General features: G+C 41.3%; 3 protein-coding genes and 1 long non-coding RNA gene across 9 annotated transcripts in view; 2 read left to right on the top strand and 2 right to left on the bottom strand.

Annotated features, from left to right (window-relative positions):
• Window positions 1-55,870: 55,870 nt before the first annotated feature.
• LOC134523216 (uncharacterized) lies at window positions 55,871-58,488 on the bottom strand. The gene is made up of 2 exons (XR_010073266.1): window positions 58,361-58,488; window positions 55,871-56,731 (listed from the first exon to the last, which is right to left on the bottom strand). It is a non-coding gene; the product is annotated as an uncharacterized LOC134523216 (long non-coding RNA).
• An 11,706-nt stretch (window positions 58,489-70,194) lies between these two features.
• AP1S2 (adaptor related protein complex 1 subunit sigma 2) lies at window positions 70,195-107,527 on the top strand. Of its 5 annotated transcripts, none has more exons than XM_063342277.1 (7): window positions 70,195-70,389; window positions 72,061-72,239; window positions 81,628-81,736; window positions 82,701-82,838; window positions 99,298-99,941; window positions 101,831-104,686; window positions 105,547-107,527. In XM_063342277.1, exons 2-5 carry the CDS (start codon window positions 72,061-72,063, stop codon window positions 99,613-99,615), a joined length of 744 nt encoding a protein of 247 aa, XP_063198347.1. In that variant the 5' UTR covers window positions 70,195-70,389; the 3' UTR covers window positions 99,616-99,941; window positions 101,831-104,686; window positions 105,547-107,527. The 5 variants fall into 5 exon arrangements, with proteins under 5 accessions (XP_063198347.1, XP_063198371.1, XP_063198380.1 ...); XM_063342301.1 differs by lacking the exon at window positions 99,298-99,941 and adding an exon at window positions 93,027-93,121; XM_063342310.1 differs by lacking the exon at window positions 99,298-99,941.
• Window positions 107,528-110,686: 3,159 nt separating this feature from the next.
• ZRSR2 (zinc finger CCCH-type, RNA binding motif and serine/arginine rich 2) lies at window positions 110,687-126,843 on the bottom strand. The gene is made up of 11 exons (XM_063342267.1): window positions 126,716-126,843; window positions 124,205-124,284; window positions 123,953-124,055; window positions 123,555-123,663; window positions 123,138-123,224; window positions 120,875-120,913; window positions 119,348-119,463; window positions 116,176-116,389; window positions 113,652-113,707; window positions 113,366-113,475; window positions 110,687-112,723 (listed from the first exon to the last, which is right to left on the bottom strand). The coding sequence occupies exons 1-11, from the start codon at window positions 126,760-126,762 to the stop codon at window positions 112,242-112,244; spliced, it is 1,443 nt and encodes a 480-aa protein (XP_063198337.1). The 5' UTR covers window positions 126,763-126,843; the 3' UTR covers window positions 110,687-112,241.
• Window positions 126,844-133,644: 6,801 nt separating this feature from the next.
• Window positions 133,645-144,179, top strand: part of CLTRN (collectrin, amino acid transport regulator) — a 22,208-nt gene continuing 11,673 nt past the window's right edge. Inside the window, exons 1-4 of one of the 2 annotated variants that reach the window (XM_063342243.1) lie at window positions 133,645-133,803; window positions 134,190-134,248; window positions 138,473-138,542; window positions 139,925-140,010. In XM_063342243.1, coding sequence (XP_063198313.1) covers window positions 133,783-133,803; window positions 134,190-134,248; window positions 138,473-138,542; window positions 139,925-140,010 — 236 coding nt within the window. In that variant the 5' untranslated portion in view covers window positions 133,645-133,782. The remainder of the gene's footprint in view (window positions 133,804-134,189; window positions 134,249-138,472; window positions 138,543-139,924; window positions 140,011-144,179) is intronic. The other variant, XM_063342254.1, reaches the window with a different exon arrangement.

The following is a 144,179-nucleotide window of genomic DNA, read 5'->3' as shown; positions in this document are numbered from 1 at the left end:
GCTCTGCCTCTGGCCTGAAGAAATAGCAGTTCGGATGCTGTCAGCAGTCATAGACAAAGGAATCCTAACAGACTGACAGAACACAAGAAAAAAAGGCATCTGGGTCGATGTCTACATCAGAAATGTATGCCCAGATACTGGCAGGTTGCATTAGCAATTGCAAGATATGTCAGACTGTGTGCCCACAAAATCTAGGTTATACTGCAAAAGTATTGCAGTGCTCTCCACAGCTGAAATGGTTCAGAGTAATCCTCCCCCCGCTGTGGGTCAAGGCCAAAGTTAGAAAAGCCTTGGTCCATCAGCATATTGTCCAGATAGTCACCAACCTACAGACTTGTGCCCCTTCCCTGAGCAAAGAAACTACTCATGTCATTTTACAGGTAGGAAATGTGGGGCCGAGGATAGGATCCAGGGCATGTAACCAAAAGTTTGAATATCGCATTAGGTGTGCAGTCACGGTGCGTCTCCGCAGCAGTGTGGGAGACTCACAGGCACCACGCGGGTAATTCCCCCAGGGCAGACACCTCTGGGGGTCCCCTCCTCCCTCCATGTGCTCTGGAGGGAAGCCCAGGTGTGACAGCTAAATTTCAAATGTTTAGGTTTAAAAGAGCTGATTCCTCTTCTGAGTGATAACATCCAAGAGCATACAGAAAGCCCAGGACTGAATAGGAGCAAACCTGAAAATTGGGTGCTGGTCCAGTGCTATTGTACACAGAAGACTTGATTTGCATACATAAAAACCACCTCAGCCTATTGAGAGACCTTCTTGTCCAAAAAAAACCCCACGTGAGACAGTTATCCGGTATGTAATCAAAAATGAAATGCTACAGATGAACCAAAGGCTTTGAAGGGAAGAACAAAGCGATGTATATCTCGTCTGTGGCTGTCACTTCCCTTGACAGCCATGGCCTGTCTCCTCTGTCTTGTTAGAAATTATGTCAAACGATTTATTTTCATCCTTATCTCTAAGCATCTGAGGCAATGTGAAAAGAGGAAAATAATAAATACAGATGTGATTAGTGGAAATATCATTTGACGGGTCCCTTCCTACGTGAAGGAAGACAGAATTCAGTCCATAAAAAGATTTAATCAGAAAGATGGTGTAAAACAGGAAAAAAAAAAGACAGAAATTGCTAAAAGTAGAAACCAACCCACAAAACCCCATTAAAATATTTCAATTATGCCTCTAAGCTTCCCCTTGTAAACAGTTGAAACTAAATTTCATTTTGTTTACTACTACAGCTGACGAATCTTTTCTGTCTTCAGAGCTATGAATTCTCACTTTCTAGATATGAGTCACTCCATTTCATCAACAAGAAGCAGTCAATTGCTGCTATCTTAATTGTAGCCAAAATACTATTTTCAGTAACTACAAATAACAGGGTATGTTGACTTGCAGAGAAATGTGACATGCACAGGATTTCTAAATTATAAGTAGAAGAAAGAGAGAAAATATACTGGAGTGACATGACTAAACTCAATGTTACTCTTCTAAACAAAACTCGAAATTGCATTATTGTAAATAGATAATGAGAGTTTCCGTTGAAAATTGAACACACTAGCTTTTCAAATAAACATAATTCAGTGTATAAATCACTGATTAACTTCATCTGAACAAGCTGCACAGCAGCCCAGAGGCAGCAGAAAGCTTTAGGGAGACTTCTCCAGGTTCCTCACCAGTCAGGCAGGCTCTCCTCAACACAGCTGCCAGTAGTTTACCCATGTTATAAAGGACTCCTGCAACAACAACTTTTGCTGTCCCACAGTAAAAAGCCTATTCTTTTCTGATCTCCTTGTCAAACTACCTTTTCTCTTGGACGTTCACATGGAAAGTTGCAGTTTTGGGGAAACTAACGCATTTCTCAAGGAGCTGAGACCTGGAGGGCCACAGCAGCTGGGTGCAGGCATCAGAGCAAACCCAGCAGGAGGAAGATCATCAGCACAGAGCACAGGCTAAAATCCTTTCTAGCCACAAAATAAAAGCTGTCAGGAGAAAACAAAGGCAGAGGAATCTGCACACTGGCTGGAAGGCAAGTCTTGGTGGGTCATTTCATGCCAGTCTTTGTAGCAGGTTGTAGCAGGTTATTGCTTCGTTTGACTGCATTATGTATTGCCAGCAAAGTGCTTGGGATTATAGCTTGTCTTGGCGTTCATTTTGGCAAAGCCCATTTTTTCCTCTCTGTGGAAGTCTGGGTTTGGAGCAGTGTCCCACAAAACATAAGAAAAAATAAGAGCTTTTTATAAAGAGAGCTTTCCTTAACCTTTGCTGTACCAGGGACTGAAAGACCATTGTTTGGGAGCTGTGCACCAGGCCACCCTCACCTTCTTCACGACAAGGTGTGGATGCTGAGTGCCATTTACCAGGCATGTGCCAGCATCATCGTGCACCACCATCCCCTCCTCAAGGAGGAGACACTCGAAATGTCAGCATTTTAGCAGGGGGTGCCCAGGGGTCAGACTCTTTGGGGCCAAGAAATCTTCTTACTCACCTCTCTGGTGTGGTTCCGGCTTGCTTTTTCACATTGCCTGTACTCTTAAAACAGCTTAAACTGTTTACTTGACTGCCTTTAAGCCTGCTACTTTTTAACTTCCAAAAGGTGTGACTCCCATGCTGCGTTACAAAAATCTGATGTAAGTGCAGATTATCCTGTATTCCCTTTTGTACGTCAGCCCTTTAAAAAAAGAGCAAACGATGCCTGCTGACATTTCTTCCTTGGCAGCTGTTTATTGCTTTGGGGATTGATTATCTCTGTGTACTGCTGTATGAGGCTCCTTCATGCATATTTCCTGAGTGCAGCTCACAGGGAGGTAATATTTACCATCCTTCCATGTGCAGATATCCCGGGATCCATCACCAAGCAGACGTTACACCACCCGCAGCCTGAGCACAGCCAGGCTGGTCTTTCATGGGCAGAAGGAAGAAATCCACCGATGAGGGGCTGAGGTGCTCTGCAAGGCTTTGGCAGCCACTGGGAGCAGGGTCCGGTGTCTCCTCGGCCCACCTGGCCTTGCCTTGGTGAGCTTGGGGTTGTGCATGGCCCCGTGGGGACTCCTCCCTGGGGCAGGCATATGGCCGCTGCCGGCAGTGCCCTGGACACACATCCTACCTCTTCCCAACCATACTCAAGAGGAGGGAAAGTCCCAGCCCAGGCCTCCATGGCCAGCCAGGACTCACCCCAACAAAGCGTAGAAAAGCATCTACTTCAAAAAGTACACCTGCATTTCATGACCCAGCAAGTGCTTTCTAGCTGTACATTCATTTACCAGTGATGGTCACCTTCCCGCTTTTCTGATTATACTTTGTTCACATTGGACATGCAAAATTCATACAGCTCTGGAAGAAAATGCATGGGAAGAAACATTCATTGATTTCCAGGGTCAGCACCACCCACAAAGCTTCCAGTATTTTCAGTTTCTGGATCGTTTTAGGTAGATGCAAAATCACTTAAGGTACTGTAACTGCACGATGCAAACAGCAGCTGCACGCAGTCCGTGGAGACTTTATTAAACATTAATGAAAATGGACAAACCGGTGAAAATGTAACATAAATTTTGGAAACAAGAAAAGTACTTAGAGGGCTGACTGCTAGAAAAACACAAGAGTTCTGCTTGTAATTTGAGTTAATTTCTTAGAGAAGCTCTTGAGACAGAGTAAACAGAACCTCTGGGTATTATTTTTACAAAATAATCACTCTTAAAGCTTTTTGGACAACAATTTTACACTGAACATAAAATCGAATTGTGAGGAGGAAAGGCAAAAGCAAGGTAGAGCAAGGCAAAAGGCAAGGCAGAAGACAAGGCAAGGAAAGATAAGGATTTGATACACTGCGATACAAGTGCAATTATTCCTCTCAGTCTGTGAGGAATTAAAAGGGAAGAAGAATCATAAGATCCATATGCAGACAGCTGGTACTCTGGAGTACACATGCCTTTTGTGCCTGCTTAATGCTATCACCCAACATGCATAACTAAAATTGTCTCTGTGTCCTTTCTCTTAGCTAAAATATATTTTCATACTGAGTCACAGCTCCCTGACTTGGGCTGACTTGGTCTTGCTGAAATCAACCAGGTTATTCAACCAGGGAGAAAAAGTTTTAGACTTTGCTCAATTTTTAGCAGATTTTCTCTACTTGAAAATGCATTAGGTTTGGTTCAAGGGATGGGAAATAGTCTGGTCCAACTTTTATCTTCGGGACATGAGGTTTTTCATCCTAGTGAAAAAAGGTGAGTCACTTCTTTCCTTCCTCAGATGATAAGCCATAGACTGTGATGAAAGTCAATTAGAATTTAGCATCATAGCCACTAACAGGAGCATAATTACATCTGGTTTTAGTAGGAGGTAGCAGATGAATACATAGTAGATTAAGTAGAGGCAGGCAAAAAAAAATGTAATTAGAATATAAATTGCTTTTTATTCTTTGATATATGTGTTACCATAAAAGAAAGTTATTTTTCATTAAGCATTTTGTCTCTCAAAACATAAAATAGCAATAGAGTGCAGACGATGTATATTTCATAGAATCATAGAATACCAGGTTGGGAGGAACCTCAAGGATCATCTGGTCCAACCTTTCTTGGCAAATGCAGTCTAGAGAAGACGGCCCAGCGCCCTGTCCAGCTGAATCTTAAAAGTGCCCAATGTTGGGGAATCCACCACTTCCCTGGGGAGATTCTTCCAATGGCTGATTGTTCTCATTGTGAAAAATTTTCCTCTTGTGTCCAATCAGAATCTCCCCAGGAGTATCTTCTACCCATTACACCTCATCTTTTCCACAGGACTCCTTGTAAAAAGGGAGTCTCCATCTTCTTTGTAACCACACTTCAAATACTGAAACAAGCCCAGTTCTCTCAGCCTTTCGTCATATGGCAGGCTTCCCAGTCCTTTGATCACCTTGGTGGCACTCCTCTGGACCCTCTCCAGCCTGTCCACATCTTTTAGTATAGTGAGGACCAAAACTGAACACAGCATTCCAGGTGTGGCCTGACAAGCACTGAGTAGAGTGGGGTAATGACTGCTTGATCTCTGCTGGTGATGCCCTTGTTGATGCAACCCAGCATCCTGTTGTCTTTCTTTGCTGCAGCAGCACACTGTTCACTCACATTGAGCTTGTTGTCCACCAGGACCCCCAGGTCCCTTTCCACAGAGCTGCTCCCCAGCCAGGTAGATCCCAGCCTGTCCCACACTCCTGGATTATGTTTTCTGAGCTGCAACACCTTACACTTGTCCTTGGTAAACTTCATGAGGTTCTTGTTAGCACACTCTTTCAACCTATCCAGGTCTTTCTGCACATGACTCTCCTTTACAAAGTGTCCACTTCTCCACTCAGTTTGGTGTTCTCAGTGAAATTCATCAGGGTGGACTTGATCCCCATCATCCAGATCACTTATGAAGATATTAAACAGCATTGGACCCAATATCAGTCCCTGAGGGACCCCTCTTGTGACAGGTTGCCAGTTTGAAAAGGAGCTATTTGCCACCACCCTCTGGGTGCCGCCTATTTCTGTACATCAGTTTGTGTGCTCTGGCACCTGCTCGGGTACGTGCTATGTGAACAGTGCCTCAAATCTGCCCATGGAGTCCTACATCATACAGGATCTGAAACAGAACTGTGCTTCCACTGAAGTCCTGCTATGGGAATTTTATCACTGTAGTTAAAATGTAAATATATTCTGTAACAAGCAGGCCTGTTAGCTTCTCAGCTGAGAGTTTCTGGTATGAGCAGCTGAATGATGACATTATTTACAGCAGACAATGAATTCTGTTTTCCTACCCTATTCCACTGGACCTGTCACTGACAAGGTGCAATGAGTACCTAAATTCTGCAGAGAATCTGGATTTGTGATCTGCATAAAATACCCAATGACTGTTTTTTCAGCATTAAGTTCTTGTTCACTTGGGGAAATGTCTCCTCTTTCTCAAAAACTTTTAGCTGGAAATAGCTACACAAGGACATCTTGTTATCACAATACAACAATCCTCTGGGCATTTTAATCACCGAGCCCCGTATTAGGAAGCTCTATTCCTTCTTGGTAACTTGTCCTGTTTTGCTTTCTCCATCCTTCAGAAGTCCTCAAGCACCTAGGAATGAAAGACCTTGAGTATTAGATCACCTGCTTTAGTGGGAGCCCTACCTTCTCTCTGGGAGCTGGAGAGGCCTCTTGGATGGGAGAAAGGTGTTTTTGCAGGCACTGCTTGGAGAGAGTAGTACGGACACAGCAGAGCTCTCCAGGCCCTGGTGACTCATCCCCACCAGAAACAGCCCACAGCTTCTCCTTCACTACTTTGTTTTTTAATACTGCTGTGTATGCAAACTAGGAAAGCTTTGATTCATTCCTGTTCCCCAATAGCCACCAACAGCTGAAGTCAGACACACACATCTCAGCCCGCAATCTCATCAACATTTTAGCCACAGATCTGTTCCTCATTCTGGAGCCGAACATTTCTTGATCATCAGGCACTTCATTTTCATGTACTTATTACCCAAATTCCACTTGAATTGAAAAAAAAAGTCCAAAATTTTCTGCAAGCCAGAATCTGTGTGGACCTTGAAGCCAATCAAAGAAGCCGAGAGAGAAGAAATGGTCCCTGGTTCCAGATACACATGACAAGATACTGCCATAAGGCTGAGGAACTTTGTTTCCAGACCCTCAGGTCCAGACTAGACCTGCTTGGACACGTGTGGTTTCCAGAGAAGAGGTGTTGGGCCTGGCAAATGGGGCAGGGATCTGCTGGAATACTGCCAGACCTTCAGCAGAAGCTGGCCAAACCTGAGGCATTTCAAGTAACACCTTATTGTCATTTACAACCATCTCTAAACTGAGTAGCTCAAATTACCATTGCTTTTCCACTTTATGGCTCTATCACATATTGTCCCCTACTTTTACTCTTCTCTAAAATTAAACTCCAGGCTACTTTATTATTCCTGCCATCTACTGAAAAATAGTGTGTCATATATGAAGAGGCCCAATTTAATAGGCAGTTTCAGGACCTTGTGGTACCCAGAGCAGTAAATGTGGCCTGGGAAGAGCCTTGAGTCATTCGTGGGAAATAAAGGGTTAGGAAATGAGTTGTCTGGGATGGATGGATGGATGGATGGATGGATGGACGGACGGACGGACGTGGAAGGCAGGGAATGGTATAGAAAGCTATGCGTCACTAGCAGTCCTGAGAGAGGCATTGCAGGAAAGCCCTGATTTTCACCCATTTACACAGACAGGAGAGCGTGCTGGTTTCCTGGGGCAGAATTCTAGTGTTGCCTCCACCCTCTGCAACAAAAAAGTTCACTGCACTCCTGGAAACAGGAGGAAATGGTTGAATTTAGCCTAACTGTAGTCTATAAATGCAGTGCACAGCCTTATTCAACCTCATGTCTTAAAAGGCTAATGTACTGAACAGCTCTAGGAGTAAAAGACACTAAGCTATAGTTAAAACCATATTGAACAATACTGAAATTTATAGGGAAAGAGAGAATGAAAAGCACTGTAAAAAAATTCAGTGAAGCAGCTGCGAGGCAAATGGTAGAGTGGAGAGGACTTTGCTGCAGAAAGCATTCACACGGTATAAACCATGCAGTTCCTGCGACCGCAGCTGAAAAACGCCGATGGCGCAGAGTGTTTTGCCCAACTGACTACATGGTTCATATTTGCGTGAGCAAATCCATGCACACACAGCTGTGGCCATGACTGCCCTGCCTAAGGGAGGAACTCATGAAAGAGAGTGAAATCCAGACAATACTACATCTCCTAAGAGTGGAACTCAGGGGGAATTTAGGTACCCAAGCCTAAGAAAGTGCTGCATATATCTGCTTGTCCAGCAGTCACCTAGAGATATCTGTGTTTACAATAGCAAAGTCCTTGAGGTGCTTGGGAACACACAGAAACACCCCAGTCTAGCCCTAGATCCTGCTGAAGGTCTCCTGTGATCTGGAGAATTAGAGTCACTGAACTCCACTGCAGTCCCAGGAGAGCCTTGTCCAGTAAATGTGCTTTTAAAATGTCTAATAGGCCCTGATAGCAGAAGCCATGGTGGCCATGGCGACCTTCTCTCAGACACATGCTTGAAGGAAGGTCCCACATTTCACAGTAGCCTTGTGGATATATGTTGGGTGGGAAGCTCTTGTCACGCCTCTTGATGAAACCAGAGCACAGCAAAGGTAAGAGATTCAGCAAGCCAGAAGGAGTCTAAGGTTATGAAATTTCCTGCTTTCTGGTCCAGTCCTCAGAACTGCTCACATTATTGGTGTATATCTAACACTTTCCTTGCAATTGAAATGCATGGGTCTCAATTGCCAAGCTGATTTACCCAGGTTTTTCACTGCAATTGGTAGTCAAATATGGGGAGGAGGGGGGAACCCAGAAAAACAAGTTATAACATATGATTACAAGCCAAAGTTAGCAAATTTACTTCAAACAAACTCCTCACTTGATGCAGACACTACTTACCTCTCCATTTCAGCTGTCACTTTCATTCTCCCTCTCCCCTATTTCCACCAGACTCTGTTCTTCTCCTGTCCCTGCAAGGCACAAGGTATTTTTCCCATTGGCCTCTTCTCAATAACTAGTTTAGCTGATTTAAACCTAAATGGCCTTTATTAGTAAACTGAATACCAGTTGTTACTTACCGATCTTGATTTGAATCCCCTCCGGCTGAAAAGGAAATTGAGCATGGGTTTCATGCCTCTTGTTTGCATACTCTGACCTAGAGAAAACTGTGCACAAAAGTGAGGTAGGTACCTCTCTTTAGGAAGGTGTCCATGAGCAAGACCTAAGCATTTGCAACTGCTTGGGTTAAGGTGACTCTAGGACGAGATGGATCGAGACTCACACTGTACTTAGTACACTCCATGGCAGCTCTTTGGTAAGAAGGTGAGATCCTTACAGGGACTGCTGAAAAGTCCTAGACATCTACGGTCAGTTGCAGGATCTTGCTGGATCCAAGTAAGTAGCTGTTGGGCACTGAAAGCCTGGGCTCAGAGGTATGCAAAATATGCAGGTGTCATCTGTACAGATAAGAAGGAAGAAATATCACAGAGGAAAAAAACGAAAAGGCAAAAACCAGTGGTGACAAGGAAAGGAGAGGTAGAAACCTTCTGTAGATCCAGTGTAGGTGGGATATTGAGCGGTATTGGTTGCAAGAGCAAAGTAAAAGGAAAGCACAAAGGTGAGAGAAGACATTTTCTCTAATGCCAGTGGTAGGTTTTGGGACCTTGAAGGGCATTTTTTCCCTGGAAAGCATGGTCTTCGACTGAAGCTGGCTGAATGGCCAGGTTCTCTTGCAGGAGACTGGATGAACCACAGAGCTATAAGGGAATATGCAAACGGAAAGCTTCTCATAGGAAACCTTGTCCAATATAATTAAATCATGTGTAGTGAAAGGCATATGCTCTCTGTAGATGAGCAATCATCTGTTCTATTATCTGAGGCCAAGAAGTTCTGCTATCTATAGGCCATTGGCAAGCATCTATGTGATTAACTGCAACCATCACCCAATTTGGAATCCGCTCTTTTAATTAACTCTGTGTGGCATTTCGTCCTCATCTGATTATATCCAAAAGAGAATCTCTTGGACTGTGCCAGCTCTGCCAAGCATCTTTTGACTTGTTACAAAAATGTTGCTCTGTTGTAGGAAAATTATTGCACTTGAGTGATTGTTCTCAGTTCTCCTCTCTCCAAATGAGAAATGCAAACTAGAGGAAAAAAAAAGATACAATATGAGGGATGCATAATAGTAAACATGATATTTTTTCTGATTTAAACAAACTAAGATGTGCCCCTCATCATCTGAACTCCAAACTCACAGGACCACTCATGCTTACAAAGTATTCCTGGGAGTAATAATTTTCAGAAACTCTTGCCAAATTTCTCTCAGTTGACGGTATCTTGAGGAGAGCTTTTTTAAGGAGATCTGTATGTAGAGCCCAAGACACTCACACTGAAATGTATTTAAGCAGGTGTATAACTCTGGTATCTCTACCTGGTTTTGTTCAGCATATTATTCTCCTCAATAGTACACATAAAGAAACGTGCAGAAGGGACCATACCCATTCTAATTTGGCATTTCTGTTATTGCAGAAAAACAGATGAAAAAGCTTGAACGTGACGAGCTGTGGATGGCTCAGGGTTGTGCTGGGCCTTAAAGAGGAGAAAAAACCCAGTGCTGGAAAGTTACAGAAGCTGCTCTTGGGGAAGTTAAGACCTAGGCTCAAACCTTGCTCCTCCTGCGGTCCGGCAGACTGGGTAGTACCCATGACCTGTGGTAGTATCATCGCTGACCAATCACACTGACATCCTTAGAAAAACCTACAGCATTAGCAAAGCAGGAGTCAAAATGGAAAGTGGGTATTTTATTGCTGAAATCAAACAGTGCTCTTTTCCACCAAAGCTTCAGCCTGCTCACTTTTTCGCCTTGTTTATCTTTAGCACCGTCTGGCAGAGCAGAATGACACTGCCATCTCCAGAAACGTCACCTCAGGGACAGCACCAAGGAACAACCTTTTAAGCCTGCCTGTTAAGCCTCATTTTATCTATATTACATACTGGTTTCCAAGCATTTCTTAATCTTATTGATTAAAACATTAGGGTATCTAATTATTATTGGCAACACAAATCACTCCATTATATCAAACTTATATCAATTCTTATTATCATGTAACCAACGGTTATACTATTATTATTACAATTTAACCTTGTACTCTAATTAATCAAAAACAATTGCAGCAAACAACACTAACATTGTAACTCAACATTTATTTGTTTTCCTTTCTAATCAACAAATAAGGTCATTATTCACCTTCTGGGCAACAGATCTGAGTTTATATATCCATAACATCTGAAGTTCATTCTCCTTATTTAAAGTAAACATCTCAGAACTGTAATTCTGCACAGAATTGTTCAAATTAAGTTGTTAAAAATAATTTTCCAAATTTGGGAAACAACAACTTTGGGATTCTAATGATAAGCTCTGTCAATGCACAATTTGTTTAGCCCATAACAATATCAAGTTCTATTGATAAAATTTTTTTCACTCAGCTAGTTCCCCTTCTTATATGTAAAAAATAAAATATACTCCAAAACCTGTATGACTGGTTAAAAAAGAAAGGAAGGGGAAAGAGAGAGAGGACAGAAAGAGAAAGGGAGTGGAAGAGAGAGACGAAAGGGAGGGAGGGAGGGAGGGAGGGAGGGAGGGAGGAAGGAAGGAAGGAAGGAAGGAAGGAAGGAAGGAAGGAAGGAAGGAAGGAAGGAAGGAAGGAAGGAAGGAAGGAAGGAAGGAAGGAAGGAAGGAAGGAAGGAAGGAAGGAAGGAAGGAAGGAAGGAAGGATAAAAGGGAAATTAGACAGTTTATTCTGATTCTAGGTCACCTTCTCCACGAGACGATTTGTCTTGAAGAGTTTATGGGACACTCCACGAGAAATGGACCAGGGATCACGTATTTTCCCTGATCATTAGCTGCTTTTTGACCGCAGTTAATAAAAGCCAGGTTAGACTCAGACTACTAAATACCAGTTAAGGTCTGTGTTAGAATAATATAATTTGCAGAGAATCTAATTTTCTTTGTGTACATATTAGAGGTCAAGTACTGCACTTGGACATAGTCCACGTGTATGTAGTTTGAAGGTAACCTATAGAATATACACTTAGCCATTATGTAAAAATATTGTATGTAAGCTATGTATGGTATAACTGTTATGAGTGAAGAGACATAGGGGCAACAAATATCATAGGTGAGATGAAGTGTAGCCCTCCCTACAGAAGTTTTTTATAAGCATCTTTTGGCAAAATTGCAAATATTTAATTCTTTGTCTTTTTAAAAAACATAAAACATTAATCCTCAGGTAAGCTTCTCTTTTTTTTTTTTTTTTCAAATATGACATCTAATTTGCCCTTATCATTATTATAACCAATTAAATGATTAATCTTCCTTTATATGTCATTAAACAGCAAGATATTTCAAACATTCAAAGCATCAGTTCCTTTTCGCTAACGAACTGGCTTGATAATCCCCCCCATTTGCACATCCTAAAGCATGCACTTGCCATGCTTATATTATCACAAATACAAGTGCTGCTGAAATGTTTTTTATCTAGACAGGTTCCATAAGGAACCTGACAGCTTGGTCTTTTTTAATGCCCAAAGCATCTGTCTTGCTCCCTCTTCCTCACTACTCTCCCGAATCATTTAGCAAGGGTGACACCTTTTTCAGTTCACCTTGGCGGACTCACGGTTGTGGGTAAGTCATGGCTGTGAGCAGATGGCTATGGGCCCCTCTGCAGCCCCGCCAGGGACCCACGCCTCTTGGCCAGAGAACAATGTCGTCAAAGAAGGAAGGTCTGCAGAGCAGCGGGGCGAGGGAGCCCAGCAGAGGGGCAGATGGTCTAGGCGTGGTGCCCACTCCCACCACTGCTCCTGTATTTTACCCCAAGCCTTTTCATGCATAGATTTGTGCACTGTCCATGAAGAGGAGATCTGCACGCAGGATGTTTCCACCCATGTTGAACACCCACATCCCTGACTACAAAGCCATACTCCCGCACATCCGTTCCCTATGAAACTTACCTTATCTGCCCTCTCCCTCATCCTTCTTCCACTTTGTCTCTCATCTAAGAAGTGTGAGGAATGCCTTTAGCCCTGCTCTGCCTTGGGTGCTGCTCTCCCATTTCCCAGCAAATGTTGACCAAAGGGTATTATGCAAGCAATAGCTTCCTTTCCCAACCTCTCCCTACATTACCTGGCTTTCCAAAGGAACTAGCTGGACCACCAATTCAATCTAAATGCACTTCCTTGAATCCAAGGAACATACACTTTTTGAGTATGTATGAGCACACACCTAACATACAACATAACACAACAATAAGAGTCAACAACAGGCAAAGCAAGAGCAGGAAGGGGACAGGAAAGGTTGGGGTGATTTCGACATCACAGGATTGTGTAGGGGGACGTGTATAGATCTGGGAAAGTTCATTGTAACTTGTTTTGATTTTTTCTAGGTCTTGCCTAGTGCTTGCTGCTCTCCCTTCTCTTTTACCACTTCCCTACTTCATGGCAAAAACAAGCTTCATTGGACAGGGAAAAAAACCCAAACATTTAGAAGTTTCCTCTTGTATTGTCAGACACTTAAGCTTTTTGCAAAGTTGCTGCATAGATGAAATTTGTATCTCATTTCGTGACTATCTGAGACTCAAAGACTTTTCTAACGCATCATTACTATCAACAATAATGTGTTTAAGATCAGAAGATCTCATATTGTGTGTGTATTTTGCTGACTAAATTTTAGTAGAATAGTATTCTCAATATCCTGTGCTGTGTAGATAACAGAGACAGTCAAAGGATGGATGTCATTAACTTCCAGGAGACCATGTTTTCCTTTCTTGTTTAATTATCACATAATTTTTTTTTATGTATTTCAAATAGTAAATAATATCATTGAGTCAGTAATAAGATAACTATAGCTTAGCAACTTATTAATGTATATCCAACACTACATGGCTCACTAGAGAGAAAATTTTAGAGTATATTAATCCTTCCTATGTCTGTGTAATCAGATACTAGATCCTGCATAGCTGTAGTATACTCTAAATCACACTTCAGCTGTAATACGTGAACTGATTACCATTTACCTCACTTGGTATATGGTTAGATGTTAGGCCTTGTCTCTGCTTCCTCTTCTATATTGTCTTCTTGTTGCTTCCCAGCTATACCTTCTAAATTTATATTTCTGAACTTTTCTAAAATGCCCTGAAATGGTCCTTTCATAACTTCACATCTTAAAAGAAAAAGCGAAAAAACCCCAACGTCACTGTGCCTATAATTGAAATACATATTATGACTTAGGAGTTTAGTATTTCGTATCGGTATTTTAACAGAAACTGAAAGGGGTAAGATGGTGAAGTGTAAAACAGAAACGCTTCTAAATAATTTATTACTTTTTTATCATAATGGAAGAGCAGTCACACATAAAACGCAGGCGTGTGGAGCAGGAATGGAGCACAAGGGAAAGCCAGTCATGCAGCATCGATTTCCTCATCGCCATGAGGGAAGCTGGGCCAAGCTGGCAGTCCTGGACCACTTTGCTGCTGCGTTGGTTTACTGAGACGATGCTGTGGCTGGGGAGAGGCAGGGGCAGGGATGCAACGGTGCGCGGGTACCAGAAACACAGCAGAGCAAGCCGGTAGCTTGGAAGAGCTTGTGCCCAACCTGATGTGCTAATGTTGCTTATCCAGATTTGGAGTTTACCTCGTCGGCCGGCTCCCGGCAGGTAGGAAGAGCCTTGAAGGTGCTCCTGCGTCTTCAGGGCAGGGCAGGGAGAAGAGCAAATGGGCAGCAAGTCTTTGCAGGGCCCCCCATGTGGAAAACATCTAATTACCTTGCGAGCAGGTCGTAGCACAGACTGTTTTATTGATGATGAGTTACGTTTTCTCTTAAAATGTTTTTCTCTTAAATGATGCTTCGCTCTAAGGAAGGTCTTCAGTCACCAATTACAACTTTTCTTGTAACTGCAGAGAACAAAATTACCAAATAGGAACCTAAATCGGATTCACCAAGATAACCACATTTTACCCCAGGGAACGGCACCCTCAAGCCGGCTCACAGAGCAGTAGAATCAGGTAATGCTGTTCTCAGAAAAAATGCAGTAGCTGAGGGGTGAAGACCAGCGGGGTACACCAGAGATGAGGAAGCATCGGAAGCGATCACCTGGTGATTATAACAATTAGGTTTGGGGATATGAAGCAACCCTACATTAGGTTTGTTTCCTTTATAATTACAGTTGGATATCGGTAACAGAAGATGGGCAAACTACATCATTCGGCATCATCCTGCTGCGCAGAGTCCCAGGGGCCATGGCTGCAGCTGACTGTCCGCTGATGAGATGTAAAGCAGGCAGAAGACAAACTTCTCCTCATTGCCCGCAGCTGCCTCCGGATGGGAGGTGGCACATCAATTTTACTCCTCCTGGCCAAATGACCATGGCAGCATATGGTTACCGGCTCAAAATGGAAACCTGGGCAGCTGTCACAGCAATTCTGCTGAGAATTATCTTGCCTGGGCTTCTGTCATCATAAGGTATTGCTGGAGCCTCCAAGACTGATCAGCCAGAGTGACTGGGAGAAACGTACCACATCTTTCATGCAGCGCAGGAGGCAGGGGTGTGTGTGTTGTGTCACGCATCCAAGGGCAACTCTACAGCACATTGCTCTCTGCCACTTCTTACCGGGTACTCCTGTTTCCAGCCCCAGTTTAGGTCTATACATTGAGCCATACATTAAAAATGCCCTTCCCCTTCCCGCCTCCCTTTTCAACCATCCTGTGAAAGAGCTGCAGTTGATGTTAAAGTGCCTGCAACGTCACATTGCCAAGCCTCCAACAGCTGCCAAATTTCTCGGAGGAAAGCTAGGAGAAGTTGTAGAGTGGGGTTGATGGTTGGACTCGATGATCCCAAGGGTCTTTTCCAACCTAAATGATTCTATGATTCTATGTGACATGTGTTATTTGGAATTATTAAGTTGCATTTGTGCACCACAAAGGGCACAAACGCCATTATGAACATAACTGATGTAATGCGTTCGCAAATAATTTTTTAAAACAATATTCACAACTACTTCAAAATGTGTTAAAATGAGTCCAAGTGAAAGTGTTGTGGGCAGATACAGTCTCTGGAATCACTCGGAAGCTCAGCCCCTCTTAGGCCCATCAACAGCAGATGGGTTTAAGCAAAACAGTCATTTATCTTCATTTTTACAGCCTTGGCACTCTGTCTTAACTGTTGATGTCCAGTGTGTCTGCAGCCCTTACTGAGAAAGATTAATAGGCCTCATCAGATGCAAAGCATAATTTTTTTCTTTCAGGACCTAATTATTTTGTTTAATTGTAAGTTATGTTTGGAATTTACTCTTAAAATTATAAAGAAATATCACGTAAAGTTCAGATCATAACAATTACAGCCAGGGAAAGGAAAGCACAAAGCGATCATCCATGGGACTGTCATTCTGCAGATATGAAGAGCTCTCTCACAGTGACATTAAACTGCAGGAAATGGTTTTTTTTGAAGTTTTACAGGGATGCAGATTTGCTCAGCAGTGCACCAAGGGTGCTCACCGACCTGCAGATGCGTTGATCTTGAGCATCCCATTAATAAATCCCTTTATGTGTAAATCACAGAGAAGAAATCTCAAGCTAGCAGGAGAATGAGCAAACTGAGCTTGCTCCTTCCAACCCAAAATTTATAGAAGACCTAAACAATGTAATATTCCTACCTACTATTAATAAACTTAAGTTTCCCTTGCAGTTTCCTCCCATTTGTATGCAAGATAAGGGCTCCCACTAAAATGAATAGGGCTATTTTCAGAGTTTTTATTTTTAAATGAAAAAAACAAACAGTAAGAGTTTGTTAAAAAACACCATCCAAGAATTCGCTAAAAAAACACGGGCTAGTAATGTGGCTGGGTCCCGTGAGATTCCGATTAAGTGGTTTCTACTCTATGAACTTCCCTTACTGCAGTGAAAGTAGAGAGGGTTAAAGCAATCTAGGAAGACAATCAATATTTCATTTCTTTGGAGCTAAGTAACAGCCAAGATAAACACTTCTGATGAAGACGTTTGTAAGACCAGTGCTTTTCAGTTTTACAGGCACATCCTGATGAATCCTCCCAAAATCCTATGGGAATGGTTAAATTTATTCTCACCATTCTATAGGTAGCAGCATTGAAAGAAACACAGGCCAAAAGGCTGACATTTCAAGTGCGGGTGTCTTAAATTAGGACATAATCCAACTTTTGACATCTAAACAAAGGTCTGGACAGAAATTCACTGAAGCCAGCTAAGTCTTCACTGGGTATTTAACTCGGTCCAAAGTCATTTCATACTGGTCACATAGCAAATGGGATATGCAAAATTCATGAACCTTTTAAGAAAATGGACAGGGTCCTTGTGAAAATGCTGGGGTTAGAATTCAGATTTTTACAGCTTTTGTTCCCTATTTTACGTTTCTGGCATAGGCAACGGAATCAAATAACACAGAACTCAGTTGCTTTTGTTCTAAATAGCTACAGGAATGTGCAACAAGCCCCACAATGGTTTTAGAAGTGAATGATGGGCGTAATGTTAATTGCTAATTATAATATGTTTGGTCAGAAATAATTTTTTATTTATTCATTATTCAACCAGTTCTAAATGGTCTGCATTAAGGGAAGGTCTACAGAGTACTGAAAACTAGCAAATTATTCTTCAGGACACATCTGCCGAAAAGAGTGCTGTGTTATTTAAACCCTTGAATCCTGACTACAATGTTCTGCTGCATCATCTGGTAAATCTGATCCCATTTCTACCACACAGTGGAATTTAATTACAAAGGCTTCTAAGTTTATCATACGTAATGATATACTCCCAGATGTTAGGTCCATCGACAGCTTTCTCTGAGAATTAACAACACATAGCAATGTACCCAGGGGAAAACAGCAGGCTCTCCAGTTTACTGATGTGTATATGAGTTTTTCTAGGACAACAAAGGCTTTTCTAAGATGTTAAACAATAAAACAAATTGACTCAGGCCTGTGTAAATAATAATAGATTATAGTCTCAGATGTTGCACATCTCGTTGATAGTATTTTCAAGGGGTTGTTGAGCACTTAACTATATAACCCTCAGTAAAAATGCTGAAAAACATGTAATTAAAATGCCATCTAATAATGAACTTTATGGTTTGTTTTAATATTTAATATTTAAATGCATTTAAACTGTCAATTAATCTAGCAAATCCTTTCTGAGACAGATAGGCTTGAAAAAACACTGCTCCAGTATAAAGGCAAATATATTAAAACAGCTGAAGTGCTCATTTTTCTGCATTGTGATATGCATATTGGAGTTCAGTGGTAGACTCTTGTAGTAGTCTAACTCTGCTGCTAAAGGATACTTTACAACCTGTATTTTAGAATAGTTCCATCATCTCATAGTAAAAGATCTTTTCTGGTATGAACACAGGATGTAAAACAAGCCATTTTTTATCAAAACTCTTCACTTCAATTTTAGCATCTCAAGAAAGCCTTTGCAAATAAAACCCCATAAAACGTGTTGCAAATAAAAATGTACTCTTCAATCCCAGAAAAGAAAGAGCTCAGCAAGGATATTATAAACTCCATAAAATCACACTGGCTCGGATGAGGTGAACAGAAAAATTACATAATTCAGTAACTAGCAACTAGGGTTCTAAAACTAGGTTTAGAACTAGGATTCTAAAACAATCAAACAAACAGAAGTATTTTCCCTAAATCGTGAATCATTAACCTGGAGAATTTAAAGTTAGAGGTAATTTTGAAGGCCAAAAACTTGAGTGAAGTCAAAAGCGATTCAGATGAAGAAGTAAAAAATCTGTCTTCAGTAGCTCAGCATGAAGGTACAGCTGAAACCTGTGCTTCAGGAGGATCATGAACTGCTGGGAACCTGCGAGATTATACTGGGGAAATGTCACCCTGTTCTTAAAATTCAGACCCTCTTTCTGTTGCAGACCATTATACAAATGAGGCTAGAAGGACCATTGGTTTGACTCAACAGGGTGGCACATTCTTACTGTTCAGTAAAAGGCGCACCAGTGTTAAGTGGAATAACTTCAGGTCATAGGCTAGCTATTTTGAGCAGTTCATTCCTGCTCTATTTTCTTGCTAACGGTTTTGGAAGACATACCTTCTCTGTTATAAATTGCATTTGCAGAGGTATTTTTGTTAGACGACAGAGGTAAACAAATGCATATATAACAAATCATTCCAAGGAACAAGTCAGTCAGGGGTAGAAGGTCAAATTATTATGTTGACATATCCAGACTACCCAAACTGGCCACAGAAAGGTGAATTTCTGGTGCGGACATCAGATCATCAGAAAGATCTCTACAGCCTTCAGGATGGGCAAAGACAAGCCCTCATACATTTGCCAGAGTTTTGGTGGGTTTCATGGGTGCACAGGCTGCGTGATGGGGTGAATGATGCGGTAGGAGAACCGGATGGGCCGGATATGAACTCTCAGTTGGGTTTCCCATTTGAGGTCAATGGTTACGGCATCATTTAGATGAGGTAGAAACTGATAAGCCCGTGGATGTCACCAGGAGGTGCAACCACCTATGCTGTTTCAGATCAAGGGCTAGAAGTGGCTGCTGTACAATAACAATAGCAACAACAGCAAGAGATTAAAGCATTGATCGTGATTTGGTTCAACTGTTTGACTCTCTCCCTGCTTGGCAGCTATGGCATGATACCTCCCAAAGGAAGTGCTGTGGTACCAGGAGCCAACATCTAGAGAGTGGAGTTCAATTGCATATGACAACGTAAAAGCCTAATTGACAGTGGTTAAAACAGCTGAGAACTTTCTTCATAAACATTTTCTTCTGTGTAATCTTCTCCACGTTGGACTGGGCATACTAACAGGGCGTACAAAGGGAAGGTTCCAAAGTAACACTGGGATGTTCCAGATCACTGTTGTGGGTCCAAAATGGACATTGTGCAGAAGGACAATAAGAAAACATGTGATAGCCTCCTAATTTATGAAATTATCTCAAGTCTGACTATAAGAGTGACTCACTGCTCTAGAAACTGTCTGGGAAGAAAGTATTTCAAGTGGATTCACTGCTGACCTATTGCCAGGTATGCCAATATTTAGGACAGAAAGAAATTATTGTACGTATGTAAAGGGTACCTCAGAGATTGTTTGGGTGATCTTCCCTGTTTTTTCCTGTCCCCACAAATGTATCACAGAGCAAGGGGCAATGGGAGGGCTGTGGTGACTGACTAAAAAGACCTTTAGGTCCAACAACAGAAATGGCCCTTAGAAGTATATGATGGTAATTATTTTAACACAGCGAAATGCTCAATAAAAAGAAGCACTTGACAAGGCAAATTACAGTATTTGAAGTGTAAATTAGGCACTAGACCAGCAGACGTGTAATTAGCCAATCAAAAAATATCACAAGCGGATTTTCATGCTCATTGTTTCTATCCACCCGTGGTGGCTTAAATATCCCCTGTATTTCAAAGTTGGGGGAGGTGGGGAGATGACACCTCTTAATCCATTCTCCTATTGGAGATCTCTGTGGGTACCTGTATCTATCAAGGATTTGTCACCCTCTCCTAATGGGGCCAGTCTTGGGGTCACCATCCCCTTTTCCTTTCCTGCGAAGTGACTACGCTGGCAGTGATGGAGTTTGGAGCAACCCCTAGAGCTGAGGTAAATCTTTCCAAGAGGCTGTGGACCGGGTCCTGAGCAGTCAAACCAACCCACCAGCAACTGCAGCAGTTCAGTTCAGTTTAGTTTCTCTGACAGCCTTTTCTAGGAGAAGGACTTTATTCCAGGGGACAACATATCTTTCTAGAGCTCTGAAAGAACCCACATATCTAACCCAGAAGCCAGGAGGAGCAGCCGCTGCACAAAAATTAGGTTTGCAAAGTAGGGCAAGTTCTCAGGAGACTTGAAATGTATACCTTTGTAAAGGCTTGTATAAGTAATATTCTGTAAATCTACTTAAACTCAAAACATTTTTTTTTAATGTTAGCTCTGTTCTCAGGTGTATGATCATCCAAGAAGCGCATCTGTTCATTTAAATCTTTCTTGTAGTCCAAAGCTCCGTTAGCTGGCATTCCCTAGGTGCCCTAAATCCCAAATAAGAGCAGGTACCAAGTACCTTGAGTGTCTAGCCCAGAAGCTTTGTAATTTTTAATTAATTATGGGAAGGAAATATTAGACTGTGGTTGTGGAGGTCTATTTTCAGGGGAATTTTTTTTTATAGGTAGTACAAAGTAAACAAAAAATCATGTATTCATGCGTATATCTCACAGGTTAAGATTGGGAATTACTGAAACATCATCTCAATTAGTAGCACTCAGTACCAGGCAAATCCTTATCTAGTTTGTGATTTTAATATGGTAGGTGAATTTAAAATTCCACACTGATAGAATTCAATGTTCACAAACACTGCAACAGCACCCACACAATAGAATGGCAAGAAAATTATAAATGAAAATTTGCAAGAAATAAATGCAAATGGAATAACTGTTCGCATCTTCTGGGCTCTAATTACATGCTTACTTAGGAAAAGATGGTAAAACAATACTGCAACTCATAAACAAGGTTAAGTCAGCCATTAGCAGAAGCTCTGGCCTGTAAAACCTGTTTTGAAGCTGCCTAGTCCATGACTATGAATAAGGGTGAAAGAGTATCTTAACCGTTAAACCGAATATATTCTTTAAAACTATATTTAAAATTATTATCAGCATGGAAATGCTGAGACATGTAAGCTAATGAGCTTGAAAAACGTTACTCTGGAGGCAGATTTGTTGATGCTACAAAAAAATTTTTCACTACATGTTTTTAATAGGTCTGTGGGTATTAAAAAATCTAATTTAAAGGCATCTTAATGTACTTTTTAGTTCTTTCTTGTAAAATTTTAATAAGAAACCACAGAACTACTCAGTTCCCTGAAAGTGCATAAAACCAAATTCAGACACCAAAATGCAGAAGGCAAGCTGCCAGTTTCCGAGCCTTCACCCAAAGCAAGTCCAAAACGTGTTTTTTTCCTGAGGCCTAAACATTTTGCTTGTTCTTTTCTCATTACTTTCCCTTTCCTGGGCAAATATCATGATGCAGGCTCTCTTGGAAGGAGATGTTCCAGGAGCATGGTGACAACAGCTCCTCAAGCAGGCCTGAGATCAGCATCTGCTGGAACATTTCTGCCACTACTGATTGTACCGTGGTCAGGAAATGACAATCCACCTGCCTTCATATCAAGTATTAGGATCATGAGAGCCAACATGACTGGTTTTCACCCTTCTCTGTCCTCACTATCCTTTATTTCTATGTCAGTTTCTCCTTTACCAATTCCAAATTATTATTGAATGTAACAGGCTTGTCATTCCTGCTGAAGTGATATGTTGGCAGGATACTTCAGGAGACATTTGGCAAATGCAGTTAGTAATCTGACTGCTGTCCATAGAAATATAAGGTTGTAAGACTTGTTTTGATTTATTGTTGACAACATAAAAATATCCTATGCCTGTTATGCGTTGCAGAAGAATTTTTGTTACAAGTTGTTTTAAAATGAACAGCAAAAATGCATCAATCTATATAGACTCATGGCAAAATCTTCATCATTCGCTTTCAGTTGTTGAGACAAATTAATAACAGGTACAGACCTTGTCCACTAAGCCCTTAATGTGCAAACCCTGATGTGACACACAAACATTTCAGTGCAAGATGAGGTGACTATTCCATGTTCACAAGGACTCTCAGGAGAGGGGCCCAAAGGTGGAGAGAGGAAACCAACATTATGCCTTCACCTCTTCTTGCTCAATACATGTCCTCAAGGCTAGTCCTCATTGCCTAGCCAAAACTCCATGTGTTTGCAAAACTGACAGGGCTCAGTAAAAACAGATTTTGTCTCACCAGACATGTATTCAAACCACCTACTTTAGGTAAATGCTGCAGTGCCGAGGCTGCACTGGATAGCAACGTTTTGCTGTCTTAACTTATCCTTCCCTACATGCTACTGCATAACCCGGTCTTGAACTCTGTCCTTTACTTAAGAATATAAGCCGCATTGCTTGTAACCCATCTGTGGTTTCTGTTAAACCCTATTGTTGAAAGCATTGTCAAGAGCTATTTCTGTTGTTGAAACCTAAAGAGGCATCAGCCCCGTATTTTTCTCAACACAAGTACAAGTACACAAAAAAGTCCCTGTCCTGAAAGAGCTCACATTCAATATACGGTATTACAGGCAAAAACTGATTACATTCCACTCTGAGGGAAGTGATGGGTAGTGGTGGTCATGCCGTACTAACATCCTGATCCTGTGATAGGCTTTAATTACATACATATCTTCTAACAGACACTTTATGAAAAGTTTACATGGTTGTTTTGATGTAACTAAGGTACCCAAGAGATCCTGGTGCACGCAATTCTTTTTCTCAGAGCATCCTCATACTCAAATAAAACAATCTGCTTGAAAGGAGCCTCGTTTTATTGCTTTAAAATTCTTCCAGTTGGTAATACTTTCCTTGACTTATACCATGGAAAAGTACAAACACTTCTGAGCCACACTTCCAGCCCCTACCATTCTTATGTTTCCCAGTCTCGGTAATAAGTACCTCTGAGATAGTCCATCTTCATTTTCCTAGCCTAGTATTTTAGAGATTTACTTAAATTTTCCTTTCAAAGTTGCAGTGCTTTTGCTCATCAATAATGAATGCTACACAGAGAAGAGCAAGAAAGTGTATTTAAAGTATTATGTATAAGATGGGGCCAAAACTTTACAATGTTTACTTTTTTGAGATTCTTTGAATTCTCTAAGTCATAGTGCTTTCATTCATTGCTAGTAAGTGACACACTGTAAAGGCAGAAATGCTTTTAAAGGCATTGGGTGTAAGACTGAGTCAAAATGTTGTAATGCTAAGGGTCAATAAACTCATACAATGGAAATAGTACTCAAATTCAAGAGAGAGTATCTTGGAAAGTGAGTTTTATCAAGGATTTCTTGTCAGTCAAGAAAGAATTGGACATGCTGAGTGGATAAAAACTCAGGAAATCATTTCCAGTCAATTCTCTTTGTAATAGGTGCAAAACTTCTTCTCACTTTGAATAAAGCTGGGTAAAGCATTAAAAGTGACGGCAAGGGAAATGCACATTTAGCACGGCTACCAGGCTTCTAGTGAAGCAGCTTTTTTATAAAATCCCTAAACCAGCAGAGAGGTGACTGTTGTTTCAAAGATATTCACTAAGGAAGCACTGAGGCACAAGTTTGATAAGAAGCACAGAAAAAAATCAGAGAATTTAAAATAAAATGAATGGTAAATTTATGCATAAATACACTGAAGAACACGATTTTCCTCTGTGGATGTATTTACTGAATATGATCTTTAGTTCTTTATATTACCATTTTGAGATTCTTTTTTCAATGACTGTCTAAATTAATAGAAGCTTTCAGTCTCTGAAACTATGAAAAAATATTAAGCTTCAGCTGTCAGGCATCAAAACTTAGTGCACCGAACACAAATCATTCTCACTAAAGGAGTGAGGCAAAAAAACCCACCTTAATTATTCACAGATTTAATATCTTGAAGTATCATTAACATTCAAGGCTCCATCTTAAAGTAATTAAAATGCAGGAAGACTTAGAGTGGAGGTCATTTAGAAAAACACCTATACAGGGGCATGAAGAAGGAGGCTGGCTGGCAGAGAGAAGCAAGACAGTTTAAGGAGGAAAAAAAATGCTTGTTGACTCAGAGGTCGAAAAATACCCTCAAAGAGCCTTGATTAAGGAGACATAAGGTATTTTTATAAAGTGTATTTTATCTGAGCGCTTTGTACATGAGCTCCCTGACACATCACCAGCACTTTGGGGCTAGTTTTCAATAATGTGGTTTTTTGTACAAACCACTTCGGTCAAGCTCTCTGTGTTGTGTTTAACCTTGAACCGTGCGTAAGGAGGCACAGTGTATCCAGTGCAGTGCCTCGAGCAGCTCCATCTCAAGGCCTTCTGAAAGGGAAATCTGGCTGGTGGACCTGGCTGAAAACCGGGATAAGCTTTGCTTCTTCAGCAGGTAACACACACACCTTCTCCTTGTTTCCTCCAAATGCTAAGCTTCTCTTTAAACCATTTTTTTTTAAACCTGGGTTTCAAATTCAGTTTGCTCAGGACTAAAAGTTTCATTTTCTGGTCCTCTGACTCTCAGCAGTTGAAATGGATACTTAGATAAATGAGAAATCATTTTCCTGCAGGACTATTTTCCTGAGATTAGAATGATTAAAATTTCTTCAGCTGAAAAAATCCCATTAAGTACCTTATGAGCCAGCGGCAGATTTAGTGGGCACATTCGCCCCATTGCCATATGACATAGTTGTGACATCTGAAAGAACAATGTTAACCAAAATGGTTGGTATGCAAAAAGGCTAGAGATGACAGTCCCACAGAATCCGCCGCAGTTTTTCTCTACACTCAGCTTGTTTTTTAAGAAAGCGTTTAAAGAGGTACGTCCTCAGTATGAAAAGAAAGGACAGCCTTGTGATTAAGACATTTGATTTGCATTTCAATTTGAGTCCCCTTCCTGTCTTTTTCTTGCATCCTCCTGCCCCACTTAATTTGCCTGTTTCTCATTTTTCTCTTCTGTAAGAGAAGAGGGGAGAGAGTCAAACCTTGGTTTTGCCTATTGGGACTGGGTGTTGCCAAAGGAGGAACTGGAGGCTGATAGGGACCTTTTCTTCTGAAAAACACTACAGAATCTCAGCTGCTGAAAAGTGAAGTTTTTCTGTTCAGCCAACCCTAGTTCCACAGCTTTTGGGGCTAATTCTTGCTTCTTTTGTTAATCACATTTCTAAATTTTGTTATGCAAGGAGTTGAAGTAAACTAAATAGAGCTTTAGGTCTAAGTGTCATGCACAAGGCTGGGGGAGAAAACATTTGAAAAAAACCTCACTGGATTTACTCAGGCTCAGGAGAAGCAGCAGATTTTGGCGGCAGGCTGAAGATAGCCAGGTAAGATAAAGTGCAGCAACAGAAAATGCTTCGAGCTGCTGAAGAAAGTTGTGAGGATCAGGGCTGGAAAAGGCAGGAAGCTAGCGACATTCTGAAGCACCACCCAGCAGGGGAATGACTCACTGCTTCACAAATTAGCTCCAAGGCATTTCTGAGAGGCAGGAATTTGCCCCTGACACCACCACAGAGTTGATGCGGGAGGATACTTTGTCCACCCTCCCACAGGAGAGATGGACTCACAGACTCCTCAGAGTGCAGGCAGTTTACAAGTTACAGCACACCAGCAGAGCAGGTCTAATCTGTGATGCTGAAAAGGCCTCTTGCGTGCCGAAGAAGAACGTAAGCTCTTTTTAGCTTATGTTAATTTCTGTTGCAGACAATGCCCACATAAAAGCAAGTAAAGGCATGTTTACACCACTTAGAAGTGTGTGTGATCCCAGGGCAGATCTGGGGATGATGGTCACTAAGCTGGGGTCCCAGAGGAAATATGCCTGCACTGGTGCAAGGCTGTGCCCAGCCAGTTAAACTTGCCTTTCAGAAAGTTGGCATCCGTCTATCCATGCTCTTCTGGACTTTTTTTGCAGCAGTCAGCACTTCACACTAAGGTATTCACTTCCATCTGAGTTTTTCCTGGACAAAGTACCAAAAAAAGGTTACAAAGGAAAACTGCACCACCACCCCTGATCTGCTTGCTCTCTTGGAGTATCACGTGGGCATATCGGCTTTCCACTGTTTTGTCAGTATCCACATCTGAACTGTTAAGTTGAAATGGTCAGAAGACATTGACTCAAGTACCAGTCTAAACATGCGGTACAGATTTCATATCAGCACTGTTATACAAACAACACGCAGCTCTCCTTTTCCTTCCCCTGCAGCAACACTGCCTCTGGAGGGATTCAGTTTGCAGAAGACAATCAGCAGGATTACACGAATGGACACAATTGAAGTGATGCTGCTCACACAAGGTCTTGTAGTCATCTGGGCATGAAGCTTGCCTAGTTTAACAAATGGCAATTTGTACCCAATGCGGCAACATGTCTTTGAGGGTATGTGCCCAAACACAGTGTTTATTTTTCTATCTACACTGGCTTCGGGTACCACAAAAGCTCATCCCACCTGATGCTCACACCACATAACAAGCGCTGTGTAGAGATCACAGAATCACAGAAACACAGAACTGCAGGGGTTGGGAGGGACCTCTGGAGATCATCTAGTCCAACTCCCCTGCCAGAGCAGGGTCACCCAGAGCAGGTTGCACAGGAACGCGTCCAGGCGGGTTTGGAATGTCTCCAGAGACGGAGACTCCACCACCTCTCTGGGCAGCCTGTGCCAGTGCTCTGCCACCTTCAAAGTAAAGAAGTTTTTCCTCATGTTGAGATGGAATTTCCTGTGTCCCATTTTGTGCCTGTTGTCCTGTCACCGGGCACCACTGAAAAAATTCTGGCCCCATCCTCCTGACACCCGCCCTTTAGATATTCACAAGCATTGATGAGATCCCCTCTCAGTCTTCTCTTCTCCAGGCTAAACAGGCCCAGGTCTCTCAGCCTTTCCTCAACTTCACCACAGCCAGGCAGTCCCCATGGTGTTGCATCACTCTGTGCAAGCATATCAGCTTGGACATGGGAGCAACACATCTGGACACTGCTAGGCAGGTTCCTGTAGCTCAGCCCAGCAGTGCAGCACAGCTGTACTGCTCCTGATACCAGCCGGCTCCACGCCGAAGCAGTTCAAGTGTGTTTGCCAGTGCTCCACTTTTCAAGGTTACCTCATTTGGTACTTGAAGAAGTATGAGCAGTTACTTTGTCTTCTCTTACTGTGATGTTAAGTGTGGTACAAAAAAGCATTGAAAAGAGGATTCAAAACCATTGCTTTTTGGCCAAGAACAATTTTAAGCATGCAAGCCCTGTGAAATGTCTGCAGTGGTTGTTTTAAGGTTATGTTCCTTTCTAAAGGCCTTTACACTTCTGTACAAAAAAGCCTTTTTGCTAGCAACCCCTTTTGCCAATTCTACTGCAAGCAGGAACACGACCTTTACAAAAGATAAACACAAGTGGAGCAAGAACTGCCAAGCAGTCCGGCAGCGCTAATACCCCTCTATGAAAAACAAACTGTAATGCTAATTTACGGAGGTGAAGATCCAAAGGAGATGTACCCACACATAGACCATCCCAGTGTGGCAATTACTTTTCAGATCTTAAAATGGAGCTTTCCCTTAAGCCAAGCTGCCACCTCCTTTCCCTCGCTGTGAGGAAGCTTTGTTGAGGACAGCTAGGCTTGTCTTGCAGAAAACTAGTGCTTTTAGCAAGCGAAGGCTGAGTTTAGATCTCACACCCCTGCACACAGGGACTAATATGTCACTTCAGAGGTGGCCTCACAACTGAGTGAGGGCGCTAGAAGTGTGCTAGCCATCAGTGTTAATAGCGGTATTGTATTTTATGGGACTCCGGTTTCTCCATGCCTCAGTATGCTTTAAAGGTACTCAAGTCAATGGAAGTCCTCTTCAGTGCAAACACCAGGAAACACCACTAGGAGTGTAACAGCGTGGTTTCCAGCTGTCTGGTTCAAACAGCGTGGTTTCCTCTGGGTCCGTGGCAGCTAAAACATCTGCTCTTTAATACCAACTGCTTAAGAGCCTAATACTTCTTTCTGACACAGAAGTGGACATTGATTTCAGTGGGGAGCATGATGAATTTTGCTCTCTCTCTGGTTAATACATTTGTCTTACGCTTGTAACGTTCACACCACAGGATAAACACAGGCTTTAAATCAATTAGTGAATGTTTGTAAAGTTCCTTACAATTTAAAAAGCTAAGTGCAAGCTATTATTACCTTCTTGTTATAATTTTGCTATCATTAATCACTCTGCTTTTTAGGGGGAGGACAGCTGACAACCTCCTAAAAATTTGATTCATTTGTATTAATCAGAACTATTATCCAAACCTCTCCCGGAGTGAACACATTAAATACTGCCAAAGTCTAACTGTTATATTACGCATATTATTACTCCTTTTGACCCAGTCGGTTAACGAAGCTATGGGGTCCTCTAGGTTATTTGTCTTGAGCAAAGACATGGATGGTAGAGTCAAGTGCCCTAGAAGCAGTGTGCCAATCCGACAGACAGTGCCTATTTCTTTCCTCACGGCTACAAACTGCTTTCAGCCAAGGCTCAGCACAGAAAACTCTTGGTGGACTTTTTCTGTACAGAGCTGCCCACACTGTTTCACAGTGGGCCCGGTGTTTTCTTGATCTCTTTCCCCGCTTCCCTGGTGTTCCCCTTTTCCTCCTCCCTATCGAGGTGCCAGGCTATAACCAACCGCTTCCCTCTATCGCCCTGTTTCCTACTGCACGCTGCTCCTGTGCGTGCTTTTGTTCAGGCCTGTGCCCGGTTTTCAGCTGAGCTCCATACCTGGGTTATGCTACATCTAAGGTAAGCAGGACAAGAGCAGAGACCAGCTGTTGAGAATAACAGAAAGCAGGGAGCCAGGTCTCGGATGGGACAGTAGGAAAGACTTTTCTTAAGGGACTGTGTAGCTTTTATTCCTGAAAGATGCTGGACTAACAACAAGAATGTGAGATCGGTCCCCCTCTTCAAGAACGGAGCAGGAAGGCAAAGATTGGTCTGCAGGCCCTTTTAATTTCTGTTTTTCCGAGTTCTGCATTTTTGTTGGTTTCAGGCTTTTGTTTTCATACTTCCTTTTTTTTCCCCCTGGATTTTCTTACTTTAGGGAAAAGATTCACGCAGATCCGCATCAAAGCTCTGGGAAGCTTCACCACAGGTGAGCATTTATAGTGCGGTCTGGGGATTAATTTTGCAAGAAATTTGTATTCAGAAAAATTGAGCAGGCATGGCACAAGACTTGGCCAGGATATAATAACTCTTCACAGTAATTATCTTAATGCCTGTGCTCAATTGTCCTAGATGACTGGCTCTGAAAGGACTTCCATGGAAGAAATGAAACTGCCTTTTCTGGCAAAGCAGGATATAAACAGGAGCTGAGGGCAAGGTAGGAGTCAGTATTTGGTGTGGGAGAAAAATGGATGTTCTTGCCCTCTTAGCAGACTGCATCCGAAAGCCTCCTGTCACCCTGCCAGCTTGTCTGACATCTGTCACATTTCCAATTTGCCTGTCAGCAAGACAGAAGGAAATTGCTTTGGATGAAAGGTATTGACTGTGTCTTGAGAAATCTGAATTCAATCTGCAGCTCTGTCCCAGGGTCTCAGGATGATACTGTGATAATCTGAAGATAGCTTCTGTAAAGGCATCCCAGGCTGCCTTCTGCCTGCCCGCTCACTGAAGGGAAAGAAAACTTCATCAACCCTTTTGCCGGTGCTTTTCTCTGCTGTCACTTCAGAGGACATTGGTACATGCTGTGCTTACATGTCCTAACAAATGCAGCTGAGTCCAGTCTCCATAGGGGACTTCAGGTGTTTCTGCATTGCAAACAATTATTTCACAAACCTATGGGAAGTATATATTTTCCCTCCATTTTACACGTGGACTGGAGATGGGGAATCTTTAATCTGGTGGTTTTGGAAGCGTGGTGTGATAGTGCCAAAAACTTCTGATGTGTGCTCTGTCTCTGTAGCAGGATGTCTTTTGTCCTGCACTGTGGTTAGTCCCAAAGGCGCAAACAGAGATTTAAACCAAAAAGAAATGAAAGCATTAGCTGAGTCTTAAAAAACCTACAGCAGGGTTCAGCAAATGCTGACTATGTTCATACTCCTGAAGCTAAAGCCATGTGGGACAAATATCCCGAAGCTCTGTGAGCCAGGGTGTTTCCCTGTGCAGGGATGAGCTAAGACAGTGGCAAGCGTGAGTGTAAATCACGTCAGCCTTCACAGCACTCAGGACAAAACCAGACATCAACACTAAGTTGACTGTGACTGGAAAAAGGTAGATTTCTTTCTCTCTCCACTTTTTCAAAATTAGAAAAAAAGTCCTGTCATTGAACTAGTAGGACAGAGGTATGCCAGCATCATTTGGCCTTGCACTATTTTTAACTTGATGTTATCAAATGGCACACAGGATACACTTGTGGCAAGGCACGTCATTCCTGAGCATCTTCCCTTCACATCTCCCACCTCCACTTCTTCATGCTCAAAATAATAAATTTCTGATTCACTGTTATTATATTCCAATCTCCTGAAATCATATTGGCAGACTAGATTGATCTGTCTTTATGTCTTCCTTAGTCTCAGAAGACTTTGTTTCTTAACACATAACACAAAAAATTGAGGAGCTCTGAAAATACCTTTCATTGTCATTTCTGTAGTTTCAGTTATGACATTCTCATTCCAGTGGCTTTCCTGACTGCAGATGGTACTTATTGGATGTGCAGAAGTATGACATGTAATTTTAAGTAAAGTAGCATTTTTAGATCCCTACTTTCTTTTTATTTATCCAAAAGAAGGATCTTTGAGAGTTCTTAGCTCCTTTCTGGAAATTCTTAATGGTATCCAAGCGACAATGTACTGTCTTGTACAACACGTGCAAATCCCTGGATCCCAGGTCTGGTGAAAGTGGAGGCTATGGAGATGGAGAAGACTCTTCCAGGAGTGGAAGGGAGCATTTTAACATCTTCTTCTTCATCGTTTTTGAACTGCCCTGGTAAAGTAATGAATGAGTCAGGAATGATGATGAGACCAGTTATATAGCTTTACCCAGAGTGGTGACCAATAGCCTTGGAACTGGATCTAAGATTTTAAAATGACTGAGAAAATGGATGGAAAAATTTAAGCCCAAGAATAATGTGGTAATAGCGGACTACGCCTCAGAGAAGGTAAACTTCTGCATTCTCCGTGTAGTGGGATAGTCACCTGAGGTTGAAGTTTTTGCCTGTGTATGTAGTAATCTTACTGTGTACCATCTTGTATGAAAGGAATTTTGGCATTGAAAGGCCTAATGAATTAAAGCCTTGTTGGGGTACACAGAGGAAAGAGAGATTTACACTTGATGTGGACAGTGTTTGGGTTTTTTCTAATTAGGGGACAGGGCAGTAAGCTTTGTAACATGTTAATTTGTTAAAGCTGGAATGTGTTTTGACTAAGTGGAAAGAAAAGTTGCTTTAATTCTTAAAATGGGTAAGACATTTAATGAGACAAGTTGTTTTCATTTGAAAATATTTGATATATGTGTAAGATATGCTACCATGAAGTAAATGCAAATGAAATTAAACCAAAACAACACAGGACACTAAGTTTATTGCTGGGTGATATATATCATCTCTAGCTAATTAATAAACATGTAAATTAGGCAGGCTGTGGAGAAAGAATGCATCAAAGAATGGCTTTCTGGAATGATTCCTCAAGATGATGTCATCATGGCTACTATTTATCTTGTTTCTACTACACTGAGGGTCTAAGTACAGAGAAGCTTGTCTGGTTTGGTAAAGTTGTCTTGGATTTTAGCAATAAAGATGGTTATTACAGATTTAGTTTGACTGTTTAAAGAAGCAAATCTCCCACAAGCTAGAAACTTCATAAATTAGACACTTCACTAAACAACAGGATTAATACATGAGAATCTCTAAGAAGATAAAGCGAATATGGGGAAAAAAAGTCAGAAGTATTGTTTACATCTGACTCATAAGTTAAATGCAGAGTTCATCATCTCAAGAAGGAGGCAGCAATGGAGCTTTCTTCCTGTGTGAGAAAAAAAGCAGTCCCTCAAAGTATTGCTCCCTGCTTGTCAGATTTATCCCAGTCCTGCTTGGACTGAGGGAGATGTCCACATGTCAGTGGCAGTCTCTTCAGCATGAGAACAACTTTGTGCAGTAACGTACTAAAAAGGAAACGGTGGTACCTAACAGTACCAGCAACCCATCACTAGCAGCAGAACCGGCAACATCTCCTCTGCCATTCAAGTAGTCTCATATGGACACTCATGTGCAAGGTTTCAAGGTGCAGAGTTTGGGCTCTGGATGGGCAGGCTCCCTGAGTAGCTTTTCCTGGACACGAGACCCCCAACCTGACATGCACGAGTCCATCATGACTAACTCGATACTAACAGAGCCACATGCAAGGGCTCATCAGCAGTTTGTTGGTTGTTTTTTTTTTTTTTTTTTTCCCAGGGAGGAAAAAAGAGGTCTAGAGACCTCTTTATGATGGGCTTGCCCACGGAAAATCCTGGTTGATCCACATGTTTATGGACTCTCCATAGTTCAGGACCTTCTGGTCTGCACCTTGCCCTGCCTCACCACTGACCTGCCATTGCTGGTGTGGGAAATGGTCTGCACATGGAAACACCATAGCAGGGATGTCTCACTTGGGCTGCAGGGAGCTCCAGACCAGGCTGTCCTTGCCGCTGAGCAACCCCTGCTCAAGAGCTGAAAAAGTAGCACCACAGTGGGAGAACCTCGATGCACGAGAAAACAGAGCAAGGCACGCATTTCACTGGCTCTCCCGGCTCTGGATAGATCTTACTTGAGCCCCTGTTTAATCAGACTGCACAGAAGTGATTCCTAAACCTGGAAACTGTGCACTGAACTTTCCTTTTCACCTTGCTTCCTGCGAACTGACAGTTCTGGTCCCACCTACTTTCTGCAGATGCCAAATATGTTTATTAATGTGATTGCTGGATAAAAAATAGTAGCAACTCCCAAATTCAGTAGTGTGAGAAAGGACTGAGACAGGACTATGTGTACCTGTAAGTATAAATAGAAGCAAGAAAGGCCGAGACACTCCATTCGTTAGAGCACTGAAAGCATGCTACCTTTCTTCCCATATTCTATCAAACACCACCCAGCCCAGAAGGAATGACTAGATCCATATTCATCCTGCAGGTGATTGAAATGATCCCAAGGGTCTTTTCCAACCTAAATGATTCTATGATTCTATGATTCTGTGAAATTAGGTTTGAGGAGCGTGCGTGCAGGTGGGCTGCCCGTGGTCCATGCCAAGGGGCTGCAGCATTGCAGGCTGTCTGTGCTCGCCCCAGGCACAGGTAGGGACAGGGCTGGGCACATCAGCCTTCCACCATGTATGGTGGCAACTCTTGGCAACACTTGTGTGAGGCATGAAACTCCCCTAGTGCCCCATTTAATCAGCCTCCAAACAAGTGACGATTTAGCTCCCATTCAGTCATTTAAAGTGATTTTTCTCTCAGCTGAGGCACGTTCAGAGCATCTGGAATAGGCTGGAATAGCGGACCCCTTTGCTAACCTGTTTTAGGTTAACAGAGTATGACAGGTTAGCAAAGGGACTACCTATGGCAGGGCTACCAGCTCCTAACGGAGCAAGAGGTACGGAGCGATCCCACTTGATCTGTAGGATATCTGGAGTTGTGCACAGATTAGTGACCTTGTGGCTTGTGCGACGTTTATCAGACAGAGGCTGCCAGGATGAAAGGCAAGGAGTCCCTGCACTTTTAATAGCACTTTTCATCTCCTTTTATTATTCCTTCTCCTAAAATTAACGTTTGCCGCGGATCTGAAGGAACGTCTATCCCATTCCTCTTCTACAACAAAGCACGCAATAGTTTCCCTGGGGTTAGACGTCTACAAGCTTCAATGACTTTGCAATTAAGCTTATACAAAGCTTGTTTGGTAAAAGAGCAAATCACCGTGAAACTGCCAGGGCTTGGTGGCCCTCTCCTGGCCACACTTGTGCCATGCACTTGTCCTCAGACCCAAACCCCACCGCAGGAAGCGCAGCCCCAGACCGCGCATCCTGCCCTGTGCCTGGCTTGGCAGCTTGCTGGCAGCAGGCAGCAGCTAAGAGCACATATGGAAAACGAAGCAAGTTTAATATATCTACTTTGGATTAAACAGGACGCCTTCATGTTTTATGTACTGTCATTTTGTCAAGTGGCACGCTAAATAAAACCAAAGCTCCTTTATCACCTCAAACGTGAGGCACCATTCATCACAAATACATGTTTAGGATTATGTTGATCATTGCAGGTAGGATCCATCTCACTTAATTTTTGTCCCTCAGGTCTTTTGACACCTATTCTGTGTTAGCGTCCTCCATAGTCATTCACTTGGCCTCCTTCGGGTCACCATGAGATGCTTTCTAAGGCAGATTATTTCTCTCCACCTCGGAGGCAAGTGACCAGCGCCATACAGCGAAATGCAGACACTCAGCTTTCTTCTTTCCATGTGAGAGCCTGATTGTCCTATTATTTTCATTGGGGTGTAAAACAGCTGTTCCAGTGAAGGCAATTGCGTTGTCTTGGTGTGGAAAATGGTGTAGATAAAAGCAGAACTGGGCCCCAAATCTTTTTAAGGATAAAGGGGATTCTTGCCACTACTTGTATCCTTCCCATTCCTTACTCTCTCCCCTTTCTCCTCCTCTCATCCTTCCCCCATCTCTCTGAGTGGGAAACCATTCAGGGCTTGTGAACCTCCTCTTTTGTCTGGCAACATGGCAAATTCTTCCTGCCTTGATTTTAAATATTTTAGACTAAAATATTTGAAATACAGTATACTGACAACTTGTCTTTCATAAAGACTGGTGAGTCACATAGCAGGAAAAAGAAATCAAAATGCCCAGTAACGATACATTGCTGATGGAGTTTGCAGGTGACCGAAAAGCCTGGCCAGTGCTAAATAATGATGTAAGGCGTTAGGTCACCGTTACAGCATAATCTGACTTGTTTGGTGAAGGGGAGAAATTCAAAGGCTCATGCTGTTATAACACCAGGTGCCATATGCGTGTAGGAAGACAGGAATTCCCATAGTATCTCTGCCCTGAGAAGCTGTGATGGTTTCTTCTGTATCTTTTTTAACAAGCTGAACTTAAGTACCCAGTGCAACCAGAGTCAGAAGCCTCAATGTGGCCCCAGGAGAGACAAACCACCAGCTATGAGAAGAGACCATTGCGCCCTCCTTGGCCTTAGTAGGGGCCTGTGTACAACTCCCCACCCAGCCCTGCTGCCCCTGTCTCCGTAGCGTGCTGGAAAAACAAAGCAGGTGTCGAACAAAAAGGAAAATCAGAGAAGCGGAAAATGTGCTTTCCTTGTGAAAAACTGAGGTATCAGTTCATATCGCTTATACAACAGGGGGCTTGAGGGGTTTGAACAAAATTTCTAAGAACCCACATGAGAACAAAACTTAGTTAAAGAGCTCTCAGACCTGTAAGATATAACGAGCTACCAGGACTGGAAGCAGAAGTTAAAAACATTCATACTGAAATAAAAAGATAAATGACATGCCTGGAAAAAAAGAGAAGGAGGTATAAAGGCACAGAGTAACACCCTACAATGAGATTGTTAAAGGCTTGTCAATACCTAAGAGCAAGAAGCATTCTTTCTTGAGCATTTCAGAAGTGTGTGTGAGGCCAGGCTCTCATTAATTTGTCTCTGAAAATGTCGCACTTGAAGTTAACGATGAATACGTAATATAAATTGATAGCTGATCTACACCATTGTTAGCATAGCAACCTCTTGGAAATCCTAGTGCAGAAAGAGCTTTGTGACCATTAATAAGCTGAATGTATCACTCTTATTCACAGCGAGGCGATTACTTCCTAAAGAGTAAGCTCACGGTATGAAAAGGCCGACGGTGTAAACAGACCAGACTTGTCCCTGATCGAGTGCCAAGCCCCTAATCCAGGTTTAAAAAGAGATGTATGTGTTCCCTGTGAAAGGCAATTTGGGACTGGTAGCCGGCAGCAGCAGCCGGCTGCAGGGCTGCCCCAGGCTCTGCCATCGCTGCTCCTTGCCCTCATCCCCACTACAGCTCTTGACTGTAAACAGGGCACCACTGCGAAGAACCACATCAGCTAACAGCATGCTAAAATGACTCTGCAGCACTCTGCAGGCTTGGAAAAAGAGTATTAGGTTGGCTGATGATGGCTAGAGCCTGGTACGGGGTGGTGCTCGCATTTCCAATTTAGAACAATAATCTGCTGCAAACATTTAATACTGCTAAATCCCAACAGCCGCTGTTGTAATGAGCAACACATTAGAAAACCTGAACATTTATTACAATGTTTTTCTGGAAAGATCTGTCATCATCTGTAGCATTCTTCTGAGATCAGCACTGTTATTCCAGTTTTCTTTAGGCTACTTAATATTTACCTGTGAAGGCAGGAGAAGGTCACATACCTCTGAGATGATGAGACCTTCATAATATTGCCTGCGTTCTTTGTGTTGGCTTCCTCCAGACTGAATCAATCTCACACAGGCAGAGCTATCCTACTGTTGACTTCCGTAGACTTTTGCTGCCAGAGGAAAAGACAATTCCTACACTACCCGAACTTCATGTTCAAAGTCCTCAACCCTGAATTCAAAGAGAAACACGGAACTGTTTCCCAGACTCTCTTGCTTTTCTACTTCTCCCATCATTTGTTCAGTAAAAAAAAAATCTCTCTTCCTCTCTCTGGGACAAAGCATGAAGAGAGCTGTCAAATGCCAAAAAATAAGAAGTTTTTGGACTGTGAGAACAAAGAAAGAAGCTGCCCAGATATGCATTGCCCTGCCTGTATTCAAAGGACTTCTGATGTGCACATCCAAGACGAAAGAAAAAAAAGTATCATTTTACCTTCTAAGGTGCTTTAGCCATTTTAAAATTACATTTAAGTGAAGTTGAAAACAAAATTCCACTTTGAAATGAAAAATCAGTATTCTGTTTAAGCGTCAAAAAATGCTCTTAATATTTCTACTCTTCGCTTTTCCAATACTCTAAACGATTCTGTCAATTTGGCTAGAACTTGCAAATAATTTCAGCCAATTATCAAATGGCTTTTTTTTTCCTTTTTTTTCTTTCTTCTTTTCTTTTTTTTGCGAACAACGTGGCTTCTTTTTATCTTTAAAGCAGGAGGTAGAATGGTTCTTCCTTGCGCGAACTCATTCCCTGCATGTGTGCGGGCACACAGTACTGAGCGTGATCCTTTGGAGAGGGAGTCGGGGCTAATACTTCTTTCAGGCTCAGAAAGAGAGAGTTGAATACTAATAAGCTGCTGGGGCATCCTTTCCCTGTCTCTCTCCCTTCTCGTAGTCCATTGGGATGTACACAAACTTAGGCGTCAGGGAGCAAATGTCTTTTCTTTTTCACCCTAAGTAACTGCATTTGTTATAGGTAAGTCTATCATACCCTGTCCCTGTATTTTTAGAGCATAGAGAGAATTAGTTGGCTATGTCTAGCTCCAAAACACTGGATCAGACAGACTGAGGGTTCAACTGAATACAACCCCACCACTACAGCCTTTAGTAATGATCTTGGCAAGTCATGCATGCCCCTGCTCGTGCTCCAGAAGAGAACTGCAGATTTTTTTTTTTCCCAGGTAACATGCATACACCTTTAATTTCCCAAACAGTCCGATTCGCACATGGAACTGTACATCACTGCTGAATCACAGCTGACGAGGAACTCTGTCCACCCTGGCTGTGGTAAGCAGAGCTGCTGATGGCCAGGGTTTGAGAGCAACCTGTCTGGACCACTGGCAGACTGTCTCTCTCCTCATGCAAAATTGCAGACGTGAGGGTGACAAGGCACCTCAATCAAAGCCCTGGACTTTGCCTATACACTTTTCCTGTTTTGGAGGGGATTAGGGGAATACATGAGGCTCATTTTCTTTTCTGGAACTGGAGATTTCCTTTTTACTCCTGCTTGAACCCTGGAGGGCTGTTCCCAACAGTCTAGTAGGTCAACAGTTTGGTCCAAGCCATGTATCTTCCATCAGATCGCATGGCCTTGGGGAGGGTGGGAATGTTTTCTGTTTCACTCTGGCAAGATGTCTCTTTCTTCACACCACCAGAGTCAGTTTTTAGGCCTGGGCAGGATGTATGTGTTATGTTAGAGAAGCTGGAGCAGAAGTGCCCTGGTACATACCTATGACATGGGGTCAGGCCCATGGCGTATTTCCCTTGAGCTGTGTAGTTAGCTGTACACCTTAGTTTTTCTTCCGAGCTTGATGATAGGCTCCAAAATGCAGTTATTTGCAAGGACTGCTGTAGAAAATGAGCGCTGAGGGAAACATACCTGTCTGGTAGAGTTGCAGGGGGGAGATGTATATTCAGTAACAGAGGTAGCTGTTGCAGAGGGAGGATAAAGTGCTGCTTAATTTCATGTACATGTTTGTAATACAGTCATTAAACAAGAACATTGTAAGAACGGCTTTAGATTTTCAGCTAATGGCTACAACTGTAGCAATTAAAATAAAAAAAAGAGAAAAAGCAAATACTGATGAGCAGTAACAATATTATGGGAAGCATAACAATTCAAAAGTTATTTAACTTGCATAACTCCCAAATGAAGACCCAATAAAGCTGTTCAGACACAGCTGCCGGAACTATTGCTACTGTCAGAATACAGGCTATTGAAATAAAACACATTCTTAAAACACCAGTTTTAGGATGACAACATTTTCATGGGATACGCTTAGAACAGAATTATTTTTCTATCATCTCACATCCTTGAATATCAGCCTTGGGTCTGATCTGCATTATGCAAGTTGGAATCAGCCATGGGGGTTGGATGGCCCAGGTTTTTTTTCCTGTTTGCAAGATCTCCTAGATTAATGAATCTGCCTTAAAATGGCCTTGAGACACACAAAACAGAGCGTCCCCGTTGATGGTGGGTGAAACAGTTGGTCTTAAATACCTGTAAATAATTTAAGTCTTAAAAAGTTTGGTGATGGTGGTAGGCCTAAGGCACTTCATTATCTAACAAGACTCCTAGGGAACTCCAATAGTGTTTTCTGCCTCATTAGAATAAAAATATAATTTTTCTCCTATTTCAGCAAATGCCTCCTCAACAAACAATAAAATGTGCAAGCTGGAAGTTGAAGACTGGTTAATGGTCCCTTGACATGATCGTACTGAAGTATAAAAGAGTAAAACCAGCATATGCTGTGTGCACAAAAAAGACATTTCAGCCTAGATGTTAATATTTTAAAGAAAACACGCTGAAGTCCACAAAGAGCTCTGTATCTCCATGGATAGTAATTCCAAATCTGTTCAGCATCCATTTCTGTTTGTTGCATAGCTTCTAATACCGTATTTCCTACCGTATTTCCTGTCATTAAAAGGTGCTGTAAATCAAGTTAACAAGTAGCTTTTCTCAAGCTGTAGATGGAGAACCTACTTTACTGCCTGTGCACATACCGGCTGTGTGAGAGTGTCTTCAACCAGACACACCACGGTTTATGACTTTCATTCCACTTCTTATTAATTACTATTTATTATGGCTGGTTATGAGTACTTAGAAAATGCTTTTTATCAAAGGACTGTGTGACAGCTGAAAAGATTTTCTAAAGGAAATCCACTTTTGACTTTTCTTTTTGCAATTTATTGAGGGAACCTAAGACTGTTTTTCAAAAACGATGGACGGAGGGCCTTGAGCTTCCAGCTGCCAGGCTGCTGGAGAGCTGGCTGTCAGGGATGGTGTCTATTTATTGCCCTCTGCTGGTATCATCCTTAAATTTGATGTTTCAAACCTGACTTGTCTACCATTTGTCTCATCATTTATTTGCAACTGCCTGGCAGTGCAAATGATATTTTGGAGGAAAGACAGATTTGAAGATCGTTACTGGTAGGATGAAATGTCATGTGCTTAATTGTCAAGAAATGAGGATGTTCACAAATGAAGTGCTGAGAAGCTGAATCTCTTAGGCTATTTCTTTAAAAGGGTCTTCAAACATGTGAAAGAATATGAAAACATCTCCACAGAAATAAACCCTTGAGAAGGGGAATCACACTTTGAAGAAACTTAAGAAACTCCCACTGATTTTCTTTTAATAGGGAGCTTGAAGCGGTAAAACTGAAGTCAAGGTTCACTATTGTTTAAGTATTCATTGCTTCACTACATGATAAAAAGAATGTTTTAGATAAGAAAATAGAATAACTTAGCAAATAGACTGAAAATGTAACATTTCATTTATCATTTGTGCAGATAATGTCTCTGTTCTTTTTTACATCTTAGAACAAGTGAGAAACGATATATCTTGCTTTTAACAACAAATGTACTCGGCCATAGTAACATCTGCCAACAGATGTGGTGCTACTCACTGGCAATGTTAAAACCAAGTTCATTTGTGAGGTTTTTCTATTCCTAAAACAAGAAGCACTAGCTTAAATAGTGATGGTTTCTGGGAAGTCTCAGGGCACGCAGTCTAGCTGCCTCCCCTCTGGTTTATGATCTAATAATCCAACTGCACAGCTGAGCTCCTGGTCCCCCCTTCCCATATTCTCCCTCCCCTTCATCATCCATCTTCTTCATCCATTCCTTTTCCTCTTCCTCCTTTCCTTTTGCTCAGCTCCTACCTTCATCCTGTCCTTGCCACTACTCCATTTTGCCTGTTCAAAGAGTTCAACACTAAAAGGCAGCAATTCTTCACCTAATCTTATTTCATACATAAAACTAGCTATAGGCTGTCACCTGAAAAAAATTATATTAAGTACAAGATGCTGTAGTGGTCAAAGCACATTCTTCAGAGACAGCAAGCCTGGATACGATACCAAAAGTAGTAAAACTGATTCCTTCCTTTAGGAATTTGTTCCGATGTTTTCACTTTCTTTCTCAACACCATTGCCGAATTTTTTATTTGAATCCAGCTTCCTCAGATGTTGTTACGGTACACCATTGAATCTTTCTCTCAAGGATCAAAGATTGCTTTAGTACCTAGCATTTTCCTCTTGTGAAAATACTCAGAGAAATCACATCACCCATGAACTTGCTTTTAGATAAGACAAGATAAATAGGCTGAACGATTTAAGCCTCTCATTATATCACATTTTCTCCAGACCCTCAAAACTTCTCTCTTTTCCTTTCTCTTCTGTCCTCCAGCCTCCCTTGCTATACCTTCTTGCTCCCAAAAGTCTCTTTGCTGTGAGAAAAAATAAAAGGGAAATTCTGTTTCTGCTACTGGATGAACTGAGAACGACTGCGCCTGTGATCCCAGGCCAATTCCAGCTCTGAGCAGCAGGAACACATTTGGGCTGGACAGCTTTCAGAGGACAGAGTTGAAAAGCCTTCAGCATTTGCATATTTTTACTAGTTTAAATTTTGCAAATCATCAGCCTACAAACATTCAGCAGGCACACTGAAGTTATACGTAAAGAGCAGCAGGGTAACAACACAACAGCCGTGCCAGTCATAAAGCTGCAACAGGCCCTGGATTTTGCTCTGTCCATTACGCTTTTCCTTGAATTACTCTTCTGTTAGATTTCTCTATGTCTCCTCCTATTTCAGTAGTGAACATCTCAATATTAATCAGTGGAGTTAAGGTGGTGTATTTAATGTCTATTTTCCAATGATATTTTGAACTTAGTTAAAAAACCAGCTTGTATTTCTTTAAATACAAGCCACAGTTTACTTGATGTACCTGTGCACATGTTCTGCATTCTAGTATTCTGGCTATAAAGTCCAATTTGAACTACCATTATATTACACGACTGTCACTCATGATTACGCAGTCCCCTTTGCCCTTGTTTTTCACAAGCATTAATATCTCTAAAACTGTGCAGAGAAAGGAAGCCCTGAAACACCTTTGCTGGTTTTCCGAATGTTTCTAAAAAATCTTGCAAAAGGAGTTATGAATATTTATTACAAACATATATTTAAATGGCTCTTATAACATCTTTATCCATAAATGAATATTGCATAGCACAGAATGAATAAGAAATTGCTGAGTACGGTGGAAATTCCGTATGACTTCCTTTGCTTTTCTAAAGCTCCCCTTTCGCTTTGCTGTGGAAGAGAGTTATTGAGATCTGCAAAGCAGCTGGTTCACTTCACACCACAGAGGAATGCATCAGTCCTGACTACCAAAGCAAAAGATGCACTGTACTGTAGAAGGAAGGCTAAGGAGTCGAGCTAAGCCATGTTAAATTAATGGGTAAAGCTTTCAGAAATACCATTTTATACATGAAGCTCGGCTACTTGCACAAGTTGCCCAAAGCAAAACTCCTTAGTTGAATTATTCACTGAGGGCAGAGCGAATTCTTCTGTCCCCTGAGAACTGATTTTCTGAATCCTGATGAGGATGTATATTCTTCGGTCAGGGCACTCTCTGCCATGCTGGATGAGGTTGGATTGATGCTCTGCAGCCGCTGTGTTCCCTGGTAATTCTTGCCAGGACAATCTTGACAGCGTGAGGCCAACTGATTTTCCAGCTGCTATTCTCTTGGCTGATCTGCATTTGCTGGGAGACACCAGATTTGCACAACTTGTCATCAGCTTTTCTCAGACCGCTGCCAGATATAGCGTCATTCATCCTTATTAATCCTTGTGAACCAAACAAATTCAAAAAGGAGGGAGGTGCCTACCTCTCCCCAGAGCACCAGCTAGCGCTGAAAGCAAGGTGGACACCCAGGGACAAAGGCTGAGAAAGACTGAAGACAGTTAGCACATACTGGATGTAAGCTGTAACCTGAATAAACAATATCCATAGCCACACTTTTCCTTTTTAATGTTTACCGTGTTCTCACCTCCAGTTTTCAGAAAGCCTCCAGAAACTCTACTGGTCAACTCGACTTCCTGCAAGTGCCGTAGAGGAAAACTGGACAAGAAGCCTTTGCTTCTTGTGGCTGCAGGATATCCCCACCCAGAGAGCCCCTGGTACCTTCCCCTTGCCGGGGCTCGGTTCCTCGAGTGCACTTCGCACAGAGCTCTGCAGGGCACAAAACCTCATCACGTGGGGCCAAGACTGGTGGCAGGATTTGGCAGGGGAAGATGCCCGCATCCTTCCCCGAGGGGCGGCAGGGTTTCTCGGCTGCAGGATTTGGTGTTCCTGACTCCCTGCTCTTGTGAAGCTCCGCTCGGGGTCACCACAACCCCCTTTCTCACAACGCAGGACTTCGCACCTCCAGGAAGCTGCTGCTCAGCAGCATTTTTGCCAGCAGGCAGTAGTTTCAGTGCTTCAACAGATCTCCAGTGCCCCAGAGCCCCAGTCCTACTCTGCCCAGCCACTGAAGCTGAGCCTGCGTTGTCCAATTATAGAACATAAGTAGAACCCTTAAAACCAATAAAAGGTGAAGGGGGAAAAGGGACATGCCGGAAAAGCTGGCTATTTCCATTTGAGTTCCAAATCTGTCACCCCAGTCATTAATTTGTCACCTGTAATCTTGGCAATGCCTTACCTCTGAGCCAGAGATTGTGGATATAATCAGGTATCAGCACTGTCAATCTTTTTTCATACCACAGGCTTTATAAAGCTCTGTAGCAATCCTGAAAATTACATGAAAAGCAAGACGGGTCTTTAAGGTAGAAAAGATTGGCTTGGTAATGCCTGCAACATCAGTGCATGTGCAGAGGAGCTGCCGGGACTGGGACACGTCCCATTTAAAGCCTTTGTAGCTTGAACATCAGAACCCAGCTCCAGGGGAGGGGAGAGGAAGACGGTTCCCTCTGCTCCGGGGGCAAGATCCATAAATGATGACAGGTAGGTGGGATAGAAGAGCTCAGTGATGCTACAGCTGTGCTGAAGAATTGAAGAAAAGGTGAGAAGGGCATCCTGCAGACTGACAAGACAGGTAGGGAGAAGACTGTATGTTGGACAAAAAGAGACAACACAGTCACAAAGAATACTCCTCGGTGTAGAGCACTAGACTGCCAGGCCCTCCTGCTATCTGAGATGTGGGAGCAGCTCTGATTGCTAAACATCATGGAGAATTGCACTTCATAGATTTATTTTTCTCTTTCTTTTATGTGTTTCTAATTCCAATATCTGTAATCAAATGACATAATAATTTTCTTTTCTAGAATAAACTTGCTGTTTTGTTCTTTAGTTTATCTGTTACAAAGACTAAGCCCCTCCTGATAGACATTAGGCAGTGACCACTCAGTAAGCCACAGCTTCAGGAACCCCACATGATATGAAGGGAACAGAGAAAAACAAAAAAGAAACCTTCGTTCTGTTTCCTAGGGGAAGAGGCAGGCATTGCAAGATTGCAAGTGGATCTACAAATGAGTGGAGCTCTTGGAAACCTTGGTGTCCTCTAATTATCATTACTGCCATTTCTAGTGGGACCTCTAGACAAATATCACTCGGTGAAGAGCCCTTTATTTCTACACCACCTTTCTAGAAAACCCTTTACTTATGTCATTTTTCATATCATCCCTATTTTGTCTCCAGCTATGCTGGCAAGATGCAAGTTTGCCTGATTTTCAGAAAGTTGAGGGAGAAATATTTCAATCCTGTTTCCGACATCAAACAGATTTAATAATCAAACAATAATTTAAAAGAAATAAGTAGCTCCAGTCAACTAGGCAAGTTCATCACTGTAACAGACAGCTTTTTTTACCTCAGTTCATAATTTTAGCATATAGAATCTTCTATTAAGAGATATTTTGAAACGACTGGACCTTATGCCTTCAACAGTTTCACTGAGTAACTCAGGAAGATGCCACACAGAAGTTGTCCACTGAGAAATAATAATTATTTCCTGAGGTTCCTCTGTTAACCTCTCAGGCTTCATCCAGGGGTTTGGAAGCATATGGAAAAGACCTGAGCAAAAATCATTTAGACTTGGCAAGCTTTTCTCAACAGCAGCCTCTGAAAGAACCTACTAGGGAATTTAATGATGGACTACAAGAGTTCATCAGCCACAAATTATATCCGTCCAAAAGCCGGCAGAGGTTCCAGTTAATGTATTAAAACACTTTTGCCCTCATGAATGGATCATGGGGCCAGGACATAGAGGAATAACGAGCAATATAATATCTACTCTTACTGAGCAACCTTTGCACAGCTATTGAGTTTCAAGTGTCGGCTGTCAATGGTGTTTGTATTTTCCTACATTGACTGACTTGGCCTCAAAAACTCCTCCTCATGGGGCTAAAGAAGGGAAGGGAGGCCGATGTGGGAAAGATGTTTTAAAAGTAGGTTGCATCTTCTTGTCGACTGAAAGGAAAATGCTGTTTCCACAAACTCTCAGCAACGCTGTGATGATCACCTTTGCCCAACGTTGGGCTGTTCAACACCCTGCCCCGTGGCAGCACGCTGAGCTCTCGGTTGTGCCAAACGAGAAGTTCAGCTCTAGGCAAAACATAACCCTCCTCCTCATTCTTGTCTCAGGTCATTTCAGTGATCCAGCCCCTGCAAAGACCTGGGTTGGCAGAGCTGAAATGAACAAAAACAGGGACAGCAAGGGCTGGGGTGAGCAGGCAGAAAGCTGAGGGGGTGGCACTCTTCAGCGAGGTTTTGTATTTGCAGGTAAGGTGGGTCGATAAGAGCAGGTCTCCAGAATGAACCAGTTGTGCTGAGGACCTGATGTCTATGCTATACCCATCCTACATGGGACGTATATCCAGCTGTAGTGCAGCCTTGTAAATTGAATGCCCGTCTATGGCTGTGATGCATTTGTTGCACTCCTGAAGCACCTCCACCCCTTCAGTTTTCCCAACGAAATCCAGTCCCTGCAACCCAAGAGTGTTCTGTGATCACTGAAGTGATGTGCAGAGGGGGTGTCTAGGTCTGGACATTTGCTTCAAAAGCTCACTCCTGGGCTGAACTAATGCATGAATGCAGGTGCGCCCTGCAGTGCTGCCGTAGCCCCATTCGGTCTCAGCCACCACCAGCAGGGTGGACGCACGGAGGGTCTCAGCACGGTCACAACACTGCTGCATCCATGCTAGTGGACTCCTGGGCTTGGATCCAGGGCCACCAGTGGCGCCTGAAACCTCTCAGCTGCACTAGCAGCAGAACCAGGTAGACGTTGATCAATTTAACCTTTTCACTTTTCACTACTTGATTTTATCATGCAGCTTCCGGAGGGCTGCTCATAGCTTGCTTATCTTTCTTGGTCAAAAGTAGTCCTTCTTGATCTCCACAGCTCACAAACCAGATCTCCAAGGGACACGGTGCAGACAATGGCAGCACCTGGCAGCACAGGGGGATCAGGAAGGCTTCGCAAATGAAGCAATCCAATGCATTTTGTTCTCTTGCCCAACCGTCCTGCAACGGGAACCCCACCTCTCCCACCCAGGCATTGAGTGGGTCCATAAACACTGTGGGTGGAAGAAAGGAGGGCACATCACTATATCTTCCTTCTTAAGGTCTAGAGTGATAATTCACCGTCCCTGCTAACAGCAGGTGAGGGAAATGTATTCTTGCACTCTAGTCTTTGTTTGTCCTGTTACTTTTAGTCAATTTAGGTATCCACATAACCTATTCAGCGCACTCACTTCCATGACTGGAGAGAGAGAAATGCTCTGGTACAGATTCAGGGACTGGATTCCACAGCTGCTGGTTCCATAAAACACCTGAGGATAGGTGTATGGCATAATTAATTAGCCTTATTTTTTTGCATAGGACATAGAAATGACAAAAAGATAAATGAAAATCCCCCCCTTTTTTTTTTTGTAAAAATGCATTGAAGAGCAGAGCGATTCTGCCTTCGTTGTCACATTTTGGGCACTGTGCAATTCCTATGCCACAGCTACGTGGGAGCTTCTACAGCATTACCAAGCAAATTTACTGAGATTACCATTTTTACAATGGGTGACCAGAGAATTAATACAGATGACGCATTTAATTTATGTGCTTGACATGAATATACTATTTAAGTCTATTTAAAATTAGAAAAGGAGCCTGAGACTTTCTTTACTTCAGTTTTAGTTCATGGCTTATTGCAAGAAATAAATTCTACTGTTCAATTATTTACAATCCTAATGCTGTTGCTTTCCTTTAATTGCTGAATATAGATAATATTTTATTTATAGATAAATATATATTAAGTTTATTCAGGAGTTAGGGGAGAGCAATAATTAAATACAGAGAAAATATCTGAATAACTGCAAATTAAAGAAATTAATAATAACTGAATTATGTTTATATTAGTAGAAAAATTATATCCTATTTGTGACTAAATTCTGCCAATAATATAGTACTGCTGTCCTCATATTTTGCACTACAAAATTAACTTGTCACTTCTGCAGTAATTCTTTATGAAAGATGTATTAAGGTCATGTCAGAATTTCTAAGTAATCAAAAGTATTTCACAAAGGCAATGATTAAATGTTAGAAACTAAAAAAGAATCTGGACACAGGATTATTTCACCAGCGATGTTTTTGGGCACTGAATCTGAGCGTGCTGGAATGTGTTAAATATTAACAGACAAGCGCTACGAAGGGATTAGCTCGGACTGTGAGCAGGTGTGGCGAGAGGCAATCCCTTCTTGCTGGGTCTGAGTAGAACTGACAGTCCAATACTTTTCCATACCTCTGAGGTGAGAGCAGGAAGGTGGATGCCTACATTATATTCTAAACAGACAGGTATTTTTTTTGGTCAGAACTTAAAGTAAGTTGAAATAAGAGGAATTTTTCCTGTTCTTAGCACTGTTCCCCCATTTGGCAAGTCATAAAACGTTGTAGATAAACATTATTGAATATATTTTTTTATAAATAAACATTTTTTTATTTTACTTGGCCAAAAAAATCTCAAAACTGGTTTATGATGGCCATTTACCCAGGAAAACTAATTAGTGGGAACAAGAAGTAGGTTCTAGCATGTGGGGGGATGTGACGGTCTCATGAGTTTTCAATTAATCTTTGTCTGCTGTTTTGATCTTCCCAGGAGTGTCATTTCAGATGGAGTTACCGAGATGCTGCAGCAGTGTCTTGTTAGTATCATCCATGCTGTTAGAGTTGTGAAATGACCCTGACCAGCTTCTACAAACTAAACTGTAACCGGGGCTGGATCTGGTAGAGGCCAGTGACTATACTCAGATGGGTTATTTTGCCACAGGGATCCCCCTTGGGAGCCATGGCTGGTGCCTGGGTGCAAGAGGCTGCTGGTTCTCCAGGCTGCTATGTGCTGGTGGCACTCAGATTTAAGTACTTCTCTCCATTTTTGAATGGCTAAAAGCTTCCTAGGTGACTAAACATGGGTCACACGAGTTTTCGTAAATCACAGAATCACAGAATGGTTTGGGTTGCAAGAGACCTTCAAATATAATCTAATCCAACCCCCCTGCCACGGGCAGGGACACCTCCCACTAGACCAGGTTGCTCAAAGCCCCATCCAAACTGGCCTGGAACGCTTCCAGGGATGGGGCATCCACAACTTCACTGAGCAACTTGTTAGTGTCTCACCACCCTCACAGTAAAAAATTTCTTCCTAATGTCAATACCGAAGTTTGCGCTCATAGTCAGTGAAGGATTATCGTGATCCAGAGATAAGTAGAAACTTAAACTTCAGCAGAAACATCTGAGGAGCTTAACCTGTTAGGCCGCCTGGGACCAAGACCTGTGCTAACTGCCCTGGGTGACCAGCCAAAAGAGGACTGAGAATGTCAAAGCAGGAGACGAGCTCCAGGCCCGGCCTGGGGACAATCACCCTGCTGAAGGCACATCTGTCTTTGGAAAGACTTTTCAGCCGCCCTTTTGCAGATGTACCTATGTATTTGTGTCAGCTGGGGGAGCAGACTGCTTCTCACAGAAAGCAATGAGTCAGGAAAGGGCCAGGCGATCACCAGAACACAGCAAAATCAACACACGAAAATGAATATCAGGCTAGGAAAGGAGGCTGGAAAGTGGTCTTGCTTCCATATGCAGCTATTTTAAGACTGCTGCTGGAATAGTGTGCTGCCAGGGAGGATGTCGGGGGGGGGGGGAATTCAAAGGAAGGACACAGAAAATGATCCAGAAGGGGGAGGGGATTCTTAGGATGCAGAAGGACTGCGTTACTCACTGTTCAAGGAAGGGTGAGAGGTCTTACAATCATTTTGGATGAGTATTTACACATGAAAAAAAAAACAACCCGCTGGTTTGGGGATTACTTTTACAGGCACGACTTCGTGGGAAAGAGGGAGGAGAAGGACCTTAATAGGGCTGCAAGCTATTGTCGGCACCGGCCAGGGCTGTGCGTTTGCTTTGTTAGCGATAGAGGAGCAACACCCGCGCGTTCCCCCTTCCTCCCCCGCAAGGCTGCACAGCTCCTCCAGCCCCCGCTCCCCCGTCCTGCAGACAGCAGCTTACCAAGACTCAGTAGCGAGGAGCTGAACTCTGCCAGATAAACTCAGCCTTGAAATAGGACACAATTTCCTTGAAGTAAGGAAATTAACAGCTGGAATGATTTACCAGGGGAATTGCGCAGGCTCTTAAAATGAAATTAAGTGTCTTCCTAAACTGGCTGTCATACAGCTGCAGAGAACAGCTCTACGTCCTCCTGTTTATACAGAAGACCGGAGTGCATGAATGCAGGGGTTCCTTTCACCTCTACAATCTATGAAAGATACACCTGACATTTATAGATACTTTGATTCCTGATCGTGCTGACTTTGCAGCAGTGTGTCTTCCTGACCTGACCCAAGGCAGGATGCGGTGCTGCTCTATTTGCTACTTGTCAAATTTGGCAGATTACAGGGAGGAGGGAAATTAATCACTTGCAAAAAAAAAAAAAGAAAAAAACGTATTTTCCTCACTTTTTTTTTCTTAATGTCAATCAGTGTGGCAGCTGATTAAAAAATAAATGGGGGCAGAAAGAAAAGAACCAACACCCAGTACAAAATTTCGCAAGCGTTTGGTCAAATTTTCAAAACAAATGTGTGGATGTAGAGAAATTCTACCTTTGCAGGCAGAAGTACCCTTAAAGAAACAGGTCACTCAGATCATAATAACCAGTTTGCATTTTGTTCAGCTCCATCCCTTTTGGTGTCAGCTGTGCCACAGCTGACAGATGAGGACGCACCTGGAAGGAACGGCAACGCCGTCATCCCCTCGGCTTTCTTCTTTGATCCTCATGCCTGCTGTCTATGAAATGGTGGTATATCACCTCTGCTTTACATACCTGCTGGCTAAGCCTTCATGTGCATTCAGAGCAAGCTGTCTTTCTGGGGCATGCCAGCTGCAATGCAGAGTAAAAGGAAAGGCAAACAGGCACTTAAATGGGCTTTGAAGCCCTCATTGCGATGCAGCGAGAATAAAAGCCTCTTTGCTGCCAAAAACAAGAAATCAATTGGCAGTGGTACAGAGTCTCTCTTTTCGCTGTATCCCCCTGCTTACACTCACACCTTTACTCCGCTATGTTCCTCCACAAATTGACACCAGTTAAGCACACGTCGTCTGGAGCTATTACATGTCTGGCCTGGGAGAGCTCCCTGCTCCTCTCTTCTAACTCACCTTCCAGCACGGAGGTGGATGCGGCACGGAGATGGCAACACTTCCCCATACCCCTCTGCTCGGTTGTGGTGCAAGGATGGGTGCCGACTGGGCCAGAGGCACCACCGGGATCCGGCTGCTGGTTCCCCTTCCCGCTGGTGGGTTTTGGCCACAGCGCTGCCATGGGCTGGCTCGACAGCTTTGGCAAGGCAATTCCTGTCACGGAGCCTTTGCTCCCCTCCCCTCCCTCATCTTGCAAGCTCCTCAGGTCTTGGGTTCTTTTCTTTTGCTGGACGAGGTACAGTATTACATCAAATAACCAATAAATAGCCTGTAACAGTCCACGTTGCTCTGTTTCTCCCCTGGCTGCATACCTAGCACCTCTGCTACCTGATGGTCATCCATCCTAGTCAATCCAAGCAGGCTCCTGAGCACAGGACCACAAGTGTCTAGCCTAAACCACCCTGACCCACATTTTGGCTGAGCTAGTGCTCCCCCAGAGCCGCTTCCAGGCACAATCTGGCAGGGAAGGCAGCAGGGTGGCTATCGCTGGCAGTCAGCGTGCCTACAGCTGCCTCCATCTGCAAGCCAGATGGCGAACTGGCACGGACACGGGCTGTCCCCCAGCAGTCGGTCCTGATGGCCAGGGAAGCTTCTGGGCACGCTTCATTTACGAGTATAGAGACGCGGACGCGGTCAGCATGCCCCTGAGTCCGTATAGCACCGACACAGCCAGCACCTGTATGCGGCTGTACCCAGAGAGCGGATCCAACAGAGGCACTCACTGTTTTTTAAAACCAAGCTGGTCTGAACTCACAGCCCACGAGGAGCAGGAGGTAAAGCTGCTTCATATCCATTTTATCGCTTTCATTCCTCAGCTGTTCCAGAGGCTGGAGTTCTCTCTGACATAATTAGGGCTCTATTATTCTGCCTATAACGTGCCCTGTACCAGAGCTCATGGCACAGTCCTTGTGAAGAAACCTTGATGGCAGTTGTCCTCTATTGCTAAAATATTTCTGCAATCATACCCTTGGCTTTTCCTCCATTCACTGAAGAGGCTGGAGTAAGAAAGCGCATCTTTATGTTGTACAAAACATACCAGAGCATTGGGAATAGCATATAATGAGCAATAGATGTGTCTTAACTTCATGGGTAACTCTTGAATAACCAGCTGGACAAAAATCTACATTTAAGTGCTCCCAAAGTCTATAAGCTTTGTACTCCAGACAGATTTTGCATTTTGGTATTCTTATTACTCAGCTTTGTACCTGAGGTTGAGAAGCAAGGAAATGTGGAAAATACAAGGTAATCCTAACAGCTATTTATAAATCACCCTAAACTATGGAAAACAAGCTTTCCCTTGAATAATGCTTGCACCACCTTTTTCCAAGCAGCTGCGCAAAATCATTACACTTTGCGAAATTAATATGTTTGCTTGACTTTGGAAACAATAAATTGCACATATCAGCATTTTGTTTTGATAACTTAAAAAATTATTATTATCTCCAAATGCCAATTTCTAGGTTATGACTAATGGCAGACAATTTCACTTCGAAAATGGCCAGTTTTTACTGTAAAAGCCCGTAGGTCTTAGTGGAGGGCTTGGGTTTATAATGAAATCTAAAAATGCTGGTTTTGTTACTTTGCATCCCCAAGCCGGAGGGATAGTTGAACTAGTTTCTCAGAAAACCACGCTGAGGCTTGTGAGATAAAAAATCCGACCACAAGATGGCATCTCATTCTCACAGTAACGTTCAGTGATGGGCAGGAATATTTCTGAAGAGAAAATGAAGCGGCGATGAGCATTTCAGTAAACCAAAAACCATTTTAGACAGGGCACTGGCTCATAGTGCTGCGCATCGTGGCAGAGGACTGGAGCAGCAAAAGATGGAGCAAACCAGCATCTCTTCCTCTCACCCCACCCAAACTGCAGTTTCCTCCATTCACGGGTCCTAATGACAATTTTCGACCTAATGTTTTTCATTGCTGTAATTAAAAAAAAATAAATAGAAAACCCCGAATCCACCCTGAATATAATGCAGGCACTTTGAGGCTTTTAAAGGGAAGATTGCTCATTAAAACAGATTTCAGAACCTTTTGATTGTGAATTACTCCAAAAGACAATCTGTGGCTGATTTCCTTGATGGCAAAATACTTCGTCATTCTCAAGGATTAGACAACCGTTTTCTGTAATTCTTCATTTCCAGTACATGCCTAATATCTACGGTATGCTTCCAGTTATCAGAGTGATGAGACACAAAATAAGGCTATGGGCTCAGCTGAGAATTACTTTAGTAATATTACCGTGGGGAAAATGTGACTGGCTCTGGAATTGATATAGTATGAAAGCTAAATTCAAAAATACACGCATTTTAGCTGACGCTGCTGTTTAAAACAGAAATCTTTAGAAAGTAAATGTCTTTTATTTCTTATGTGCCCTATTAAATAATACCTTTCCAGTCTCCAAGCACTGTATAAATTAAGGACCCAATACGTGAGTGTGGATCCTCTCCAACCTCAGCTGTTTCCTTTCCCCGAGTAATGCCATGTCCCTCTGCACCAGCAGCAGTGCCCCAGGGACCCCAGTGCCCTGGGGGATGTACCCCCAAAGCGGAGGGAGAGGCAGCAGCATCATTGGCACATTCACCACCATCTGGTTTTGGCTGGGGGATGAGGGACGTGGCAAGGGAAAAACCGGTTGCCGGCTAGCAAGAAGCTGCCTGAAATCTCCCTCTTGGCCTGAGTCATGGCTCTCCGCGCTGGAGGCGGCCAGGATTACAGGCAGCCCTGAGAGCAGAGGAGTGAGGGCAAGCAGGCAGAAAGCAGATGTGCTGCAAGGTGGGTAGAGTGGCCTGTGAAATCCCCTGAAACATCAGTCTATTTGGACAAGAGAGTGTCTTGTGAATCACGGTCCCTCCGAAGGCTGTTCCTCTAAGGGTGCGTGTGTACATCAGTCCTTGCTCAGGTACACTGCCCTACTTGCGGCCGCTGTTCTGCCTGCTCTGAAGTGAAATATCTTGTCAATGTTCTGTAAATCACAACCGAAGACAGCAAAAATGCTGTATCCAGCTGAAACTGCAGGGAGAGTTTCAGGAGTCAGGCTGCTATCATCTGTATCGGATTGACAGCACCTCTTCACAAAATCTGACGTGGGATCTGTAATGACCATGAGAGGTCATGAACCCACCACAATGGCTCCTCGGGAAGACAGCACCGTGTTCCGCAATAAAATGCTGAGGCTTCAGCTCATCTGCTGAACCATGAATATTGACTGCTGCAGCACCTTTGTCTTATTGAAGGCTTTCACTAATGCATTGGACAAGTACCCTGCTGCAATTAGCATCTGAAATCTAAGAAACAAAAGCCCAGCTCTCTTCAGCTGTGGCTTGGAGAAACGCCATATCAAAGTTTTCCCAAGCTCTGCCCCTTTTGTAGCTGCATAAGAGGCTCCTTGTTCCAAAACATTAAGTGAATGATTGTGTGCTACTCCCATGTTTATTAGGGGGAGGCAACACTTTCCAAAGTCCTGTCCGTTCCGGAACAGAAAGAACTGTGCAACAAAAAAAGAAAACATTATTAGAAGTGTTCAGAAAATATCAGAGAAAATATAATTGAAATTGTCCTTTTCTTTCACACGTTGAATTGTGTGTCATTTTTATCCAACCTGTTTAAAAATGGCTCTGCTCTGTTTGCAGTGGGAAAACATTAACGTAGACAATTTATTCAGAACAATCACTTATTTGAGATCTGTTATAGTCAGAGAGCTTCAACAAAGCCTGTGTCATCAGGGAAGCTCATAAATGCTATTACATATCTGCACACACCTAAAGTGACTTCCTGACACACCACTGTCATCTGAATGGCTGCAAAAAATATACTTCAGGACATACTTCAGAGCTGAGAGCATCTTGCAAGAGCTTCCCCAATTTAAAACACAGAATTGAGGGCATTTTTAATATAAAATTTATAGGAAATTTGTACTCAGAATTTTTAATATTTTGTTTCTCCTAGTGTGGCTTAATTTCAGCTTTTCTCCTCTGCACTGTTTTCACCCAGGAGAGCCATTGCTCCATCCCATGCTGCACCAAACCCCTGACACTTGCAGAAAAGCCTACCTTGAATGCCACTGTGCTGGCAGAGCTCCCCAGAACTGACTACTACTCAGGTAGACATGGCTGCTTGGCCTACACACCATGAGCCTGAGCTTCCAAAGTCAGAGAAGGAGCAAGACTGACCCAGATTTGAGATCTTTCCACATAGTTGTGGGACCAGCTCCTTCGTTTACTGACACCTGAGAGCTGTGACTTCACAACAAAACTGTTTAGCTCTGGAGATTTGCTCAGCTTCTACCTCTGTCACCAAATCTGGGAACACACTTGAGTTCCGGTACCTGAACTAGAGCAAGAACCGTGTATGAACTGGCCTCTCTCCTTCATTCTGGTTCCCACAGGCAGAACGATCAGACAAGAGCTGCAATGTATCTGCAGGTAAGTACAGGTGCAGCTTCAGTTTAAACAGCTTAAACTGCAGGTTTCCCCAGTTTCAATTATATGAGTCCATATCCTAAAAGACAGGGGACATATGTGGCATATAATACATGCAGGCCTCTCAGATTCCAAAATAAGTGGATCTTCGCTAAGGTTATGCAAACAGTGCAAAGAGATAGATTAAATAATAAATGCAACATGTACTTCCCTCATTTAGTGTTCCTGCAAGTTGGAACTGGATCAAGATATTCACACAAGTCCCATAGCTTCTCTTTTGACCATTACATGTCTTTTACCATGGTAAGGTCAGTGTACCTGACGTGGCAAGTCTTGTGGTTAAAAGATGTTCCCATTCGTCATACTTCCCACTGAAAGAGCCCTCCTGACTTTCTTCTCCCATTAACTCCAAAACTCCTCATGGGGCTCCATGTGGTACAATCTGCTCCAGAGCTGTGACCAGCACACACTGAATACTATATTCAGTGAGACCTCCCAGGGTCCAGTGTAGCCATGATAGCCAAGCCTTACCAGGAATCAGAGTTAATTCAGATTTGCCGGTCATCATAGGGAAAGGAAGGGAAAGGAAGCCATACAATGCACAGACAGTATAACCTTGGCAATGCTGCCTTTGTAGCTCCAGGTTTTATACTGGTATCACAAAATTCTGTCACAGATTACAGTGAAAATCTTGGAAGCCACAGGTCAGAATACCATCTTTCCTACCTACCTATGGCTGCAAGCTCCAGCAGCCTGCCAGCAAATACTTACTTATTTAATCGAGTTTCTTATTTTAATCTAAAAAGCCATCCTCCAGACACATTTCCCTTGCAGATGTTTTATCTAGACACTGATTTCTACAGACAGCTTGTATTTTTCCTTTTTTATGCATCTATTCATTTGTGGTATAAGGCTTGCAAAGGTTTTAATATTTGTTCTGTTTTCACATGGTCCATAAGCACATTATTGTGACACAAAATAAATGTTTCGGTTCAGAATGTATATAGCCCAGGGACAGATCACAGACACAGATGCGCCTCAGAAATACGCCAGAGACTGGTAACATTCACTGTTTGCTTAGCAAGAAAATTTTCTGCTTACAGTAGATCCCTCCCACCTTGGCTGCAAAATTTATTTGAAAAATGGGATATAGGAGACGGTAAAAATGCTATGGTTTGGGACTAAAGAACAAATTTAAGACTTGAACGTTCCTCTGGTTCCATGACGAGTGGGTCCAATTAGTTAGTAAAATCAGTAACATCTCTTCAAAACGATGTGACGGAATTCTTATCAAATAAGTATTGGTGGCATCATGGTACACAGAATAAACACACAGAGGCAAGATCAATTGGCCTCTGATCTTCTCTTTACCTTATCAAACAGGGAAAGGTAGCATCACAGTGCCAATAAAAGAAGTAATACTCCAATGGTGCCATTTCTACGTCATGTCCACCACATGCCATTAAGGAGATACAATGATGTCAAAAGACCACTTTAGATGGAAATTAAGAGAACTTCCCTCTGTTTCACTTCCAGCTGCCCCTACTACGACATGATTTCTGTATTCAGACTGTAGTTTTCAATCCAAGGTGCAGGTGCTGTTCCAAAGCGGCAGTGAGGATGTCCTGTACGATGCTCAAGGGATGGGAGTGGTGACAACAAATTCTGTGTAGGCTTCTGCACTCATCATATAAAACCAGCCTGGGTCCAGCTGGACACCACTGGATACAGATGGAGGGATCAGACCATGAAGCCCAGCGCTCTCATATCTGAAAGTGAGGTATGAAGACATTTAAATGAATGCACGATTTAGCCTCTAAGCATCCACTGTATTTGCACAGTGCCCAGCACACAGGACTTCGGAGGCTCTAGGGATCAGAAAATAATAATATTTGGTTTTTAGATAGGATTTAAATAAGCACTATAGAACTATTTTAGCAAATAAATAAATATGCATTAATGTGCCGGGTAGCTTCCTCGACTCTAAATGAAAATGACCTAATAAAAATATCCAAATGTTTAATTCAACTCACGTTTTAATCTATGTGACTTAGAAAAAGATTATCATGTGGCCATATTATTTACGTATTTTTCAGGCACGATTAAGAAAACATAGTGATTGGAAAAGTATCCCAATCGGGACAGATAACATTTATGTGATACGTGGGCTGATTGGAGATTGAAAAGTGCTGTTTGTTATGCTACAGCCAGTTACGAAACAAATGATCTGGCTCCAACATAAACTGTTAAACTGAAAACATGCCAGAGGGAGACAGCTGTCAGTACATTAAAAAGTCATTTTCTCAGACAACAAAGACTTAAACCAATCATTTTATAAACATATTTCTTTGCCCAACCAGATTTCCGTAACTCTAATGGTTCGTCTGCTGCATGGAGAAATAAAGTAAGTTTTCGCTTGTATGATTTGTCAGGAATTTCTACTTGGGAAGAACAGATGGTGCTAAAAAATTGAACAAGGATAACAGCATTGTCAGGCTTTCAGCTACAAAATCCATTCTTTCTACACACATTTAAAATGGAAGCAATGCATACCACAAACCTTTGACCGTGGCCAATCCAGTTTGCATTTAAATGACACTGTTTCCAGTGTCAAGTATCACATTTTGGAGTCCTTTTCTCCAGGTTTGTGGCAAAGGCTTTGGATTACAAATAAGAGACATGGCCAAACTTGCCAGTGCTGTAAACTGCTATATCTCTATTAAATTTGTGGATGTAGGGATTTATACAGCAAAAGGATCTAAAGCCACACTTTCCAATCTATGCCATGCTTCATGCTGACCCAGGTGACTGCCTGGACAGGTCTTCAGGAGGCTGGCCCTCCAGACAAAGCTCTGAGCACTGTGTTTTCCCCAAAATCATTTTGCACTTTTGTAGCATCGTCCAAGCAATTATTCCTGGATCCCCCCACTGTCTTAACTCCTTTTCTGAAATATCACCTCTATGACCCTCAGCCAGCTAAAGAAACCAGAGATCCTGAATTACTTTGTCCTTCTGCACCTGCATAGTCAATAGCCTAGAAAGTAAAGGTAGCACTCAAGTGTAAAAGCCTGAAATCACAGCCCTCTCACTTCAGAAAATAAAGCAAAATTCATCACCACGGTAATCCACTACATGGACTGCTGTGGGTTACAGTCCCAAGAATCACGAGTACTGAGGGGACAAGAAATCTCAAGTTCACTAATTCAAGCCAGGGAATATATGAGAAAGGAATAGGGTGGCTTTACAACCCTGTTAATGTCTGTGCTGGCATGGAAAATCTTGAGCTGACAAGCTATTGCTGGATAAAATACATTCATTTACTTTGCCTTTTACTCTTGTTCAGTGAGCCAAGTCTTGACAGAGCTATTGTCTCTGCTTTTATGTGAAAGTTATTTTACCTGTTACTTTTCTTAAAGACACAGTTCCTGCTGTTGTTTTGTAGAAATTCTTTTTCTTTTCTTTTTGCTTGCTGTTCTTCCCTTTTTCCCTTCCTTTCTCACTCTTCTTTTTACCCTCCTTTCCTTTCTTTCTTCTGTCTTCCCTCCCCTCTTCCACCCTTCCTTCTCTCCTTCCTGCATCTAAAATCTTAGCTTGCTGCAGAGAGAAAAATGAAAAATGACCTGTATGGATGTTAAAGACCTAGAAGCCAAACATTAAGAAAAAGGAACACTCCAATATATTTATTTCTGAATTGTATAATTTGCAGCCAGGTTTCTGTGGGCTTTGAAAACATGGAACTGATAATAAGGTCACCCACTAGGATTTAAAACCAGGGCTGTCTCTACAGCACAGTACTGAGAGTGGCAGGTGGCAGCCTTGCACAGATACAATCTGTTAAAGCAATAATAATGATTACTACTCAGCGCTCCTCTCCAGAAGCAGCACCACTAATGAAAATGTGATCTGCTGTAACCTAAATGTGTCATTACCAGCAACTTCTAAAGCAAGTCTATCGGCACTGGTTGCATACAACACTGGCAAGGCCCACAGCTTCTGCTTCCCAAGATACAGTGAGGCACCAGCTCCACTCTGCAGCACAGGGAGAAAAGAGCAACCACATGAACCTGCCTTTTTCTCAGAGATGAACCCCACACGTCTCGCTCTGTCTGGCTCCGGAGCAGTCTGCCCTGCGCGGATGGGAGGGCGGCTGTGCCTGTGCCCAGGAACCAGGAGCACCATAAGCCCCAAAGCTCGCCCTAAGCCCCAGCCAGGCACGGCCCCTTGGCGCAGCAGCATCCTTCCCTGGCGTCCCTTCCCTGGCCAGGTGCTGCTCACCCCAGCTGAGGAGGATGATTCAGCACCCGGTGGAAGGTAAGTGTAGATGCTGCCAAAGTCTCCAGCGTGGTGATGTCTAAACTGGAGAGTTATTCAGGGCTCTCAGCCAGTTTTTAGCATGCACCCATCCATCATCCACTCAGTCTGGTGATTTCAGGCTGGTGCTGCTGTAAGGCCCAAAATGGATTTAGTGCGCGCCTGTTTCTAGATCTGGGCGGATCTGCAGCAAGGGTGCAGGCAAACCAGAGTGCCAGTGGCCCTGCATCGCTGTCCCTCAGCCCTGCCAACCCTCTCCATGCCAGGGCTCCCGTGGGTGGCACAATGGCAGGTCCTGGCACACAGAGCACCACTGGCTCTGTGCTCCACTACACACGAGCGGGTACAGAAACAATGAGGCGATGGGCGGGGGCGCATCAGTCACACTGGCATGGAAACGCTCACATGTTGGGCTGATGTGTAAGCTCAGAGCCGCTCACCTCTGAGGAAGGACCTTAGCGAAACGTACAGCAGACACGTACCCTGCAAGCACCGGACATAAACATGCACATCCTGCTCTTACATAAAACTTGCTGTGCAACGCGTCAGTTTACACAGAAAGAATCTTTTAAAAGCACACCACTCCTAATTAAGGAGATACTCTCATAAAAGTTGTTTTGAGCATTTACTACATATAAATGAAATCTAGGAATTTTTTTTTTCTCAGCTTCTTAATATTGTTAGTGTAACCAACTAAATCAGCATAAACTACACCCACTTCCAGTTCAGACTCCACCTGGTTTTTATGATGTTGCATCACCATTGTACACAGAATTTTCCCAGGAAGGAACAAATGAGTGCAGTTAGTGCCTCTTCCCATTTGCAAGCGTACTGTCAGTAATCCCTTCTCAGGCACAAATGCACACACACCCACTGACACACACACTTTGGGCTCTTGCTGAATGGAGGTTTCTGACGCCAGGCAGGCTGGGAGGCCAAGTCAGACAGTGCAATGATGGTGGCGGTACTCTCTTCTCTGGGTCATCTACAGCGACACTCTCCTTAAGAAGTCACTGGCCTGTTCCTTGCCACTTGCTCGAACAGGAGCAGGAAAGTCAGCCTCATGGTAAATATTTACAAAGCAAGCATTCCTGTTTCCATTTTTAAATCGCTGTTTGCTTATTATATTGCCCATCCCTTTTATGGTGATATAATAGATGTTTTCTTCTGTCTCCACTTTGGTATCCCAAGTAGTTCTGTCCAGCTGCCCATGAAGACATAATCTTTCTTCTTGAATTTTGTCAGTGAATTAGGTATCCAAGAGAGAAGAGCCCAGCTGAATTAAACTGTTTCAGTGGGAGGTATACAAAAACTACATATCCTGTACAACTCTAGATGTGACATTCTTAGGTGTGAGGATTTCTTTTTGGAAAATTCAGCTGAGACCCCCCATTTGTGTTTATTTTCTTTAGAAAACATTTTTTAACCACTATGTACCACAGACATCCGTTTGACTAGTCACTTTCATATCACCACATCTTAGCCAGCTTGTGTGCTGTATGAAAATAAAAGGCTAATGCAGAAAAAAAGCAGACTAGTTTAGTTCTTCTGCTAAATATGCTCTCTTAAAAAGAGAGCGGTGAGATAAATTATGCCTATCTTAGTAGATAAGGTAGTGTCTGCATCTCTAAAGCCTCTACAGGCTTTAATAACCAAGGTACACTCTGTACTCAGGAAAGGAAGGAGTCTTCTGAAAATGATCTTTTGTGCACAGAACTATCACTCAAAGCAATGCATCCATGATGGAGAAACCACTGATCTCTAGTTTTGGACAGCCATGCTGCTTCCCTGGTTTTGCACGTGCATCTATTTCCTCTTTTAGCTACTTAGCTGCGTGATGAATTGTAACGGGATTTGTTCTGAGTGACACAAGTTAAGAGTGGGCTAAAGAAGGCGAGCTGCTACATAAATTGTGCTGTTACAGCTTTTAAGTTGCTTAAACAGCTATACTGATGAAATGTTGGTAACCATCTGCTACCAACATTTGTAAATAAATATAAACCAACCTAAATATTCCTCAACTGGTTGCTCTGTTTCAGGCACAGGTCTCTTGGTTCTGGGGGTTTTTGTTTGTTTTTAAAATTTACATATAGTTTACACACAGACAATTTCTTCAGACTGTTTAGCTGCCTGGGGGTGATTTCACTGTGCTGCTCTTCAGTACCTCTCAATGCAAATTACTCATGACTGAGCAGAGAAGAAGGATGCCTAACTCTGATTGATTATTTATTTATTTATTTATATTATTTATCAGTGGCAAAGCTATAAAACCGTAATTTCCTTATGGCAGACTGGGAAGACATTAATTATGTGCTTTCTTTCCATGAGTTCCTTTTGCAAATCTGAGCAAGTGGATTCTCTTGCTGTTCTACTTACAGAAGGAAGAGATTTCATAGCATTTAGAAGCCCTACCCACAGCTCAGTTGTGTTTGGCTCTAGGGAAATAAGAGATGGAATTTGAAAGTTCGAAACTTTAATTTTGGCCTTACATCAGGGTCAACTGTATTTTACACAGCAGCTATGGAATACTACTCATTTCAATGTATCCTTTCCCATGCATGCTTCCTCTCTGACTTGTGATCATACAGTATCTCTTTTGTTTCCACAACAGTTGCTTACTGGGAAAAATAGTATTATGAAAATTGTACTAGAAATCAGCTATTGGGTACTTCTTCAAGCACCTACCACAATAAATGTTACTCATTGACTGTTGCTATCATTTTGCACCATAGTGCCCCAGGGAAATAAAAGCTGCTTGCTCTCAGATCCGATTTCCTTTCTGACAGGTTTGTTTCTGCAGCAAACAGTACCTCTAAGTTAAGAGTGCTCAAAGGGAAACTCACATTTTGGGGAAAGTGTTTTAAATATTATGAAAAAATGAAAGGATTTCTTGATAGCCAGATTTTCCTATTAAGAGTGTTACTTTCTGATGACTGGTAGTTAAGTTTTACAACCTGATTTTACAACTTCTCCAACACATCAAGAACTGTGCACATTTCAGACATCTTTTTTTTCTTTTGTTGATGCTCTGCATTGAGTTATTATGTCTTATTGAACATGACTTCTAAATAGATTGGTGAGATGTAATATAGTAGAAATGTCTCTTGATTAATTTTTTAAAAAAAGTTAAGTATTCCTCTCCCACCAGAGAGCTAGATCAAATATGAGCATAGCTATATTACTCTGCACAAACCAATGATCTTTTTTGCTTCCAGATGACTGCAATGCTTATGAAAGCTGCCAGGATGGATTAAGATCATTCATGAATTTGTAATAAGGGCCTTAGGTTCCACACGGCAAGTATTTTGCAGTAGAAAGGATACATTGCCAAAGGATTCATCCTTGTTAACAGCATACTCTGCAGTTTTGAAACACTGGCCTTTCAGACTTGAGCAAATAATTGAATCTCCTTTTGGCTTTGTTCCACTAATGACCCATTGGAACAGGGCAGAATCCTAAAGCCAGAGAGTAAATGGGGTCTTCTTACTGGGATAGACTTCTAACTGTATTTCATACGCTACTGTATAGATGGAAATGAAAAGTGAGCCTTGCATTTGAGCAACAAATTGTTCAGGGAAAGAGGAGGAGCTACTTGATTCTCTTGCAGTGATTTGTAACAAATACTAAGATTGGTATTCATGGAGTGTGATTGGAAGTGTGTGTATGTATGTGTGTGTGGAAGTACCAGGAGAAGCAGTAAAATATGTATTAAAAAGAAAGGTGTGCGAATGAACAAACTGACCTACAGATAAGGAAGCAAACAAGATGAAGAACAAGTCCAGAGCCATAAAATAACCAAAGGCAACAAGACATTCATGACTCATGAATTTGTGAAGGGTGAAACAAAACAGTGAGGCAAAGTATCCCAAACACAATCCCATCCTAGAAAGCATAAAAAGCAAGTCCACAATCAGTTAATTTGCCAATCAAGAAACCCAGAGCCACAACGAGGACTTAACAGACAGCATCCTTATCCTCTGTGTGATCACACACATGGTCTTGGCCAGATCATTTGAACACACACATTTTAGTGCTTCTGAGTATGTGGGTGCAAAAGCATCAAGGGAGACAGTCAACTGTTTACAGAGATTTTGTTTCTAAAATCACATTGCCCTTCCATAGGATCTCATGGTAAGCTTTATCACACTCATTTCCTATGTTCTTTATTGCTTCAAGATCCTTCAAAACTTAGAGATCCAAAACCTAGAGATCCCAGGTACACACTCTTTCAACTGAAGCACACATCCCCCTGGCAAAGATGTTTGCTCCAACTGCTGTTCAGCAGCTTTAAGGTAAGACAAGGGTGGCACTGCAGAGATAGGCTTTACAAAGTAATGGCAACAGAGGGGGACTAGGCAGCCTGAATAAGAATCCACATGGATAAAATTTTCTCACATGCCGACACAGCCAGCACAAAATCTACACATCATTTAAATTCTTCTTGAGCATCTAAAATTAGGGTGTAAACGGTTTACAGACCTTTGGCTGCCCCAGTTTCATCCTCTTTAAACATTTCAGCCAAAAAGAAAATGGCAATAAATGAAGGTCTTACAGACTGCATCATCCCTTTACGGTAGTGGCAAGAACTAGTCAGATCATGTAATACATTTTCTTTACAATGACAGAGGAAGTTGTACTGAGTTTTCCAGAAGGATTTGAAATGAAAGCTTAGTGTAATACTGTAGGATCAGTGTGGAAGCTTGGAAGATTTAGGAGTCTGATTATAAGATAGAACATTTTTGGTTTGGGTTACCGTTTCATATTCAGTTTCCAAGTTTCCATTAAAAGTTTCTATCTGCTGAAAAGGCAGAAGTTGGAAACTAGATTATCTCCTTGGTGCAAAAGGCAGTACCTTCTAAGCTATGTTAGACCAGGCTCCGCACACAGTTGGATCGAGAGCCCTTACAGAATCATCAGCTGGGCATGCTTCAGAGCAAGGACAGAAGAGGACATATTTGCCTAAATGAGGACTTCAGTGGATTTAGGGTGATCAAACTGTGTTCCAGAAAACCTACGCGCTGCCTTACTCTGAATGTGCCTGACTTCATAGGCGTCCTATCCAGAGCTGTGCTCTGGTATATTAAAAAACAAAATCCTCATCCTGGGCAAAATTCATCAGCTCCGCCTAAGCCTGTCCGAGCACTTCTTCATCTGAAGTGATGGATCCAGTAAGTACACACTGCTTAACCTGCAGCATCAGCCACTTCAGAAACTGCAGTGGCAGTTACTGCTTTCTTAGGAGTGCCAGAGAATGAGCAAGATATATGTGAGATGCTGTGTTCAACAACTCCTTAAAGTACTGACGCAGTCTCAGAAATCCCAGCCTCCTCTCTTTCCTTTCCTCTGTCCCTCTCTCTCCCTTCCTCCCAGCAGCTACCTTGTGAGGCTGAAAAGCCAGGTTTCCTCACGCACTTCCTTCAGAAACCATTCAACCCTTTGCTGCACTGTGGCATAGTTTGTAGCAGTGGGAACAGGAAGGAACATTCAGAGTCGTGACAATTCCTTCACAAATATTTTCAGAGCAGTTCATTTCTTCGATTCTGGGGCCTCTGAGCACTAATCCAACATAAACATTGAAAAACAAAAGGTAAGAACATCACCTAAGTAAAAAAATAGAGAAATCTGCTGCTTACTAGCCCAACATACCAGCAATGCTACCAGCTGGCTTGCATGTGTCTTATTCAAACAGCTGCTGTGCCTCACACAGGGTCAGGCTAATGAACATGGTAAACAAGAGCAAGCTTTCGCTGACTGGCAACTACCACATTCCCTCACCTCATTTCTGCATATTCAGATACTTTCAAAAGCAGGTTTTTATTTTCCAAAGCAAATGTCATGCGTAAACCATGGTTTAGGTTCTGTAATTCTCAAAACCAGGCTGGAAGACCACACTTCAGCTTCAGACTGTTTTTTCAGCTCTGAAAATTAACTTCAAGGACAAATATCTGCGATGCTCATTTTTGTAGCTGTGCCTATCACACACGTGGCCCGACAGCCATGTTCCCGAGAGCGTGCCATACATGACTCTTAGAAACCAATTGTATTTAAAAGAATTTCGATGTCCAGAAATCTTTCACAGGCAAACCTGTAACACCTACACAGAAAAGAGAGGCGGGTAAGGATGCAAGACATGACCTGATGATTTACTAGCATCTAGCAATCAGGCTACTAGATTGCACTAAATAGTATTTCATCAAGAGAGAGAGCTCCACATAGAAAAAGGAGCAGAGCAATGAAAAGTGTCATTTATGGTCTCATGTATACTTACTTTGGCTCCACTGAGATTAAGTGCTCTGCATGAATCACAGTGGTACACTGATAGTTTGGCCAATGCTCAGGCAGTACATCAGGGAAGAGAATTGCATATAATAATGCAACATCCTGTTTGGAGGCTTAAGAGGCAAAAATCTAGCAGTAATCACTTCCAAGGCTAGTAACTCAGTTCTTACTGCCTTCATAATGACTCCACAGTTATTCAGTCAATGAAAATGGAGTCTGATATTGAGCATGAAGAAGATAAATTAACAATAAAATGAGTCTCACTCATACATCCACTGCTCACTTTAGTGGAGACCTGCAAAGATACGGTATGTACTTTTGAAGTATGTTGCCCTCTTTAAGGTGCTGAGATGGTTGAAAGGAGGCAGAAGCAATTACTTTCTTTACTAAATACTGGGTTGCTTTCCTGAAGAAAAAAAAAAGCTGTTAAATTTTAATAAACAAATTTTCCATTGGAATGAATAAATAGTTCATGTTATAAAAGCCTTTTGCCTCACCTACCGTTTTGGCTAACAATGAAAACACAACAAAATTCTTTTAGGGGCTTCAGATTTGACACTAACACGATGCACGAAGTGCTAAATGCCAGGATATTGGCCTTATTAATTTTGGTATAAGGCTAAATATTCCAGACAAATCTACAATATTCTAATTAATTTCACAAGCAAACAAAAAAACCCAAAAAACCCTAAGCAACCAATCAAACAAAACCCCTCAAGAACTGACATAAACCATACCAGGCAAACGCAAGCAAATTTAATCTTATTTGATGTAAGCTTCCTTCCTCCCAGCCTGGCTCTCCATCTCCAGGCGGTTCTATTCTGCATCTCAAGTTATGCTGGAAATAACACAGAGAGCAAACTCTTGGCTGGAGAACCCAAATGTCTCATGGTCATTGCATATATCCCCTGAAGACTTGCTTTACATCTGAAATGGAATACCGAGGATTTTACAACTATAGCAGTTAAAAAAATTTCCGTAATAAACCAGGGGGTTATAATTCATGGCTTAGAAACCAAAATACTGAGCTCCTTCTTTAAAATCCATCTTGTTAAAGCTGGTTATAAGACAATAAACAAAGGCTAATGAACAGAAGACTCACTATGTCATGTTTAAAATTAGACTGCGTGACACTGGCATTGTCACGGGTTTGTGGAATACTCAAAGGCTATTCTAGTATTGTTTTAAGCATTATACGTATCGTTATCAATTTGATAATTACAGCTAGTTCAGTATATTGCTAGTTCAATGGGTAAGTGACAGGATAATTTCTTACAGGAACAAACGGTGGAGTTGGTATAAAGAGGGGTAATTAGTACAAATTGCAAGACTGAAAAAAATGCAAACAGCAAGTCTTCTGAAGCTCCTGAAAGAAACAGCATGAACAGAAAGGACAGCATTAGCTCTGTTCGTCACTGCCCTCCCTACGGAGGTACTCAATCTTTCTTAGTTGTTTATTGTCTCCTCCCCTGTACAGCCAAAAGCAGCCTCTTTGGCAATGCCCTGTGCGAGAGGCAGCAAAGCGCCAGCACAGGAAAAGAGATGGGAACACAGTGCTGGGAACAGGAGGAAGGGGTGAGAGATGCTGGGATTGAGATCATCTGAAACTGCCATGGGATCGCACCTTAAACTGCTTAAAATAAGCAGGCTCATTTTGAGAGAAATGAGTTACAGAATGATCACATTAGTGGCAATCTGGGCAGGCTTGAGAAAATTGCATCCTCTGGCTGAAACAGTGATGAGGAGGCAGGACAGGCCAAGGAAGACAGAAAGCTTCATCTGAGCTAGACCTGGCTAGACACAGTTCCCACCATGCCCGACATACCCACTGCTTTCACATGCCTTATCACACCACTTGAAACCGCATATAGTGGAATAATACTGACCAGGAGGAGATTTAATTAAGAAACTCCAGGTTAAAGTCTGAAGAAATCCAGACAAGTAACAGAAAGGAGGGAGGAAAACAGTGGAACAATTGCCCTTGTATCACTGGATGAAACCATAAACTGAAACCGAGCACTGACAAAAAATTAAAACAAAGATACAGGATCAAAAAAAAAAAAAAAAAATCAGTAGAGCTTTGAGACTTTGCCTTTATGCCACCAAAATACATACAGTTCTTGATCCATCTGGGTAGTTTGTCTGATTTCAATCAATTAAGTGGTTGTAGAATGTGTGGTCTGATCCACGTGCAGAAATATTTCACTGAGCCGGGAAGTGACAAATCATGATACAGCTCTGGTGCGACTCCTTCAGATACTGATTTCTGAGCTCCCATTACCATAATGATGCTAATATACTGGAAGTAGGTCCGATGAAGAGGAATAAAAGTTGGTTGCTATATTAAATAATGATTTAGAAGACCTACAAGCACTTGAAGTGCGCATGCACTCATAACGCCGAACTCGCAGGATGTAGGATGCTAAACTCAAGAATAGCGAAGTGCAGATTAGGAAAAAGATCATTTATGAAAGCTTTCTGAACAACAGGATATTTCAGACCATGGAATAGCCTTGCAAGAAACAAGCAGAGCTGCAACGCATGGCAACTATTGAGGACAAAATAATACACTGGTGTAAGGGAAGACTCTATGCGATAACAGATCCATACACATCTGTTCCTGTGCTTGATGAAAGCTAAATTCAAATGAGAACAGGATGGCTGCTAAACAAACATTAACTATGACAGGAACAAGCCCCTACAACAGTAGTTCTCACTTTCTACATGACCTCTAATGTACTGTAACTGCCTTATCCATTCATTTGGTTTCATGCCTCCTTGTCCTCATATCACTTTTCTCTTACAATTATAACCTCTACTATAAAATGGGAAATATACTTGCAGTTTTCCTCAAGTACAATTGATTACAGCATTCCTTGAAATGCCAGAAAATTGGCTTCCCTTTCAGACCATCCGCATTTTTACACAAAAGCATTTCCAGCACCGATTTTCTGCTGCCACAGCTGTTCTGTAGCCAGAAGAATAGGCTTTTTTTTAAGTGTCAATAAAAAAAAGTAATAAAAGCGTGACACATCCCAGAGCACCTGGAGCTACCCCTAACGGAGAGCTACAGAGAGGACCACAATCTTTTCCCCTAGTTCTGTCAATCACCGTATTACACCATTAAAAGATCAGCTGGTTAAAGCTGTCTTTTCTGATTATTGCCACCTTTAATGCGAGTGGGAGGATGAGCACCAATGATGTAGAGAGCTTTAGCTCTTTCAAAGATTTTTTTTTTTTTATAAGGTGCTCCAACTTTGGCTCAGAGGCACATCTCTAAATTTCTTTCAACTAAAATTTCACCGTGTATTTTCAGCCTAGCTCCATTAGAACTAAAAAAAAAAAAAAAAACCACCAAAAAAATCCCAAACCAACCAACCCACAAAAAAACTCCCCAAAACCAGCTAAGGAAACAAAAACCCCGTATCAAGTTGTTTTCATACGGAAACCTCTCCAGCTACACGCGAATAATGAAAAAATTTTGAAAAATCCATTTGCGAAACACGACACCGCCAAATATATTTAAATACCGCTAAATATAACGACCGCGGCTCATCCTGCGATTCTAATTACCGCTCAGCAATCAAGGTGACTTTGGGGGTGGGGGGGGAGGAAACTTCCCGAGGAAGCGCGGTGCCGCCTCAACGGCTCCCCCCGCCCCGGGCAGGGCCGCCTCTCCTCACAGGGAGGACTCCCCCCATCCCAACGGCTCCCCCCACCCCGGGCAGGGCCGCCTCTCCTCACAGGGACAGCTCCCCCCGTCCCGGGCGGAGCCACCTCTCCTCATCGGGAGAGCTCCCCCGGACCCTAACGGCTGTCCCCCGTCCCAACGGCTCCCCCCGTCCCGGGCAGGGCCACCGTTCCTCACAGGGAGAGCTGCCCCCATCCCAACAGCTCCCCCACCCCGAGCGGGGCCGCCTCTCCTCACAGAAACAGCTGCGCTGCCCCCCCCCCCCCGCAACGGCTTTCCCTCCGCCCCACCGACCCGCGGGACCCGCCCCGTGCGCGCCTCCGCCTCCCCCCGCCCACGCGGGGCGCGCACGTGCTAGAGGGAAACACGGAGGTGCGCAGGCGCAGTGCGGCCGCCCCGCCCCGCCCCGCCCCGCCCGGCCGGGCCTCGGGGCTGGGGAAATAGAAGGAGGAGTCTGAGTCTCCAGGCGCCTGATTGACTGATGTCATTTCCCCCACTCCGTGCCTCGCCGTCCCATTGGCTGCTGGCAGACCGCTATCTGCACTGTGATTTCCGATTGGCTGCTGCCGCGCCGGCTGTTGTCCTATCCTAATTCGGGCCACGCGGATTAGCGCCTTTAAACCCCGCCTCCTGCCCCAGCTCCTCCCCCCGCCTCTTTTCCCTCCCTCTCATTGGTCAATACCGCGCTTCGCTCCTCCCGCCCGCCGTCGCGCTAAGCTCCCCGATTGGGTGGCAGCGGCCTGCCTCAGACCCCCTCCCTCTTCGCCGCACTGCGCATGCGCACTTCCCCCTCCCCGAGCGGTCGAGCTGATAAAGTTTTGTTGGGCGGGGAAGCGGGGGGGGGAACAGTGGCGTCCCCGGGTCCCGCCCCCTTCCTTCCCCCGCCCGCCAGCGGCGTCCGCCAGCCCGGCCCCGCCCCGACCTGCCCGAGCGGGAGGCGAGGCGGGGGGGGGGGGGGAGCGACCGTTGAGGCGCGCGCGCGCGCGCGCTCGCGCTGGGCTCGAGCCGGCGGCATCTCCCCTCCCTCCCCTCAGTCCCGCTCGGCAGTCGCGGCGGCAACACTAGGAGCAGAAGCAGCCGCCTGGGTAGCGGTGCCGCCGCCTCCTCCTCATCATTCTCTCCCCTCCCTCACCACCCCGGGGCACGGTGAGCACAGCCGCGTGGAGAGGGCTCGCCTCCTTCCCTCCCTCCCTCCCTCCCTCCCTCCCTCCCTCCCCGGCGCCGAGATGCGCGAGCTCTGTCGTGGGGCGCGACGGGACGCGGGGGGTGGGGGGGATGTTCTCCTTGCCCCGCATTGCCGGACTCCTCCTCTCCATCCCGCCACGGGGAGCGTCCGTTCGCGGCCCCCCAGACTCCCCTCCCGGGCCGGCGGCTCTGCCTCCCCCCCGCGCCCAATACTGTGGCAGCCCTGGCGGCGGCGCTCCCCCCCGCGCCGCACCCCGGGCCGGGCGGTGGCTGCCCCTGGGCCGGCGGAGCTCTCCTCGTGGGCCGGGGCGGGCCCCCCACCTCTGCGGCTGCCCCTTGTCCGCCCGGCCGGCGGCGCCTCCTCGGGTCGTCCGCGACCGCTCCCGCCTGGGGAGGAGCCGCGGTGGCCGCTCGGGGACGGCGGGGAGGGAGGCGGGAGGGGGGTTGTCGTGGCGGCGGTGCCGGCCGGAGGGGAGGGCGGCTGCGGGCTCGGAGGGCTGCCCGCGGGGTGGGAGCGCCCCTGCACCGCCGGGCTTCGGAGCCGCCGCCTCTTGTCAGCGCTGGCGCTGGTGGGACTTGTCACCCGGGACTAGGCTGGGCTTTTCTTATCGTATTTCACGTCTGTCATATTGCATGGGAAACTTCCTCAGCCCAACGCAACTTTGAGCAAAAAGATAAAAAAAAAAACCTCCAGAAAAGCCATTTCCTTTAATGTTACAGCTGCTGGAAAACAGCCGACAAGTTCCTCTTAAAATATAATTGCAACATCACTCTTTTAGAGGAAGCGAGACCTGGAACATAGGACCGCAGGGAAAGCACGGTTAATTATTAATTATTATATATAATTAATATATAATATTATAATATAATATAATATAATATATATAATATAATATAATAATATAATAAATTATATATATAATATATATATAATATATATATATATATATATAAATATATATAATATATATATATATATATATATATATATATATAATATATATATATATATATAATATATAATATATATATAATAAAATATATAATAACTATAATAATAATTAATTATTAATTATTAAAGATTAATCTCTACTCCTTTTGTGTAATGTGAGAAAAGACTAGGCTTTTCTATGGCGTAGGACTCTCCATTGGGAGATTTAATGCCTTTTAAAGTATTCTGAGGTTTTTCGGAAAGATCTTAAGTGCAAATTGCTCCTGCTGTAAGGCGCTAATCCGGTGAATTGAAAATGAGTTTGGGTATTTGACGAGGCGGCTGTGGTGGTTTTTTTTGGTCGTTTTCTGTAGCAAACGCAAATGCAACCACACCAGTGCTGGACAAGGTTTGCCTGAAATTTGGGTGTATTTGCTCGCTACCTGGTGGTTCTGACACCTGTTACTGAAACTTGTGCACCCTTTCTATTATCTTTGCTTTGACTGACCTTGTTCAGTGGAATGCTTTGTATTATTGGTACTTCCAAATCTTGTGTAACATCCACCACTGCTATAGAAATACATAATCTAGTTAGGGTTTTGGATGGCTGTCGTGCTTCCTGTTTGGTTTTCCTCACAGAAATCTTTTTAGAACTGAGAGACTGAGATTAATTATTTCTTTTCCTCCTTCTAATTCAACAGATGCAGTTTATGTTGCTTTTTAGTCGCCAGGGGAAACTGAGACTCCAGAAGTGGTATGTCCCATTATCTGACAAAGAAAAGAAGAAAATCACAAGGGAACTTGTTCAAACAGTATTAGCCCGCAAACCGAAAATGTGCAGCTTCCTGGAATGGAGAGACCTGAAGATTGTCTACAAAAGGTTGTTCTGTCTCACTAACCTTGTAATTGCCATACATCACAAACAGCGTAATAAGTAACAAGAAAATAATGAAGGTTGATTTTTTCTTTTTTTTTCTTTTCTTCCCTCCCTCTGCTGGTTATGGAGAAGACTGACTTTTCCCTTGAATCTAATTTGATAACCAAGTGTAGGAATCATTCATGTGTGGAAAATCACTCATGCATTTAGAAATGCGCTGAAGAAAAAAAAATGAGGTTTCCTTCTACTTTCATAAGGAGTGGTGGTTCTTGGTTCTCTGTTTAGATTCACACAGTACATAAATGTGTACAAATAAGTGTGTAAGATTTAATAGGTGATAAAGAAAACCTAAATTTTTTAAACAGTTACCTCAGGAAGTGACTTCATAAATCACCTGCAAATGCAACTTGCTTTTAAAGTCTGATAGAAATAAGGAAATAATCCTTTCAGAGTGCCTAGTTTGTTTTTTTGTTGTTTATTTCATTAATTATTATTATTTTGTTATGGATACAAAAAGGCATTTCTCCTAATTGAAGAAATCATGACTAGCTTTCTTTTTGTGGAAGCACTGTATAATTTTCTGTGCAATAATTTCATTTATCAGTTGTTCCCTAACTTTTCTAGGAGTATTTGGCAAGCATTTTTTAGCTTTGTGCTGATCTTTAGAATGTATTACAACACAGCACTGAACATAATTTTCCCCGCGAAGAACAGTAACCTTCATTCTGATTTGGTAGGCTGCATCTCTTCCAGCTAAAGCTGGTGCTACGAAACCTGGAGTTATCTCCCTTCCCTAGTTAGTTATAAACTTCAGAACGTTTATGCATTCTTATTTTCTCTTTGAGATGTTAAATAATTTGTGCCCTGTAGTAAATATTGTATCCTCTCTGTAGGTAGGACAGAGAGAACGAGCTGAAATTAAGTTTGTAACTCTTTTCCATTGTACCAAATGGGTAGAATCAAAAACGTTTAGGTAAGTTTTAAGTCCTGGTTTCATATATACATCAGTGCATGTAACATTGTGCACATAAATGTTACCAGTCTATCTAATGCATGTAGTTCTTTAACACAAGGAGAAGGAAAGAGGAGGAACAAAGCGTAAGGCTGCGCTTAAGAAAAGTGTACCCAATTTTACTTCTGCCTCTCAGTTTCCTCACAAAACTTACTGTAAGTAGCTGTAGACAAACTTGCTGAAATGCTTTGTGTGCTCCCTTAAGCAATACTGCCTGCAAATGCTCTTTTAGCTGGGCTTTTGGGGGAACTAGATCAGAAAAATTAATCATGAGTAGGCCAGTCTGTTCACTTCCTTGCCCTGTCATGGACAGCAGTAGCTGTTCTGGTGGTTGGTTGATTCCATGCATCTGCCCCCCCCCCAATCTATTTATTATTGTTAACAACTACTTGTCATGTTCTTTTGTGTCTAGGGAACTGGTGGAAATTTGAGTATGACTGTTTGAATTGCTGAAAGTTGTGGTGTTTGCTCATCTCAGTAGTGTGCTGTGGGTCCTGTGGTCAAGGAGAATGAAGAAGTTTGCTGGGAGATGCATCTAGACCATTTGGGGCTGGATGTAGACTGCAGTCCATCTGCTAGACTGCTGATGTGCACAGCTGACTGCGGTAGCTTATTTCAGTGTCTGCAAACCAATCTGACACAGTTGGCCTATGACATCTTGCTGAAGATAAGCTTGTATCAAGCTAATGAACATCTCAGTTCCTGTTTTACTTTTGCTTTTTTGGCAAGTTTCATAAGGCTAAAAACATCACCAGAAGGACTGGGTATAAGAGGTGATAGTTTACATTCCTGCATCTGATGACAATAACAGCTTTTAGGTTGTTCCATCCATGGAACCAATCATGACACCATAATTAAAGTTGATGAGTACCAACTTTGAGAAGAGAGATGGTGGGTCAAAAGTAGATAATCCCAAGAAGACAACCATAATAGTCAAAGTCTTAATACTTCCTGAAAGGTGGGTGTCTAAAAGAGCAACGCACCTGCAGCAACCTTGTGGGGTTTGTGAAATTGCAAAAAGTGCTCCCAATTGCTAGCAGACAGAAGGCTCTTGAGCATCTCTACTAAGATATCTTCTTGTCTTATCTATTATTGGGAAGACTCTCAAAACTCCTGGTGCAATTGTTTTCCAATTTAAGCTATAAAAGTATATACATAGCGCATACGCGTTGTGTGTGTATTGCTATTATAAGTCTTAGATTGCTGAAATTGATGTGCTATTCTTGTTTTTAGAGTGTATTTACTGTCAATTTGTAAGAGAGAATTGACCTACATATTGTGACTCAAAGAATGGTTGGCATTATTAGAAGTATACTCAAGGGTTTCATTGATGTACCTTTTTGCAAGAACAGAATGAACTCAAATGCAAAACTGGCAAGCCAGTAGCTTTTGCTGCCTTCTGATACTTAACATTTATCAAGAAAGCTGGATTATTTTGATTAGCCTCCTTAGCTCTGTAGCATTTCATCCTTATAGGACGTTTTCTGAATGACGCATTTTTCTAGAACTAGGTGTTTTAAAATCCATCTTGAAGGTGTGTGACTAACTTTTATTTTCTTTGGTTTCATACATGTAGCATCGATAATGGTTACAAAATAGGGTCAGTTGTTGCCTTCTTAAGTTGTTTGGTGTTTTTTTGTTTGTTTTTGTTTTGTTTTGGTTTTTTTTTAGTGCTACAAAACTTAGGTGGACAGGTGCCCTGCTTTTGACATGAGAATTTCATGAATTGGGATGTATGTATTCTGTGGCTGGTTTGGAAGAGTTTTTCAGGATGGTAGACACCAGAAGATTGAAAAATTATTTGAGTTTCTAACTTCAAGAGACAAATAGAGATTTGAAGTGACTTGCTGAGGAAAAAAAAGAAGAAATTCAAGTATGGGAAGCTAACAACAATTGCACTTTATGAAAATAGAGTAGGAATCATCTTGCAGACAGCTGATTAGAAACTTAGCAAACACAATTAGTGATCGCTCTTCATATTTTGTCATTTTAAAAACTAACTGGAGTGATATTGGAGCATATAGGATAGAAGTTCATGCAGCTTTCCCTTTGTGACAGGGAAATGTGTTAAATGTTAACACTTCTAATATTACTAAAAAATAAAACTTAAGGTAGAATGTGATTTTTTTTTTCCTCTTTTTTCTCTTTGAAGATCTTAACTGTTCACTATTTTAGCTTCTGACGGTATTAGTTATTTTCCTTGTGTGGTATATTGCGATCAAAACAAGAAATTGCAGAATAACTGATTTTTATGTAAATTTTACTTTGTTAGCATTTGGTTAACTGAGATCGTGGGACTTGGTTATTTTGACTGGTAATTTGATTAAGGATTGTGGCTTTGTTTTTATATGTCAATTTGGAACTGTGTTTGCAGTATGAAGTTATAAAACTGTCATAGCTTGTACTGCCCTTAATGTTGTGACAATCATCTTTTAATTTAACATAAAGTAACCATAATCATAGGTTAAGCTAAAGACTTATGGAAAAATAAGTTTTTAAACTTTATTTTTGCCCTCCCCCATTGAAAGAAACAGTGAAAGAGATCATTCTGCAAGTGGTGTGCCTCTTAGCTCAAAGTATTTTGAACCTAAGATGCAGTCATGTGGCTAGTGGTATGTGCCTGTTAGTTGACGTCCCTATCTTTATGTAGATCTTAACTGCTAGTTTTATTTGTTAAAAATGTTACTGTGGTGTTGATTAGGTGGCTCTGTAAAACTGACTGAATGCAATGATTATAGTAAATTAAGTACTTGGATTTGGTTATTTTAACGTGATCAAGTCCTCTTTGTACAGGATTTGAGTTCATGCGGCACAAGGAGGACCTCCAGCACTAAGAAGCAGCAGTGTTTTCATAGAGAATTAACAGTACCAAGCTTTTGTTCATTTCTAAAACTACTGGGGGGAAGTAGCCTTGCTGAAACAAGAAACTGTAAAAGAAAATGCTTATCTTGGGTAGTGTTATTGTTGTTGATTTCGGTATCTTTGACTGAACAGTGATGGATCTGCCTGTCCTAGAGTCTCAGAACTTACGGTTTTATTAAAGAAATGTGTAAGTTTTTTGGAAGAGGGGGAAAAAAAAGATCTTTTGCCAAGCAGTAGTCCTTGGGCTACTTGCAGTAGTCCCAGATGTCACTGGGTCAGCTATGGTAAACTATCACCAAATTCCAGATTCTTGGGCTCCCTTAAGCACCTTTCTGCCTTTTAAAGGCAGCTTGGTTGTTATTTGCAGTTCAGCTCTGCTCTTGCCAAAGCCTGTAGGCTTTAAATTTCTGCCGTTAGAATTTACATACAATGTGACTTGGATGCTGACAGTCTTAGGACTTGCAGCTTGTGGTGACAAACTTCCATGGATGATTTCAAGCAGTTGTTCTCTCATCTAGAAGGAGAATACCGCTGAACTGGTAGGATTTGCAGGTTATGCTCTGCCCACAGCAACCTGATCCCCCAGCAGAATTACTGAACCTGGCTGTGAGCAGAGTAGTAGCAGAGAACTCTGCTGAAGCATTGTCTGCCAGTTGTGAGGCTTCCCACTACTGAACTAGTGCAACTGTTGGGGGCAGGTTCGTGAATTTCTCTTTCCTTCCACAAAAAAACCCTAAGGTTATCTATCTGAAGGCAGGGATTTGTATGAGTATGTATACCTCCTGTGTTTCCCTTTTGTTCTTTTATTCCATGTTATGTTCTTAAGTGATTTTTCTAAACTGTTTTGGCCCCCTTTCTGGCGAGTGGAGGATGTTTATCATAAAGTATTTCCCTAAATGAGTATAAGCAGCTGGTTTGGGGCTGAAGGTTCTGTTACTAATGCCTACTGAGAATTGCGCCCCCCCCCGTCCCCATTGCAGTAGGAATAAATAGAGCAGAATGTTTCTTCCAGACTTCACTACATTTGCTTCTGTGCGATGTGGCATACTTTACATACATACAGGATTTGCCTTTTCATTGGGTATATATGAAAGACAGGTTTCTGTCAGGGTCATTAGGAAAAAAGTGCTTCTGCAGAGCGGAAAACAGTACAGTAATCTACTTGTCTTTGTATGGACATTCTCCATGTAGGCTTCTACACTTGGCAAAACCTCTGGTTTATTTACTGTAGGCTATATGTGGACACTTTTTTCTGAAGCCCTGGCCTGCAGAGGAAAAAAAAAATAGTATAAACTATTTCGTTTGAGAAATTGGGTCTGAAGAAAGGTATACCTTTGTAGTATGCTCATGACCTTTGCAGTGATGGCTGACTTGTGTATACTTTTCTGCTATTTGCCATGTAGGCTTATTGAATCTGCATTTGTTTTCTTTTATTGATTAGTGATCCGTTAGTCATGGTTGCTACTTAAAAAATGCTTTGAAAAATATTCTTTGCATATAATGATAGATAGCCAGGCCTCCATTTTGTGTTAAGCCCACTGAATAGTTTTTGTTTCTTGATATTCTTTCTCCAACACTGCAGTTGGCAGAACTTGAATGTGTAGTCTACTCATTAGCTGCCAAATAAAGTCTTTCGAAAGTATATTTTCTTTTAAATGACCACTTTCCAGGAAGGTATTTCATGTTAGGTAGTCTCCCTCTCCTTCCCTTCTGCCCCTCTCTTCCCCCCTCTTTTTTTGGGGTATTTGCATAAAATAGTTGTGTGCATCAAAAGAGACTCTTCAGTAATAGGGAGGCACAAAAGGAATGTCCTATGTGGATAAATTTCAAATATTTGAGTCAAATTTGATTTGAATAAGGCCTGCTGGTATGTGATTCAACTTGTGTTTAAGCACTGTAAGGGAACAGCTTAACCACACTTCATCATAATCAGTGCTGCTCATCTGAATATGAATCACATAATAGTTTGGGTTGGAAGGGAGCTTTAAAGGTCATCTAGTCCAAACCCCCCTGCAATGAGCAGGGACATCTTCAACTAGATCATGTTGCTCAGAGCCCCGTCCAACCTGACCTTGAATGTTTCCAGGGATGGGGCATCTACCACCTCTCTGGGCAACCCGTGACAGTGTTTCACCACCCTCATTGTAAAAAAAATTTCTTCTTATATCTAGTCTAAATCTATCTTCTTTTAGTTTAAAGCCATTACCCCTCATCCTATCTCAACAGGCCCTGCTAAAAAGTTTGTCCCCATTTTATAAGCCCTCTTTGTAGTACTGGAAGGCTGTTATAAGGTCTTCCTGGAGCCTTCTCTTCTCCAGGCTGAACAACCCCAACTCCCTCAGCCTGTCCTCATAGGAGAGGTGCTCCAGCCCTGTGATCATTTCCGTGGCCCTCCTCTGGACCCGTTACAACAGGTCCATGTCCTTCTTATGTTGGGGACTCCAAAGTTGGATGCAGTACTCCAGGTGGGGTCTCACCAAAGCAGAGTAGAGGGGCAGAATCACCTCCTTTGACCTGCTGGCCCCCACTTCTTTTGATGTGGCCCTGGATATGGATGGCCTTCTGGGCTGTGAGCGTACACTGTCAGCTCATCTCCATGTTTTCATCCACCAGTATCCCCAAGTCCTTCTCAGCAGGGCTGCTCTCAATCCCTTCATCCCCCAGCCTGTGTTGATACTGGGGGTTATTCTGATGGAGATGCAGGACCTTGAACTTGGCCTTGTTGAACCTCATGAGGTTCACATGGGCCTACTTCCCTACTTCTTGAGCTCGTCCAGTTCCCTCTGGATAGCATCCTGTCAGGTGTGTCAGCCGCACTGCTCAGCTTGGTGGCATCTGCAAACTTGCTGAGGGTGCACTCAATCCCACTGTCTATGTCACTATGAAGATATGAAACAGCACTGGTCCCAATACAGACTTGTGAGGGACACACTTGTCACCAGTCTCCATGTGGACACTGAGCAGTTGACCACTACCCTCTGGATGCGACCATCCAACCAATTCCTCATCCACTGAACAGTCCACACATCAAATCCATATCTCTCCAACTTAGAAGGATGTTGTGGGGGGACTGTGTCAAAGGCCTTACAGAAGTCCAGACAGATGACATCTGGAGCTCTTCCCTTGTCCGCTGATGTAGTAACTGCATCATAGCAGCCTACTAGGTTGGTCAGGTGGGACTTGCCCTTGGTGAAGCCATGCTGGCTGTTTTGAGTCACCTCCCTGTCCTCCATATGCCTTAGCATAGCTTCCAGGAGGATCTGTTCCATGATATTTCCAGGCACAGAGATGAGGCTGACAGGTCATTAGTTCACAGGGTCCTCCTTTCTGCTGTTTTTAAAAATGCGTGCAACGTTTCCCTTTTTCTGGTCACTGGGTACTTCTTCACCTACTGCAGTGACTTCAAATATCATGGAGAGTGGCTTGGCAACTACATCAGCCCATTCCCTCAGGACTCTGGGATGCATCTAATGAGGTGCCATAGATTTCTGTATGTTCAGGTTCCTTAGGTGGACATGATCAGGACCTGATTTTCTCTTACAGTGGGAGGGTCTTTTCTCCCCCAGTCCCTGCTTTGCGGTCCATCCACTCAAGAGGTGTGAGAAGAGAGGCTGACAGTGAAGACTGGCAAAAAGTTGTTCAGTACCTCAGCCTCCTCCTTGTCCTTTGTTACCAGTTTGCCAGTCCTGTTCATCAGGGGGGCTGCACCTTCTTTGACCTTCCTTTTCTGGCTGAAGAAAGCTTTGTTTAGATGGATTTGGCCTGAGTGCTGATAACTAGTGTAAATGTCAAGTAATGTGCCAAAGCTCTTTTTTTTTTTCTACAATGAAATACAATAACATGGAGTTCGACTTATAAATTCCTCATTAGGTGTGAAAATGTTTTTTTCTTTATAGTATCGCTTTCCAATACTTATTGGAAATAAAAGTAGCTTTGTCTAAAAGACACCTTATACAGTTTGAATCTTGCGAGCTACTACAATGACTGTAAATGTCCTTGAATTGGTGAGGCACAAACACAGCAGTGTAAAATCAAAAGAACTGTGCTTATATAGAACTTCTGATGAACTGACTAATCATGATGGTGAAGAGATGCAAGAGCAAGGGAATTAAAGTGTTAAGTGCTTCAATGGAGGTGTCTTCCTCTCTTTCTCCCCCATCACGTTTTATGTTAGTATGGAAATAAGTTGTAGGCAATATTTTTTTTTTATTATAGTTTAAAACTTCTGAATACAAGCTGTTCTGATCAGTTGTTCATGATGAACCCATAGCAATTTGACTCAGCTAGAGCAGAGTGTGAGGGGACTTTCATGTCATAAATGATGACATGAAGTGTCTGGGAGACAAATTTGAACATACTACAAAATACAAGGTTTTTTGCAGGACTTCTAGCCAAAATCCCTGACTATTTCTTTGGGGACGTATGAAGTCCCAGCTGATAAAATACGTGTAACCTTTAAAAGGGTTTATGTGTTTCTGTGTATCGTAAAAAAATACCCATCTTAAACTTGGCATTCACATTTGAATGATTTCTTTTTAAATAGGGCTGGCTACTCAAAGAGTTCTTAATGTGGCCAGTTGTCCTCTCTAAACAGGCAAAAAAAAGCTGTTTCTGGTTCATGTAAACTGTCAGTTACAACAGGTGTTATTTGAAATCTCATTTGTGCCATGTGTGTCTGTATGGCATATGGTTTTGGCACTTTAGAAAAGACTAAATGTTTTTTTCAGCCTTCATTCCTGTTTTGTTTTGCATCATCTTTTTTAAACATGACTTGAACAAGCATATGGTAGCACACAATAGAACTGGACGGTCGTTTTGTTAAAGTGGAACTCAAGATTATATCTGAAGTAAAGATCATATCTTATCTTCCAGGGTGGAAGTGCATTGCTAGAAATTAGCTGATGGCCTCTCATTAGTCTGCTGCCAGAACAGTTGGTAGTGATTGAGTTGTTGACTTAATAGCAATTGGGGTATATGACATTACTGTTAGTTTTGGAGTTTGCAATTTGTTGCGACTCCGACAGTTTGAAGTTGGCATTTGTTAAATTCTCTGTAAAGACAAATCCATTTATCTTTCCCAAGGCATTTTCTATAGTTTTTATTATCTCTGTGTGGTAGCTTGTGTGATACAAATCTAAGATTGAATCTGTTGATTAGTATACCAGTGTTTGGATGTTACAGATAGTAGAGACAATATCTTGCCTCAGAACTCTGCCAGAAGGCCAAAAAATCAAATACATTTCCTTTTCCGGCCACTTTTTAGGCTAATTGAATTCCATCATCAAAAGGATGGTAAAGACTGAAGTCTTGCTTGACTCAAGGAGGCAGATCCCTTTTGTATACGCATATGTCTGCTGGTCTTTCAGCCATTCTTTGGTAGAACTTGCGTGGTTGTTGATTTAGAGTAACAGTGTGGTAAACTTGAGTATGAAAGACTGCTGAGAAGGTAATATATCTCAAGTGCATTCACTTTGCTTGTGTTCTTCTGCTAACGCCAGGATTATATTGTTGTTACAGATACGCAAGCCTCTATTTCTGCTGTGCTATTGAAGATCAGGACAATGAACTAATAACTCTGGAAATAATTCATCGCTATGTAGAACTTCTTGACAAGTATTTTGGCAGTGTAAGTTAGTAATTAGTTTTTAATTTTTATAGATTCACAGTCTCTTTACATTATGTCATTTTGTTTTATGCCTGCAGCACTTTTAAAAAACATCATCAATTAGCTGTTGAAAAGGTGTATGTAACACATTTTATGTTGCTTGCTTGGCCAAACTAAACTAATAGTTGTCTATATAAATGTTAAAATGCAAAATTAAATTACTAATTTGGGAGAAGAACTGCTATTAATCTGGTGTTAATTGCCTGTATTTATTTCATTTTGTAGTAGTCTCAGCTGAGGTCAGATAAAATCTTATCCTTAGCTTGCTGTCTAGGCACCCAGCTTTCTTCTCCCTGGCACTGCTCTAGTGTGTGAGCCCTTTTTATATCTGCCTACGAAAGAGGCAGTTGGTTGTTAACTATTAGGAGGGGTAAGGAAAGAAAAGGCAGACATCTGTTTACCCAGATAGCAAACACAAACAACTGTACATAAGCACTTTTAGAAAAACTGCTGCTCATCCTTCTGGTTTCCTAGTCCTTCTGACTAGGAAATACACAGGACAAATAAGAAATTTGAGATTGTGTTTTCAAATTTTTCTGTAAGATTGCATGATCTGCCCTTGGATATTGCAGGCAAGAAGAGAACTTTAATTAGGGATATTCTCTTGCCTCATGAAGAGCCACGTCAGATTGACAGCTGTGAAATGAACCCTTTTTAACAATGAAAATGCTTGTCAAAGAGCTTTCTATAACTGTTTTTAACTCAAGCAAAGAAAAGATTTTTCATTCATTTTTTTCTCAAAGGACTGATTTTCTTTTCTTTTTTTTCTTTTTCTTGTTGCCCCACTTAAAAGGTTTTAGTGTGAGTCCAACATCTTGATTTGGTGAAGTTTGGTGAAGCTGTGAACAAATTAAGTTTTGTGAGGCAATGTACTTCAATAGATAGGATTGTCTCATTTTGTAATAATGCTTGATGTTCCTTTTAGGTATGTGAACTTGATATCATCTTCAATTTCGAAAAAGCCTATTTCATTCTGGATGAGTTCCTTTTAGGAGGGGAGGTTCAGGAGACTTCCAAGAAAAACGTTCTCAAAGCCATTGAACAGGCAGATCTTTTACAGGAGGTAAGCAAATTCAACTTCTATGGCCTAAGTAGCAGCATGTTAGGCTGTGACTAGAAAAAGCTTCTGTATCTCTAAACTTGTAGAAGATGCTTTTTGCATGCTTAGCATGTAGTTTCTAGTTAGTTTTCCTAATTGTGCAATATGGCGATGTTATCTGCTCTTTTCATTTTGTTTGGCATGTGTATATTGTAACCTACTGTGATTTTACGTTTTGCTAGAAATGCAAGTGGTTGTCTTATGTGTATACCTAGATAATTATAGTTCATGCTGCTTTAACTTAGCTTCGTTCATGTGTCTTTCATTTCTTCTTTTTATTAATCAACCATTAGTATTTTGTTGTACCTGATGCATGTTCACTTCTTTACTGTTTCATTGCTGAAATCCAGAAGCTAGACTCTCTTCTTTGAGACACATTCAGGTATAGTTCTTATTCTAAAGACCTGCCTTTCTGCTATAGGTTGCTTATTCTGGCACATTTCTGTCTTTTAAGTTGACAAAGCGGTAATAGTAGTGCCATAGAAACATACTGAATAAAATATAAGAACACTTGTTTCTTCACTTTGAATGCTTTTGTTGTTCGTTACTAACCTTGAAGAAAGACAGACGTTGCATGTCTACCATTTTTCTTTGGAAAACGTTTGATGGAAAGGGGTTCAATGGTATATAAAATGGTCCCCACGTTTCTCCCTCTTATGCTGTGTTGTTGTTTGGTTTTGTCCGTTTTTTGTTTGTTTTTTCTTTTTTTTACTTAATTGCTGTAGTCTTGAGGTCAGTGTTAAGGTCCTTGAATGTCTAAATGGAAGTCACAAGATTCTGATATGCTGGGGGAATCATCAGTCTTGTGTGGAACTTACAGTTTAATAGGGAACATACAGCGGAACAGGGAACAGTGGTACATACAGTTTAACAGGGATTATGAACTTTATTTTTTTTAAATGTACTGAGGTTCACCAGTAAGGTTCTATAGAAATGTAAGCTCCTCTGTTTTTTTTTCCCCTCATGTGAACCTTCAATTTGTTATTTTGTCCTGCGAGTTAATTACTTAATTTTCATATAAGCATTCTGTGTTCCAATTGGTATGCTTTTTTTGTTGAACGTGATATTAATAGGATGGGGAAACACATAATGTTCTTTACCCTAGTAGTTGTGTTTGTAATCCTTTCAGAGTACAGGCAAATCCACAACACATTAAAGTTCTTGTCTATCAACAGCTAGTTAGTGTCATGAACAAGGTCAGCCATTACACACAGATTTGCTACCCTATTTTTCTAGGAAGGAAATACATGCACTTATTTACCGCTTGTGTTCTGATGCAGTTTTCGTTGAGTTCGTCTTTACTCTTTGAAGGAATTATCTTAACCAGAAGTCCTGTTGAAGTTTACAAAGAGGGGGGGGAAATAATCCATTTATTCTCTTAAAACCTTTTGCTCTTCTTTGTATGAAAACAGATGTAATGGATTAGTTATCTCTTCCAGTTTGTCTCCTACAAATGCACAGTTAACTATACATAAAATAGAATTACTGTATTTTTTCCTCATTCTCACTGGTTTGGAATTTTATTTTCAGCATTTTCTTAGAGCTCTCCTAAAGAAAAATGCATTCTACCTCTAGGAATTAATTACTCATTTTCCTATGCAAACAACTAGCATTCTCGTTTTACACTTAATATAATTTCAAGTTAAACATTTTATGCAAAAGGAAGTACATCTTTTTCAATGGGAGACTCTTCCCTTGCCCTTATAGCCTTACTCGGATTGCCCTTCCTTTCCTCATCTCTATGAGATTCTCTGTTCTGTCAAGGTTTATTAAATCTTTTCTGATTAAATTGCAGTGTAACAGTTTATCAAAGCACCACTGAAGTCTTATGTTTGATTGTTATGTTTTTCATTCTTAGTTATATTATACTGTCTGTTGATCAAGTATAAAACTACTCTATATATCTGATTTTTAGTTACAAAACCTGTAAAAGTTTGAGTTCATATTTAAATTGGGTTTCCAGTAAAGTTGGACTCTTTCTGCAGAGGTTTGTTTTTGTATCAACTGCTGCTATGTGCATGTTGACTTTGAAGAGGTTTGTTAAAATAAGTTTGTCACAACTGGAGAATTTTTGTACTTTCAGTTAATTTCTGCGTCCCAGAATATTTCAAAGCTACCAGAATGAAATGTGGTTTGATTCCAAAAGCAAACTATTTCTAGCAGGGTGGTTGTGTATTTGTGTTTTGACCCTGTCAGATTCTAATTATGTGCAACAAAAGGACTTTTATTTGGCCCTGAATACTCATATTGCCTAATTTAAAAATTATTAATCGGTGTTGAATACACAGCATTATTAATTAGTAACGCTACGTACATTAATGTATGAAGCACCATAAAGATTAAAAGCTGTACAGAATACTTACACAAAGGAAAATCATTACAAATACATTAAGTGGCTATTTGTGTGATGTTTAAAAAAAAATATGCAGAGGCATAAATTGCTGAATAGTGAATTAGTTCTTAAGAGCCTTGCCTACTTGTATTGTCTGTGGCAGTTTTCCAGGACGTGCTTCTGTTTCCGAGCACCTACTTCAGTTTGTCATTAAGCTCTTGGAGCTGTGCAGTCCACTTGCTAACTGCGAGAGTTCTTGTGACGGACATACTAACTTTTTAAGCCTTGTTCACTTTCACTTTCTTCTTAGCTCTTCAATAATGTGCTCAGTTCATATATTCATTCCCTATTCGCCCCCATTTATTACCACCTGATAACTTACCAATAGTCAGTTCTCAATACTGTGTTATCCATACGAATGGTAGTAAAACCTAATTATTACAGTGCTTCCATGCTTCATTGTAAATCTATTGCTAGAAATACTTCTGTTCAAAAGAATGCTGTCATGTGTCTTGTTTGATAATTTTATGTCTTGTTTGCTATAGAAATTTTAAATACTTAACTAGTGATTACAAAGGCATGCATTTCTGAAAAGGTGGCTTTTTTGTTTGTGGGAACAACTCAATTACACTGCAAGAAGAAAATTAGCAGATGCAATATGTTGTTGCATGAGTTACATACGTGTGTGGAACAGCTAAAAGATAATCCTGTGCATGATCTCATGACACGTAATTTTTTTTAACGCATGAAACTGGCAACAAAATACATTCTATGGAAAAGAGCGTATCTGATTTTTTTCAGTTAAAAGTTTAGTTGTTGTGGTTTTATGTGATGGTCCAAGTAATTCAGTGTGGTGCTTGGAAGTTCATGGGCATTCACTGTTACTAAAATCAAGGAGCTGATAATTCTCACATCTAAACCAGGCAGTTATGTATATATTTAAAAGCAAAACTATACAGACTTGCTCATCTTCATTTGAAGTAGAAAAAAGTTCCTAAATTTTGCCTTTGAGTGGAAATTCTTTTTGTTATTCAACCTGTGTAATTTTTATAAAAGTATTTCACAAATTATCCCCATTTTGTCCACCACTGTTCTTTTGTAGGGTGTGTATGTATTCTTTTAGTAGTTCATTGCAGAACATTTAAAACATTTTAAAATATATTTTTTTGGAAGCGATATCTCAACAAAAAGGCCAGTGGATCTATTGACAAATTGCACTTGTTTCCATCACTATTTTAGTAATGATCAAAAATTTAAAAGCTATGTGAATGTTTTTTCTTAGGCTCTTCCAGTTTGTCCTCAGGTAGTATCTACTAGTCCTTCTACATGCAAAATAATAGTTACGCTATCAGTTAACCTTATTTCCTTTGCTATTTCAAGTCCTCGCTTCATCCTGTATCCAGAAGGGTGCTTAAATTGTTAATGTCAGCTGACTTGTGCTAGATGCTTAGGGTTGCTATGTAGACCTAAGCTTTTCATTTTAGAATGAGTATCTTTGGAAAAGAAAATTTGGTGAGTTTCCAATATATGCCATGAAAATTTGTTTTCTTGGAGATGAAATATGCTAATTGGAAACTGTAGATTTGAAGGTGTGCATAGTAATGGAGAGATGGTATTAGGTTATCCTTGAGATACGACAAAATAAAGGAATGTCAGTGTTAGCAATGACAGATCCCTGATACTGAAGCCTGGAGTAGGTGTGAGTATAAGGTTTTCTGTCTGGTTTAGGAAGCAGCCTTTGTAACAACCTGTTTCTTACTAGTCCCCTGAGAAACTTAACCATAATTAATGCAATTAATCCAGTCTTCACTTAGTGTTAGCTCTTAAACATAGACTGCTGAAATAGACTGACTTCCTAAGTTGGCAGCGACATTATTTGCCTTGGCTATACCTGTATTTCTCTCAATGTGAAACGAATGAATAACGAGGTCTTTATTATGATGGAGATCTGACTGCTTTGATTGCAGTCTGTTCTTCATGTGTAACTTCTGGCTTGGTTTCAAGTAGTCATGTTGGTCAGTCAGTTTAAGACTGCAGTTCTTAAGACATGTATGTGCTTGATCTTATGCACAGATAATGATGTGTAATTACAGTGTAGAAGGTATGTGTGGGGAGCTATAAGAGTTACCATGAATGAGAAAGGGCAATGTTGTTAGTTCATTACTTACGGATTAGGAAATGGCTATGGATTTTTGTGGATTGGGAATCCCTCACAATTTGTAGAAGATACAGTAAGTTGTGGTAGTATTTTGGTAGCTGACAGTTTTGTAAAATTAATTTCAGACTTCAGTCCCTGAAGGATGTCGGATATGTAGCAGGAAAGGGGTTATAATGCAGTTGGATTGTTTGATCTTTTGGTTTAAGTGTGAAGTGTAAGCCTTGTCCATTTATATTGAAGGTATTGACTCTGATACGTTGATCGAAAATAAAGTGAGCTTGTTTATGGTGTTGGTTCTAGATGTTATTTAAGAACCTGGAATGGAACTATTTCTCGTTTTATGTGATAGGTAAAGTCTATATAAGCAGCATAAATAAGTCCAATTTGTGAATGTACATTCAACATAATTACTTTCTTTTTGAGCTGTTATATGTTTCTCAATTGTGCTCTTCAAAATGTAGGTGCTTTTGAAGTAGTAGGTGAGGAAATGCCTGTGTCTGGAAATTACTTTTTGTAAGATAGTTTAAATGTGAGAGGTAGGTTTTTCCCCCAAGTCTTAGGAATAAAAAGTTGAATTGCTTGTTGTTAAAGGCTGGCATAGTTGTCACAAAAAATATTACTCAAAACCAACATAAAGCATGCTGGGCCTAAGTGAAGAGGTCAGTTGCTTTTGTGTTAATTTTCCCACATCAACTGAACAGTTGATGCACATTGAAAATGGTTATTTTTTGAATGAAGTAAGTCTTGCATACATGCTTAACTACAGTTGTGCTCTATAACATTGTATATATAATATGCTTCACTTTGGAAAAATTTATTTGCACCTTGTCTTAGGAAAATTTGCTTACTTGTTGTTCAGTTATGATATGGGTTATTCTTGTGGTCATACAAACTACGCTGATTCTTAAATTCAGTGTTCGCAGGATGGAGAGCAAGGAGATACTAATGTTACGAAGTGCTTGATTGTGCGGAACTGTGCAAGTGTGTTATTTCCAAACATGTCAGTTAAAGTTCCAAGGCTTGTCATGCTATCATCTATTTTTTGTATATGTTTTTGTTAATTACTTTGCTCTTTGCAGCATTCTGTTCAAGTAAGAAGTGACTTAAAATCTTTAGAACTGCATTCCTGAAAAAACATATATATATATATGTTTATGCCTGTCTTGCTTGTCATTGACTGTACTATAGGCTATTGAGTTTAGAAAATCACTGATAAAACCTGCCAACAGTTTTTTAAGAAGTCATCATGGATTCATAAATCATAGAATCCTAGAATCATTTAGGTTGGAAAAGACCCTTGGGATCATCGAGTCCAACCATCAACTCCACTCTATGAAGTTCTCCCTTACACCATATCCCTTAACACCACATCTAAAAGACTCTTAAACACATTCAGGGATGGTGAGTCCACCACCTCCCTGGGCAGCCTATTCCAGTGTCTAACCACTCTTTCTGTGAAGAATTTTTTCCTAATGTCCAGCCTAAACCTACCCTGCTGCAGCTTGAACCCGTTCCCTCTTGTTCTATCACTAATTACCTGTGAGAAGAGACCAGCACCAACCTCTCTACAGTGTCCTTTCAAGAGAGTGATGAGGTCTCCCCTCAGCCTCCTCTTCCTCAAACTAAACAGTCCCAGCTCCTTCAATCGCTCCTCATAAGATTTATTCTCCAGGCCCTTCACCAGCTTTGTTGCCCTCCTCTGCACTCGCTCCAGCACCTCGATATCTCTCTCGTATTGAAGTGCCCAGAACTGGACACAATACTCAAGGTGTGGCCTCACCAGTGCTGAGTACAGGGGGACAATCACCTCCCTCCTTCTGCTGGTCACACTATTTCTAATACAAGCCAGGATGCCATTGGCCTTCTTGGGCACCTGGGCACACTGCTGGCTCATGTTTAGCTGCTTGTCAGTTAGAACCCCCAGGTCCTTTTCTGCCCGGCAGCTCTCCAGCCACACTTCCCCAAGCCTGTAGCGATGCATGGGGTTGTTGTGGCCCAAGTGCAGGACCCGGCACTTGGCCTTGTTGAAGCACATTCCATTAGCATTGGCCCATCGGTCCAATCTATCCAAGTCTCTCTGTAGAGCCTCCCTATCCTCATGTAGATCAACACTCCCGCTTAGCTTCGTGTCATCTGCAAACTTGCTGATGATACACTCTGTGTCCTTATCAAGGTCATCACATCATCACATCAATAAAGATGTTAAACAGAAATGGTCCCAACACTGAGCCCTGAGGGACACCACTTGTGACCGGCTGCCAGCTGGATTTAACTCCATTGACCATCACTCTTTGGGACCGCCCATCCAGCCAGTGCTTGATCCAGCAGATCGTACGCTCATCCAGGCCATGAGCCGCCAGTTTTTCCAGGAGAATTCTATGGGAGACAGTGCCAAATGCTTTTCGAAAGTCTAGGTAGACAACGTGCACAGCCTTTCCCTCATCCAATAATCGGGTCATCTTGTCATAGAAGGAGATCAGGTTCGTCAGGCAGGACCTGCCTTTCATAAACCCATGCTGACTAGGCCTGATCCCCTGCTTGTCCATTATATGACTTGTAATGGCACTCAAGATGATCTGCTCCATGACCTTCCCTGCTACCGAGGTCAGACTGACAGGCTTGTAGTTTCCTGGATCCTCCTTTCTGCCTTTCTTGTAGGTGGGTGCTACATTTGCTACCCTCCAGTCCATTGGGACCTCCCCAGTTAGCCATGACTTCAGGTAGATCATGGAAAGTGGCTTGGCGAGCATGTCTGCCAACTCTTTCAGCACTCTTGGATGTAATCCATCTGGTCCCAAACACATAATATAAATTCAGATGGACTTTAGATGGTATGAACTGTAAGTATACACATAGTCAGGAATCATAGGAACATCACTTCTCTTCGGAACAAACCTCTAAAGACAAGTAGTTGTAAACTTAGTAGTTGGAGACAGGTTTGTAAACCTGGATATCAAAGGTGTTTCCATTTTTTTAGTAGGTACTTTTGAACTGTCCTCCTTGTACTGTGGAGTAGGCTTTCCTGCAAATACTTAACAAATCCCACCCTTCTGTTTAAAGCAATAGGAGTCATCTTGAAAAAGTGGCATTAGGTATTCAGGAAGTTATTGTATCATACTTCACCCCCCTCCCATTCTCAGACTGCTTTTTTTTTTCTGATAACGTAAATATTTTACTGGTCTGTATGTGAGTCATTTGATTCTTTTTTTGAAAAACACAGTTCAGTATCTTAATGGTCTTTGTGAAGTTTCTCGCTTTTCTGGATGGTCATGATGCTTAGAATTTATCGTAGATTGGCAGGCTGTGATTGCTGAATGCTTTAGAAATTCAGTTGTCATTCCAGAAACATGTTACAGAATCACAGAATCGTAGGGTTGGAAGAGACCTCTGGAGATCATTTAGTCCAACTCCCCTGCTAAAGCAGGGTCACCCAGAGCAGGTTACACAGGAACGTGTCCAGGCGGGTTTGGAATGTCTCCAGAGAAGGAGACTCCACCACCTCTCTGGGCAGCCTGTGCCAGTGTTGTCAGATCTTAATCTATCCTTGGCTTTATGAATTGAAAATGATAGAAAGCAGTCTGCTTTTCACCTGAGCAGCTTTTGTGCAGAACTTTAAAATGCCATTTTAGTAAATCTGTCTCCATAATATTCTCCTTTTTCTGCACTGTTTTGTTTAGTGTGTATGCATGTAAGATGTGAGTAATCTTACTCTATTAAAGAAATCAAAATGCTGATTATAAGTTCTTAAGAATCAACAAGTTGTGAGGAAGGAGTCTTCTGTATAACTATTAAGTATACATTCAGTCAGTTTTGCAAACTGGATCATTAGGAAGTTTCAATTATTAAGTAAGACAAAATAGTATAAGTGGAGTCCTAGCTGTCTGGTAACTATTTAGTTCTGATGTGAATTCTAATACTAATCAACAACATCCACTTCACAAAACTACCTACGAAGTTGATTATTCATTGATATACTAGCAATCCTTGTAGAATTGTTGAGGGTATATTAAAGGTACACCAAACTACTCATAGATTATCATTCTATTAAGGGTATATTTATTATCTGTACACTGATCTGATAGACTTTTTTCCAGAGATATTCTTCTGTTGCTGTCTGTAGAAGCACTGCATCAGGGTGATACGATGAAAATTTTAGCACTGTTGCGTATGCCGTAACGGTTCTCGGGAGCTTAGTCATGTGCTTTTGGTCAACAAACATAGTAAATTCAATGAACAAATGCAGAAGACTGCTTGACTGTAAGGAGTATCTTATCTTCAAAATTAGATGCTCTTTCTGAATGAGCACATTAATCTGCATTTTAATACAACATGTTCCCTGAATCTGGCAGAATGCTGAAAAGAGCAATGTTAATGTTTGAACCTTGAGATAGCAAGGAGAAAATTCCATTTTTACTGTGATGTCTGAGATGATGTGTCATGTTGCAGTGCTACTACCCTTTCCTGAAATTCTCACTACCTGTGAAGATGGTTTTAGAACACCACGGAATAGTAGGTGAAAAGAATATGAATGCCCCCAGGAGGTAACCCATAGTGTTTGGGTTTTAGATTCTCATTTCATAGTGGTCTTATCTGGGTATTGTACAGATGTCAGGCACATTGCTTGTATGTGTTTTGGGGCTTTTATTTATTATTTTTAAGGGAGAAGCTATGTTTCTTGTTGCCAAGCTGTCTAGCAACAGTAGTAGTTCTGGTGACGGATATCAAGATGCATTAAAAGTGTATGTATTTTAAACCTTATGCTGAAAATTTGATTTTAAAAGGCAAAAAAAAAGTCTGAGACTTTCACAATTTCACTTGTTCACAATTCTTTGAGGAATCTAAGTATGTTTGATTAACAGATGGATTAAAGTGAAAATGTTCTACTTTTTGCACCAAGCATTACTACATGAAAATGACTTTTCCTGGCTTTTCGCATACAGCTCAGCAAGTAACAATGATGACATAATACTAAATACAACTATATATCTCTTGAATTCAATTATTTAAATTACTTCAGGGATGATAGGTAGATAAGTTGAATGAAACTCCTGTGTCTCTTCATGGAACAAGTCTTACTTTAATATCAATGTTAGTAATAATACTGTGTGAAACTTAGTCACTGAATTAAATATATGTAAATTTGTTAGCATCCTGTTCTGTTATGCTCTCAATCTGTTATAATGAACAACTGATCTTAAGTTCTATTTTAAAAAACAATCTTTAATATTTCTTCAAGCACAGGTGAAGCACTCTAAACTCTCTAGAACTTACTCTTTTAATGTACTAATATCCTTTATCTTGTTAAGAAATGAAAAATCAAGTTTTTTAATGCATCTACTTGGAGTCTTTGAACAGATGTTTTTTACTTATGCATTTCTGTTGTTTGCTTTCTTAGCAGTGGACTTCTAGTAGGACATAATAAAATTGTGTTAACTTAAAGAATTACAGTAGCTGTAACACATTTGAGTGAAATAATTGAATTTGCTTTTGGATATAGTTTAGAATATTGTTTAACTTGTGTTTTAAATGGAAATAAGCTATAAATAATTGGGTGGGTGTTGTGGGTTTTTGTTTTGTTGGTGTTTTGTTTAGTTTGTTGTTTTTTTTTTAATGAAGTAGTTGGTATTGCATTTTCACTGCTGCTTGATTTTTGTGTTTGTAGAGCCAGAATGAAGACTGGGGAGGTTTGTCTGAGGATATCTTATGATTAAGAGCAATCTAAGGCATTAGCCCTTTTGACCCCCATCCAAATGATTGGTAACTACGAAGTTTACCATTTTGGTGGCATGGATTAAATGGGTGCTATGCAAAGACTGCTGCACGTGTTAATTAAGTCCTTGCAAGGGTAAACAGAAAATGGGTGATGGGCTTAACTTTCTGCAATACTTGCATGATGGTCTTTGAAGAGTGCTTTGAGTGTTCCCTGTTATTTTCCTTTTTTGTACTAACCGCATCAACTTGAAGTGTCTTACTTCTACTAGCTTTCTTTGGTGTTGATAATTAAGTGGGATGATGCAAGTTAGAGAAATGGATACCAAAACTAATAACTAAACAGATGTTTGGCTTTGTTTACTTACAATCAACCCATGTAAACGTGTATTTACTGGAAAATGAGCTGTTTACATCTGCTGTGCAAAGAAAATCGGCCCTAAAAAGACTGGGTGCTGCTGCAATTGACTGTATATCAAGTGCCGGATGCTGCATGATAGAACAAAGCTTATTTGCATATATAGTGCATTGCAACATATTTTTGTCCAAAGCATAAGTGGAATACATTGTGGCAGTCCTACTACTAAAGGTAAGATTTTATTTTGTGTAAGGCAGGTTTAAAACACACATGAAAATGATTTGCTGGAGAAAGCTAATTTAGTCCACTGCTTATTTGATATCATGATAAACAAGTAGTTCAGTAAACAAGCTGGCTTTTGTAATGTGGAACTGCAGTTAACAGTTCTAATCTCATATGCAGCTTTATAAATATCAGGATTTAGTTCCCAGACAAAAGATAATTATTATAGTAGACAAATTGTTCAAAATCAAATTCACTGTTGGTGTATGTGTATTTTTACTATTTAAAAGTTACCTAGTATATGATAAAGCTGTTGATCTTTTTTGAGGAGTGGGGAGTAGCTAATAACTTACTTGCATATTAGACTGGAGAATTACAGCAGCCAACAAGTCATTTGTTCAAAATAGAATTTCTTACATTAGTTTAGACATCATCTAAAACAATGATAAGAAAACCTAAATGCTCAAGATGGCCTTTTTTCACAGTTTTTTCCTGTCCTTATTGCTTTTTCTGTCCTCTTCATGATAGCAAATTCATTGTATGAACAGTGTGATTCTCATGGTGAGGTTAGTATTAACACTACGACTGTAAAAGTTTCCGTGTGATTAAAACTTTAAAAAGTATTTATAGTGTTTGGGACCTATGCTAAGCATAGAGCATTTAGTCAGGAGTCTTAATCTTTTTTGTTGTCTTAAATGGCTACAAAGACCAATTCTGAAACGTGCAAGCTCAGGCTTAGAGAATTCTTTGTGACTCCAGTTTTACTTGTCTGCAATATGTTCCTGATAAACTCTGCGTATGGGCTTAGTTTTAGTTGAACTTTGTCAACTTTGCTTTGTCCTCATTAATTTAAACTGGCATTATCGGATGCCTATGGGATGCTGCTTCTTTTCTGGTACTGTTCCCTGGAAGGAGTGAAGGAATAGTCACTCTGTACAGAGCTTAATTTACACCATTGTCATGACTGCAAAGAATATGGGGAAATGGGGATGGCATCTGCTGGGGTGAGCGGAGAGGGACAGAGATAGATGATTGCACCTAGGAAGAGATGGGGACAGTTTGCCTGGTGAAAGGAACTGCAGCTTATATATAGTAATGAAGATCATCTGTGGTAAAGAAAGATCACCTGAGGTCAAGAAGGTTGTCATTGGGCAAGGGGAGGGGTTTGACTCCTCCTTCTGAGCTTCTGTGCTCGGATTAACCAGGCACTTAACTAATAGGTTATACAACTAATAGGTTATATATCTTCAAGTTATTTAATCTGTGTTACTCTATCAAGCATAAATAAGCACTACATGAGTAGAATTTGGTTATTTCAGGGCTGCTTCAGGGAGATTTGCTTGTAAACTAGAGTGTTGAGTTCTACATGTGCTGTATGAAGTTGAACAAGACCAAGTGCAAGGTCCTCCATCTGGGTCGGGGCAATCCCAAGCACTGATATAGGCTGGGCAGTGACTAGCCTGAGAGCAGCCCTGAAGAAGAGGACTTGGGGGTGCTGGTGGACGAGAGGCTCAACATGAGCCATCAGTGTGCACTAGCAGCCCAGAAAGCCAATCATACCCTGGGCTGCATCAGGAGAAGCGTGGCCAGCAGGTAGAGGGAGGTGATTCTCCCCCTCTACGCCACTGTCATGAGACCCCACCTGAAGTACTGCGTCCAATTCTGGAGCCCCTACTACAAGAGAGATATGGATGTGCTGGAACGTGTGCAGAGAAGGGCCACGAGGATGATCAGAGGGCTGGAGCACCTCTCCTATGAGGACAGACTGAGAGAGTTGGGGTTGTTCAGTCTGGAGAAAAGAAGGCTCCAAGGAGACCTTATAGTGGCCTACCAGTATCTTCAGGAGGCCTACAAGAAAGCTGGTGAGGGACTTTTAGGATGTTGGGTAATGGTAGGACTAGAGGGAATGGATTAAAACTAGAGATGGGACGATTCAGACTGGATGTTAGGAAGAAGTTCTTCACCATGAGGGTGGTGAGACACTGGAACAGGTTGCCCAGAGAGGTGGTGGAAGCCCCATCCCTGGAAGTGTTTAAGGCCAGGCTGGATGGGGCTTTGAGCAGCCTGTTCTAGTGGGAGGTGTCCCTGCCCATGGCAGGGGGGTTGGGACTAGATGATCTTGAAGGTCCCTTCCAACCCTAACAATTCTATGATTCTATGTATGGCAAGTGTAATAAGCCACATATCTAGAAGCAGTCTGTTCCATACAGAATTTGGTTAAATTTAAGGTAAGCTTTGTATAATGTTGAAAAACATAAGTGAGGTACAACTATAAAGGGTGAAATCTCTTTATTGTACACTCAAGTTCTACCTAATAGAACTTATGCTTTCTATCAAGAGCGGTTTACAGGTTCTGAAGTCATGGTCTTGAGTCAGGGTACAGTTTCCTCATCACCTAAAACCATGCTGACAGTGACTCTTGTCGAGATGGCCAGATCCATTCCTGCTGTCACCTTTGTGGTGACACTTGCATTGATCCACTTGCCCTGTGGTTATGTGGCTCCTAGCTTGTTAGCTAAAACCTGAAAATATGCAGGGGAGTATGAGGGAAGTGCCAGGAGGAGGAAAGGGGTGGCATTGAGAAGGGAAGTAAATGGCAGCTGCATTTGGTGGCAGCCAGGAATACTACTAAAGCTAATGGTGTAACTTAAATTATGTTTTATTTTTAACAATTCCCAGTGTATCTAAGTGTTTTAAAAAGCCAGTGTTCCCCATGTGTCTTGTCTTATGTCTACTGTGAATCCCCAAGTCAGCTAGCATAGTTTGGTAAGTTCTAAGTTACCTGTCTTAAGCTGCACCCCTGCTGTTGGCTTGAGTTGTGGGAGTGTGGCAAGGATCTTCAGCAGCAGTATTGACTTACTGAGTTTGTCCTTTCCCTCCCTGTTTCCTTTGTGCCAGAGAAAGTATTTATATGACCATTCTAGAACCGTAATTCAGATCTATTTAAGCTGATCCAATTTAAAGCACTCATTTCTAAAAACATATAGTCAGCAGCTTTTCTGTGTTTACAACTTGGCCCTGCAAACATTTGTCCAAACAACTATAAGAAGGCAAAGTGCTGCAGGAACAGGAAGGAAGGGGAATGCCTAAATGCCATTTTCATGGAAGCTGAATGATATTGGACGTGACATGGCTTGTTACAGCAGTGTATTCTGGTCATCCCTCCAAAGATAAAGCCCTGCAGTTTAAGAAATGGTTCTTTAAGCAAAGGGGAGTAAGTAATGCCAACCTGTAGCTGCAGTGCTGGAAAAAAATGGAAGAGAACATTAATGAATCCTTATGTGCCTCGTTTGGCAAACTGCCAAACATACAGACACTGTGGGATTATCTGATTGAGAACTCAGTGATTTGTAATAATTTTGGCTCTAGCTTCACAATACAAAGTATTCAGCAGTAGTATTTGCTTAAAGCATTTGTGTGTTTGTGGTGGGGAAGTGGAGCCTCCAGTGGATGCTTAGAATCATCCTTACCCTTAAAGATTAGACTGTCAGTTCTTCATAGCTCACTGTGTAGCAACTGATTGGCAGGTATAAACCACTGCCTCTCGGAGTGATTATCACCTCTGATCCAGCAGATCAGAATAGCAACTGAGAAGCAGAAAGCACCCACTGTTATCCAGTTACAGTATGTGAAGTTTCCACTGATATTTTTACTTCTGCTTCTGAGAGGGAGGCAGGCAGGTCACTGCTGATTTTATGTCATATCCTTCTGCTCTGCTCTGTTGAGGTGGTGTTTTAGAGCTGAAGTGTGTGCATATGCTAGGATGTTTTGCTGAATAACACTTGCATGACTGCTGCTGTTGCAGACTCCAGTTGAGTCTCTTTAGTCCTCTCTGTATGGGATTCTGCAGACAAGATCTTGACTTGGAGTTGGCATTGATGTAGGATTGTTCAGCATCATAGTTAATATTTGTCTTTGAACACATTCAAGACCACATGGGTGTTTTTAGGTTCTCTGACAAAACACTTTGCTCTCCTTTGAAAGTAAAGCAGAATTTCCCCAATACCCATGTAATTTGGAGTACCTGAATAGTTAGTTAACCAAAGATTGGGAAACTGATACTCTACTATTTTGAAATCCCTGAAAACACAAGTGAACAGCAGCAATTTCCTAAAAGCAGCCTTTCATTAGAAATATTTCCTAATAAAGATTTGGAAGTAGAGCGTAAAAGTAATTACTTCTGAAGCATTGCTAAAGAAGTGCTTGTTAAATGTAATCGCTTCCTACTATAAGAACCTCATGTTTTTAAACAGAAACCCTCATCCCTTGTCTCTCCTTTCCCATTGGCCTGTTTCTCTAGAACAAACTGCTGTGCACCGTGTGGTCCCATATCTTGTCTGTTGTTCTAGCTTCAGGTTTGTTTACATGCTGGGGGAAAAAAAGCCAAGCCTTTATCAAAAGGTCACAGTTGTAATTTTTGCCTGCAGTTTAACAGGGCTTGCTGTCATAGACTTTGTGCTGGTTTTGATGGGAAAGAAGTCAAAACAAAAACCTAAGCAAACTTTCCCTGAAAAAAGAACGCGTGCCAGGTATTCATGAAGTCTATGTCACTGCTGTGTGATGTTGCCGGTAAAATGGCAGGACTGCAAAACACTGAACTTAAGTCAGTTTGGTGTAGGCATGAATAATTTCTTGTCTCTCTCTTGCCTGAGATAATAGACTGTTTTCTTGTCCACTACAGACATAAAATGTCTTAAATTGCAGCAAGAAAATAATTTCAAAGTAGATGTTAGGCAAATTTTCCAGTGGTGATAAGGAAGCATTTAAGTAGATTGCCTGGGGGACATTAAAAGTTTCCATCACTGGATGCCTTTAACAGATTAAGCATCTCTCAGGAATGTTACAGGTATGCTGTTTGGGGGAACAGATTAAATGAACTCCCTTCTAATTTTGGTTTGATTATGATTTTTAATTAGGTTGGGTCATGACAAACTTGGCTCAGAAAAATGTCAGTTGGGTTGGGCTAGCTAAATAGTTCTGTTGACTCAAATCAACTCTACCGTTTTCCTAATTTAAAAATCTCTAATGACTCAGGCTGAAAATTTCAGAGACTGTTATTAGCTTTTTAAAATGAGTTGTAAACACAGACATCAGTTTGAAAAAGATTAATTCTAGTAACTTTAAAACATTGTGGAATTGCAATGTGCAGCTTGCATTGTAGAGCTGTTACTGCTTTGGCAAAACTAGGATCTAAGACTTACATGTTAAAGTCAGATAAACAATTTACATCAAATTTTTTAAGTGATGATTTTTCAGAGTTAGTGTTTCATGTTAGTTTACCATTATATTGTGCTGTGAGGATACCACTGCTTCTTCCCTGGCTGCTAGATCAACTCATTTATAAACTCATCAGATCCAGATAGCTAGCTACCTTAAGGACATGCTTCACAGGCTCAGATGTTGTGTGATGTCTGCAGAGTACCACAGAAGTAGTCTAGATACTGGTTGTAGAAATTGACATCTGTCCTTTCCTCCAGATTGTCTTTTCTGGTATTCATGCCAGGAGGCTAACTGCTCTGGAGACAATGTGGCAGGGGACACAGTAAAAAATTTAACAAATCATAGTTGGAGCTTGTGAGATACTGTAGTTCTGTGGTGGCAAATAATTTGTCAAAACTTTATTTTCCTTTCTGTTGTTTGTCAGGGTGCCCACAGTGCTGGACCCTCTGTGCATGAAGGTCTTGGATGTCCTCAGTGGGCTACAGAGGTCTCACTGAAACTGCAGCGTTTTCCATCTCGCAATATTGCTGTTATCGCTTCATATCTCAGTTATTGTTGTCTTCCATTTAATCTTGTAGGTTCACCTCTACAATGTGAGTTTATTACTAGTCTAGGTGCAGGTGGTGTTTACATGTTCTGTAAGCTAAAAAGCCACCAGGAGCGAAATAAACACTTTTCTTCCTATTGTTGTCTGACAATCTATCTTGCTTTATCAGTAGATAAAAAGTTTTTGTTAAGATGAGACACTAATCCCATAACAGTAATTTGAGTCAATCATCTAATTTTGTGTACCAGGATTTTCACATCAAAGACAGTTAATTCCTCAAATTACAAACTGTTGAAAATATGAACAGGGTGGGGAATACCCCAGGGGTGTGGAGGAGAGTAGAAGTTTGGAAAGTACTGAAAGGTGAAAAGTCGATAAACATGAAATGAATGCTTCCATGCCCTTATTTGTTCATTCATTTAGTTGTGTAAAAGGGAACATGATCGGCGCCTCCAGGCCAAAGAGTGTGCTAAAGAATGTGTGCAGCCTGGGATAATCTCTGAACACAACAACAATGAATGGTAATCAACCTCATAAAAGTGCTAGAAAATGAGCTGCTCTCATTCTTCTTCCCTCTGTCCAGAAGAGCTATTTTTAAATTTAGGAGAAATGTGTTACAAGATTTGACAAGCATTTCAGTGAAGACACCAACTTTGATGGCTCCAGGTTTCCAAGGGTGAAACACTGGAAGATATGAGTTGGATTTTTTTTTTTTCCAAGGAGGGGAGAATCACAGTCACATGTGTGCATGTATGTTCCAAATAAAAACTGAAAATATGAAACCGTAAAAATTGGGCATTTGAGATTGTTACAGTATGCCTGCTTTTCAGTTGTCTTCATGTATCTGTATCATGCCAACAGTGTAAGTAAAGCAGAAGTTTTCCTTAAGTACCTCTCTGGGAATTTTTTTGTCTTTGAAGAACTGCAGAACTGTCTCCAGCAGTTCTAGAGTTAGTATTTTCATTTCAGTCAAAGCTCCTACTCCTTGGGGCTAGTACTGTATACTACCATCATGCAATTCCTTTTCCAGTTAGGAATATGCCTCAGCATTTTGTTTTTAATGTAGACTGACAGTTGACTTAAACAGTAAGAGAGGTTTTAAGAGTTAAAATTCACATTTGTAATTCTCTATTATATACCAAATTCTTTTGAGTTCTACCAAAATCACAGCAGACTTCATATAACATATTTGCAACTGTCACTGAGCTATAGGTGCTGTTGTTTTGAGAACTACTGGATTTGTAGTTGGCTTATTCAGAATAATTTTAACTACTATGGAATAATGTTTAGAGTACTTGATACTGAAAAGCGGTATATATCCTGTAAAGCTTCTAGGATGTTTTTGTTGTGCTTTTTTGTAATTGGAGATTAGAAATTTAAAATATACAAGCTTGAACATGTGAATAAACTGAGCTGGCACAGAGGAAATTCCTAGGTTTGGAAGTCAAGGGAACTTTCTCAGTTCTGTTATAAGAATTCTATAATTCTGGGGGTTGAGATACTAAAATGGATTGAAGATTTTAATTGGTACATGATGAAAGATGGTAACTGCTACTCAGAGAGTTGTGTTTTGTGCCTTTTTTTTCTTGTTTTCCTCCCAGAAGATGTGTAATGGGCATACATGGGTCTGATACACCTAAAATACTATTACTCCATTAAAAATGTCCTCATCTGTCTTAAGGGCACAAATTTTAATTAAAAAAAAAATTGAGTATTTCTTGCTTTCTAACTCATCTTTCAAAAAATGGTATACTAATGTTCATGCTAATAATATAAGAGTATTAAGTTTAGCGGCATAATTCAAAAGCAAAGAAAGCTGCCTGCCATGAGAGGTGTCTCAGATACCTACAATTTTTTAAGTAGGCACTCTTTGACAGAAATATTCTTTTTGCAAGTAGTGCCACTGCTGTACTACCCTGGCATGGTGCTGTGTTCTGGAGAGCTCTTTCCAATGTGTGTTTATTAGAGCAGATATGGTAGGTGATGTCAAAAGTTCACTTAGCCCGGTGCCCTGTCTCTGGCGGTAGCCAATAGTCAATGTCTACTGAAGAGGCTAGAATAGAGCAAATATATAGGACGGTCCATCTCTGGAGCAGTATCTCAGCTTCAAATATTTTTTGGCTGAGAGGAAACTCTAAGCTTACATAATACAGTAATTATGATGTGAAGTTATCCTGTATGTTGGTGGACCCAGCATGCAAGTGTGTGTGGGGGTAAACGATGGTTCTCCCTGCCTACCTCCTCACCCCACCCTGGAGGTCTAGATTAGTGAAAAATACAATATTGTATTTCTGTATCAAATATCCTTGTCATGTCAGAGATACATGAGATACAGAGATAGTCTTTTTGTTTTCTTGCATATCTGTCCACCTTTCTATTATGTATAAGAATATGTACATTTCTTTTGTAGCCACGTCATGAATACTTTAATGTCCCAGTGTACTAAATGGCTTCATTCATCATGCATGCAGAATTTCAGAGGAGATAGACCTGTGACTTACTCATGACAGAACATTACCATCAGCTTGGTGAATCCAGTCATCCTGAATCTAATAGAATACCACAACCATTCTCTGCTGTTGTACTTTCCTCTTCCCCTTTGTTTTACAGTGTTGTCTCTTCACGTGTCTCATTTCAGCAAAACTTGTGCTTGTTGGCATATGGTTTAATGTTTTTATTGCGTGTAAACTTGAAGTCTTACGCTTAAAAGTTCTGTAGAATTTTCTGAGCTGAACACTATATACTGCAATACCTATGCTGTAACATTACTTGACCTGTATTTATCTTTCAAAGTTTTGGTGGTATTTAAACATACACTAAAAACCTGTAGATTAAGTTAATGTTGACAGAGATACTAGTGAAGGAGTAGTAGTATGTGAAATGTGCATACCCACAAGTATTAAATGATGTTACACACAATTCTACACAGACCTTGCATCTTAATTAAAGATGCACATACCAGTATTCTTTTCTGAGACTGGCACAATAGTGTGGCTTACCTTACAAAGAGGAGGAAGGCAGAATTGATTAGGGCAAAGGGAATGACTTAGGTAAATCTGAAGTTACATTTGTATTTAAATGTTCAAAACACTCTTGTGAGTAGTTGAACAATTGCTGCTACTGAAGGAGAGAACGAGTTCATTGCTTTACAAGTCGTTAGTGTTGGGAAGATTTTTTTTTAAAGTCCATTAACAGTGTACTTGAAATATGTCTCCTTCAATTGTCATTTCCAGTTTTAAGTGCAGACTACCTTGTATATCAGAGAACTGCCACGAGAATTAATATGATAAGTACCTTTCAAATAAAGTGTGGGCAGAGTGAGGGGGCAGGTATTGCATCCTCTGTTTGCCTAGTAGAAGAGAATAATTTGTAACCTAAAATCAGTGCTGGTTTTGAAAATAGTTTAAATGTAATTAGCAAGGAGGTCATTACTGAGATTAACCACAGCTAGTTCCATGTACTATATGTGGTAATGCACTACCGATCAAATGTTAAACTGACATAAAAATGAGAGATTTAGAGGATTAGAAAAGATTTGGATTGGACTTGCAGCATTCTGAAATCTTAGAAAGCAAGATCATAGGAGTGGTTTTCCATTTCCAAGTTTGCCTTTTTTCTGTAAGACATTAACAATGTGTTTGAATGTCTGGTTAATGCTGCTTTAGCCTGCATTATTTCATGCCTGTTGGCTTAAAATGCTGTGCATTGAGCTGTAATGAGATGCTGTTTTTCTTGTTATCTGTATACAGCTGCTTGCTTCTAAATGACTAGGTAATGAATTAGCTTTCCTGGCATGTTTCAAATAAAGTATTGCATGCACTTTTGTCTCATGTGAATGACTTTTTTTCCTCATCTGTGTTCTGATATATTTCAAATTTGCATTGTTTGCCTTGGGTGATTGTGAGCTGCAGGTAGTGTATAATACTGCAGAATGTTTTCCATAACAATTGTATAAAATGTTTGACACTTCCTAAAACAAATAATGTGAACAAAACATAATATAATTCTATTTGTGTCTTAAAAGTCATAATTGATGAAATTATTCCTCTAGCAAAATGCATTAGTCTTTAGGTGTTCCTTTTGAGTTTATATTGCTGATGTGCACGTAGGAAGGCATGTCTGCCTTGAGGTTACTGCTGTAGTATGAAAAAATTTAAATCGTACTGAGTTTTACTGTGAGGTAGCTGGACAAGTAGCAGGTGACCTTGAAATACATTGCTTTAAATTCTTTAACCTTGATTTACTTGAAGAAATCGAATCTTTATTTAAGAATATGCCTGTTGAAAATTACTGACAACTTGGAAAGACAGTGGAGGCAATAATACTAAACTGCTCTAAAGATAGTAGCAGCAGTGCACTGTATTTCTTCATAGCTATTGAGGAACTTTTTTTCCAGGTAATTTAGTAAATATCCTGTTTCTCCACTGAGTAACTGTAAGTGTCCATTGCTGTCTAATCAATTTTAAACGGTGAAAAGTTGTTTTATTACAAATAGTTTCAAGATGCTGAAATGCTTGAGAAGTTATATTCTCTTAGAATACTCTGAGTTCTGTTGCTATAGTTAAGAATATAGGATTTTTTTGAGTAAAAGTGCTTTAAGTTGGTGTATAGGGGAGACGCATATCCTCTAAAATTAATGCAACAAGGTAATCTGTCAATATAATCAGACAGGTTATATTAAAAATGTTACATAGCCTTTTCTTCAATCAGTGTCTCCTTTTGGGGGATTTGGGTTAAAATACACATGCAAATCTTTAATCCTCTTGACATGTCTGGCTTTATCGAGGTCACTGCGGTTCCAAAAAATACTTAAATACTGCATCAGTGAGAAAAACCCCACTATATCTTTAATACACCGAGTGTCCTGTTTCCAGTTTTAACTTGCCTTTTTCTTGCAATTTCTTATTTGCTGCTGGCTTTTGGAAGCCATCTTAGAAGTGCTCAGAGGTGGCCTGTTTCAAGCACCTGACTTATTTTCAAATGAAGTTGCCATTAAAATACCATGGCTTACTCCTTCAATAATAAATCACCTTATACATGAACTGAATGAGGACTGTAACCTCGATCGTTTTGTGCTCCGTAGTCAAGGTTGATAGAGCAAATATTCTGGTGTTATTCGCAAGATGTAAGGCATTTAATTATGTATTTTACTGGCATTTTTTAAAATAAATATTTAGAGAGTAATTGAAGAATAATTTGTTTGCTGCCTTAACTATTATCTGCTTTTTTTTCTGCTTCATGACATGTCTTGTTTTAGGATGCTAAAGTAAGTTTATTCATACTCTGGATACTAAAACAGTTTTATGTTTCCATAAGGACACAGTATCCCTTTTTATTTACTGTGACGTTAATAATTACGGAAAAGGACAGCCTAATGTTTCTAATTAAACTACTGTTTCTTTTCAGATGATATAGGAATAATGAATACAAAACTGATGATAGCCTTTTGGAATTTTGTATTAAACAACTTGCTCTGAATCTAAACAAAGCTTTTTAAGATTAGAATTAACCTAAAAGTTTATGCCTGGTGTGGAATAATATAATAGCAATCCTGGCAATTCCTTTACTTCTATAGGAGTCAATTTATTGACACCAGGTGTACGATGGTACCTTGACCTGGTTTTATGAACTAGGCATGAGGCTGGTGAAAAAAATCTAGGCTCTTTATAAAGAGCTTAAGGGATACTGTTTCTTAGTTGTGTCAGTCATTTCATTCATCCGTTTATTCATTCTTCCCTAACAGATTTTTGAGACCCATGAAACACTTCACCACAAAAATCACTGACTCCATTGCGAGATAATTCCCCATCCCTCCCCAATGCATATCTCTGTTACTGGGTTGTGATTTGTTCCCTGCTGGTACATCTGAATTGCTTTATTTTTATTGCGCTTAAGGGCAATAAAATCTACCAGCTATTCCTGTGAACCATGACAATCTAATTAACAGCGCTTTGAGAAGTGCAGCTAATACTGTGTTTGCAAACTGCATTACTTTTTTATTTTCATGTCTTTCAGCTTTTCTTTTTTTTAATTAAGCATCTTTCGTACTAACTCATGTATGGTACTGTTCAATAGAAGCACAGGGTCCATTTACATTTACCACTGTCTCAACTTTTCCCTCCGTAGGAAGCAGAGACCCCACGTAGTGTACTTGAAGAAATTGGATTGACATAAATCTTCACATCAGCTGATGACATCTCAGTGTTTCATACTGTAAATGTTCACTGCCTTCATTGTAATGTTTAGCTAATGGTGTAAGATGCTGTTTGTCAGTATTACTGTTTTGCTAAGCTGCTTCATTCAGGCCTACAAGAAAAATACTTTTTTGAAAAAGGAACAAGAAACTAAAGTCCAAAAATCATGAAAGGGAATTGGATATCAATTGACTCAGTGTCTCCCTTCACTGCATTTATAGGAAGATTGCATTTGACTTCAATAAGTGTACTGTTTTTTATAAGCAAACTTAACTCCAGGAAAGAAATCTCATTATGACATAGCATATCTAAATGAAAAGAAACTACATGGACAACTCCAAATATAAAATGTTACGGTGTAGAAATTGTGTTTACACAGCCAAAGACTTTTGTTCATCTACATTTTAGTCAACAGTTGTGATAATTGTGCTTATTTCAGTTGATGCATAAAGATTGGGAATACCTGTTTACTACTGAATTTGTCATTATACCAAAGAATCCTGTTAGGATCTGCATATCAAACTGGTAAAAACTGTTAAGGTGATATTGCTTTTTGCAAGAAAACTGCAAACTGATCAATTCACTAGAAATGAAGGTGTATTTAAATGTAGCTACCTTGAGCAAAACTGTGCAGGTTACTATACTAAAAAGGGAATGCGTATAGTAAAAAATAATAAAAAAAAATCATTCCAAATAAGGAAACTGTTTTTAGCTCTGATATTAGCTTACTCTTAACATAAACACAAGAAAAGGAGGTAGGCTTTCTGGCTGTATAGAGAGGTGCATAATGAAAATTGGATACTTTTGAAGATGGGGAAAAAAGCTTTACAAAAGGGACTTTTTATTATTTTCTTTCAAACTCTATGAATTAATTTGTATTTATTGGTGTTTTATGGTTATGCTTTAATCGGTGTATAGGTACCTTTAAAAAACAACCCCCCACAGTAAGTGTCAGTGTCATTTTAACTCCTTTTCTTGACTTACATGTGACACATCCCTCATGAGACTCCTGCGTGATGTACAGTTTAACCAACTAATTTGCAGTGAGCGCTTTTAAATATTAGATTTGTATGCTAGATTCACTGCAAATCGTGTAAAGTGATACCAAGTAATATTTTGACACTTGTAGCAGACTTTCAGTCATTATAAACTAAACCTGTTTCACTTGAGGAAATTCGATTTGTGTATGCTTTTGAGTTTTGAGGCGGCAGTGCCGCGCTTTGGAGTAGCCAGGTTCTGCCGTGTCCCCGCAGGGTCCCCTCCCGCCCCAGGAACTTCGCTCCAGGAGTAAACGCTTTGGCTGGTTCCCTTGAGCAGGTAGCGCCGTGTTTTCGCAGAACTCCGCTTTGGCGTTGCTGCTGGAAGCTGTCGTGCGCTGCCAGCATCAGCATTGACGCAGCCGCCTGGAGAGCGAGGCCGCGGGCTCCACTCCGCCTGGGCTGCATTGAACCCACGGGGGAAGGATTGGCGTTGGCCCCCTGCAAGTCCCCCGGATCCAGATCCCAGTACAAACGCCCGTGGCAACAGAAGGGCCAGCCAGGGCAGGGGTGAGCTCATGGAGGTAGAATTTGGCTACTTGCGTCCTTTCTGGGATTCAAGTGTATTCTGATTAATAGAGACAGTTTTTAACCCAGGGCAGGGAAAAGCAGTGGTGTACACGTCCCCAGTGTGCAGCGTGCAGGGGTAGGTGAGGTTGAAGTGGTAGCAGAACGACCCTGTGTGTGACACTGAAGTAAAATTACCTTAAGTCAAACCCGAAGCAATTTTCTATGTATTAAACATGTTTTTAAAGTTTACACTGTCACTTGTATGTGCTTGGCTGGAGTAAGCTTTCTTGTGATTGTGACAAATAAACAGTTTGACCTCTGTCTGTCACATTGTTTTCGTTGTAATAAATGTCCATTTTTACACCATTGCTTTGTGTTTATATGTAATTCTGTTTTTTTGCAGAGGAAAGAAGAGGCTACTCAGTGCTAGCTTAAAAAAAGGGAAATTTTATTACAGTGCTTAAACTGTTCTTGAGCACTTTATTAAAAAAATGAGTATACTGTGTCCAAGATTAGTTATTTACAGCCATTTAAATTGTACAGAAAGCAATAAATTAGCAAGTTTTTGGAAGGCTTACCATATTAAACAGGAAATTTGTTAAAGCGGATGTTAAATTGATGCGGTAGTGCCCCTTCATTTGAAAATTAAACCACGTGTTGATTGAGAGAGGGTTCTGGATAACACAAACTCAATATTCAGTTCCTTAAATGGAATTATGAGCAAGTCAGTGCAACATTCACACTCCTAGTCTCAACCAAAAATTTCTCCCATTAATCTGTTCTTCAGCTTTCTAAAAGAACTGAACTGGTTGATGTTATCAGCCAAAGCATGGGGAAAACTTGCCAACTTAGGGCATCTCTTAAATCTAATATAAAATAAAATTTTATTTTTTAAATTTCCTGTCTTCTTGGGAAGGGGGGCGGGGCTAAAGAGTCAATTAGAGTTTCTGGATTGTTTAGGCAAGTGATTGTTGGCTTGAGTGTCTTCAGCTTCGTCACTGGATCTTTCAGAGGCTTTCCTAAACATCTGTTCTTTTTGAGTCAACGCCATGATGATGGTGGCCCTGTGGCTGCCTTTGTTAAGTTGCCATGTGCCATGGGTGATACTTGTGTGGCTTGCTTTGGAATCAGTCTCATCATTCACTGAAGTGTAACTTGTCACTGTTAATCTCTTTTAAGAAAAAAAATAAATCAGAGATAGATATTGAATTCAGCTGGTATATCAGTGCTGAATAGAAGGGTATGTGGAATAATAGGGGTTTATTTTAATTACATCAAAGGTAGAGTGAAAGCAAAATCAGCTGCACTCTTTAGATGATGTAAGAAAGTAAATTAAGCTTTTAAGTTTGTAAACTACCATAGGCTTTCATGTTTTGTAAGAAGTGCTGATCCGGGGCAGGAAGCAATAGCATCTTTAAGCAGGCTCTTGCATTTCTTTGGAAAAAATGTTATTATTTAATGCACAGGAATGTCATTGATAAACTTCAGGGCAGTTTCTGATACACTGAACATGGTAATGCAAAACCGAATCTGAGAAGGATGTGCCGCCATCCAAGGACATGACGCTGGGAAGTTCCTTGGGCTGCATTTCATATAAGGGCAGGGCTGGAGAGGCAAGGCTCGTTCCCCCTCCGTAAGCCTCCAGCATGCAGACAGGTGCCACCCCTCCTCATCCCCCTGATGGTGGTCAGCTACTCCAGACAGGCAGAAAGGGCCATCACATGGAAGCGGCCACCAGCCGGCCCTTGAGGGCATGCCGCTGCCAGGGGGCAAGCCCGCTTCCCAGCTGCCTAAACGCTGCTGGGAAGTAAAACTGCCTGCGCTCACAGGAGTTCCCATCATACCATCATTATTCCCTGTCTGCCACTGGAAAAATGGGATCTTACTTCCCGGCGTGGCTGTGTTCCTCCTCCCACAGGAGAAGGGTGGGAGCAGATCCTGTTCCCCATCCTGACTGCGAAACAGCCACCTGGCCAGCCCCCCCAGGGGCATCGACACTACTGCCCTATCCAGCTTCTTGCTGCTTCCTAAATGCCTGCCGTCACCATCCCCCTAAAGCACCGCAGTGATCCTTGCAGAATGCACAACTAATTGAAAAAAAAGAATTTTAAAAGCCACTGGTTTTAAGCAGTCATTAAAACCAAACCGAACCAAAACTTGTCCAATATTAATTCACTTTATAAGGTCCTTTTCTGTGGAATATGCAGAATAAAAGGCAGCGAGAACAAGCTCTTCCTTGCAAATTTAAATCCTTTCTGTGTTCTTCTGGGGCTTGTCCCCTTTGGAAAAAAAATAATTAAGCTTAACATTTAAGAACTTCTAGTCTCTTTGTCTCTTATGAATCAATAGCTCACTCGGCTAATAAGGAAACACAAAACCATGCATATAACACTACTTAAGATTATGAAGTAGGGAAACAATACTTAAAGATATGAACTCTGAAGTTAGAAAACTGGTTGAATTCCAGGTTTCATGCTAAGAAATGCAAACTAAATGTCAGACCTACAGCACTCAATTTCTGTGTAATGAACAGCCTGCATGTGAAAGTGAACGACAATTACAGCTACCAGTCCTACACTGCACACGTACGGCCAGCAAGTTTGGGTCCAGACCTCAAGAAAAAAAGCTGAAGCTTCAGCCATTATAGTAGCAGAAATAAAGTATATTTAAATTTTTACATGCATCTCTGAGCAAGTCTTTTTTAATTATAAGAACTTGTTTTTTAAAAAAATACAGCAGCTCAGCTTCCCAGATCCCATTAGAAAACCGTGGGGACAAGGAGCCTAATTACCTGTGGAATTCTCACATGGGTCTCAGTTGGCACTTGGTTTCTAATCCCACAGCAGCCTGCTTTGCTTATTTCACCCGACCAGTCACAGGTTCCCACCACCCCTTCCCACCGCTTCTGTCTGAGCTCAGTGATTGATTTTTGCTCAGATAATGCTCAGCGATAGCCTGCCGCCATACTAGAGGTGGCATAAGCCAACTCTTCCACCCCAGAGCCTCAGCCAGTGGGCGGGCTGACCGGCACAAGTTGGCAGAGGCGAGGCAGCACCAGTGAAAGGAAGGTGCCATGGGGCCTATGTTGGTGCCTCTCGGCACGTAGGAGATGCCAGTTCAGTTGCGCTCTGCGGGGAACTGCACCAGGGTTTGCCACATTCTGCACGAGTGACTCAACTAGACACAAGTGAGCATCTATGAAAAAACAGAAACCTCGGAGGAAAATCTGTCTGCAAGGTCTAGTCAGAAAATGATACATTATGAGAAAACGGTGGTCACAACTTCCTCAAATACAATTTAAAACTTAGTGCTGTCTATCCTTTGAAAGATGCCTTTCAAAAAAAGTTATTTCAAAAGTTATGCTATTAAATTACAATTCCTACATCTGTTGATAACTAAAACATTTAATCAAATTAACTAAGCTACAATTCTGCCTACAGTTATGACAATATATAGTGAAAGTTGGGTTTGAACTGAACATCAATATATAGCACTTTTGTTGTATTACTCCCTATTGGACAACAGTTACACATGAAAGAGGGAAAAATGTATAATTAGCATGCTAGGTGCAGTATGCATTTAGAAAAGCAAAAATATATATATTAGATCCAGAAGCAATGTTTGTTCACTCTTAACTATCCTGGGGGGAAGATGGTCTTGCTGTGAGGAATACTATCTTGAAGTTTGGGTATCCAGATTTTCTACGGGACTTTATGTTATAATGTTGGAGTCATCTATTTGGGAGCACTTCACATCTATTTTAGGCTTCTAACTTCAGCAGGAGCACAAGTTCTTTGGAGAGGTTTAAGGGAGGGAGGTGTCTCTGCAGATACCAGCAGTGCCACAAATTGCTCTCTCCAAGCACCCAAGGACACCTAAGCGCCCAAGTTAAATACCTGAAGTTAAGCAGTGTGAAGTACAGTCCATCTAACAGCACAAATCTTCCATTTGAAAGTGAAGAAATATTTGTAAGGATTTATCTAATTGCAGGTACTTTGCTAATATAACTTTCATTACAAAAAAGTTTTGTCCTGATAACTTCATTTTTATGTACCCTGCTCTCCGCCTTGACCATAGGGAGGCTAGGCAGTAGGGTGCCTTAAACTGTTTGTAAAATAAGCCTATAAAGGCTTTAAGTCAAGTCCTCCTCTCCAAAAAACCTAAAGTATTGTTTCCAGGTACAAACCCTTCAGTTTCTTTAGCCACTCTGCAACCATCTTGAGCCTTCGCGTCTACGTGTGTATCTACAGTTACCAGATGTACACTTTTCCAGCACTCCATCACAGGTTAGGAAGGTTGTTTTCAACTACAAATGGTATGCAACCAAGAGGTATGCAAAGTATTTTCTGTCCTCCCTTGAGGATTACAAGTGCATGGTCTCCATCTTACTCGGCGATTAAGGTACTGAATAAAGTGATTGTTTTTCTGTGCACTTCTTAGTTGGTTTTAGTCTCCTGCAATCCCTACAGGCAATTAGCTCAGCAGCTCAGTCAGGGGGAAAGAGAAAAATCCGACACTTATGACCACAAAGCTCCTACTGGGCAAGTATTGTACAATCACACAGTGTTGTCTTTTAGATCCCTTTTCTCCAACTCATAACATGATTATATTTACTTTGACTAGAAAGAGATTTCCCATAAACAGACGGAAAATATAAACGGCAGTCCTCTACACAGACTTCAGTTTGCAGTATGCTGTGGTGTGAATTTACAGCACGATGGCTGTTCTGTGCTAACTCCTTTACAGGGACAGTAAACACTTAACACACACATAACACAGAAATAAGCATATACCAAATAAGCTTTACTTCTCTTTCTATTTGTACTCGGTATGCATCCAGATGTTGCAGCAGTTCAGAGGGACAGAGTAGCTAGAGTACTTGACATTCACACCTTATATAGGACTTAAACTTCCAATTTTCTGAAGCTTAGCACACAATAAACTAGGTTCCTTTATTAGGAAGAAACATTGTAATGTGCAAGAACACTTTATTTGAAACTCAAATGTATCTGGTGCCCTATTGGAAGGATTTCTTTGTCAGCTTTATGTTTGATCAATTAGCAACTTCTAAAAGTAATTCTCACTTTGTTTTGGGAGTTTCGCTGTTTTTTCCTCTGCTGCTCGATCTCTTTTTACCCCTGCTCCTGGATCGAGAGGAACTCCGACTTCTGCTCCTACTGCGTGTTCGACTATGACTTCTGCTGCGACTGCGGCCTCTCCTCTTCCTCCCCCTGCTGCGAGACCTCCTCCTTTCTCGACTTCTTGACCTGCCAGATCGGCGCCTTCTCTTGTTTTTGCGGCGGTTCTTTTTTCTCTCCGGTTCTCCGTTTCTCCGATAAGAATGATCTGAGCTTGGGCTGCCCCTTCTCCTTGACCGGCTGTAATAGTCATCACGATGGCTCGATCTGTTTCTCCTTTCAGAGTTTTTAGACAACTGATTAGTCCGTTCAGGAGAAATACGTATGTCTCTATTGGCCTCCCAAAACTCATTGTTTGGATTTTTGAATACATGAAGAAAGTTGCAGTGTTTCCCTCTTGGACACTTCTGCCTTTCAAATAAGCCTGCAACAGATTAGGGTTTGCTTTTTTATGAACCAGACCTGTTAAATCTCTTTCTTTATTTTGTACCTACTGGACAGAAACTTAATAAACTGAATTTTGCTTCTTCAAACAGAAAAACATGCATCTGACCACTTATCAATGTAATTCATGCAAGAGTATTTTTCAATATGCACTCTTCTTGTAATTAACTTTCTAACAGTTATGAAGGTTTTAGCTTAAGATGATTTTCATAAATAATTTTACTACCTTAATCTAAGGATGTAAATACAGGTAAGTAAAATGGGATAGTTACTGCTAAGAATTGTTGATGGTTCAGAAACTGCTGTTGCTTTTTAAACAGATAAAATAGTACTTCCTGTAGGTTCACTTTAAGATTATAATTTCCAAAACTAGGATACAAACTTTCTTTTCCAGTCCAAGGTAAATCCACTGAAATGGTTCAGACGCTTATGTGACATGATATGAATATTCCCTTTCTTTCCTAGATCTACGCAAGGAAGTTAGCATTCATGTCTTCCAAACAGAAATATTCTGCAATGTTAGGGAGACCTGAAAACTACAGGCTAACCCCCTCTTTTTCACTTCCATAAGTACTCTTCTCAGTAAAACACATTCTCTTTTCCAAGTGTTGATGTGACTCACCACATATAGCAGTTTTCCATCTTGTCACAGGACAAAATTCACAATGAAGCTGTCGACCTGCATACCATCGTCCACTGAATAGAGCAAGAGCTGCCTGACAGTCCTTCTCCCTTTAAAAAGTAAAAATCGCACATAGCATTCTCATCGTACAATCATTTAAGATGTTACTTACCAATTTTAGGCTCCCACTACACTATGAGAATGAATCACTTGAATTATACAAACAGTGTTCATTACTGGACTTTGGAGTTTAGTTCTAAACTGTAGTAAGACTGCAAGTACTTACGACTGATACTGGACGTAGACATTTCCTCGCAGGTGAGGCTCGTAGTTGCAACTGACCTAGGGGGATGGAAACATTAAGTTAGTGCAACGGAAGGTTTATGCTCTTCAGCAGCTCACGCATGTTGAGATGGCAGCCATTCCGATTTATGACAGCTCATCAATCTGAACTTGCCTGTGATATTCTTCTGAAAATTTCGTTTTAGCCAAATAAAAGGTTTTGAAGAAAGAAAAAGGCAAAAGGCGCAAAAAAAAGGGGGCGCAAAAAAAAAGGGGGCGCAAAAAAAAGGGGGCGCAAAAAAAAGGGGGCGCAAAAAAAAAGGGGGCGCAAAAAAAAAGGGGGCGCAAAAAAAGCTCCCTTGGGGCTTATGTTTGACTGTTTCCAGCATTATGCTTTGATTAATACTGGGACCTCTGCTTCACTTAGCCCACAAGACAACTTGTACGCAATTGTCTTGCACTTGTCTGGGCCAACCCTACTGTGCAACAGCCCAATTCTCTGAAAACAATTAGCAGTATCCTCGTGTGGAAATTTAGGATTCATTACGGTGAGAGAATCGTTAGAGCAATTTACCTTCACAGTGTCCCTGTGAGACAAGTTACAGAAGCTGAAGTCACTAGCGTTCACAATACAGTTCTGAAACACCTTTTTTCATAATAATTAAGCATTTTAAGTATATCTAAAGCTTTTCAAAAATACATTTCAAAAATGCAAGCTTTCCAAAAAGCTTGTTGCTGGTTACAAAGGATTCCAAGACAGGCAGGCTCAAGCAGTTCTCCACGGCACAACTGTGCGCCCAGCCTCTTTTACCCTCAGGCCTCTTCTGGTATCTGCACCAAATGAGAAAAGTGGCTCCTTTCATCCCTGAACCCTGACTGACCCTCAGAGAACACCTCTCTGTGCGGTGGATTAGGTAAGGGCTTCAGACACAATGACAAGCAGTTGTGTAATTAAATATTACAGCATAAGCAGTCAGAAGTATTTGAGATAAACAACGTCAACACAAGAACAAACAAAAATGATTTCACCGTGGGTGAAAGCTAGTCCAGAACCTGGCAGATCCTTACAAACCACACAAACAAAGTGTGCTTTGTAAGGATCTGCCAAGTTCTGGACTAGCTTCCCAGAAAGAACAGCAAGAATAAAACCATGGGCTACATCGGAAAGGGAAGTCGGGTGGAAGAGGGGTGTGTATAATGTGATTCTAAATGGTAGCAGAGGCTCAACTCAATCACAGTTAAGATCCCTGCAGCCAACATGTAATTTCTGAGCATCTCTAATATAATGAAAATGCCCATGAGAATCATATTACAGTTGCACAATTACTTCAGAAGCTAAGAAACGCCACACTAAAAGCTCTTGCCCCATTGTTAGTCATAGGGGCCCAACTATGTGCACGGTCGCATATAACAACAATGATACAAAGTCGAGGATCTGAGTCTGATGGTAAGACAGCATTTCAGCCCACGCTCCACTGGGAATCTACATCCTGTCTTCTAGGATGGAGCACAGCTTGCTAATATCCCATGAATCAAAATACAGAGGGGATACTCCTCCAAACAAGTGACGGTTTCTTACCTATAAAGCTCATTATACAGCTATTGAAAATTCACTTTTTCTACTTTCCTCTTGCTTGAAATGCTAATACAATCTCAGTTCTGAGGCAGCTGTCACCAGAGGGAAACAAAAGGAGAACAGGCACCGCGTGCCTCCTGGTGACTGCAGCAAAACACTCAGGAATGGCGAGCAGAAAGGGACGCTGCAGTAGGTTCTGCTACAAGGAGATTTCACCACCCAGGCTGCATGTTTTGGGGCAACATGGGTCTGTTAACCACATCATTCATCTCCAAGGTCTCCATTTACGGATGCCTCTTTTTTCCCCCATAAGAAATCATAATATAAATGGGAAAAATTCAGGAAAGAACATTCAGCAAACCAAAATGCAGAAACTAAGGATCGATAACAAATCTCGACACCATTTACGTAACTTTTTATAATTCCTCCTCCTGAAATATCTGCTGCCTTTTCACTTCATTGACATTTGATTTTATTTTATCCAACCAGGCCTAAAATTACAATGTTTGGGGGTATATTCCAAATTCATTTTATACCCCCACTATTTCATTCCTTCGGCACAAATGCAATAGCCTAGATACATTTATATAGTCTAACAGTCTTATTGGACCATCAAGGGCTTATCACGGGCTAAGTAAAAAAGGGCCTCTGAGGTAAGTGGACTGTTGAGCAGGTACAAATAACTTGCAATATACAAGCACAAGCTTTTATAACATTTAGGGGAATGGAAGAGAAGATTGACCCAGAGTTAAGACGCTGCTCTAGAACAGCAGTGACAAATTTACAGGTGACATGAGACACGCACAGTTTATTCTAAGGACGTTTTATAGTTCTGTAATGTCCATGGAATTTAGCTAGGGCATGCTGGACAGAATTCCTGTCAAGGCTACTAAACACAACTTAGGTGGTATACGTTAAATATTTTAACAAGCTGTTACACTCAGGTGCATACCTTGAATTGAACAACCTTCCCCACGTTCTGAAACTCAGGGAGTACGTCCTCGTAGAACTCCAGGAACTGCTGGTAGGTCTCCTCATCACTGTACTCAAGACTTGCATCTGTGTCATAGTCATCTCTTCGGCACTGCTCCATACCAAAAGTAATGAACATCCCTCGGACGAGTAGTGTCTTACTTGATGTTGGATAGTTATGCTTGCGAGAACACCTGAACATTTGTAGCGAAGAAGGAAAAGTGAAAAGATCAGCACTTTCAGCAGAGGATGCACTTGTTGAAACTTTAAATGCTTGCTACTTTGAGTAACAGCTATTACAAAAGAAAATCCATTAGTGGAAAATCGACATATTTCAATTATTAAAACAAATCTTTTGGAAGTGAGTTTGCATATAACCTTAATGCTTTCTGCCATGCATAAATACGTTTTTGCTGAAAAAAGCACACCTGCAAAAAGCTATAGATACCAGTAACATAATAAGAGGTAATTTCTTTTAGGTTACCAGGGTTAAATGTCGTCTCCATTTCCGAAGGAGTTTGCAGAAAGACTGCTGACAATCTTCTATAAGACATTTTAAAGCAAGTCCCTGCTGCTCTTTTCACAAACTGAACGACTTTTACCGAAGTTGTTCTCATTGCATTGGGGGTGGGGAGAGTGAGTCAGGGAAGGAAACCACGTTTAGACCTGAAGCTGGATTCAGGTACAAGATTTCTATTTTCCCACTTCTAAAAAAAATTATTTTTCTAAGTAAGTCTTATCTTAATATGCATCCTCTTGGCGGCCATGTAAGTATTAGGTCTCCCTCACGATTCAGCATATGCACCTCCCTCACGTGCTGACATACAGTTCTCCCCCACAAACCTTTAGATTCAGTAAGAACATAGATGTTAGCCTCCATGTTTATTTCATTGTACTTTATGATCTCCGTTTCAAACACTTCCCTGAGCAACTGGGTCATGCACTCTTCAATACATTTCTCCTTTTCATGGCATGATCAGTAAAACAGTCAGACTAGTCTACTCTCTTATCTAGCACTGGCAAAGCACAGACAAATTGGAGGGAGGTCAAGTCTCAAAATGGGCAATGACAACCTAGACTTCAGACAGACTGGAGGTCAGTTCTGACTGACATCCAGTCAGTTAGAAATTGACTCTCACTTTCTGGTTGGCACCTTAGATTTAAAAAAAAAACAAACAACAAAAACCAAAACTCCCAAACCAAGACTATAACCAGAGATGACTAATTTGATGGTTTGGGGTTTTTTTTACATTTTAGAAGCTGTTTCATTTCACTCTTCTATTTGAATGATAGAACTCAAAATACCACGCCCAACCAATATTGTCTGTACACAAAATGAATACAGCACATGACAGAACAAAGGGAACCCTAAGGAAAATGAATGACCCAAAATCCAGTATTACTACAAAATATTAGTGTTTGGATTACTGGGGAAATTAATAACGGTGAACTCGGTCCATTTTAGCTTCTTCAAGACACAGTGAGCTTTGACAAGGTTCAGCAATTTTTATTGATAACTTTGGCTCTCAGTTTTCACCACTGTGGTCCATTTCAACTTCCAACCCATTCTCGCAGTCCTTTTCCTAGGTGTATCTCAGTCCTTCAACTTATGGTCAACACCAGTGGTTAAAATGACCAGAATATGAAGGAAGCAGGTATACGAGCAGGAGGAAGGAAGATGAAGGAGAGGTGGCTGAGATCAACAGCTACAGGTGAGAGAAGAAGGGCAGAATATGATGTATCTCGGTATTTATTTAACCAAGCCTATTCATAGTTCAACGCAAAACTGATTTTTATCCAATCCATAATTAATCTCCATTAAATACCACTGAAGCAAAAATATGGCAAAGATTACAAAGAACTAAACATTTGAAAAGCAAAAATGCTGTCTACAGTGAAACAGCTGCCCAAAGTTTTATTTAGGAATTCAACACATATTTCAGAATAGAAAAAAGATGGGGACTTGAAGCTTCCATAGAGCTGAATTATCATGTAATTATCCACAATATACAGCACCGTAAAACAAATTACTTCTAGGACAAAGAAAACTATACTAGCTAGACCACACATGTTTCAGTGACACAAGTTAGTAAATTAGACTTACTAGTTTATGCTAAAGATTCACGTAATAAATATTAGAGTCTTTTCCTGCTTAGCTATTGTTGCTCCTTAACACACACAAAAATTCAGGGATTTCCTAGCATTTGGGTCATCATCTTTAATGGTTACTGATGAACCTGTACTGGTTCCCTTTCAGAACACGTTTATACTTTTGGCTTCCTCTATGTCCTCTGGTAACAAGTTTTGCCATTTGTTTCATATGAGAAAGTACTTTTCTTTTTTTTTTTTTTTAAGATGGCAAACACTCAGGGACACCTAATTAAACTGTTTCATAATAAAAGTAAATAATCCTTCCCATCCTACTCATGAGTTCAATGTTCATCTACCACAGCCCTCTTCCATCATCACTTCGAAAGCAGAGTCTAGACTAGTTAGCCACTCTTCCTACAGAAGCTGTTTTTCATCTCTGATCATCCTGTTGTCCTTCTCTTGTTTTGCCTTTTACTATACTTCCCTCCCAAGACAGGGCACCCGTAACAGTACACAAGAATCAAGAATGAATGTATTGCACATGTAAACAGTATACAAACAGGAGAATTCTGGAAGCTACACAACAGCTTTCCCAACTATGAAGATGTGTCCTAACTTGCTTTAGTCCGTTTGAGATTTGATTTGATTTTTTTGAATGATGCGGCATACACAAAATAGGCAAGATAAAAACCCAACATCTGACACATCAGGCCTGTACTAAAAACAGAAATCAAATATATTCTATGTGAATATATCTCAAAGGTCCCTTCCAACCTAGACAATTCTGTGATTCTATGTGTCAAAGCTAAAGAAAAGCCTGTTCGACCAATGTAACCACAATGCACCATCAATAATATGCCATAGTAATAAATAGTTCAATTCCAGACAGGCAACGCTTTTGCTCTCAATGTCTAGATCCATCATGAATAACAGAACCACATCCAAATACATGAAAATAATTTATATAGCAATTTTTCTTCAGTTTGCATATGACCTAATGAAGTTGCTTCCCTTCCACCTCTCCAAAACACTTCTATGCTGGTAAATACTCAATTGATTACCTGTCTCCAAATCGGCAGGAACCTGTTTTAATATAGAATGGGCAATTCGCTCTATCCTTCTCTGTTCCTATATTCTCCGGGGGCTCTGGGTTATGCCAGGTCACACCATTCTCCAGCTGTGGAAAAAAACATTAAAATACGCAGAAGTTAGAAAACAATAAAGAAGTGTAATGTCAAAATAATACTATCAATTAAATCCACATGCAATTATGAGCACTTGTGTTACTACAAGGCAAGCTGAACCTATGTTAAGCATTGTTTTAAGAAGCTGCCCAGTGCCTTGGGTCTCTGGTGATGGAAATCTCTTTTTTTGATAGTGGTTTAGTTTTAAGAACAAGTCTACATTCAAGATTTAACAACAACAAAAAAAAAAAAAAAAAAAAAAATCACCAAACTGGATGGCTGAGTGCCTTGAATGACTACAAACAAAACACGCATTTTAAAAGGGGGATTTTCATTTTGTTAGACAAAATATCTGTAAAGCTGACTAGACTAAGTTCTCATTTTAAATCAACTGAAAACTCTGTTTATTTACAAGCAGCATTTGACCCTGCTACCAGTTCTGTTCATAAATCTCAGCCATAATTTTCCTTCAACAAAACAGCACTGTCACTTCAACGGGAAGTAACTGAACCCTGAACTGATACTAAACGAAGTCTACAATATACCGTATTTCTGTCTATTCCCTTGCAGAAATGGCTGCTAATACATTTTGAGCTCTGGGCAGGTAATAGTTCGCAGCATTTTTCTACTCATATTATGAAATAGTTAGGATCCCTACCTAAACTAATGTTTAAACATAATTCGGAACTGAATGCAACTCCAATGTAGCTATGGCAATCAACCTACAATGGCTTAATTAGGTTAAAAATTTTCAGATTCATGCAGTGGTTTAAGCAGAGCAAGAATTTTCACAAGTTTAACCATATGACAGAGATAAAAAGCCAAATTATTCTTTAAGGCAACAGGAAAAATTGAATACATCCTCCCTAAGATTCAAATGAAGACGGCAGTTTTCTTCACAACACACTGCCAGCTTGAGATCCATGCTCTTCCAGGCACCCGAGCAGTCAGCTTCTCCCTCCCCCACCTTTTTTTTTCCTTAAGGATCTGTGCCCTCCTCTACTGCTGAATCCTTTTATATTGAGCCTGCCATCTGCTTAAAAGAAAAGTTTGTCTTGCCACCCAGAAGGACTGACAGATTTATTTAGAATTCTAATTCACAAATAAACCATCATGCATAGTGGTTTTTTAACAGCACACAGCAGTATTTCCAGATCTCCTCAGATCTCAGATCTCCTGAATAGGAATGAGCATGCACAACCGCATTGCCACCAACCAGCCAGAAATATGCTTAATTATGTTGCACCCAGTAAATAATTGTTTACAGCTCGTGCAAGCCACTACATATTAAATTTATTCAGGCCATTAGGTTCTTGAGAGCAGATGGACAACACGCTAGAAGGCAAACACTGGATGGCAATTAAATTACTTTTCAGTTCTGTTTCAAAAAGTCTCTGAACATACCTGGCTTTCAGCTTGATCCAGCATCCTCTGCACAGCTGCCTATAAATGGTGCAAACACAGGACTAGTGAAAACCCTGAGGACACGCAAAACATCTGGTTTCTTTAGTTAAGAACCTAATTTACAGTACTTAATGATTATGCATAATAAAAGTTTGATGGGGTTTGCTTTAAAAAGAGAAGTTTTACTTTTGCTCTTTAGCAATTCATGTACTACAAAGCTGTTAAAGGATACATCAGACAAGACCCTCATGTAGATGATTTTCTCATCTAAATGCTAGACAACTTTAAAAGTTTCATTTTCTTTTTTAAAATTATCACTGAACTATTGAATACTTAAATATCTCTCCTGCTCTAGTACTCATCTGGTTACAGTTAAGTTCATAATCATTTAGTTGCACTAACCTTTTGAACTTAGAACATTCTGTGCAACACACAGAAAAACACTTGCTTAGTGAACCTCTGTTAAAGCAGAAAACGTAACTCTTGAGAAACTTTTATACCATAAGTTCACTGTATCCAGCCTTTCAAATATAGGAAAAGAATGAGGATATTTTTTCCCTTCCTTCCTTCTATTTGCCTGAGCAAAACAATAAAGTCAGTCTCCAAAACTGGCTGGAAATTAGTTCTGACAAATTATTCTAGGAGGTTCCAAGAAAAAAAGACATTTAAACATAACCAATACAAGAAAATATGCTAGCATTGTTCAAATTTGGAAGAGAATTAGATAAACTAAAAAAAGAGAAAGAGCAAATAAAATTAAAAAAATGCAATCTAAGATGAGGACCCAGACAGAATCTGGTACTAATCATCAAGTATGTCAGATATCATCCGCCCTACTAAAGAAAAACAAAACAAAAGAACACCAAAAGACCCACCACCAAACCAGAAAATGTGTTTTCTCATCTTAGAGAGGGATTTTTTTTTTTTAAATCAGTAAGCCAGAATTTGAATAAACTGCTGTTTCAAAAGACAGGACAAATTGACTGAACAACTTTCCACTGCTGAAATGGGTGGCTCCACCCACAGCTGGGTACTCAGTTTCCCTCTGGGTGCCCGTCAATGCCGTTTATGAACAAATTTACCTCACTAAACCAGTAAAATAGTAACCCAAAAAAAACCCAAAACAAACCAACAACCAACCAACCAAAACAAACAAAAAAAAGTGTCTTCCATCTAGTTCAGGGAACCACTGAGGGCTTGGGCAAATGCAGACGTATGGAGAGGAACAAAATCCCACTGTTACCGTGGTTCAACTCTTTTAGAACTATAGCTCAACATTAAAAAAAAACAAAACACAACCATCATTTTCTGTCCCTACTCTGCAAAGAGAAAAATGGACGCTTAACACAAGAGGAAGTAAGACAGGAAATACAACAACTGCTGTTCTTTTTCATTCCTCATGCAAGTGTTACACAATCAGTGACACAACCAACTACTAAATGCAGGAGACGATAGTGTTTACTCCTGTCTCTTCTCCTGCTGTGGCTACCAGACCCCATAGCAAGACACCTCCCAGTGAAATGACTGGAATCTTTTGTGACTGTGGAGAAGCTAAAATGACTGGATCCTAGAAAGCTTCAATCACCCTTTACTGGCGATAGGCCAGTTCTCACATTGGATTTCCGTAAGGACACCTTACATCCACGTTATTCAACTTCTAAAACTTAAGAAGAATGTATTGTTAGCACAAATGTTATCAATGCCTAGCATCTTCAGTATAATTTTTTCCTCTACCCAAGGAGCTCTGAAAAAAAGATACGTCCTGTTGGATGAGCCAGGTAAAGAAGAGCTGTGATATATCTTTTGATTAAGAACTGTGTTAAGGAACAGCAGCAATGTAATTCCACATTCCATATCCTCATTGGGCACTTTCTTCAACACTGACTGTGCTCAACTGGGACATTAAGTAAGGATGATGCATTAAGTAAGGATGATGCATTTTAACGCATGATGCAAAAGTGCACATATCAGAATCTGCATTCACAGTGTGCCTTTGTACTTAACCCATGTAAAAAAAATTACAAACTATGAACAACCAGATGCATTAAAACTAGTTACCCTTCTAGGTATACGGATTCAGTAGATCTTCTTTAACAGTGAATAAGAGTTTCGAGAATTTAGACAGAATGGAGAGAAGAAGTAATTAACACATTTATACATTTGCTAATTAGAATAGAATCCCTCTTCAGCATGCATAGACTGTTGCATCTGATAATGTAATAGGATATGTAACATGTTTATCCTCCCACTGCCAGGAAATCACCTCTCTCTCTCTCTTCTCCTGTTGCTTCTGCTGTGCCACTTCTCTCTCTTTTCTTTGCTGCTCTTCCCATTCTTCTTTGATCTTCCTCTTTATGACAAAAAAATATTTTAAAAAAATTATTCAAGGGAACAAATGCTTCATGAACAGTCAAATTCAAAACTATCGTGTTGTATTAAACTCCTTGACCATTAAGTTCTCATCCAGTCATAAGCAACTAAATGCCTGGACAAAAACCCTTTTAAAGACTCTTTCCCCCCGCCTTTTTAATTTTGCTCTTCCAGAATGGAAGAAAGAAGAGTTTACGCTTTCAAACATGCCAACATCAAGAAAACTGGGTCCACTACAGAACAGTAAGAGATATTATGCTAAGTCTTCCTTATTGCCAGACACAACTGTAACACTCAGTTTATACATCACCTCCTCTTCTTCTTGACGTTTTCTTGCAGCCTCTTCTTTTTCTTTCTTAAGCTTGAACTCTTCTTGGGCCTTTTCTTCTCTCAGCAACCACTGCTCATGTAGTTTTTGTCTACCAAGGAAACCAGACACCACTTAGACAAATTTTAATGACTACCAACTGGTACAATTGTCATGCATACAATTCAAATTTATTAGTTCAGCAATAACTACAGCTAATCTAATCTTCTTTAAAAGAGAAAATTCCACAGGAATCATTCAGACTTCAGAGCAGAACTGTGCAGCCTGAAATATACAAAAACGATTCTACTTACAGAATATATTGAAACTTTTCAAGGTATCAAAATGTAATTGACTACAAATGTATCTACTGCATATATGTCATTGTCTAGATTTTTCACCTTTCCGCCTCAAGTTTTTTTTCTTCTTCTTCTTCTTCTTCCTCCTCTTCTTCTAGTTCCTCCTCTCCCTCCTCAGACACCGATTCATCTTTTTCTGTAGCTTCTGAGAAAAAACAGAAAACAATGGATGCTATAGTCAGCAAAGATACACAAAATTATATCCTTTTAAAAAAAGAAAAAAAAGGAAAAAAAAAAGAAAAGAAAAAGGATCACTACTAGTTCCACTGACAATACAAAACGCTTCACGGTTACCTGAGTCTCTTAGTTTGGCAAGCGCCTGTCGCTTTTTTTTTCGCTTTTCTTTCTTCAAAATAGCTCTGTATTTTTGATGGCTGGAGGTGAGAGAATATTATTTACATTAAAGCAGTCAAACAAAGGATTTTTACTGTCCTACATGCACTCAATTTACATCAGCAGTACAAAACCCCACAAACTGCAAAATTAACAGCTATTCATATGAAACAGTAATTCTACAGGGACATCCAACATGACGATCGTCCTCATTTCAGCTGGGATAGAGTTAATTTTCTTCCTAGTAGCTGCTGTGTTTTGGATTTAGTATGAAAATCATGTTGATAACGCATATTGGTTTAGTTGTTGCTAAGTACGTTTATAGTAAATCAAGGACTTTTCCAGCTTCCCATAGAAGCTCAGAGGGGTCATAGGCAGGAAAACCTGGCCAAAGGAATATTTCACACCATAGGTGTTATGCTTAGTATACAAATGGAAGACAGAAACCCACAATTACTGCTCAGGATGGGCTGGGCAATCAATTATCAGGTGGTGGGAGCAATTTCTGTTGCATCACTTTACTGTATATGTTCTTTTACCATTATTATTATTGTTATTTTTCTCTTCTGTTACTGTTCTATTAAACTGTTTTTATCTCAGCCCACGAGGGTTTTTTTCCTCCTTTTTCTCCCTCTTCTCCCTACCCTACTGCAGGGGGGGAAAGGGAGTGAGTGAACGGCTGCACGGTCCTAGTTGCCAGCTGAGGTTAAACCGTGACAACAATGAAGTCTGTAGCTATGTTGTTAGAGCTGCAGTAGCAACAATCACGTTCAGACAGAATATAAAGGGTCTCATCCTCCTTGCGCTCTGCAGTACTTGACATTATCACTAATTCCATGAAATCTCCCTTAGTTCCTGAAACCTGGTCACTAGATAAGATTAGGGAGAAAAATTTGGGAAGCTCCTACTCTGTAAATCTGGTACACCTTAAAGCACATTCTGGTCTTCCTCTCTTTTACAAGGTATGAAATTTTAAGTCCCTTCCCTTCTCCCTTGATAGTCTCCAAAGACAGGAATCCTACTATATAGATAAAAGCACACTTAACAACCACCACAGGTAATGCTCAGGTCTACTCTTCTGCTACTGAAGCTTAGCCAGACTCATCCTTGCTTGTGTGACAACTCTGCAAGGCTGCCTAGAAACAGTACTGTGCTTTTATTATCGTTAAGAGTCCTCTAAGTACCAGAAAGCTTTTTCATATCAACACCTTTTCTGTCATATTTCATTATAGCTCTCTTCTTTCTAGCCAGTTTGTAACTGAAAAATAGGAGGAAGGGATGATCTTCAACTCTTGTCATTCTGCCATGCCAAATACTGACAGGAGATCAAAATCTTCCCATTTCGGAGTATGTAATTTTAAAGGATTCCATAGGTGTAAGTCAGATAGCCAAAACCTCACCTGCATCTCTAACCCTTCTGTTCAGGATTACTCACAAATTCACCATCTGCACACCTGTGCATGCCATCAATAAGACCGTGGTGGTTACCCCAGCAGCAGAGCGCTTGCTCTCAAAGATTCATGCCAGGCCACATGCTCTGCCCACATTTGAGCCTTCTACCTTTGATCAAGCAAGCCTGGCAACTCCTCCCGTAATGTCACCTGCCTGAAACGAATCTCATCCACTCAGCAGGTACCTAGGGCTGACAAGCGAGGATACCTCCTTCCCAGTTCCCAGGCTTTCTTAGGTGATCTGGAAGCCCAAGGAAAGAAGAGAGCAAGCAACTCTCCTCAATCCCAGCCACAGCAGCACGCGAGGTGGAAGAAGGCAAACAGCCGAAGCGCAAGGAGCAGCAGTGCCCCAGGCGCTCCGGGGCCGGGGCTCGCCTCCCCCTTCAGCTGCACGGCACTGGCGAGCGGGGCCACTCCAGCAAGCGGGGGGCGTGGGCGCTTGCAAAGCCCTGTCGGCCCGCACCGGGGATCCCGCCATCTGCGGAGGAGGCTGGACGAGGCTCGGCCCGGGCACACAGACGCCGGCTGCCTCCCCGCGCCGCGGCCTCCACCGAGCCTCACACAGCCCCACGACCGCCGCTTCCCCCGGGCGTGGGGCGTTCACTCCCGCCCCGCCAACAGCGCGGGCAGGCGGGACGCAGCAAAACCCCGGCGCTGGCTCCCCCGTGGCCGGGACGGGCGGCAGCCCCGGCTCCCCCACGGCGGCCGTGCCCCCCCGCCCCCCTTCCCCGTTCCGGCCCCGCCCCCGGGCGCCCCCCGCGCTCCCAACCGCCGCCCCCACTTCGCCACCGGTCGCCCGCCACCTCCACGGGCGGCGGCGGCCGGTCGGCCATGGCCGCTGCCGCACGTAGCTGCGCCACTCCCGGGCCCGGCCGCGAGGCGGCCTCAGCCTCGGCCGCCGCGCGGCTGGGCGTTCCGCCGCCGGGGCTGGGCCGCGGCCCTCCTCAGGAATCCCTGGGCCCTTCCCCCTGTCCCTGTAGGTGGCGGGGAGGCCCAGCGCCGGCACCGGCCCGCGCCTCACCTCAACTTCCCCAGAGGGGACTCGGGCAGCAACATGGGCGCCGCCATCTTGCGTTACCGAGGGGATGTCACGTGACGCCACGGCGGAAGGGCGCAAAATCCCTTCCGGCAGCCGCGCCGGGAACGGCGGCGGCGGCGGCGGCGGCGGCGGGGTGGTGGGCGGTGCGAGCGAGCGAGCGCGCTCACGCACGCGCAGTGGGCGTCCGTTGGGCCGTAACGGACGAGCAGGGCGCTCGAACCGCTTCGTGAAGGGCGGTCGGCGCGTGAGGCTGGGCCCCCGGAGAGGGGGAGCGGGGCGGGCAGCGCAGTAGCCGGCATGGGACGGTTTACGGGGCCGGGTGGCGCGTCGGGGCGGGCAGGGGCATCTGCCATCTGTCTGCGGCCCAGGCTCGGTCGCTGAGGAGGACGCACGGAGGCGCAGGGGTTGGTGGCATGGGGTGGTGATTGGTAGTGATGATGATCCAGCTGGTCCTCAGCTGGCTGCAGTAACCGTCTGAATATACGGCTCTCACCCGCTGGGCAGCGAGAGCAGGGGGAAGGGAAACCAGCGCTGGGTGGTGACAGATCAGCGGCTAGCCCGGCTGCTCTCAGCATGCTCGTGCGCTGTTAGAGCTGCCTTTGCAAAATTCAGGACACAAGACGAAAGCAATTCATATGTTGAAAGATGAGATGGCGTTTGTGTTATTCCTCCCGTCAAAAGCGTTTAGGATTCGGTGAATGCACTGAAAAGTAGCATTGTAAGTTTCAATTTGCTAAACTCTCTTTAAAAAACGGATTCAGCCCACTGAATCTGTTATTGTGATAGATATAATTTTTCCCAGTCCTGCTGAGTACCGCAGAGTATGTGGTGCCCAGTATCACAGCTAGCCTGAGTTCTTTCTGCACATTGTGGTGTGGATGCTCCACAGCTGTAGTAAGCAGCTGCTGACAGCTTGTGCTCCGTAAGATGCATTGGTTCCTTTGGAAAATACGTGTGGAAATGTGAGGTGTGTGGTGCCTGCTACGAGGCAAGGTCCTAGTGTGTCTCTTGGCTGCTGTGAACCTGGGTGATAGATGGCCGCCCTGCCATACAGCCTGTCAAAGAGCTGAGGGGAGTCACAGCTCCAGCGTAGCAGGGGCACGCCAGACCAACCAGTATATTGATGAATTTAACTGACACTGCTGATCATCTCTGACACTGACACCATCATCATCTCTGAGGCATACTACCTGTCTTGATTATAAACATATTTCGTGGCAGGAAATGAGTTACAATGCGCAGACTGTCATGGGTATGATGGGTTGAAATATGTAAGTTGTCGGTAGTCAATTCCTCGGTGGCATGCATTATAGATTGCAGCCTTCAGAGGCAATGAATTTGTAGGTTTTATTTGGGCATGTTTTGCATAGCCATTAATAATGTACATTGTTGATTAAGATCTAAATTATTGTCATAAGCCACAAGGTAGGAGCTTACTTTGTATATCCCAGGGGTAGTATATTGCATAAATAGTCTGAGCCGCTGGCAGTGAAGCATACCAGAGCAGGCTTTGTCAAAATCAGACTCATTGACTGTGCTGTTCATTAGCAACATAATGAGTATCCTCTTATTTATTCTGAAGCTCAGTGAAGTTATTCAAAGCAACCATGTGACTGCTGTAGTCAGCAGTTACCTATTTGACCAATGAATATTCAGACCGTGACCTCTCTGCTATTACTTAACCATGTTTCGGATTCTAGATTGTCTTTTAAAACAAAGGAGTTGACATCACTATTACTGGTTGCTTGCACAGAACATACATGTAAAATAACATGTAGTTTGCTGCTTCTTAGATACAGAAGATGGCAGTATTGTGCACTTTACAACTCGTGAGCCATTGACACCCATGAAAGTTTTGAAAAAACACAATCAAATTTGTTTCGTAAATCTTATTTCATTAAGGAATTACAACTCTAACTTTTCATCCTCCTTTCAACAGAGTAAGTGCTGTAACATCAAACCTCCTTTAAGCTAGCTATAAGTAAAATTTGAGAAATTCAGTCATTTCTTTCATTAATATGATAGATTTCATTACGCCATTTTCCCAATATACTTGGGGAAAGAACTTAAACTTATATATTTGAGTAATGAAAAGGAGGATCTCTGTAGAAGAAAACACAAAATAAATCAGCTACTACAGGTACTCCTAATGATTCTGGGAAAAGCTGTCATGCCTCTTTGAAGCAGGAATGCAATAATTGCGGTTTTCTCCATCTTGTTTATTCTCATTAATTTATGCACGGAACAGCAGCTTTATATTCAAGTACAGGTGCAGAATTTAATACAATTTAATTGATACATTGTCAGAAAGAAACAAATATGGTCATTCCAGGTTGGCAAGAGCCATTTACATATCCAAAGTAATATAGCGTTCTGGTCAGTAGTTGTTAGCCCTTATGCTGAGGGCTAGCACTGTATGGACCACAGCCTTTTCCAAGCATAGTTTATTTTTGTGGAAAACGTCAAGAAGCTTGTGGAACTCACTCTTCCATGTTTCCTAAAGAAAAATATACCTATGCAGCATGGTGCTATGTGAACCCGATCACGCGAGGGTCGATAGCGGGTGCACTGATTATACTTCACAGAATAGCACAGAACAGCAAAACATTTCTCCTACAACTTGAAGTTACGTACCATTGTCCCTTATAAATCTTGTAAGATCTATACACAGAAGTATGTATTCGCAGTAGACCAGCTCTGAGCAAGAGTATAGGTACTCTTTAGCACACATTTCCGCTTCGTTTTCACGTGGTTCTTCTGGTTTCCATTTCTCTTGTATTTCGTACTAGTGTGGACTGGCAGAAGCAGAAGAAAAGAGTTCACTTTCTTTGTTGTATGCCCAAGCCCCATGGGGAAAAAAAAAGGTCGCATTTTGTAGGCACGCAGATTATTTAACAGTTGTCCTCATCATAATTTTTGTCATATGCTCCAGATGAAGAGCAGTGCCTTTCCTCATGGAATCGTACAGCTTTTATCTTTGTGGCTGAAGAAAGTGGATGTAGGAGAATGTGTGGGAAATGACAGTTAAATCACTAGTGTGGATTTGATTGACTCAGAAAATATGTGTTGATTAGGAGACATTCAGGAAGTGTGGGTTTGAGATGGGAAGCGGTGAGTTGATCCTTCAGGGCTGTAGATTGTACTATAAAGTTACTAGTGAAGTGGTGGCAGCAGCACCATCCGTCCCCTCTGTGCTGGAAGTTGCTGGTTTTATTCTGTGCCAACCCAGTTGTGGGCAATCCTCGGTGCTTTCTGCTTTAAAGTGCACACTTCAAGGCAATCTGTGTGAACTCTAGAGAGCCTGTCCTTCCCCCACCAGCTGCCTAATGGCTACGCCACTGTCTCAAGAGGTAAATGATTTCTCACATACTGTCTACTTTTGTGTGTGCTGATAAAACACTCTATGACAATGTAAGTCACTTTTGCATCATTACAGTGATGACAGTGGTTATGGGCCTCATTCAGTACCCTGTTCCGCCCAAAATTACTGGAAAAGCTCTCATTTAATGAGACTTAGGCTAGACCTGTATCAGCCTGCTTGGTCTATTGGATGATACTGACATTTGCTTAGATCCTAATCTCACTTCTGAAGTCTGCAGCAGACGTGCAGCGTTGGTTGTTTCCATTGCACCTGGGGTACTGTGAGGCACCGTGGAGAATTAGACCTGCAGTGCTCCAGGTACATTTCCATGAGTGACTAATGCTGACAGTAGCACATTGACTCTTTCTTCATAAGAGTTGAACACAACTATTTAAGACTAAAGATTAACTTCCTCAGAGTTTAAAACTGTTAATTTGTCGAATTTGAAAACTGAGGTTAAGTTTGGCCATAGCTGTTAATTAACTTATATGATAGCTATCAATTTTTTACTTTCCTGGGTTTTTCCATTTCAAAGACATTGAAAGAAGCAGAAAAGTACATTGCTAATCACGTCGAGAAGATGGAAGGGTTTTGTTTGTTTTTACCAAGTCATATGCTTTCTTGAAATTTCAGTCCTCTCTTGATTTGTTTGGAAGTCCAAATTATGGTATACTATTAAGTATATACATACAGATAATATGTGAACCTCTGGAGGTCACAAGCACTGAAAAAAATGATACTGTTATTTTCAACTGTGCAGACAAATTAATTTAGTACAAGAAGAGAAATAGTTCTTTGCACTAGTTTAATGGTATTTTTAAGATGGAGATCGTGTATGAGATTCTGCACGTCTATGACGTGTAGCTCAACAGTAGTTAGGAAAAACAAAGTTACTATAAAAGAGGAACTATTTGAAAGTCTAATACCTCATGAAGTACAGAATTAAAAACATACCCCCTGCATATATGCATGTAGATTGTCACTTGTTCAAGCAAACTGATACCTGACTGATTAATCAGTGACAAAACAAATGCAGATGTGCTTAAATGGTGCTGCATATCCCACCAAAATGGGAGAAAAGAGGCTGGATAGAAAGTTAATCCATGCATGTAGATTTACTACAGAGATAAGGAGTGTCAAAACGTCTGTCTTTTTAGATTATGCTGATATACTCCATTTGTAACCTGAAAAGTTACAGTGCTTTTTAAGACAATATTTAAAAATGCCATTGATTGGAAGAAAAGTTACCTTCCAAGTGACCCTGCTTTGGCAGGGGGGTTGGACTAGATGATCTCTGAGGGCCCCTTCCAACCCCGACCATTCTGTGATTCTACCAAGACCTGGTCTGGGCTTGCCTGTCCACCTGGCTTGTTTAAAAAACATGCTGGCTTTGGAAAAAGACTTATAGATGTGCAGCAATCGCTTGCTTATGTGCAGTGCTCTGTGCATGTACAACCGGATAAGCGCGTGGGTAGTCAGCTGGATGCATTTGGCACACATCCAAGTTGCTGTGCACATATATATCACCTGCACGATGCTCTCTCTCCCCGTGAGCTCTGAGCTGGGGTGTTTATCACACTGCTGCATCTCCTGACCTCCTCCCCTCTCTGCTGGAAAAAATAATTTGTCTTGCTTGCTTGCCAGCAAGACAAATCGGGGAAAATCAGCCATCCTGGCCAGAAGTCAGCAGCCCTGATCAGAGAATCCAGTCATGTCCTCTGAGGTTGTTCCTGCTGGGCATCGTGTGCCTTTGATGTACTTTGACACCAGCTCCATGTGATTCTGAGGGAAAGAACTGATTTACAGTAGTTTACAGCAGGGAGACGTGGTGATGCTGCATATCAACACTCAGTTCCATTTGCCTTCTGGCAGCAGGGAAAAAGCGCTTGGCTTTTCCACTCAGTTCCTGTGTCTCCAGTATTTTTCCCAAAGTTCAAATGCTCATTATTGAAGCAATGCACGTGAATTTAGCATGAAACTGATTAGATTCACGTTCTTGTAAGATTTTTTTAAATTACAAGTTTTACAGAAAACTGGTCTTTCATACATCTGTACATATTTTAGTGCTCTCCTTTTGATGCGTGTGCATACAGCATGTTAATTTAAGCCATCATTAGAAATGAATACATCACTTTTTTGTTTTCATAGGCATACATTGAACGTTTAAGCAGATAGTGAATCCAATAGTTTTGTACTCAGACCTGGTTGCCTAGCGAGAGTAAACGGATGCCCATGAATCAGCTTGATTTAATGATTTTTAAAGATGGGATATCAAGTCCTTTGACAGTGGCTTCTAAAAATAAGATTAAATTAGTGAAACAGTAAGTTCTCCGTTACCCAAAAGTCCAAGTATTCTTATATAGTAACTAGTGGTTATTGTTTTCCATAAATCCAGTCCCACAGTGAAGTAAAAATTTCTCACTGGTAGTCGTTCTTGTCAAGGTCTTTGGGTTTGCAGACTGGAGACACACTTCTCAGTGCTAAAGGACCAACTGAAAGTAATTTTGAAGCAATCTTCAATTTAGGAACTAACCTTTAATCAGAGTGGCTACAGGGGGAGTACAGCAGCAGAGTGGAATAAAATAATCCTGCCTTGCTGCCCAGATTGCAAAGGCTGTTCAAGTACTTGCAATAGATCTCAGTTTCTGAATTTTTTCTCCTCTGCATTTATTTCTTTGTCTTGGTAAACATTGGGCTAATAGTGTAGAGTGCATCATTAAAATAATAACATACATGTGTGCATATATGTATACACAGCGTGTCATGTCTACAAAAGAAGAATATGTCCTTATTCAGCATGCTTCCTATGAAGTCCTTTTATTGCACCCCTTCTTACTCCAGTTGCTACCATAACAATCCTCCAACAACAAGAGAGTAGTTCTCCACCTTCATAACTGTTGTTTTTGTGCAAAGCAATGCCTCAGATATGGGATTTTTTTTGTGTGTGGAACAAGGCCTGAGCCAGGACCCGGGAGTGGGACTGGGGTGGGGATGGGGGGGGCACAGCACTGAGTCTACCAGGTCTGACCTTCAGAAATGCTGCAGATTTGAAGGGGCAAATCTGGAGCCCTGTTTTTTGGGGCTGAGGCTTCTGTGTTCATCACACATTTCTTTTGGAGGGATGAAAAGGGTGCCCAGCCTTCCTTTATCCTCAAGGGCCCTCTGTGGGGCCAGCCAGTTTCCTAAGGAAGCCGGGTGGCAGATTCCCTTGGGATCTGGTGGCAGCCGATCTTCAAATTCACCATATGTGGATAACAGCATGACGTCCCACCATTGCAGTTGCTGGCTGCTCTGGTGTGACGGCCCTTAGGCATCTTGTGTGCCTGTCTGACATCGCATCTGGGGGGAAAAAAGGTTGTCCTGGAGCACCATGTGAAGTTTTGTATTATTCTAAAAGGAAGAAGGAAAATCAAAAACTTGTTACGGCCTTTTTTTTACTATAGAGAAAGGTAGTAAATAACTAACAGACGACAGTTGTTTCTAGTGCCTGTTTTAGCTAAAATAACGGGGGTTAATTATTAAACCTTTTACTTAGTTGCTCACTTGTGCTGCTGATGCTTTAATCCTGGGTCACAGAAAGTTTAAGAGTGCTTTACAGGGGAGACTCACTTCTTTTTGCCTCAACCTTTCCACACTGACGGGATGTTACGGGTTTTGCTGCTTACTCTCTTTGTAGTTGCTGTTGCTGATGCTGAGCTCTGCAAACCAGGTATGTTTTGGAGATGATTCCCATCCTTCCCAAGGTAAATGTAGCTATAAGCTTATGCCTACAAAGCTGTCAGCTTCTCATTTTTTTATTTTAACTGGTTGTTTCCAGTTTGAAGATTGAAATGCTGAGCATTCCCCTTTCTTATAAGTTTGTAAATTAAGTACAGAAGTTGATCTCACTTACTTCAAAGAGGTCATCGTAAACGTTACCGAGACTCTGTGGGGCTGTGGCATTTTTCATGCTAGTAACATCTGTTCTCCTAACTAGGTAATCTGTTAAGACACTTTTAGAAGCTGTGATTTGTGAAATAATCAGATAAGTAAACAATTTAAAAACCTATTTTGTCTGACTATCAATATATGTTTGCTTTTTTCTCTTTGTATCAGATGCACAAAATGCTTTCAAAGTGCGGCTTAGTATCAAAACAGCTTTGGGAGATAATGCAGTAAGTAAAGTATCTTCACGTATTCTTCCTAACCGAATATCTGTCAAAACAGAAGTAATATATACTGTAAAATTTATGAAGGCAGCACAAGCAGTTTGTTCTGAAGTGTTAATTGTAATAGCTTGTTCAAGTCATGATCCAGGCATCCATTTCTTGACATTTGACTAGCCTGCTCCTTAAAATGTCATCCTTTAAGAGAACTATAAACCTTGCCTTTTCATAAAGATAATTTTCTGTCAAAGATTTTACTTTTTCCTGGCAAAACAGTAGAGATGTTACCCTTTATGCATGAGAGGTGCTGCATAAATCTAAGTCCGTATTTTGGGAAAAGCACTTCTGCTTGAGCCTGCTAATTCTGAAGTCAAGCATGATTGGGAAGAGAAGCAGGAAAAGGTTGTTAGGTCTTTATGAAACGGGACTTTATGTCAGGCTCTCAGACATGCATGATCTGTAGAGATCATTCAAGCATATCTCATCAATTCCCTGCTAATGTAGGGCTCTGGATAGTGGCCTTTCTTCTCTGTGGGTGGTGCACTGGCTAGTCTCATGAGGACTGAAATGCTTTGGCTTAATTCAAGTCCTTGCACTTAATGTAGAAGTACTGGTGTGAGCAATAAAGATTTGTGATACGTAAGAGTTTGGGACATTAGATGACAGAATGGTACTTCCTGATCTAAAGTGTTATGAAATGTGGCAGAGCCTAGTACTTCATTTGCAGTTTCGAATGCTTAGAGCAAATCTGCATCGTGTTACAGGGCTCAGCATAAAATTAGATATGAAATGCCTTGGACAGTCATTTCTAATGGAAATCTGGTGTCTGATTACGTTAGGAGCTCTGGGAAGCAACAAGCAGTAGGTTAGATGTTATAAGAGATGGAAGATAACAGAATCTCCCTATGACTGTAGAAGCCATTCTAAAATTACCCTGAAATATCAGGTAATTTAAACTAGCATTAGCAGAGATCTAATTCCACTGGTAACTTCAAAACCAGGCAAATTGGGAAGAAATATTCAAGATACTTGCTAAAGTATTTTTCTGCGGAAATTCATATTGAAGTCAATTCTCTTTGGTGAAAGCCTGGTTTGTTTAAAAATTTATTAAAAATAGTGTAATCCTGTGGCTGAAAATATGTCAAAATCATTATTGAAGCTCCTCTTGATTATAACTGCTAATATTTTGATTTAATCTTGGCTCAAAATAGTATCAAAGAATGAAAATTGCAGTTCCCAGTAGTGTTCTTTCTTAGTGCTTTGTACTCCAACTATAGTAAAATAAGGGGGTTTTGTTTGATCATTTGTGATTTTTTTATTTTTTGTCCAAAAAGGGTATGATACAAATCATTAATCTTAAAGTCACTTTATATTACAAGAAAAAAGCAATAACTGAGGAGTCTACTGTTTTTTGTGGCTAGATAGTAGTCTATTTCATATAACAAAGTGTGTGAAAGCCCTAAGAACAGGACAATCTAGAACAGCATTTTAGAACAACATGTTGAAAGTGGTGTGATACCATACAAAATTACCCACAAATAATGTACAATTTATTAAGTGCACAGGTAATAATAGTTTTTTTTCAGAGCCATTGCAATCTTCTCTGCAAATGACTGAATTTGAAAACTGAAACTACTATCAAACTGAAATTCATTTTACTTGAAGACTTTGGAACACTTTAATTTTATTTATTTTAGCAAAGTAAAGGGTAATACTGTCATTGTATCACCGTAGGACACAGTCAGCTTAGAATATCTTGATATGATGCTTTGCTGTTAAATCCCATTTCATTCATTTCCAAGTCACTTCAAGATAGATGATAACAGAAACCCCTTATACTGTGGGCATTTTGGTCTAGGACTGACAGGATAACTCCAATGTACATTCAGGGGCATAGGAAATAGGTTAGTATAGTTTTCCACATGGTTTAATGCATGCCATCTACTTTGTGTCATGCTAATATAGACAGGACATCATTTTTTAATTTGTTCACAAGGTAGGCTGTACTTTGGCAAGGAATGCCATTTAGTGTATTTATATAGTTCTTATCACGATGGAGCTGGCAAGAGTAGCTAAGATACACTAAGTATTTAGCGGTTATCATTTTATTTGCAAATAAGGAGTGTACTTGACAGAGACGTTATTTGCTAACCGGTGGGAGGAAACACGGTGTCTGTAAGCCTAAATGGAAGGAAGGTGATTTATGAGTCTCTCTGAGGATGGTGTTACCTTTATGAGTGGCTTCTGGAATAGCTGCTAGTCACTAGTTGCTTCCTAATTATGGAGTTAGCAGAGTGGTAGAGAGTTAATTCAAAAGAGCCAAAGACAGCTAGGGAGTGAGCAGAAGTGATGTGCGCTGAGAAGTCTGTGTAACTCTGTGTCACCACTCAGTTTAACTGTAAGAGTCAAAGAGCTGGCACATAAGGGCTGCAGCCAGGTGAAGTAGAAGGTGCACTTCCCTTCTGGCTCATGTATTCAGGCTGTTCCTATGGTAGAGGATGAAGGGGAGGAAGGCTGACATGCACCTGGAGTTTTGCCACCAAATGGGGCCCAGAAGTGTGTTCGCATGTATGTTGTCACATGCCCGAATGGCTGTCTAGTTAAAACACAGAACTATTCAGGAGGGAAGGGACCTTAGGAGGTCCCAAGTCCCCTGCTGCTCAAAGCCAGGTCAACACTGAAATCAGATCAGGTTGCTCAGGTTGCAATCTTGTAGTATTATAATCTTGTTCTACTAGTTTAAATTTTGTCTTCCTTAGAGCACTACTATAGCATTTCATCCCACTGACAATCTATGCTCATCATCTTTTACCCATTATCTCATCAACCTCCTCTTTCACTAACAGGCACTTAAGACTCACATTCACCGTCAGCTGTGTCTAATTCCGCTCCTCCTTAACATATAAAGGGTGGCAAGTTCGACTGAGCCAAGGTCTTTTTAGAGCAAAGAAGATGGTAAACGTTAATAATTCTGATACCATCATGTAATGTTTCATTGATAACAGAGTTATCTTATGTTTATAGTGTGTGGTTGCAAATTATATTTAATACATTTCTTCTATAGCGGCACAAAATGTGCATCAATAGCTGCACTTCACAGGAACATAAGAACAGAAGCGACATTCTCAGTCATCATCTGCGGTCCAGGCCTTTGCAATGGCAGGATATAGATGAAACTGATTATCCCCATAGTAGAAGGATTCAGGTTTCTTTGCATCTATTCCTCCAACTAGAGAAAGTTTATGGTTAGAAATTGGCTTCTGGCAATTTGTGCCCACTTGTCTTTAGTTGATACAGTTGATTAGCTTAAAGGTATTCTTGCTGTACTTTTTCTCCTCATTATGTTGCCTCCCCCTGCATATCCCTGCGTGCAGTCATGTACAGAGGTTCTTGTTTATATGGAGCTCACAGCCATCTCCATCTCCTCTACCTCCTGTCTGATCACTGTTTTCTTGGGGCTTCTTGCCCTTCTGCCCAGAAGGTTGACTGCAGCATCTTCCTCTCACTCAAGCAGACCTCTGATTTCTGCTGAGCTTTCTCTGCAGGTCTCCTCCCCCATTTCTGCTGAGCTTTTGGTTTATCTGTCTTTTTTAAAGTGCTTACTCTTTCAGCTGGGGCTGGAGTTCCTCATTACAAATTATTTTCCCTGGTTTGAGATACCCTTTTTGTTACTCTGACTTAAAGAAGCTCTAGGCTACTTCATTATTTATAAAAACTAAATACTTGATATTGATAAATTGCGCATATACATGTACTGCACTAAACATAAATAAGTATATATACTTGGTAGTGCTGCATTGCATTTGTGTCCATGTAAGCATGAAATGGAGTGTACTTCATCATTATCCATTTTCAAGACAACAGATTACATTATCTCTTCAGCTGGTTTAATCCACTGGATAACAAATGATTTTTTTGTGTCCTTTCGGACCTGTTCTCAAAGACTGCAGATGGCACGTAGGGATTTAGTCAATAGTACTACACACAGAAAAAGGAAGATCTTGCCTTTTAGTGCTGCTAATTGTGCTCTGTGGTTTAAATACAGATGTCTTTAAAATTACGATAAATAGTTTTATGGCTCTCATCTATATTAATTCCTCTACTACATGATCTCTTTTTCTTTTAGTACTGGTTGTTGTCATTACTGTCATGTTTTCGTCAGTGCAGTGGGATCAAAATACAGGCTTTTATAATTTCTTTTCAAAGAGTCTCTCTTTTTTTTTTTTTTTCCAGTTTAAGTTCCCAGACCGGCACGCATTATCACAGTATGCTTACACCTTCCTTCATTCACAAGGCAAGAGTGGTGAGTCAGAACCCAGATTCTCAGCACTGCATCTGGATTTTAATGCTACTCAAGTTCTGTATTGCTCAGCTTTGTTGTCCCTGTCCTGGTGCATCTCAGAGAGCCTATTTCACAACTCATCATTTTTCTAGGGATGATAAATATGATCAGTACAACATTCTGCCCTTTAAATGACTGCCGCCTTCCCTGTTTACATTCCCAGTCCACAGGATGTCAGAGCAAAATGATGCCTGGAAGTTGTATTCCTTCTTTCTGCAGAGAGGTTGCAGCTCCATGTATCCAAAATCAGAATTTAAAAAATAGAATTAAGATTTGGCATTTTCTATGCTGTTTACTGTTTTTTGATGTACATTGGTGGTTTTTGAATGTGTTATAAAGGCCCATGAGAAAGTAGGTCCAAGTTGTCAACAGGGTTAAGTATCCACATCATTGGGTTTCTCGTTTGGATGATTACAGTGCAGATTTTTTTAATGCTGAAAGTTAAAGATTAGATTTGTGTTCTGATTGACTGAAGAAAGCTGCCTCTAACCTCCATTAATATAATTCCAAGAAACTATTAATCTTTGTGATCTGATGAAAGGGGAAATTCAATCAGTATGCCTCAGTCATGTCTCTTGTTATGAAAATGTAATAGGTGCAGTTCTTACAGGTCATTAGAATTGCATACATGAATGAAAGCCCAGGGGAACCTAGTGAAGCTATCTCAGAAAACTGAAATTATGGAAGCATGATTTTTCATCAAGACAACAGAGAACAGGTTTTGGAGCCTGCATTTTCCTTCTTATTGAAGTAGTAAGGATGCTGTTTTCTTTCATCTCACTTGCGATGCAGTAATCCATACTATAGTTGAGTCTGTCTTCTGTTTGCAAGGATGATGTGCAGCAATAAGGCCATAATCTCATTTTATTTCCTGGTGTCCTGACATCCAACTCCCAGAGACTACCTTCAACATTAGCTTTTTTTTTTTTTTTTGGGCAGAGCCAAATGGTCTTTGAGAGTGAATTTAAACCTCCTACTTTAACAGGGCTTATCCAGCAAAAGAGGCAAGGCCATGGGTGCCGCTGTGTGTGGAGAATTCTAGTAATATGCCTAGTCTTTGGTACAAGGAACTTTGCATCTCCAGTTTGGTCAGCTTTCAGAAACATTCAGTTCATTCAGTTTTTGGAAACATTCTTTGTACTTTATATTGCGCTTTATAACAACTGTTAGAAAAAGGTCCTTTGTGCACACTAAATAATGGTCAGGAATTTCTTTTTGTAACACAACCAGAGAATTTATTCATTTTCTTGATCAATATAGCATTTCAAGTTCAGTGACTCCTTTCGCTCTCAGTACTGTCAGCACTACTGCTGAAACTGATTATTTTCCATCTTCCTTTACAGTATACCTGGGATGCCAATGAAGAGTACCTCTTCAAAGCAATGGTGGCTTTTGCAATGAGAAAATATTCCAGGAAGAGCACAACTCAGTAAGCATCTACTCTGATTTGCCTTTATACGTATTAACAATGTTGCATGTGGGGGCCCATTCTCTGCTGTACTGAACTGTAGAAATCATTATACACAGCTTCTAAAAACAGACCATTCCAGCATATTTGTTAAACACCAGATAGATCATACTCTCTCTGTCTTAAGCAAGCAGTATTCAATCTTTGGACCAATATCCCTGTTGATGTGAAGTGACACAGCTGTGGATCTCAGAGAGATTGTGCCAGTTCACTCTAGCAGAATCTGACACGATACCTTCTGGAGGCCATACTGGGAGGAGATGAAGGCACACATTAGCAAGGTCAAGAAATGCGGTACAGATCCTTGAATAAGCAGCTTTGGTGCACGTTTTCTTAGAGCGCAGCTTCAGCAGTATGCTGAAGATGAGCTGACTCTGAGAACTGGAAGGTGGATAGCTCTGCTAGCGCTGTGTTCTGCTGGGTGTATCTATCCCCAGTAGTGCAGTGGTTGAGTTACCTAGCATCAAGAAGTTTCAGATGTTGCAGTTCAGACATAAATCAGCCTTTAATTGGTTTTGGGATTAAGTCTACCCTGAGGTATTGAATATTCTTCTCAGGCTTCTGATCCTTGCTACTTATGAAATTAGATACCAGATTGGACAGACCATTTAGCAAACTGTATTTTCAGTATGTTCTTATCTTTCTTAAATGAGAAACCTTGTAAGTGTATTTCTATAGGCCTATTATTTTTTCATTGTTTTGCAATCTTAAAGGAAAGATTTATGGTTCTGGTAGGCTAATGAGGATAAGGTTCTCAATTTACTTTCAAAAAAACTGCTTCAAGCTGTCATTGCATCAGATGAAGCATATTCCATATTTGCAAAGATATTAGTTCACTTTAGTCACATGATGGTTATTGTGGCTGCCGCACTTTCTCTTAAATAGAAGGTGATTTTCCCCTCCATGTAACAGGAGTGTTTTGTTCCTTGCTCTTTCATTTTTGTCCCTCAGAAGTTGTCGCCTTTGAGCAAGAGAGCCATTACACCAAACTTAACAAAACCAGACAAGTATGCTACTGCACACAATTAAAATGAGACTTACAAAATATGAGTTCAGCATACAAGCTAATTAAAGGTGATTATGCAGGGCTTTTTTTCAGGTTTTCAAATTAGCAGAGTTTTCATCCAGTATCTGATCTATAAATGTTCGCTTTTGTATACCTATTTTAGTTCCAGATCCTTTTTAAAAATTATTCTCTTCCTTCAAAGTCATGGTGCTTTCACACAGCAAAAAACCTGTGTCAGAAGCCAGTGATCTTTTTTTCTCTTCAAGCACCATTGCTTTCTGCAGACTCAACTAATATTAGAAAGCTTGGTGCAGAAATGGGAAAAAATCAAACCCGTATGAAAGGAGTTTTAATGGAAGTTATCTCTATCCGGTCTGGGAAATCATCGAATTCATGCTCACTTAATTCAGTTTCCTACCAAGACAATTTTTCCTATGGACAAATTTCATAATGTCAGTGTTACTCCAGTTCGGAGTTGGGGCTGGACACATCAATAATTTCCTGCTACTGTGTTTGTCAAAGGAGAAGTCAGTGTAATATTTGGAAACAGCTAGGTGTGGGCGTCTTTCCCTCTTTTTAAGATGGTATAGGACTTCCTTATGGGGTATAATTTATTGGGGTGTACCTTGGAGGTATGACTGATCTAGGAGTTCTAGATACCTTTGGGGTCATGTGTAGATGGGCATGTCAGCCGAAGTACAGCTCTGCAGCTGTGAGATCTGGTACAACTTACTAGGCAACAGGATGAGGAGTTTCCTATCCGTAGATCTCTCCCAAATCCCAGGGTACCTCGGAGTCCGTGTTCAGTGATGGAGAGCTAGATGAATCTCCCGATACACCCCAAATAACCCGCTTGTTACACAGGAGCAGGAAAGCTATGAAAGCCTCCATCCTGCTAGAAGTCCTGGGAGTAATGCACTCCTTTCCCCACCCTCGTGGCTGTCAGCTGGAAGGAACTCGGTACAGAGGAAGGAGTGAGGTCCATCTCCATCTCCTCTGCAACGGGTATGGAGGTGTGGGAGCACTCGGCATCCTAGAGGGTACAAAGGGTACAGCAGCATGCCGTGCACACAGGAGCAGCACTGTCGCATAACTGGTAAGGATAGTGGCAGGGGCTCGCAGTGTGGTGAAGAGGGAGACAGAAGCAAGAGCTTGTGGCAAATAAATTACATTATGCTATGGGAGCTTTTACAGTTAAAGGCCAACATATTTTCATCAGGACCTGTAAAAGATCAATGATCAATTATTCTGTCATAAAAGAACAAACAAATTGCTTGTGACTGCATTCTGGTAGCATCTAAAGTTATGCAAATTTTGCATCTGGTTAATTAAAGATTTTTGTCAAAATAAAGGCTTATGAAAAATTCACCAGTATTTTACATAACCAAATGCTGGTTCTTCCAGGCTATAAATTCTGCACAGGGCCATAACCAGGATGTGACAAACCTCCCCTTTAACATCCCGTTAATTTCTAACAGACTCGCAGCCCTGCAGTAACTCACAGCCAGAACTAACTCCCACATGAGACCAAATGCCATTAACATCAGCAATCTGGATCAGGCCCTGATAATTTGTCTGGTGGATCAGCATAACCATTGTTGCAGCCTGTGCCACCATTTTTGAGAGTCAAAGTCACCTTTTGTTAGATTTCTGAAGCTGGATGAAAGCCAGGCTGTAACGACAAGCATTTGAATGTGCTGCAGTTGATGCTGTTGTTGCACTTGTGTATCCACTGAGTGACCTAACACAGAATGGACAGGATTGCACATTACATCTCAAGTTCTCTGAAGTTAATTTCTAAACTAAAATTTAATAAACCATGGAGCTGTGTTTAATGTTTGAAAGGCTTGTCAAATTTTCAAGTTTATGTGAAACTTGAAAATTTATGTGAAAGACACAATCCATCAAATTACTCAATAGTAATTAATACAGATAAAATAAATACTTCTTTTTTGGTGGAGAAATAAAAATCCTTTATTTCCTGCTCTACATACGGACTTTCTCAATACATACATTCATGAACTACGTAAGCCAACCTTCGATCTCTCAGTGTTAAAAAATGATTGTTTGTAGTCTGTGTTAGTAACCCTGGTTTCTCTAATCTGTGACTCATTTGAAATAATATGCATCTCTTTTGGGCCTGAGACTAGTTAATCTTTAGAGCAGAAAGAATGTCATCACATTTACTTTCATTCAAGTGACAGAATCTACTTTTGGTACATCTCCCCATTTCTAGATAAAAAAAGCTGCAGTTTTCCTCAACCAGAGGAAAAATTAATCAGACCAGAAAAAAAATCAGACCAGAAAAAATTAATCAACGTTATCCATCTTCCTAAAACATGCTATTTTGATACTAAAAATATTGTGACCATTTAGAACAACAAAATAAGCTTCTAGAGTTAAAGCTGTTATATCAAGGTGATCCCATGGCTGCTGTTCACAAAAAGGAAGAAAATAACATCCCTTTGCAGGAGCAGCTGTGCAGCACTAGGTTGGAAGAGGTCTGATGCTTTTGGGGGAGCTAGAGATAGGTGCTTGGGACTTGGGGCTGTGGTTCTCCCACAGGCTAATGGCTGCTGTAGGCACCCAGCTCTCTTTGAGTCTCTGGAAGCTCTTTCTTACCCCTAAACAATCGTTTAAATCTCCATAAGGAACAATGATGGTGTTTCAGGCCAAGGAACCATCAGGGTTTCCTGCCCTCTACTCACTGGTGTTCACTTGCAATTTTGGACTTTTGCCATGGTGCCATAAGGCCAGGACCAGGATCTTGTTGTTCTGACAACAGCCGCCTTATCCCCATGACAAAGGTCTGTCACTTTCTGAGGAAATAAGATGTCCGATATTTGTTTACAAATACACTTAATTAGCATAGTGCATGAAGAAGTCAGGTTTCTGAAATCTAAAGAGTGTAAAGGTATATTTTTTTTAATGCTTCTGCATGTTGTGAATCAAACCTACATACAAATAGCATAGGAAAAAAAGCCTATCTGCTGCAGAGAAATTGCACTGTTGTTTGTTGAACCAGTTTGTTTTGGTGTTTACTCAATCCCCTTTGAACTTCTCGTGAGCAGTATTATTCTCTTTGGAGACTGGAAGGATTTACAGCATTCAGATTCCACTGATG

This window comes from Chroicocephalus ridibundus, chromosome 1 (assembly GCF_963924245.1).
Source record: "Chroicocephalus ridibundus chromosome 1, bChrRid1.1, whole genome shotgun sequence".
NCBI classification, from domain to species: Eukaryota; Metazoa; Chordata; class Aves; order Charadriiformes; family Laridae; genus Chroicocephalus; species Chroicocephalus ridibundus.
This window is presented reverse-complemented; position numbering and strand designations above follow the sequence as displayed.

What these genes read in the sequence shown, in the direction of transcription:
- AP1S2 (XM_063342277.1), top strand. Translation starts at nt 72,061, where the DNA reads ATGCAGTTTATGTTGCTTTTTAGTCGCCAGGGGAAACTGAGACTCCAG. An exon ending in CTGAAGATTGTCTACAAAAG is followed by an intron (nt 72,240 to 81,627) that starts GTTGTTCTGTCT and finishes TTGTTGTTACAG; the next exon opens with ATACGCAAGCCTCTATTTCT. An exon ending in TTGACAAGTATTTTGGCAGT is followed by an intron (nt 81,737 to 82,700) that starts GTAAGTTAGTAA and finishes TGTTCCTTTTAG; the next exon opens with GTATGTGAACTTGATATCAT.
- ZRSR2 (XM_063342267.1), bottom strand. Translation starts at nt 126,762, where the DNA reads ATGGCGGCGCCCATGTTGCTGCCCGAGTCCCCTCTGGGGAAGTTGAG. An exon ending in TCCCCTCTGGGGAAGTTGAG is followed by an intron (nt 124,285 to 126,715) that starts GTGAGGCGCGGG and finishes TCTCACCTCCAG; the next exon opens with CCATCAAAAATACAGAGCTA. An exon ending in AACGTCAAGAAGAAGAGGAG is followed by an intron (nt 123,225 to 123,554) that starts GTGATGTATAAA and finishes TTTGTCATAAAG; the next exon opens with AGGAAGATCAAAGAAGAATG.